This window comes from Erythrolamprus reginae, chromosome 3 (genome assembly GCF_031021105.1).
Source record: "Erythrolamprus reginae isolate rEryReg1 chromosome 3, rEryReg1.hap1, whole genome shotgun sequence".
NCBI classification, from domain to species: Eukaryota; Metazoa; Chordata; class Lepidosauria; order Squamata; family Dipsadidae; genus Erythrolamprus; species Erythrolamprus reginae.
The window spans coordinates 232,617,826-232,762,004 of record NC_091952.1 but is presented as its reverse complement, the minus strand read 5'-3'; the positions used below and the strand labels follow the sequence as shown (position 1 = coordinate 232,762,004).

General features: G+C 39.5%; 1 protein-coding gene across 1 annotated transcript; it reads left to right on the top strand.

Annotated features, from left to right (window-relative positions):
- Nucleotides 1–59,114: 59,114 nt before the first annotated feature.
- On the top strand, nt 59,115–118,790 carry LOC139165982 (nardilysin-like). Its single transcript, XM_070749241.1, has 31 exons — nt 59,115–59,299; nt 61,037–61,397; nt 64,536–64,617; nt 66,305–66,458; nt 68,612–68,685; nt 70,663–70,758; nt 72,496–72,618; nt 74,709–74,766; nt 78,329–78,402; nt 81,061–81,130; nt 82,550–82,627; nt 84,148–84,268; nt 85,972–86,030; nt 87,850–87,904; nt 88,090–88,194; nt 91,427–91,550; nt 92,315–92,401; nt 92,870–92,989; nt 94,375–94,426; nt 94,601–94,751; nt 97,696–97,823; nt 99,652–99,814; nt 101,393–101,424; nt 104,540–104,678; nt 106,827–106,874; nt 107,706–107,758; nt 108,899–108,982; nt 112,222–112,312; nt 115,368–115,484; nt 117,925–118,014; nt 118,596–118,790. Exons 1-31 carry the CDS (start codon nt 59,115–59,117, stop codon nt 118,788–118,790), a joined length of 3,369 nt encoding a protein of 1,122 aa, XP_070605342.1.
- The last annotated feature ends 25,389 nt before the right edge of the window (nt 118,791–144,179 follow it).

Sequence of the window (144,179 nt, the reverse complement as noted above, 5' to 3'; positions counted from 1 at the left end):
CAGTTTTGTCAATTACTGTACCACGTTCCCATTGCTTCCCCCTGTCAAAATTTTTGACAAACACGTGCTGGCCAATGTATACTTCTCTTTCTGGCATAGATATAATAACACTTTTATGTTGCACATGAGAGGGGTGCAGTCTGTCCAGAGGGGACCTCAATCTCCTCCCCATCAATAGCTCAGCTGGACTCTTGTTGGTAGAAACACTAGGTGTAATGTGTTGAGCCAGAAGGAAGGTGTCCAGCCTCTCTTGTATTTCCCCTGGCGCGGACCTTTTAATGGCCTCTTTGGCCACTCGGACATACCTTTCAGCCATACCGTTAGCCCACGCTGCATGGACTGATGTTAATGCTTGCCTGACCCCCAAGTGTGCTAGGAACTCCCTGAATTCTGATGACGTGAATTGGGGCCCATTGTCCGATACCAGGACGTCTGGGCACCCGTGAGTTGCAAACAATTTTCTTAAAGTCCTTATAACCGCATGTGATGTAGTGGACCCCAATACCAGAACCTCCAACCATTTGGAGTACGCATCTACTACAATAAGGAACATAGTATTTCCCACTGGCCCTGCTAAGTCTATATGCACTCGGGACCAAGGGCTTTTAGGCAAGTCCCACTCTGCAGGGGAGGTTTTAGGAGGATTTGGCCGAGATTCCTGACATTGTGTGCACGTGGCCACCCAATCTTCAATAGCCTTATCCATTCCAGGCCACCATACATATCCCCTGGCCAGGGCCTTCATCCTGACCACTCCTGGGTGACCTTTGTGTAACATTTTCATAACCTGTAACCTGAGATTGGGGGGAATGATTACTCTGTCTCCCCACAGAACACAATCATGCATTACAGAGAGCTCTAAGCGTTTGGTTTTGTACTCTGAAACACCATGGTCTTCTCCATTAGGTGGCCATCCTTGTAGAATAAATTGTAATACTTTATGCAATAATGGATCTTTCCTGGTTTCAATGGCTACTTCATGTGCAATCACTAAGGGATCAGCTTGTAAGTCTATAAGCAGGACATCAGCTACCGGAGCGGGGTCTTCAACTCGCAGACCTAAGGGGCAGCGGCTAAGTCCATCTGCGTGGTTGATTAATGAACCCCCCTTATGGACAAGTACATAGTCATACCCCGCTAAGAATATTGCCCACCTGGACATTCGTGGAGACATGAATGGAGGGGTAGGGCGACCGGTGGCTAAGAGACCCAATAGAGGCTTGTGGTCTGTAACTAATTGGAAGGGGCGTCCCAATAAATAATGGTGAAATTTTTTCACCCCAGCCACTAGTGATAGTGCCTCTCTATCTATCTGTGCATAGTTTTTTTCAGCTAAGGATAAAGTTCTTGAGAAATAAGCCACTGGGGCTTCTTGCCCATTAGGTAAAACATGGGCTAATACTCCGCCCACGCCGTACGGTGAAGCATCGCAGGTGAGCCTGAGTGGAAGGGTTGAGCTATACTGAATGACAACACTGTTTGAAGACAGGAGATTTTTGACAGCTTGGAACGCTTCTTGTTCCGTATGTCCCCATGTCCACACTGCCCCCTTGTGGAGAAGGCGATGAAGCGGCTCAGCTGCAGAAGCCTTTTGATGCAAGAAAACTGAATAGAAATTTAAAAGTCCCAAAAAGGCTTGTAGCTCAGCTCTGCAAGTGGGGGCAGGGGCATCTTTGATGGCCTTCACTTTATCATCCGTGGGGTGAATACCCTGCGAATCTATGCGGAACCCCAAAAAGTCAATAGAGGAAGTTTCCCATACACATTTCTCAGGCTTTAAGCGCAATCCCTTATCACGTAACCTGGATAGGACTTGTCTAATGCGGTTATGAAGTTGGTCAGGGGTGTCCCCACAAATTAATATGTCGTCGAAATAAGGGACCACCCCCTTGAGACCCATGAGAAGTCTTTCCATTAATCGTTGAAAGATACCTGGAGCCACACTGACCCCAAACTGTAAACGAGTACATTTGAATGCCCCTCGGTGAGTGACAATTGTCTGAGCCATTGCTGTGGCATCATCTACGGTTAACTGCTGATATGCCTGGGCTAGGTCCAAGCGTGCAAATAGGGACCCCGAGCCCAGGGTGTGCAGCAGCTGTTGGACAACAGGTATGGGGTAGGAATTATGTTGCAAAGCTTTGTTCAATGTAGATTTATAGTCTGCACACACTCTGAGTGTGCCATCTGGCTTCAATGGTGTCACTATAGGAGTCTCCCAGGGTGCGTGTTCAACTGGCACTAAGATGCCTTGATGTTGCAGCTTTTGCAGTTGTGCATCCAACTTCTCAAGTAATGGAGGTGGCACCCTTCGCGGCTTTAACCGAAGGGGGGGGACATTAGGATCCAAAGAAAAAGAAATAGGGGGTCCCTTGTAGGTGCCCAAACCCTCCTGAAACACCTCAGGAAACTCGCAAACAAAATTAGGCACCCCCTGTGTTCCTTGTGCAGTAATCTTGTGGAGGCCAGTGACAGCTAAGCCTAACGGGGCCATCCACTCCAATCCTAACAATGAGTGATTTGCTCCTTCTACAACTAACAATGGAAGAATAACATGTACATTTTTAAAAGTGACTGGCACATTGGTTCTGCCTAATACCCGAATAGGGTGTCCCTGAAAGTCATTTATAGAAATGTCCAGAGGTTGCAAGGAGTCCCGAGAGAGGGCTGGCACATAAAGGTGCAACTTGTGCCAAGGCATTAATGTATATTTGGAGCCAGTGTCCAGCTCCATGGGACATGGCTTGTGATTAAGTAGAATGGGGACAACAATTTTATTAATGGGGGAGAAAGAAGAGCCAGAGTTTGGGCAGTAAAGGTTACCTCGAGGATTCCATGGACGCCGGTTCCCTCTGCCTTGCAGTCTCGGGGGTCGAGAAAAGCGCTGGGAAGAAAATGTAGGCAGGAGATCTTGAGAGCCCGAGAAGTCATCTGGAAGGACGGCTCGGCAAACAGGGGCGATGTGTCCTCGCTTGTCACAGCGTTGGCAGAAGGCGTCCTTGAAAGGGCACCGGGATCTTGGATGTTGTCCTCGGCATCCGGCACACGGCTGGTAGGAGGGACGGGGCTGTCTGGATGTTGGTCCACGAATCTGACAGCAGTAGTCATCAAACGGGTCTTGATCTTGTAACTGGTAGTCGTACGGTCGAGACATCTGGGCACGGTGGCCGTCCGAGATCTTGCAGACCGTCGGTAGTTTGTCATTAGTTTTAAGATCGGCTGAAGCGGCTTCGGCCACCTCAGCCGTTTGCGCCGCTTTGATGACATCTTGAAGTGTTGATTCTTCAGTTGCCAGCAGTTTATTGCGAATAGTAACATTTCGCATTCCAAAAATTATTGCATCTGTCAATCTCGCCTCAGGATTTTCAAACTGGCACTTCGCTAAAATTGTCCTGAGGCGAGTTGCAAATTGATTAATTGACTCGCCTTCAGCTTGTGCTGTGCGCGAGAATTGGTGCCTGTAAACTCGAGCAGGCTTCGTTGGCTTAAAATGAGAAGCCAGTTTTTCTTTTAAAATATCCCACTGTACAGAGTTAGCGGGCTCAGGATCTGTTAAAGTGCCCGCTAATTCAAAAATTTGAGTCCCACAATAATTCAAAAAGAGAGCCCTTTTTCTGCTGTCTTCAGCATCACGCATGCCTGCTGCTTCCAGAAAAATGTCAAATTTCGCCATATAGGCTGTCCAGGTAGACCTCTCGGGGTCAAAGAGCTCGGGAGGCTGGATGATCGAAGGGGTCGACATTCTATATTTTCTCTAATTTTTTTCGAGAAAAAAAAATGACCTCGAGACCCTTGTCGCCAATGTAATAGATGCAAATACATGGTTCCTATGAATTTCTCTTTATTTCTACAGGCGTTAACAAGCGGCTGTAACACTTTCTCTCAGCCGCACTTTCACTAACAGAAGACGCGTAAGACCGGGAGCCGCGCTATTTATATGAACTCGCCCAGCAACAGCGGCGGCTGACAGCTCCTTATTCTTGGCGCCAGAATACAACAGCCAATCAGCAACAGGTAAACATTTATAGTACTTCTACTGAGTTCTGCTTAACAACAAGTGTCATATTCTAACCAGGAACAATTCCTAATATTATTATCTAATACATAACATATTTTCTAAACAATTACTAGTCCATTTGAGTTTCAGTTCTCCTATCTCATCACTGTGAGGTTTGCTTGAGTAGTTATTTCCACAGAATATTGTCAACAGTGCTTTGAAAGTCTAAATAAAATATGTTTGCTGGAAGGTGAACTATATGTATATAAGGCTGTGTCAACCTTCAAACTGGTGAGATTTGAACTGCCAAATTGCAGGCAGTCGGCAGTCAGCAGTAGTAGCCTGCAGTAACCACTGCACCACCATGGCTTTTAAATGACATGTTTATTCACCTGAACAAAGGTGGGGCCTCCCATAAGATTGGAAGGACTCTGAATGCCATTTGAAGCAAGTATACTTATGTACACACTAAATAAGAAGTCAGCAACTTTACAAGGTATAGAAGTTATAAAAATGCATACATTATGTTGTCTTGATCACATGTTCAATTCAAAGGCTTGTGGTTTTCTATAGATCTTTCCACAGGCCCAAAGGCTAGTTAGGAACTGATTTCTGTCATTTCAACATAAGAACCCTTTGATCAAATGTCAAACTTACCAGAATCCTGATCAACAATCATAACAAACTATAAGAGAATTACTTTTGACTTTTTAAATTCTTTTTATATACTGTACATGACAGCAGCAGAATAGAGTTGGAAATTAGGTCATTGGCTGACCCTTGTACTCCAAACCAGAAATAAAACAAATTGATGAATGGTGTTGATATATCTAACACTTATATTACTGGGAATGTATGTTCTTATCTGAGATATACACATACATACATTTCAGTACTTAAAGGGGTTTCTTGATAAAATAAAAGACATATTTCAGGATGCATCTTATTTTTTATCTGTGAAGAAGGTTGGAGTGATTAAGATGAATCCTCTCTTTCAGCCTACAGTGCTTCCAAGTGTCTCTGAGTAAATCAAATAATGTCATCTTATCATTCATGGATATCCCAAAGTTCAGTGATTTGTTCTTCAGCAGGAGAAATTTATTGGGGGAAGCACCTATAATTTGCTTCAGGCAAAAGTGCAGGTGAAAGGAGAGGCACAAATACATCACCTTAGAACTACAATGCCTCAAACATGATCTAAGTATTGCCCACAAGATTATATGCTGCAACGCCCTGCCTGTCAATGATTACTTCAGCTTCAACCGCAACAAGACAAGAGCACACAACAGATTCAAGCTTAATATTAACCACACCAAACTTGACTGTGAAAAATATGAGTTTAGTAATCAAGTTGTCAAAGTGTGGAACTCACTACCGGACTCCGTAGTATCATCCCCTAACCCCCAATACTTTACCCTTAGACTATCTACGGTCGACCTCACCAGGTTCCTAAGAGGTCAGTAAGCGGCGTACATAAGTGCAGCAGAATGCCCACCATCCCCTGTCCTATAGTCTCTCCTACACCTCATATATCTTCTCTTCTATCTCTTCTATCCATTATATCTCTTCTATCTCTTATAACTTTTCTGCTATTCTCTCTAGTTATGTTTACTCCTATATTTTCTCTTTTATACTCTCTTTGATACATTCTACTCGTATATATCCTCTATAACCTTCATTGTGTATTATTGTGTATTGGACAAATATAAATAAATAAATGAATGAATGAATGAATGAATGAATGAATGAATGAACGAACGAACGAACGAACGAACGAACTAACAAACAAACAAACAAACAAACAAACAAACAAATAAAAAGTAAGTAAGTAAATAAGTAAATAAACAAAAGTGGAAGGATCCTAACATTCAGGTTAATTTCCAGCAGATGTTTTCTCTTTCTACACCTATATTCCTTCTTCCCACAAGGCATTGTTGACCTGGCTGGGGACTTCTGGGAGTTGAAGTCCAGATATCTTCAAGTTGTCAAGGTTGGGAAATACTGGCGTAGACAGTCCTCTTTCTGAGCGTTTCAAAGAGCTGTGATCCAACTTTGGCATTCAAGCAATGGTTTTATGAAACAATACTGTCAGTGTAAACACAGGTCTTTAAATAGTAGTAAGTGCTCCTTAGTGAACAAACACTTATCCCACAAGCAGTTACAGAGGTTTAAAATCTGTTTCTTATGAGGATTAATTTGATAAGGTTCTGTTGGTTGTTGGTTGTTTTTTTTAAGTAGCCTTTATCTAAATAATGATTTCCAGTGCTTGCTTATCACAGTTTCACTCTAATATTTCCTCCTGACCTTTTTACCTTTTCTAACTTTCTTTTTAATTCAGCCATACCTGTCAAAAAGAAAAAAAAAATACTGTGTCATTTCCTCTCTTAAATATAAACCTTTTTTTTTCATTTTTCTTTGGCTCTAGCATCTTTGTAAAGAGCTTATTTTTCCTAAAGGTTTCAAATAAATGTAGCTCCATTTATTTATTTACTTCCAAATCTAAATGAAACTAACTGATTGGCAAATCAATGAAACTAAGGTCAGATTCCAGACAAAACTAAAGTCAGACTAAATATTTTGTCCTGTTTGCATTTTTAAGCCCTTTTTTCATTTTTACTTTACAAAACAAAAACTAATATTTTTAAAAAATACAGAACAAGAATAAAAAGGAATCCATGAAATCAACAAAATTGAATTGAAGGAAACATATACAAAGCAAAAAGGAATAAGAATTGTAGTGTACATAAGTACATATCCTTAAGGAGCCTAATGTCCATATTCAATATTTCTAATGAGAATGGCATTTCTGCAGATAATCAAATGGAAAAAACATTGTTAATAAGTATAATTTATAGCAATCACACCTAAGTAAATGTATCTCTTATTGAAATTCTTCATTGTAAATCTATTTTTCATCCCAAACAATTTCCCACACTTAAAACACTGAGTGCAATACAAAAAATGTTCTAATAAAGAAAGAAATCTAATTATCAGTGTTTTGTGATGGAATTTTTGATAATATTCATGTTTGTTAATTATTAAAAGCCTTTGCACAGCATTCAGAAATTAAATGTTCATTAAGAGAAATAATTATTAGCACATAGGAAAGTTTACAATAATTTAAGCTTTTTATTTTTCTTTTCTTTTATTCTGACTCACATATGTAGAGTAAATGAACGCACGTATTGCCAAATATTAAGCGCTTTCTTGGATACGTTACTACTTAAATTAAATAAATCAGTAAAAAGTACTTATGCACTTATGATATGTAATTATTACTGTTTTGGAAGGTAATGTCAGACAAAGTCTGGGAAATATCCCCAAGACTTTTGAGAGTGCTGTTTGGTCTTACCATTTTACACTATATCTGTCCCTTTTATGCAGAATTGGAGTAGTGGGGTGATTTGGGGTGAGAGAGAGGCTGTTTATCATTGTCCTTATTCCTCCTCCTCCTTTGGAAACCTGTACACATTTTTTTTCATATATTTTTTTTCATATATAAAAAGGTAAAGGTTTCCCAGTAGTGTCTGACTTAGTGTGTGTGTGTGTCTGTGTGTGTGTGTTTCTTAGCTGAAGGAGCCAGTATTGTCCTAAAGCAGTTTCCATGCTCATGTGGCCAGCATGATTATAAGCCAAGATATACTGTTGTTATCTTCTCCCAGAAGTGGTATTTATTTATTTATTTATTTATTTATTTATTTATTTATTTATTTATTTATTTATTTATTATTATTATTATTATTATTATTATTACTATTATTATTACTATTATTATTATTATTTATTAGATTTGTATGCCGCCCCTCTCTGAAGACTTGGGGTGGATCACAACAATAAAAACAATATTATAGCAAAACAAATCTAATATTAAAAGAAGCATATAAAACCCCATCATATATTTAAAAACCAAATAGCACATTCATACCAAACATGAAACAAAATATAAAGAAGCCTGGGGGGAAAGGTGTCTCAACTCCCCCATGCCTGGCGGTATAAGTGAGTCTTGAGTAATTTACGAAAGGCAGGGAGGGTGAGGGCTGTTCTAATCTTTGGGGAAGTTGATTCCAGAGGGCCGGGGCTGCCACAGAGAAGGCTCTTCCCCTGGGGCCCACCAAATGACATTGTTTAGTTGACAGGACCCGGAGAAGGCCAACTCTGTGGGATCTTATCGGCCACTGGGATTTGTGCGATAGTAGGCGGTTCCGGAGGTACTCTGGTCCAATGCCATGTAGGGCTTTAAAGGTCATAACCAACATTTTGAATTGTGACCGGAAACTGATCAGCAGCCAATGCAGACCACGGAGTGTTGTAGAAATGTGGGTGCATCTGGGAAGCCCCATGATGGCTCTCGCAGCTGCGTTCTGCACAATCTGAAGTTTCCGAACACTTTTCAAAGGTAGCCCCATGTAGAGAGTGTTGCAGTAATCAAACCTTTATCTACTCAAATTTGCATGATTTTGAACTGCTATGTCAGCAGGAGGCGGCAAGGATGGAAGAAAGAGGTGGGTTCCTACCGGTGCACCCGGGTGTGGTAGTCCAGTAGAGGCCTGCTGATTGCAAAATTTGCTTGTGACAGCTCTGGTGCTGTCTTTGCTAGTCCGTGCACAGTGCCATTTTTAAAAATTAATTTTCGGGAGGAAGAGTTACTTCTGCGCATGCAGAAGCAAAAACGTGCGAGGTGATACAAACGCAAACACAAGTGTAACAAACGAGCATGTGCACAAAATGTTGAATCAGGAGTCTCTCCTTACAGTCACTCATGCCCTTATCATCTCACAGTTGGATTATTGCAATGCACTCTCCATGGGGCTACCTCTGAAGAGTGTTCGGAGACTATAATTGGTCCAGAATGCAGCCGCACGAGTGGTAGTGGGTGCACCTAGGTACACTCATATTATACCAATCTTCCACAAGCTGCACTGGCTTCCCTTTGGTCTCCAGGCTCAATTCAAGGTGTTGGCTATTACCTTTAAAGCCTTATACGGCTCAGGGCCAGGCTATCTTCGAGATCGCTTCTACATAACAGATCCCATAGAGTTTATTTATTTATTTATTGTTAGAGTTGAAAGGGACCATGCAGGTCATCAAGTGCAGTCCCCTGCCTGATCAGGAATCCTAAAGCACCCCAGCCAAGTGGCAGTCCAATCTCCTCTTGAAAGTGTCCAGAGTTGGGGAGTTTACAACCTCCGCAGGCAGGTTGTTCCAATGGTTGATCACTCTGACCATCAGGAAGTTCTTCCTTGCTTCTACGTTGAATCTCTCCTTGGTCAGCTTCCAGCCGTTGTTCCTCGTTCGGCCCTCTGGTGCTCTGGAGAATAGAGTGACCGCCTCCTCTCTGTGGCAACCCCTCGTATACCTGTATACAGCTATCATGTCCCCTCTGGCCCTCCTTTTCTCAAGGCTATCCATGCCCAATTCCCACAATCTCTTTTCGTAAGTCTTGGTTTCAAGTCCCCTAATCATTTTGGTTGTGCTTTTCTGCACCTTCTCCAGAGTTTCAATGTCTCTTTTGAAGTGTGGTGACCAGAACTGGATGCAGTACTCCAGATGTGGTCTGACCAGGGCGTAGTAGAGTGGTATTAATACTTCCCTGGTCTTGGAGTGTATCCCTCTGTTGATGCAGCTTAGGATGGTGTTGGCTTTTTTGGCCGCTGCTGCACATTGCTGGCTCATGTTTAGTTGATTATCCACCAAGACTCCAAGATCTCTTTCGCAGTTGGTATTCTCCAGGTCCCATCAGCTAAACTGTATCAGCTGGCAGGCCTGTGAGGAAGGGCCTTCTCTGTGGCTGTCACAGCTCTCTGGAACCAACTACCCCCTAAGATCCGGACTGCCCTATGTCTATTGGCCTTCCGGAAAGCATTGAAGACCTGGCTTTTCCAGCAGGCTTGCGGCCGTTGATCTTACGATTTGCAAGTCCAGCCTGAATGATATGCATGTATATTTTTAAACTGTTTTAAAATATTTTATGATGTTTTCAAATGTATTTTTTAATCCTGTTGTAAACCACCCAGAATCCTTCGGGAATTGGGTGGAATAGAAACATAGAAACATAGAAGACTGACGGCAGAAAAAGATCTCATGGTCCATCTAGTCTGCCCTTATACTATTTCCTGTATTTTATCTTACAATGGATATATGTTTATCCCAGGCATGTTTAAATTCAGTTACTGTGGATTTACCAACCACGTCTGCTGGAAGTTTGTTCCAAGGATCTACTACTCTTTCAGTGAAATAATATTTTCTCACGTTGCTTTTGATCTTTCCCCCAACCAACTTCAGATTGTGTCCCCTTGTTCTTGTGTTCACTTTCCTATTAAAAACACTTCCCTCCTGAACCTTATTTAACCCTTTAACATATTTAAATGTTTCGATCATGTCCCCCCTTTTCCTTCTGTCCTCCAGACTATACAGATTGAGCTCATTAAGTCTTTCCTGATACGTTTTATGCTTAAGACCTTCCACCATTCTTGTAGCCCGTCTTTGGACCCGTTCAATTTTGTCATAGACATACAATAAATTAAATTAAATTAAATTATGCAATTCCTATATAGAAAAGCAAATAGAAATAAACATACACACACAAACACACACACACACAAACACACACACACCTACCTTCGTCTAATTTATGTGATTAACTAAGCACAGTTTTATCATTGATTATCAAGTTTTTAAACCAACTGAGAAATCTTACACTGGCTAAGCATTATACTCTCGGTTGAAAGCTATACTTTTGTTGGAAATAATTGCTGATTTTTTTAAAAAAAAAAGTGTAGAAGAATACTGTATAAATCTCATGGCGTGCTTAACATTGCAATTCAGTCAAAGGTCATTGTGCTTGAAAATTAAAAGGAGGGTTTTGTATCCTTTTCATCTATTGCACAATCGTTATATAAAGTTCATTCTCTGTAGGCCTATTTGGCATGTCAAGTCAGAGAAGAATGTTGGTACTCTGAGGAGAGTCAGTAGCATTTCTTGTCCTCGGAGGGCAATTTTTCATTCTTGCAAGTAAAAACTACACAGACTCCATTGTTTTGCATCTTTTTTGCAGAGCAAGAAAATTGCCGTACGTAGCATTAACATTTTAAGGCATGGTAACCTAAGTGCAAAGAAATAGTCATGCTGAGTAAAAGCCATTAGATGCTCTCACTTTATATTACCTTGATCAAGACTGGGCCAGAGAGATACTTGCAAATACCAATTTCCATTATCTTCATCAGAATTGCTAATGAGAAAGCATTAGTGAATGTGGCACTTCTAAAGAAATGATTTAGGTCAGCAAGTTGGAGCTGGGATGCCGCAGTGGTTAGAGGGCAGCACTGCAGGCTACTTCAGCTAACTGCTAGCTGTAGTTCAGCAGCCCAGAAAGCTATGCACCACCTTTTTTTTCTTAGCCTACAGTAATGGTACAAATGCAAAACTTTAGATATACATTATTTGAATTGTCAGAAGTGTGTGTGTAAATGTTGTGTTTCTTCGGGCAGTGTTTCAAAATGGCATCTGTAAGTGATGTACGTTACAAGCAGCATGTCATCATTGAATTTCTGGTAAGCAGATTCTTTCCCCTATTTTCTTCCCCCAAAACTAAGGTGTGTCTTATGCTCCGGTGCATTTTATACTCCAAAAAAATACAGTATTTGAAGCTTGTCCCTTCCCCGTACCATCTTCTTAAGGCTAAAGGTATGGTGTTCTTCTTGAAGTCTCCTTTTATACAATGTTGCTAATATTTCAAAACTGTTGATGAACTTCAGTTTGTCATAGGAGTCAGCCATAGCTCTAGCTGCTAATACTAGCAACTGAACAAGGAAACTTCTACTTTTAGGAACATTCAAAGCATATGAGCTTCAGTTATTTGACCACAGGTTTTGGAAAAATCAAATTAATATACAATAAAATCCAAAAGAATATTTTATCATTCTCGAATAGAATAGAATAGAATAGAATTTTTATTGGCCAAGTGTGATTGGACACACAAGGAATTTGTCTTGGTGCATATGCTCTCAGCGTACATAAAATAAAATATACATTTGTCAAGAATCATGTGGTACAGCACTTAATGATTGTCATAGGGGTCAATAAGCAATGATGAAGCAATATTAATAAAAATCTTAGGATATAAGCAACAAGTTACAGTCATACAGTCAACATGGGAGGAAATGGGTGAAAGGAATGATGAGAAAAACTAGTAGAATAGAAGTGCAGATTTAGTAGGAAGTCTGACAGTGTTGAGGGAATTATTTGTTTAGTAGAGTGATGGCGTTCGGAAAAAAACTGTTCTTGTGTCTAGTTGTCTTGGTGTGCAGTGCTCTGTAGCGACGTTTTGAGGGTAGGAGTTGAAACAATTTGTGTCCAGGATGTGAGGGGTCAGTAAATATTTTCCCTGCCCTCTTTTTGACTCATGCAGTATACAGGTCCTCAATGGAAGGCAGGTTGGCAGCAATTGCTTTTTCTGCAGTTCTGATTATCCTCTGAAGTCAGTGTCAGTCCTGTTGGGTTGCAGCACCAAACCAGACAGTTATAGAGGTGCAGATGACAGACTCAATGATTCCTCTGAAGAAAATTTGATGGAGAAATCATTTGTTTTTGTGCTGAGTTCCTCTTTGACTTTTTATGATTCATGTAAACACCTTTGTTAACAGTAAACGAATACATTTTCATGAACCACTAGCATTTCAACCTATAGGTGCTTCAAGATAACTGGACTGAGTTAGGAATAGGAAACCTATAGCTTTCCAGCTGTTATTGTAATATATCTGCCAGAATTTTGCCCTCCTGGCCAAATTGACTGCAAGAACTTGTACTTCAGCAACAGCTGGAAGACTGCAAATTCTTTCAGGATCCAAAAAGAATATAGGGGGGAAAAAGTATTCATTTGCTTTTCTGCTTATAATATTTTTTAAAGAATGAAAGTTCACAGATCAGCAGGAATGCCTGTTTTGTTAACCTTATCACTATCAGACTTTGGAAGTGAGCCACATCTCTAAGTAGTTTTTTTCTTGGAGTCTTTAGATTAAATTTACTAGCAAATGATTCTGTTAGGAAAGTAAAAGCATACCACCATTGTAGAATCAAAGGCAAACAGCAAAGAACCAATCATTTGTTTATTTGAAATCTTAAAAAGTGTGGCATGACCCAACTTTGAAAAATTGGTTGATGGAGCATGCCTCCAGACATAAAATTGAACCAAGAAAATATTGGAGCTGAAAATAGTTTCTTATTCATTCTATTCTTCCTTTGATAGTTTGAGTTTTTAACCTTTCTAAACATCTTCATTTTGCTTTAACAAAGAAAATTGCTGTAATTATCATCTTTACTTGAGAGGAAGACAACTCTAAATTAAGATGACCTCCCTTCCACATTAAAAAAAAAAACTAGACAAAAAGAAGCTCATTTATCTCAATTACCTATTGTTAACAAAATATAATATTACCTTCTTCTTTTAAAGTCATATAATTGGAGGGGAAATATTTAGTTTCTTTTTATAATAGCGTAGTAATTCTAGAATGAAAAAATATTCCCTTGTTTCAATATTATTATGATTATTTATAGAATAATATTATGTTAAAGCATGTTATGTAATTTAATAATACTAAGAGAAGAATAGTCGTTTTGGTGCAGGTAATTGTATTAAGCCTTTAAGTATTTTATCATTGTATTTATTGTAACACTCTGTGTATTAATGACATGAGGAATCAATATACTAAAAAACCCTCTCTTTTGTCTGTAACCTTTAAATTGGGCAAAATGATGAATCACAGGGTAAACTGTTTTCAGCCAAGATATCTCCAATGGGGTAAGTTACAAAATACATCCAAAATCCAGGATTGACTCCCATGGAATTGAAATTTGGCAAATGTCACTAAGCATAACAATAATCATAATTTTTTTAATGACATAATACAAAATGTCATAAAACATTTATGTGGACAGTTCCTGATATTTAAACTGTGGTATACAGTTCAGCATGAATATCTCCCTGAATTTTTTCAGTATATTAGAAGCTCTGTCATTATTCAAGGCACTGAGCAATCTTATAAGAAAATATCTTTGAAACAATGACCCAGGCGCTTTATTTTATTTACTAGATTTTTATTCCACCTTTATTATTTCATAAGTATCTCAAGGAAGTAAAAATATATAAAACTACTTCTTCTTTTTCCCGCAAAATCAACTATGAAATTAGTTGGGTTCAGGTATGACTGGTCCAAGGTAATCAAGTCAACTTTTATGTCAAAGTCAGGACTAGATTTAACAGAATCTAGATTTCTAGACCAGCACATTTAAACACATTTAAAAAATACAAACATGTGCAACTCCTTTAGAGTTGTTCTGCTGTTTCTTTTGGGGTTTTTTGGATTTCCAAAAATGTTTTTAGAAGGGAGAGAATTGCTTTTACAATGTGCTTCTTCACATCTGGATATAAAGAGTTTCAGTCACCATGCTGTGGTCCAGAATATAATTCCCTTCCAGGAATAATCTCAGAGGATTGTTTTCGCTGATAATTGTTTCACAACTTCCATAAGTGGAAGCAGTGCAAGGCAAAATGGAAACTGATGTTTCACTCAGCCAACATACTTGGCAAGATAATAAAGACATGGAGAAGAAGGATTCTCTTTGTTTCCTTTCTTCTCTGTGTTAGCATTTCTCCATGCTGAAGTTAAAGAGATGTCTAGATTCCTGAAAATATATCCAGTCCCTTTTACCCAGTTACCAAACCATGAAATATATGTGTATGAACTGGCTGAATGATATGTGTTTTAACTGGGTGAGGAAATATAATTATATAATATAATTCAATACAGGGTATAAGTAAAATAAATTTTGCACTAACTGTTGGTGCTTTATTGTTTTCTTACTGGAGAAAAATCTTGTTCCATTTCATTGTTTTGGAAGAGTCTTCTTTTCCATTGGAATCAAATTCTTTGATATCATTTTCTCCCTGATTCTTTTCCTATCTGTAGCTCTTTGTTTTTATTTTGGCCATTTTACCTGCTGCAAAGAAATTTATTTATTTATTTAGTTAGTTAGTTAGTTATATATTCATTCATTCATTCATTCATGCAGGAATCCTAGAGCACCCCAGCCAAGTGGCAGTCAAATCTCCTCTTGAAAGTGTCCAGAGTTGGGGAGTTCACAACTTCCGCAGGCAGGTTGTTCCAATGGTTGATTGCTCTGACCGTCAGGAAGTTCTTCCTTACTTCTAGGCTGAATCTCTCCTTGGTCAGCTTCCAGCCGTTGTTCCTCGTTTGGCCCTCTGGTGCTCTGGAGAATAGAGTGACCTCCTCCTCTCTGTGGCATCCCCTCATATACCTGTATAAAGCTATCATGTCCCCTCTGACCCTCCTTTTCTCAAGGCTATCCATGCCCAGTTCCTGCAATCTCTCTTCGTAAGTCTTGGTTTCAAGTCTCCTAATCATTTTGGTTGCTCTTTTCTGCACCTTTTCCAGAGTTTCAATGTCTCTTTTGAAGTGTGGTGACCAGAACTGGATGCAGTACTCCAGATATGGTCTGACCAGGGCGTAGTAGAGTGGTATTAATACTTCCCTGGTCTTGAAATGTATCCCTCTGTTGATGCAGCTTAGGTCAAGAGGACATGATACAGCCAAATTGAACCAACATTAGATAATCACACCAGTTCCACAGACAAGCTTACCCATAATCAAATGGCAGGAGAAAATGTTGAAGAAGACCCCAGTGAGATAAATGACTTGCGAGTGACAATGTAAGATCCTAAAATTCTTTGAATTTTTCATATTTGTAAACCATCCATCTCCTTCAAACAGATGCTCTACGAATGTTGAATTAAATGAATAAGCAGTGATATAGTTGGTAGGAATTGATATGAATTCATGATACAATGAAAAAGAAGGCTCCAGAAATTAAAAATGAGAATTGTGGTGTTGGAAAGAGTTCAGTATTTCTGAATTGTTGATACGAGATGGTTGTCTTCATTTCATAAAAATAACATCTGCTTTTTAAAAATATTTTCTACTGATGATCCAGCCAACTTAATTGGGAATTATGGAAAATGAAATCTAAAGCAGCTTGTCTGGAAGGAGCTGATGATGACATTAAATCTAAATTTAAATGCCAATTACCATGTTTTGCATTTACAAGCGTCTGAAATGAAATAGGAACAAAATTCTATTTAACTTTTGGGGTGTAGCAATCAATCAATATGAGACAGAATTGCACGTAAACAAGAACTCCATGTTAAACCACTTGTTATATGAACAAACTTGTTGAATGTGTACATCTAGTTACATTATGTACTTTGTAAGGTTGTAAGGTTTTTTTAAATGACCTTTATTAATCCACCAATGTTAAGCAAGATAAAATTGTTGTTTTGGAGTAAAAGCAAAGTTAATTCCAAGCTAAGAGCAGTATGAAGAATATACATCAAGGCAAATCAATTTGCCTACATAGACACTACAATCATTCCTACATAGCTCACCTTCTAGTGACATACAACTCACACACCAAAACTACAAGATAGGAAATGCAACTAACAATATAGCAAGAAATAATAATAATGATCAATACTATAATACTGCATCTGTTATAGAAGAGGAATATCCAGCCCTGTTAGCTTTTGCCTTGGAAAAGAAATGAACACTCGGACACCAAGCTGGGTAAAATGGGTCACTTTATTAAATATTAACAGAAAGACCTGCAGGGGTCACTAAATGGGGCAGAGTTTCCTGAACACAAACATGCTTGGGCAACTAAATGGGCATAACTCCATGCCTGGTCAGGGTGAGGCATGCCCCACCTACACCCAGCCCATAAAGCTACGCCCAGCATGTGGGAGGGCTCACCCTGCATGACCTGGAACCGGAAATGATGTAGGTGAGCCCCAAGGGCATCCCCTTCTCACCTCTCCATTCATGGAGGAAGCATGAGTTGTGCAACGGGGGTGCCAATCATCTTACAAAAGATGCCCCAAACACACAGTTGCTACTGATATCCTTTCCGCCCTGTTTCTACCATATAGTGACCAAGAATATAAACATCCAATTGTTGAATCAAAACCTATTTACATACGGATGCACCCCGTAACCACAAATCCTTTCCCTCGTCCAGGATGGAGTAGGCGAAAAACAATCCGTAGCAAATGCCATAAGACTGCAAAAATTCCTACTCGGCCCCAAACCAGGCGACCTATAAAAACATCCTAGATTGAGTGGAGGGTGGGTGGGTGGGTGTCCATTTTGTGGTGAGCTCGGGGGCAAGAGAAGCTGGGGGGGCGAGCAAGCCCTGATAAAGGGCACACCCCCCACCCCCGGCTTTCCCAGAATGCCCGAGCGGCCACTGGTTGGTCTGGGGCGTTCCCGTGGAGATCTCCCCAGCTGATGGGCGGAGCCGAGTTGGTTCCCGCCATTGGCAACTTTCGGCCGGGTGTTAATTCGCCCGGCCTCTCATTTCTGTAGAACTCAGTGCTCATTTTTATTATAGCGTTCAGCTATCTGCTTATACAGTGATACCTTGTCTTACAAACTTAATTGGTTCCGGGATGAGGTTCTTAAGGTGAAAAGTTTGTAAGATGAAACAATGTTTCCCATAGGAATCAATGGAAAAGCGATTAATACGTGCAAGCCCAAAATTCACCCCTTTTGCCAGCCGAAGCGCCCGTTTTTGTGCTGCTGGGATTTCCCTGAGGTTCCCTTCCATAGGAAACCCCACCTAAGGACTTCTGTGTTTTTGCGATGCTGCAGGGGAATCCCAGCAGGGGAATCCCAGCATCGCAAAAACAAGCGCTTCGCTGGCAACGGAAGTCCGGAGGTGGGGTTTCCCATGGAGGAGAGCCTCAGGGGATCCCAGCAGCGCAAAAACGGGTGCTTCGCTGGCAATGGGAGTCCCAAGGCGGGGCATTCCAGCGGCGGCGGTGGGTTTGTAAGGTGAAAATAGTTTGTAAGAAGAGGCAAAAAAATCTTAAACCCCGGGTTTGTATCTCGAAAAGTTTGTATGATGAGGCATTTGTAAGATGAGGTATCACTGTATTTACAGAGAAAAAATAACAACAGTCATAAAAATATCACCATTATGAATTATGCTAGTTCTGCTTTCATTGGCTCTGAAATGTACACATATATACACATACAGTATACATATATAGTTGTTTTCTTCCTTTTCACTTATCAGCAAAAATATGTAACCGTATACATATATACATACATACATGGATCATTAGAAGAATTTAGGACAAGCATGAAGCATTCTAGATATTACGTATGGGAACTGAAACCCAATGGCTACATCCCAAACAGTAGAAGGCAAATGTCTAAAGTTCAATCAGCCTTGGGGATGAGGAAGAGTTGGGCAAGCACATTGGAAAAAACAGAATAGTGAGATTACATTTGATGTATTTCATTGTTTCTGGATGGAGTAACCTTCTCGGCAGGCATTTAGCTGACAAGTTGCCGAGAAAGACACTGCAACTGATTAATGATAAATGCTAGGTCCTTGCACAGTGGGAAAGACCAAGAAATGTGCTTTAATGTCTTCCCCTGGTGAAAGGAGTCTGTTTCATCTTGCCATTGATTAGGCAGTAGCAGTGATGCATGATTTTACGGCTTCCCTTCTGCGCTATACTGTAATTCATTTTGGCTGGAGCGACATTATGAGCACAATCAAAAACCAGATTCAAAGCCATCTATTTCGGGGCAGGAGCTTAATTGTTTATTTCAGCTTTGAAGTACTAATCTTAACAGAGTAGCAGAGTTGGAAGGAACCTTGGATGTCTTTTAGTCCAACCACCTGTTCAAATAGAAGCCCTATACCATTTCAGACAAATGGCTGATCACAGTCTTTTTATTATTATTTTTATTATTATTATTATTTATTAGACTTGGGGTGGCTCACAACAGTAATAAAAACAATATAGCAGTGGAACAAATCTAATATTAAAAAACATGTAAAAACCTATCATTATTTTAAAAAAACCCAAACAGCACATTCATACCAAACATAAAACAAAGTATAAAAAACCCTGGGGGAAAGGTGTCTCAACTCCCCCATGCCTGGCGGTATAAGTGAGTCTTGAGTAGTTTCCAAAAGACAGGGAGGGTGGGGGCAGTTCTAATCTCTGGGGGGAGTTGGTTCCAGAGAGCTGGGGCCACCACAGAGAAGGCTCTTCCCCTGGGGCCCGCCAAACGACATTGTTTAGTCGACGGGACCTGGAGAAGGCCAACTCTGTGGGACCTTATTGGTCGTGGGATTCGTGTGGTAGCAGGCGGTTCTGGAGGTACTCTGGTCCAATGCCATGTAGGGCTTTAAAGGTCATGACCAACACTTTGAATTATGACCGGAAACTGATCAGCAGCCAATGCAAGCCACAGAGTTTTGAAGAAACATGGGCGAATCTTGGAAGCCCCACGATGGCTCTCGCGGCTGCATTCTGCACGATCTGAAGTTTCTGAACACTTTTCAAAGGTAGCCCCATGTAGAGAGCATTGCATTAAAGGCCTCCAGTGATGTACTACCCACAACTTCTGAAAAGGCAAGCTGTTACACTGGTTTATTGTTCTCGTTAGGAAATTTCTCCTTAGTTCTGGGTTACTTTGCTCCTTGATTCTCCCAGATTCTGTCTTGGCCAACCTGAACATACCATAGGGAACATCTAGAAAAACTACCTAAGTAAAGAACCTTCGTCATGTGGCATTTTCTTCATAGATATAGGATTTGGTGGTTTTTTGTTTCTTTTTGCTTTTTGCTCTAAACTATCAGTTACATTGGGAAACAATATTTCTAAAGAAAATGTTCTAGAACAGTGATGGCGAACCTTTTTTTCCTCACGTGCCGAAAAAGTGTGCGTGCACACTATCGCACTTGCGTGAGTGCCCACACTCATAATTCAATGCCTGAGGAGGGTGAAAACAGCTTCACCCACCCATCCAGAGGCCCTCTGGAAGCCAGAAACAACTTGTTTCCCAACTTCTGGTGGACCCAGTAGGCTCGTGTTTCACCATCCCCAGGCTCCAAAGGCTTCCCTGGAGCTGGGGGAGGGTAAAAACAGCCTCCCCCTCCCCCTGGAGGCTCTCTGGAAGCCAAAAATGCCCTCTGAGAGCCTCTGTTTGAGACAAAATCAGCTGGCCGCACACACATGTACGTTGGAGCTGAGCTAGGGCAACGGATCGCGTGCCAGCAGATATGGCTCTGCGTGCCACCTGTAGCACCCATGCCATAGGTTTGCCATCACTGTTCTAGAAGATAATTGATGTATGAATGAAAGGCTATGTAAAGCGATTAATGTTCCCTTCATTATTTTCCAACAGAAATCCTGTCCCAAGAAAATCCCCCATCATTCTTCATCTTTGATGCCAACATCTGGCGAACTAAGGAAGTGTTGAATTACTGGCCATAAAGTTCTATGAACATGTACTGAGTATATTTATTTTATTTATTTATTTATTTATTTATTATTTAGATTTGTATGCCGCTCCTCTCCGCAGACTCGGGGCGGCTCACAACAAAGTGAAAAACAATTTATAACAAATCTAAATTTCTACTAAAAACATTTTAAAAACCCCATTTTCTAAACACACATACATACACACATACCATTCATAAATTGTATATGCCCGGGGGAGATGTCTCAGTTCCCCCATGCCTGACGACACAGGTGGGTCTTAAGGAGCTTACGAAAGGCAAGGAGAGTAGGGGCAGTTCTAATCTCCGGGGGGAGTTGGTTCCAGAGGGTCGGGGCCGCCACAGAGAAAGCTCTTCCCCTGGGGCCTGCCAACCGACATTGTTTAGTTGACGGGACCCGGAGAAGGCCCACTCTGTGGGACCTAATCGGTCGCTGGGATTCGTGCGGCAGCAGGCGGTCTCGGAGATATTCTGGTCCAGTGCCATGAAGGGCTTTAAAGGTCATAACCAACACTTTGAATTGTGACCGGAAGTTGATCGGCAACCAATGCAGACTGCGGAGTGTTGGTGAAACATGGGCATACCTAGGTAGGCCCATGACTGCTCTCGCAGCTGCATTCTGCACGATCTGAAGTTTCTGAACACTTTTCAAAGGTAGCCCCATGTACAGAGCATTACAGTAGTCGAACCTCGAGGTGATGAGGGCATGAGTGACTGTGTGCAGTGAGTCCCGGTCCAGATAGGGTCGCAACTGGTGCACAAGGCGAACCTGGGCAAACGCCCCCCTTGCCACAGCTGAAAGATGGTTCTCTAATGTGAGCTGTGGATCGAGGACGCCCAAGTTGCGGACCCTCTCTGAGGGGGTCAATAATTCCCCCCCCCCAGGGTAATGGAAGGACAGATGGAATTGTCCTTGGGAGGCAAAACCCACAGCCACTCCGTCTTATCCGGGTTGAGTTTGAGTCTGTTGGCACCCATCCAGGCCCCAACAGCCTCCAGACACCGGCACATCACTTCCACTGCTTCGTTGACTGGACATGCTTACTATTGACTATTGACTGGACATGCTTACTATTCACAAAGAAGATAGAAAAAATTGCTTCTGAAACCCAAATATAAATAACTCAGAGAACTTTCAGATTTTAGTCAATAAACAGCTTGAAAAAAATCCAAAATCAGTCTAGTAAAGGATTTGGTACTTAGACATTTTATCTGCTTAATGTAATCATTTCTGAAGACAATAGAAAAAAATCTTGCAGTAATGCTTGTTTAATAGGAATCCATCATCTCTTTTAGCTTCCTTTTTCTTCACAAAGAGGATATTTCAGTGGTGAGAAAAAAGCAAATAAGAAAATATTATTCTCCTGAGGAGAAATTAGATATATTGTTTTTAGAAATATGCATTAAATATAGTTTGATTCAAATCCTACTGGAGAAAGTAAATGGTTTCATTTTAACATTCATGCACAATTTGAAAGTCCACCAAATTTTAGTCAATAGGACCAGGAATGTTTCTCTCCACTTTGGGGTAGGTGGGTTGGGGACAAGAGATGTCTTATTGTATAGCAGAAATATAAGTTTTTTGTTGGCAAATTCCAAAAATTCAGAAAATTCCAGGATATGAATTAACAAAGTAAATGACATAGTTTGGGTTCTGTGGCCTAAATTTATTATCACTCATTCATTTTTTTCATTAATTCGTTCATTAATTCAATTTCTAAAGTTGCCTTTCTCAGCCAAGTGACTCTGGGAAGCTTACAATTTTATAACCATAAAGTAGTTGAAACAATTTAAAACATTAAAAACATGCAAAAAATACATACTATAGCTGAGGTAATCAAGTAATAATAAAGGGAAGAAATGAGGCCTTTAACATATTATGAACTCCAGGCCTTAGTACACAGTCAGGTTTTTAAAATCTTACCAAAGGCCAACAGGTTTGAGACTATTTTAATCTCTGAGGGGAGAGCATTTCACAAAGCAGGGGCTACAGCAGAGAAGGTCAGTCTTCTAGTTCTTCCAGTTGATACTCTTTGTCTGGCAGGATCTGCCACATACCCAGTCTGCTAGATTGAATTGGACAGATAGCAAAGAGAGTCCCTCAGGTAAACCTGTCGTGAGACATGTAGGGCTTTAAAGGTGACAACCAGCACCTTGAATTGTACTGAAAACGCATAAGTAGCCCATGCAGCTCACAGAGTACTGGTGTTATATGTGTTGTGAATCTGGAACATTAACCACCCGTATATCACATTCTGCACCAGTTGACATTTTTATTTATTATTTATTATTTTTATTTATTCTTTGTCCAATATACAATACATATGGAAGAGAATAGACATTAAGTAATATATATGACGATAGAAAGTAAAAAGAAGAGAAGTAGATGGGAGGGAGAGAGTATACTGTATATGATATAAGAGATAAGGAGATTTTATATATATATATATATATATATATATATATATATATATATATATATATATATATATGTGTAGATTGTTCTGAGTTCGGGTTTTGCCCTGTGTAATATTTTGCATGTTTATGCGACGTTTCGGTGAAATCACATTCACCATCATCAGGCTGAAGTTTCTAAGCTTCGTGCTGTTGTAAAATGGAATTTTACAACAGCACGAAGCTTAGAAACCCGAACTCAGAACAATCTACATACATATACCCATGAAAATTTACGAAAACAAATATATATAGATATAGATAGATAGATAGATAGATAGATAGATAGATAGATAGATAGATAGATATAGATATAGATATAGATATAGATATAGATATAGATATAGATATAGATATAGATATAGATATAGATATAGATATAGATATAGATATAGATATAGATATAGATATAGATATAGATATAGATATAGATAGATATAGATATAGATATAGATATAGATAGATATAGATATAGATATAGATATAGATATAGATATAGATATAGATATAGATATATAGATATATAGATATATAGATATAGACATATAGACATTTCCAAATGCTCTTCAAGAGAAGCCCCATATGGAACATATTGCAGTAATACAGCGTTTCTCAAATAGTGGGGCGGGCCCCACTGGGGGACATGGAGCAATGCTAGGGGGGTCATGTGACCCCAGGAAATGAGCTTTTCTTTGCAGCAGGGAGTAGGGTTTTTTTGTACTGCACAATAGCATACATCACAAAGTTGGAGACACCAAGAAAGGAGGAGAGAGACGGAGATAATGAGATAAACGTAAGTCTCCTGAAAGCTAAGACGAGGAAATATGACAAGGTGGATGTAGCACTTGGCTTCACTGTGACTACGGTGGGAGACGAGGAAAGACTGGTATGTTGACTGTGTCTCAAAATGTTGGTAGCAGACAGAATGAAGCCAAATAAATTAAGGCGTCAACTTAATTACACATTACACTCCAATCATGCTGATAAGCCCCTTGAGTTTTTTCAGCAAAAACATGCTGGATGTTGCAAAAAATTGTCCTGGAGGAGAGTTGGGGCCGCACGAAATGTTTACTTCTTCCTGGGGGAGGGGCATAACAGAAAATAATTGAGAAACACTACAGTAATCTATTCAATTTAATTCAATTCAATTTATTAGATTTGTATGCCGCTCCTCTCAGAAGACTCGGGGCAGGTCACAACAATAATAAAAACAATATAACAGTAAACAAATCTAATATTAAAAGAAAAGATATATAAAACTCCAGCAATTAAAACCATACATAATCTAAGCAAGAGTTTACCAGAACATAGGTGATGGTGAGCATAGATGATAAGCATAAATCAGTTTCTATGATTTCAAGCTTATTCTTGCTCAAAGTAGCAAAGGCAGACATATGGCACCTTAACTGAAAGCTGTGTAGCTACTACAAGATGTTGTGGTTAGCTCTGGCCCAGCTCCTGCCGCAAGGACTGTGGATGTGGGGGAGACATCCACATGCTGCAGGCCTGTTTTGCCCCCGGTGGAATCTGATGATGAAGGCTCCTCTGACCAAGAAGACATGAGTGACAGGGAGAAGGAGAGTGTGGCAGACAGCTCAGAAGGAGATCAATTATCTAACTCCTCCTTGGATTCAGAACAAGAGTTAATGATACAGCCACGCATGCGGAGAGAGATACATAGGCAACAACAACTGAGAGATTATTATAAAAAGAAAATGAGGCCACCTGTGGTTGGGTGGGGCTGTGGTAATTAGTAAGGCTGCTATAAATAGCAGTCTGTGGGTTTGGCCATTGTGGAGGATTATCTGATCGTTGTGTTTCACGCCTGCTTTACTGACTTTGACCTTTTGTGTGCTGATTTTTCCCCGCTTTGAAACTAAACTAAAGGGCAAAGTGTGTTTCATTTTGTGAAAGAAGGACTGTGAATTGCCTCACAGCTGCAAGCTAAGTATCACAGAACTCATAAGGGACTTGTACATATTACCAGTTTGTTTGGAGACAGTGCTCTTTGCTATACCAAAAGAAGGCTTGGTTTAAGTGACTTTTCATTATAAAGAACATTGTTTTGAATTTTCAAACGTGTGTGTGTCTGAAATTGTATCTGTGAATTTTTGGGAGGATTCTACCAGAGAGCTCGACAAAACACAAGGAGATGCCCATTATGGAGAGTTAACTTTCATTTGAGACCAGCTTTATTCAAAGAGGAGCCTAAAGCATCTCTTGCTCATGGGAGTTTTTGGCTTTGTATTTTCAGCAGTCAGAAGTCTCCATGAAGTTCAAACCAAAATCTACTCTACCGCTTGAACAGATGAAGCCCACTCTACTTCAAAACAACTTTAATATGGGAATCAGCCATTTTCCTCACAGCTTAGATTTGTTTGCTAGTTGAAAAATGGAAACTTAAAATAAATTGCCTGTACTTTGTTCATCTCTGTTTTTGTGAAATGTAAAAGTTGCAGAAAATAAGATCATCTCTGGACCAGGGAGAAGTCTAAATATAATGCTCTGTGGTGATTCAATTTCTCTGCTTGTGCCTTTTTTCAGTCTTGGCCCGGAGACGCTGGCAATACTTCAAGTTCTAAAATAAACATGAAAAGTGAAGTCCAAACATATGAAATTAGAACAAATGACTGAGAAAGGGTGTCCTTGTCAAAAAGATGGATATATTAGGAGGATCTTGGTGGCATAGTGGTTAGAGTGCAGTACTGCAGGCTACTTCTGCTGACTGCTGCAATTTGGCAGTTCAAATCTCAAATCTCAGGCTCAAGATTCACTCCATCCTTCTGAGGTGGGTAAAATGAGGACCCAGATTGTTGGGGGCAACATGTTGACTTTGTAAACTGCTTAGACAGGGCTGTAAAGCACAGTGAAATAATATGTAAGTCTATGTGCTATTGCTATCTCAGGTGGAAATATTGCAAATTACCAGGAAATTGTTTTTCAAATCAGGAAATTGAGAAATGAAATCCACCTTGTCAGTGTGTGCTTATGAAACAACAGTCCATAATTGCTATCTAATCTGTCCCTCCATTTATTTTCTCTTGCTTCTATTTCCATGATGAAATTTGTATTGTAATTTTTATGGGGCTGTTAATGGATATGTCTACATGGGAAAATATCTCTGAAACCAGAACTCTTCCTCCTCGGAATAATTAGACAGAAATTTACTAAAAACGATAGACATTTAATATTACACATAACGACAGCGGCAAGAATAATATACGCACAAACTTGGAAGCAGGAATCCATCCCAACAATGTTTAATCTAATAGCAAAAATCTACGAAGTAGTAGAAATGACCAAACTCACATATGAATTACAGGACAAGGATATGGAGGATTTTCATAAAACTTGCGACAGATGGGTATATCTGGATTACAAAAAACAAACTAAAAGAAAAGAAAAATGGAAACTTAAAAACTAAATTTAGAGAGAAAAATTAAATTGATATTAAGAGGAAATATTATTAATACAAAGCATTACTATACCATTGAGAAAATGAAATAAAATGGATATACTAACAGAAAAACCAATAGGATGTATATATATGTAATAACTATTAAAAGGAAAATATTCTTTTTTTGTACTATGTATGAGCTGCAAACCAATTACGCCACTATTTAGGTGGTGTTGATACTAAACTATGATACCAAATTTTCCATGTATAAAGCAAGATGGTTTATTTTTTTTTTGTATGTTATGTGTATATACTGTTGTTTTGTTGTCTCTTTGTTATCTTTCTTTTAATGTATATATTTAATAAAGTATTTTTTAAAAAAAATGGATATGTCTACACATTTATCCATTTCTCAGGATTGTATTCCATCAATCCCACTGTAATCTATGAAAGGTTATGTGATGCCACTCTTTACCTTAATGTTTTGCAGGAAAGGTTTAACTTGAAAGCAGATTAAGGAAAATGCCAAAGTAAGTTGATTTCCCTGAAATCAACAAACAGGTTTTCCAGACTCTAAAACTGATAGGCAGATGAGGGCGGGGGCTTGAAAAAGAAAAGAATAAATTTTCTGAAAGACCTATTCTTGCTCAAGGCAAAGAAGAATGTTGTTTCATACACTTTGCCTCATAAAGTTGATAAAATAAATCACTCTATCATAAGGAGCTAAAAAGTATCTTTTCCTTTTCAGGCCAAAAGCGAATTATGTTTGATCAGATAAAGGTGGTCCATTTTATCCACTTTAACTTGGGGGTGCATGATAACATCCTGCTGTTCCTGTGCTTTTATGGTATTAAATGTACTCTCTAGACATACACTCCTAATGTGTGTGTTGTGTTATGTGTGGGTGTGTAGAGAGAGAGAGGGAGAGGGAGGGAGGGAGGGAGAAATAGACAGACAGACAGATGACATATACTCACACACTCCTCTGGTGTCTATAGTCTTAGCCAAGCAAAATAACTTTATAAGACACTTTTGGGTTATTCTCACTGATCCTATTTCCCAACTCAAGTAGTGTTTTTGTTGTATCTTAAGTAATGGAAATCAGTCTAACCAGATTTGAACTTCTGCAATGCACTGGCCATAATCATTGATTGCTGGTGCTGGGGAAGAGCCTCAATCATTTTTTGTTGTTTTCTTGAGAGCTGCATATTAGCTGAGAAGTTTCCACTCAGGTCTGCTCTTTTGAGCAGAACAGGTGATTGCTGATTGGTTCTTCCCAGGCAGGGCTCTCTGTTTAAGCTGCAGTCAAACCTGGGGTTTTGCTGATGTTTGCTCACTGTGACCAATATAGAGTTGAAGTCACTCAACCTGTCTCCTGCCTCTTTAGTATTGGAACTCAACAGCTTTCATGAGTGTAAATCTCAATGATGTCAAAAGAGACCTAATTAAATTACTTCATGTTATCACCCTGTTCTTTCTGGTATGCAAATTAGAAAGGCCTTCCTTCCTTCCTTCCTGTTATGGTTCAGCCTGAGGCCGATCAGGGTCCAGCTGCGTCTGTGCTGGCTCCATGCCCGGAGGAGGATGACAGCGAAGAGGAGGGGGCTGAACAGTCGGACGGGGGAGAGGAAAGTCAGGAATGGGATGAAGGAGAACAGCATGAGAGCCCGGGGGGGGCTCTCCCCAGCCAGTAGCTTGGAGTCATTAGGTGATAAAGCACAAGCCGTCATTGACATGCGACAGAGACGTTCAGATCAAAGAAAGGAGCAATTAAAGAAGTATTATCAGCACTGAATTAGGAACAGCTGGGCTTGGGTGTGGTCCTCCTTAGTAGGGTTTAAAAGGCAGGCAAGCCCTTGAAGCCATGTGGAGTGTTATCAGTTGGAGTTACAGTGTCCCGCTTTGTTCTTGACGTCTCTGTTCCTGGCTTGTGGCCCAGCAGTTTGGAAGACCCATGGGAGGTGTAGGTCTGCTATCTACAGCCTTGTCTTGGCAGCAAGAATCCTGTATTGCTGCATGGACTTTTGCCTTCGTGGATATATCTGAAGATATAGCGTTTTCCTGTTTGTAAGGACATTTTCTGTTACCTGTGTTTTTCTTGAATTTTATAAACTGCCTTTGCCTTTTACCGGTGTGTCTGGCTTCTCTTTTTGGGTTGGTCTTGGCTTCCGGAGTGACCCAGAAAGAACACTTACTTACTTACTTACTTACTTACTTACTTACTTACTTACTTACTTACTTACTTACTTACTTACTTACTTACTTACTTACTTACTTACTTACATATCTGAAAGTCAAAACAGCCTCTGATAGTGAAACCAAATATGATTTTATTGTAGCTTTTTTCTGAAGTTATTAGCCCTAGAGATAATAGAGATGGCAATGGAGATGTTTCTGCCTTCAAATCAGGTTTAGTCCTAGCAACAGCATGGAGAAGTCCTTGCTTTTTTCTTGGCATAAATTTCAGAGGTCTCCATGAGACTCATTATCTTCTTTAAGTTGAGAGAGAGGAATGGTCAAAGTTAGGATTTCTTTTTCCTCAATTTGGGGAAGGATTTTAGGGGTGTAGTTTTGGTTTTTGAAGTTACATTTTTGAAGTTGGTTAGCATTTTCACTGCTGAGCACCAGGAGATCCTAGGTTTTTAAGTTAGACACAGAATTTTTTGTAAAAAAAAAAACATTAATAGGTAGCAGTCAACCACTTGTTAATTGCTGCCCAGATATCCAGTTGACATGGTCACAAGTTTGACTTGAATGGATTCTTTGCCTTTTAGATTATTTTAGTAGTTACAGAACTGTTTTTATGTTCTCTAACCTCAGTGCAAAGTGTATATATGTGTCCATGTATGGATATGTATGGATGTCTCTCCATCAGCACTGACTCCTGACAACTGCCTGAACTAATCCCTGCAATTTTCTTGGCAAGTTTTAAAAATTGTCCTGCAGTTTCCTTGGCAAGTTTGTCCTTACCTTCTTCCCAAAGAGATTAATTATGTTTATTACATGGAAATAAATAAATTTATGTTGTGATGCAAATCATTCTTGTTCCCAAAAGAGGTGAACTGAAAGGAAAAAATATATACCAGAGTGGCAAATCAGATAAAAACCAGCCAGTAGCATCCTTTATATTCAATGATTTTTCATTGCATGGATTATGCCATTAATTAATCTGAGATGTTGTTTGCAAATAACTGATTTGAAAGTACAGTATGTACTATTAAGATTAAAACTAACTCCAATTCTCTGAGTTATTAGGCTATTACAAAAGCATTGACAGATAACATCTGAAGTTTTTATCATATCTAGGATATGTCTCAAAGTTTTATAAGAATGGAAAAGATGTTTTAAGAAAATATGAATTCCAAAGCAACTTCGTTTTAACTTTTATTTTTTATTTTATTTATTTATTTTTGTCAAGCCTATATAAGATTACAGTAAAAGTTTAAACATGTATACATGAGATGGGTTTGAGTACATGGGAACATTAGGACAGGGACCGTAGGTGGTTCACTTATACACTCCCTTACAGTCCTCTTAGGAATGGGGTGAGGTCATGAAGGAAGGAGGAAGGAGGGAAGGAGGGGGGATGGAGGGAGGAAGGGAGGGAGGGAGGAGGAAGAGTGAGAGAAGGAGAGAAAGAGGAAGGGGAAAGGAAGAAAACTGAAAAAGAATACCATCAATCAACCGTTTTCCCATTTCTAACCACAAAATACCATCTTCATGTATAAAGAATCATAAATTCAAAATTACTTACACTATTGGGAGCAGGAGAATAGAATAATTTTGTCTGTCTAAAGTATTCTTCTTACAAAATCTAAGACAAATCTTCCGTTTAAAAGAAAAAAATTAGCTCAGACTGGAGTAGGGCCATTGCAGGAACCTTTCAACTGAATAAATTGAACTTAACATTGCCAAGAGAAATTCAAAATAAATCAGAGGTGGTATTTTGTGAGTTCAGACTGGTTCACATGAACCAATAGCTCCGACTGCGGATCGGGTGGGCCTACCTGCCTGGATGTAATGCCATCCTATCTAGCCATGTTTCCGTGGCTGGGTTCAGGTCACTGTTCCCTCTAATTTGTTTGGGGGGTGGGCGGAAAAGTATAGTGTCTGAGCGGCAGTCCCTTTGGGACTGGGCGGCACAGAAAAAACAAACAAACAAACACACACACACACACATACATACATACATACTGTGTGTCTATAACAGTGAACTCATAATAGGGCAACTATACCAATATCAAAATGCCACTTAAATAGTTGAGCTAGTTTCAAACTAGATTTTGATTTTCTTTCTCTCTTCCTTACTCCCATTCTTTTTCTTTTTCTTTTCCTTCCTCTCTTTTTTCTATCTGTTTCTCTCTCTTCCTCTCTCTCTCCTTCCCTCTCACTCTTTCCCTCTCGGCTTCTGGGCAGGTTTGGAAAACTCTGAGTTGATGATGATTTTTAAGTGAGCGATTGCTCACTGCTCAGCTTAGAGGGAACTATGGTTCAGGTGCGGAAGATGCATGGAAGAATAAAGACCAGCTGTGGGCCTATATTCTCAGCGGCGTGTAGGTGCCACCATCTTGTTTTTTGCTTCTGCGCATGCACAGAGAGGGGTTTTTTTGTACTGTTCTTATGCACATGTACAAAGCCTGTACAAGGCCCACACACATCCCTGAACAAATTGGCAGTAGCAGAATCCAGAACCCACCCTTGCTTCAAACTTTATGCATTAGACAGAATGATTACCTTGTAAATTTTTTCTCTTGAACCCATCAAATAACTGTCTTAACTTTCTATCCAAACCTTCCCCTTTTACTAGTCCCCCTATATTTACTTCTGAGCTCATTCTGTATAAATTGCAGTTGCCGTCTGCATTATATACCTTGCAAAGGTGGAGACGTTGTCAGACACTTAACAAAACCAGGGTGCCTTCATTGACATCTTTCTTCTTTTTCTTTCTTTGCATTGTTATAATATTCTATTTATGATTCTTGAAAAATGAAGTAGCAAAGAATGAGCAGCATGAGCAGAAGGACTGTTTTGTAGCCAATATTTGAGGAAATTATATAAAACCTTGGGGAGTATTTAATGAGAACATTGCCTTTTCCTCAGATCAGTACCATTTTGACAAATTTCCTGTAAGAGGAGTAAACTTATGAAAGATTTTCTTTTAAAAAAAGGGGGGGAAAAGAAAGAAAGATAAAGTACATTAAACATGTTATTTTCCCCAAGGGGGCTTTCATTTCTGTAATCTTTCAAACATTGTCTTTCCATTCTGATTAATGCAACACATCAAAACAATAACATACTATCCGATGGGTTATTTCCCATGGTGAAAAGAATGTTTCCAAGAATGCTGTACCGGACTAAATCTCCCCCCCCCCCTTCAGTTATTTTATTTATAATAGAAGCAAATAGGTCAAATCTGCAAAGGATAACTTTCTCATACTATTGAGTCATTTACTTTCAATTCACTGGAATATATTTAGATAATGTCCTTCGAACATTAAAAGCAAACGTGTAACATTTGACAATGTAATGCTGATAAAATCAACACTGGATTATCATGTTTTTGAAAAGTCAAAACCAGTCTTGAGTTATTGTTTTCATGCTCTCTTTCCCCCTGTCCATTTAGATTATGTTCGTCATCCAATTTCAGCACACTTTAGACACAACTTTTAAAATAAAGAGATGAGCTTTTCTTGAGAAGAGTTCTGCCAACCAGAGACCATATAAGTAAAAGGGAAGCATCTCTCAACCTTCTGCACCTACTTAAAATAAACCATATAACAATCCTCATTGTCATAGAATCCTGACCAGCATGTAAGATGGTTAGCATCATTGTAGAGAGTTAATGTTGATGATAAAGTTAAAGTTAAGAATCCAACTAGCCAAAATATATCCAAACCTGAAACCAAATTGTTGGAGGTGTAAAAATAAAAATGGGACCTTTTTTCATCTATGGTGGACATGCCCCCAAATAAAAAAGATATGGAAAAAAGTTAAAAGGTGGATCTTCGAAATTACTACAATTAAACTGATATTAAAACCAATTAAACTGATACTAAAACCACCTTTCTTCTAGGCATAATAAATCAAAAACTTAAAAAAGACTATTATTATTTAATACAACACATGATTACTGCAATTAGAATTACAATAGCGCAAAGTTGGAAAAAAGAAGAAACACCATCAGAAAGAGAAATGATAAAAAAAATATGCGACTGTTCAGAAATGGACAGATTAACCCAAAAACTTAAAAATAAAGAAGAATCAAAATACTATGAAATTTGGAAGAAATTTTATGACTGGGCCGAGACAAGAAAAAAAAAATAATGGTAGTAAATAAACTAGATGTTCCTAAAATCAATCCGAGACACAAAATTAAGATCAAATCAATCTGACTTTAGATTAATTGTATGATAGAACAAATGTTCGATAACCGCTGATGCCATAAGCTGTACATTGATATATATATAAAAAAGAACTGTATGGCTAACAGTTCAATGGGGAGGGAGGGGGAATTAGGGGCAGCTCTGTATAAAATATTTTAGAATTTAAGTACAACAACTATACAAATAATAATTATAGTGTGAAATGATACAATATGTACAATACCATATGCCTGCTCTTTTTAATCTTTGTATTATAATAATTTTTTATTTTTTTTTAAGAATCCATTTCCCACTATCTTGTCAGTCCTGAAGATGTTTCTTGGATGAGAAGTGAAATGTCTTCAAAAGAAAAGGCAAGATAGTTGAGTAGCCTCCTGAAAAAGCACCTTTGGGACTACCATGACCTAGATGACTGAGAATCTCTACAGAATTTTAGCTATGCAATTTGAGATGGACACATTTTGAATGTAAAGGGCATGCATAAGTGTACCAGCGTGCCTTCCGTCCCCTGTACTAATGTTTCTTTTTTCTTTTTTTTACAAGTATCATATATGTTGTGGTTAGCTCTTGCCCAACTCCTGCCCCAAGGACTGTAGATGTGGGGAGACATCCACATGCTGCAGGCCTGTTTTGCCCCCAGTGGAATCTGATGATGAAGGCTCCTCTGATCAAGAAGACATGAGTGACAGGGAGGAGGAGAGTGTGGCAGACAGCTAGGAAGGAGATAAATTATCTAGCTCCTCCTTGGATTCAGAACAAGAGTTAATGATACAGCCACGCATGCGGAGAGCGATGCATAGGCAACAACAACTGAGAGATTATTATCAACGAAAATGAGGCCACCTGTGGTTGGGTAGGGCTGTGGTAATTAGTGAGGCTGCTATAAATAGCAGCCTGTGGGTTTGGCCATTGTGGAGGATTATCTGATCGTTGTGTTTCATGACTGCTTTACTGACTTTGACTTTTTGTGTGCTGATTTTTCCCCGCTTTGAAACTAAACCAGAGCAAAGTGTGTTTCACTTTGTGAAAGAAGGACTGTGAATTGCCTCACAGCTGCAAGCTAAGTATCACAGAACTGATAAGAGACTTGTACAAATTACCAGTTTGTTAGGAGACGAGTGCTCTTTGCTATACCAAAAGAGGGCTTGGGAAGTGAATTTTCATTATAAAGAAAATTGTTTTGAATTTTCAAACGTGTGTGTGTCTGAAATTTGTACCTGTGCATTTTTGGGAGTATTCTACCAGAGAGCCCGACAGAACAATGTATATGAATATTATTATATCTTTGTAAACCACCAATATAATCAAATACAATTTAATAATTAAATAAACATAATCATAATCCAAGGTAGTAAAATATTTTGGGGACTTCTTTTCACTTGTTTGAATAGCAAAAAGTGAAAAAAATAGTACATCCATTTTCTTAGCTTTTTTAGGAAAACATGAGTCGTTATCTCTGCAGTGTATACAGGTAAACTGAATTCGTGAGTTAAATTCATGTTAAATTATATCCTACTCTCCTTCAAATCATATTTATATATTATTATTTGCAATTATGGCAACAAAGCAATATGTACATTATTAATCAAATGACAAGTTTTTCTAAACATTTATCTCACTGGATAATAATAAATAAAGTGTTTGTTACTAGTTTGGGTTGGCCTTGTTTAAAAGTCTTCATCCAAGTGCATTCCAATCAGAGCACAAAGCTTTGATATGTGACTTTATTAAAAACACAAAGCAGAAAAATATTTGACTGCTGAAAGCTAAATGGGTTTATGATTTATTGTTGACATGACAATCTAGTCAGGAATCCAGAATCACATTGACTGAATTCAGGTTGAATAGTGGGTGGACATCTTACAAAAGAATGTCGACCGAAATAATTGTTTCACCATGACAAAGTGAAGAATTATTTCATAAATATCGAAGGCTGAAATGCCATCACATGTTCACATGTTACCTCAGAGCAAATGTGCATATATTGAAGAGCTGTTTAATAATAATAATAATAATAATAATAATAATAATAATAACAACAACAACAACAGCAACAGCAACAACAAATGAGAGGGAGGGGGAACCAATAATAAAATAATGAAAATAATAGGAACAGTAAAGATTGGTTACTTGAAAGTTTGGTTTGAGTAAGGCAAATAGCAGGCTTTAATTCTAAATTTAATTGATTACCATCAATTTTTGACTCCTAGAAACTGTTCTGTCTGGGTCACTCCGGAAGCTATGACCAACCCAAAAAGATAAGCCAGACACACCGGTAAAATTCAAATACAGTTTTAGAATGTTCAAGGCAAACGAAGCTAACAGAAAATGTCCTTACAAAGCAGGAAAACACTGGAACTCCAAATATATACATGAAGGTAATTGTCCATGCATCAATATAGGATTCTTGCTGCCAAGACGAGGCTGTAGATAACAGACATACACCTCCCACGGGTCTTCAAGACTGCTGGGCCACAAGCCAGGAATAGAGACGCCGAGAAACAATGCAGGTTACAGGAACTCCAAACTGATAACACTCCACATGGCTTCAAGAGTTTGCCTGCCTTATAAACCCTTCCCTGCTAATGAGGACCACACCCAAGCCCTGGTGTTCCTTATTCAATGCTGATAATATTTCCTTAATTGCTCCTTCCTTTGATCTAAACGTCTCTCTCGCATGTCAATGACAGCTTGTGCCTCGTCACCTAATGACTCCAAGCTACTGGCAGGGGAGAGCCCCTCCCCAGGGCTCCCATGCTGTTCTTTCTCATCACATTCCTGACTGGACCCTCCCCGGTCTGACTGCTCAGCCCCCTCCTCTTCGCTGTCAGCCTCCTCCGGGCATGGAGCCAGCAGAGATGCAGCTGGCCTTTGATCTGCCTCAGGCTGAACCACAACAGAAACCATGTTCCTTCAAGTCTCCCAACAGTACTCCCATCACCTCAATCACCAACAGTAATTCTGTCCTGTAACTGAGCCCAGCCCCTTTGCTGGTGGCTATTATCTTCTTTTCTTCTACCTTTTCTGCACTAGGACCTTTTTCAGAAAGGCAGGTTTTTGCATAATATGTCCAAAGTAGGATAATTTGAGCTTGTGATAATTCAAATCTGTGATTTGAATAAAAACTCAAATATGCTTACTATCTTACTTCTTCAGATTCCAAAACATTAGACACCATTTAATCAAAAGCATTCATCAAAAAGCTTAATCAGAAAGCTTCCGTTAAAAATAATTAGATATTTATAAAGCTTTCTGTCTCTGGAGATGGAATATTTTTGGAAGTCTTGCATGTTCTGTTCTTCCCCTATAACAAGCTAAACCAGCTGTTCCAGAAATGCATTAAACTTCCAGACAGGAGATAATTTATAGTATTCTGAATATCATTTCTTTATTTCTTTATTTGTTAATTTTGTCAAACATGTACAAGAAAACAGGTGTATAAACATGAACATGAGCACAGGAAATGAGTAGAAATAAATGAGGACAGTAGGATAGGGATGGTAGGTACACTGGTGCACCTATGCACCCACCCTTACAGACCTCTTAAGAATGGTATGAAGTCCATGGTAGACAGTTTAAGATTGAAACTATGGGGGGTGTTGAGGAACTAACAATGGAGTCAGGTAGAGCATTCCAGGCACTGACCATTCTATTGCTGAAGTCATATTTTCTGCAATTGAAATTGAAGCGGTTTACCTTGAGTTTGTACTGTATCTGTTGTTTGCGCTTGTATTATTGCCGTTGAAGCTGAAGTAGTTGTTCAAAAGTAGGACGTTGTAGCAGGATGTTGAAGTAGTTGTTCAAAGGTAGGACATTGTCCCCTGGGCCATTCTGTTTTATGCATGGTATGTCTGGGATGTATGATTGCTTTTACATTAAGGGTTTTAAATTGCTTTAATCATTGGATTTGTACTGTACTTTATTGTTGTGAGCCACTCCAAGTCTTCGGAGAGGAGCGGCATACAAATCTAATAAATAATAAAATAAATAATAATAATAATAATTTACTTACTTACTTACTTACTTACTTACTTACTTACTTACTTACTTACTTATTTATTTGACAAGTACAAGGAAACAAGCATCAGTATAGACATAGACCCAGACACATGAAAAAATGGCACAATAAATAGAATAGAATAGAATAGAATTTTTATTGGCCAAGTGTGATTGGACACACAAGGAATTTGTCTTGGTGCATATACTCTCAACGTACATAAAATAAAATATACATTTGTCAAGAATCATGTGGTACAACACTTAATGATTGTCATAGGGGTCTGTTCTGTCTGGGTCCCCCCAGACGCCAACACCAACCAAAAAGAGTAGCCAGACACACTGGTAAAAAGCAAAGGCAGTTTATATAATTGAAAGCAAACACAGGTAACAAAAACTGTTCTTACAGACAGGAACACTGTGAAGCTTCACAGAGGTTTCACGAAGGCCAGGCAATAAAACAGGATTCTTGCTGGCAAAAACAACGCTGGAGATAATAAAACCCACGCCTCCCCCAAGTCTTCCAGACTTCTAGGCCAGCGTTTCCCAACCAGTGTGCCGTGGCACACTAGTGTGCCACGAGACATGGCCAGGTGTGCCGCAAAATTCCTAGGGCAGCTCCAGCTGGGCGGGGCGCTGCCGGTGCGGCTACTGCCCAATGCCGCTGTTGCCGGTGCTCTCCTGCTGGGCCCCAAAGAAGGAAGGCGGGGAAAAAAGGAGAGCTTCATTCTTCGCACCGGCAGCAATAGGAGGAGGGCGCCATCAGCAGTGGCACCAGGTAGTAGCCGGGGGATGGCGGTGGCAAGAGCTCCAGGGCGGAGGCACCAGCAGCGCCCCGCCCAGCTGGAGCTTCCCTGGCGGTGGCGGCAACCAATGTCCTTTGGGGCCAGGAGTGAGGGTACTGGCTGTGGGAGCAGGAGGGTGCCGGGCCACGCACGCCTGCGCCAGCGCAACCCAAAACACACCCCCGTGCACCCTTTTCCAAGGGTGCACCCGAAGCCGTGGCCGCCCCCCCCCCGCGCCTCTAGCCCCCTCGCGCCACTGGCTACTCGCCGCTGCCTTCGCCGAAAGCGCTTTTGTCTCGGGCTCTCAGCAAGGGGGCTGCAGGAGAGGTGGCGAAGGCGATCTCTCTCATTCTCCGGAGGCTGGCGAAAGTGATTTTCAATGTTGGGTGTGCGGGCCGGCGCGCTCTCTCTCCCCATCCCCCTGCCGGCTTACTTTGAATGTGGCAGGGGGAGGGGGAGAGTGCACACCGGCCCGCGTCCCCGACATTGAAAATCACTTTCGCCAGCCTCCGGAGAACGAGAGAGATCGCCTTCACCGCCTCTCCTGCAGCCCCCTCGCTGAGAGCCCGGGACAAAAGCACTTTCGGTGAAGGCAGCGACGAGTAGCCAGCGACGCGAGAGGGGTAGAGGCGTGTGGGGGGTGGCCGTGACTTCGGGTGCGCCCTTGGAAAAATCACTTTCGCTAGCCTCCTGAGAACGAGAGAGTGAGAGCGACAGAGCAAGATAGAAAGTGAGAAAGAGAGAGAGAGAGACAAAGAGGGGGTAGAGAAAGAGATAGCAAGAGAGAGAGAATGAGAGAGAGAAAGTGTGAGAGAGAAAACAAGAGAAAGTGTGAGAGAGAAAACAAGAGAATGTGAGAGAGAGAAAGGGGGTAGAGAAAGAGATAGCAAGAGAGAGAACGAGAGAAAGAAAACAAGAGAGAAAGAGAGAGAAAGCAAGAGAGAGAGAAAGAAAACAAGAGAGGGAAAGTGAAAAAAAGAGAGAGGAGCAAGAGGGGGAGAGATAGAGAAAGAGAAAGAGGGGGAGAGATAAAGAGAATGAAAGAAAGAGAGATGAGAGAGGAAGGAAGAGAGTGAGAGAGAGATAAAAAAGCAAGAGAGAGATAGCAAGAGAGAGAGAGAGCAAATGAGAGAGAAAGACATAGAGGGAGGGAAGGAGGGAGAGAGAGAGCAAAAAAGAGAGGAAGAAAGAAAGAGGGATGGAGAGAGAGAAAGAAGGGAAGGAAGAGAATGAGGGAGGGAGAAATAGAGCAAAAGGGAGGGAGAGATTTTTTTTGTCCAAACTTTTCATTAGCCCCCCCTCCCCCCGTTCAATGTTCCCCAGGATTTTGAAAATATGAATAATGTGCCACGGCTCAAAAAAGGTTGGGAAACACTGTTCTAGGCCACAAGCCAAGATCAGAGACGCCAAGAATCGAAGCAAGGTCACAGGACTCCCAGTTGATAACTCTCCACAAGACTGTAAGGGCGGGCCTGCCTTTTCAACCCTGCTGAGGAGAACCACACCCAAACCCAGCTGTTGCCAATTCAGGGATGGAAATACCTTTCTAATTGCCCCCGTCTTTGTGCTGCACGTCGCTGCCTCATGTCTATTATAGCCTGTGTGTCTTCATCCAATGAATCCAGCTGGGGAGAGCCCCCCCCCCGGGGGTCTCAGGCTGCTCTCCCTCCTCCTCTTCCTGACGTTCCTCTCCCCCATCTGCCTGGTCCTCCCCCTCCTGTTCACTGTCCTCCTCCTCTGGGCATGGATCCGGCAGAGGTCCAGCCGTTCCCTGAGGAGCCTCAGGCTGAATCACAACAGGGTCAAATAAGCAATGAAGAAGCAATATTAATAAAAATCTTAGGATATACGCAACAAGTTACAGTCATACAGTCAACATGGGAGGAAATGGGTGATAGGAATGATGAGAAAAACTAGTAGAATAGAATGTCTGGTATGATGGTGTTGAATGCTGAACTGAAGTCCACAAAGAGGACCCTGGCGTAGGTCATTGGAGATTCAAGATGTTGAAGGATGTAGTGTAGAGCCATATTAACAGCATCATCTGTTGATCTATTTGCTCGGTATGCAAATTGCAGGGGGTCTAACAGTGGATCCGTGATGGCTTTCAAATGGAACATCACTAGCCTTTCAAAGGTTTTCATAACTACAGAAAGATATAAATAAGCAAAACATAGCCATAAACACATAAAACGATGACATATAAATGGAAACAGTAGGCCAGGGATGGTAGGCAAGCTATTGCGCTTATGCATGCCCCCTTAGGAACCTCTTAAGAAATGTGTAAGGTCCAAGGTAAAAAGTATGGGGGTTAGAGAAACTAACAACAGGATTGGATAGAGTATTCTAGACATTTATAACTCTATTGTTGAAGTCATATTTTCTGCAATTAAGATTAGAGCAGATTGTATTTAGTTTGTATCTATTGATAGCTATTGTGTTATTGCAGTTAAAGGTAAAGTAGGCATTAATGGGTAGGATGTTATGCTTTATAATCTAGTGTAATAAGCTTAGGTCAAAATGTAGACAGCACAGTTCAAGGTTATCCAGGCCTAAAATTTCAAGCCTAGTGTTATAAAGAATTTTATTGTAAGCAGAGGAGTTGAGTACTCTTCTTGTAAAATACCTCTGGGTCCACTCAATTGTGTCTGATACATAGTGTGGATTCCAGACAGGTGAGCTGTATTCAAGGATTGGTTTGGCAAAGGTTTTGTATGCCCCAGTTAGCCGTACAGTGTTACCAGAGAAGAAGCTTTGCAAAATTATATTTTTTTCATGATCCAGCATGATCCAAAACTGGAACATCTCAAGCCATTTTTAAATGCCCAATTTACTTCCAGAAGCATCACTCCGACCTAGAAGAATCAGAACACATTGGTACAGAATAACAGAATGTTCCATCTCTATAGAGGGAACATTTCCATCTACATGATTGAAAGTGAATCCAATTATAACAAAAAGCAATAAAAGTAATCCAAACAGTTTATAAATGTGCTTTCCTCATTCTGTTCCTAATCAAGTGTCAGTCTGAAAAAAAAAGGAATCTATAGCCAATGCAACCTTTTAAGTCATTTAGGGCTATGGGAAACTATTGTGCTATGATACGAAATGTAACGGATGTATCCCTAATGAAAATGTAAGCACATCTATATTAATAAAATACCTTTAAAAATACTAGGGTTTCGGGTCTTGCCAAAATATTTTTCAAGTATCAAATGCAACAACTGGAGAGCATTTTGATACCAGAATATTGGTCAGAATTATAAGAGTGTATTCTCTGAACTAGAGAGAGTAGGAGCATTCCCTTCTTCAGGAGAAAACTGTACTTAGACAAAAGAGAATACTGTATATACTGCTCAAAAAAATAAAGGGAACACTCCAATAACACATCCTGGATCTGAATGAATGAAATATTCTCATTGAATACTTTGTTCTGTACCAATTTGAAAGTGCACAACAGCATGTTGAATTGATTGTCAATCAGTGTTGCTTCCTAAGTGGACAGTTGGATTTCACAGAAGTTTGATTTACTTGGAGTTGTATTGTGTTGTTTAAGTGTTCCCTTTATTTATTTATTTTGAGCAGTGTATATGTCAAAGGCATTATTTCAAACAAACTCCAGTCAGAAATTAGTAAATTAATGAATAATCTGTTTCAACAAAAAAAATCTGGTTAACTTCCTCACAAATATTAATTGAAATTGACAATCTGTGTGGTAAGCATTTTCACACAGATGGACTAACTTTCTTTTTGTACCTAAGTGAATCAGAACATGGATTCAGACTCAAACCCAGGAGAATGGACTCTGTACACATTCAAATTTCTTCTATTTCCACAGAACAGACAAGATGAATTTGTAGCTAAGCCCCCAACTGATTATCTATTTCTATGATTTTTTTTCCTTTGTTTCCCACACATTCCGAATAATGCTATGGGCCTGCTTATTCTTTTCTTCTCTTTAAAGGCTGTGGTTCCATGGCCGTAGCAGTTGTCTATCATCCTCATAATTTTATTTTTTAAAAGACAGCTCAGCTTGAACAGTTCCATACAACAGATGCCAAGTCTCACTTTTATCTCACCAAGGTATTTTAATCTTACTGAGTCAGAGACTAGATATGCCTTAGGGCTTCCTCAATTTTTATTTAACACTGCTGAAGGTTCACCTCATTACAATTGTGGGCAGCTTCCCTGTAGTTAGAAGGTTGCATATTTTTCATTCATTTATGTCATGGCCGAAAGGCATAAAGAACAATACAGTGATGCATTGACCTCACTAGTGAACATAGAGGGAAATGGGAGGTTTGGGATTTATTTAAGCAAAGTATTTTAAGACAATTTGCTGTCAATCCCCTCTTCTAATCCAACTATAGCAAGCCATCCATCATCAATATTGTATTGCATAATAAAACACAGTTCTCCCTTATTTTGGTTAAGGTAGAAGGAGCAAATGTGCATGCATGATCCAGGGCTAATTAGGATGGGGATGTGATCCATTATATAATATGCCCATCAGGTTTTCAGAGTTTAATGATTCTGCATGAGACCTTGATTGCAAAGAGACACTTTGATCTGCAGTTAAATAAGTATGTGGATGTGAAGTTAAGCTGTATGTATAATGTGCCGGGGTGGCGCAGCAGGTAGAGTGCAGTACTGCAGGCCACTCTAACCACTGCACCACCCCAGCTCTTTTGAGTGTTTTGAGTCCCTCAATATAACAGAGAGTTCTTACTAAATACACCATGAATTATATTTCAAAATAGTTTGCAAGGGTTTGCAAGGTGAGAATAGCTCATGACAAGGACAATGAGCTGGGGTGGTGCAGCAGGTAGAGTGCTGTACTGCAGGCCACTGAAGCTGACTGTAGATCTGTAGGTCATCAGTTCAAATCTCATCACCGGCTCAAAGTTGACTCAGCCTTCCATCCTTCCGTGCTGGGTAAAATGAGGACCCGGATTGTGGGGGCAAGATGCTGGCTCTGTTAAAAAGTGCTATTGCTAACATGTTGTAAGACGCCCTGAGTCTAAGGAGAAGGGCGGCATAAAAATCAAATCAAATCAATTGCTGATTCTGCTGCTCAGCACTTTATCCATCTGAGCGTTTAGATCTGATTAAAGATCTGGTGCTGTTGTTCCAGCTGATTAAAGAGCTGGTGCTAGTGCTCCAAGTTGTTAGGTCTGGGCAGATTTCAATTCTGAGTGTAGTATTGAATTAGCTCATGAATTCATCATCTCAGTGACAAACAAGAGACTTGTCCAACTTGATAACTGGCCCAGTGCATACAGTTGCTGAATCTAGTCCTTTCTTTGGAATGACTAGATGAGCACTATCAGCTTCTACAAGAATAGCAGGAGAAAATAAATTGCCTGCCCCAGATAAGGATCAAATTAGTTTTTGAGCAGGTACTTGGGAATTTGCTCAACAAGAGTTTGGTCTACCACGAATCTTCTCAATCTCTAGAATTCAAAGATAATGGACAATACAAGTAAATGTGAATTCTAGAAACTAAACTCACTGTTTGCTCAAAAATCTGTTTCCTCATTGATCTCTATGATGAATCTGGATGGATTTACAGTAGTCCCTCACCTATCGCTGGTGTTACGTTCCAGACCTGGCCGCGGTAGGTGAAATCCGCGATGGGGAATTTATCGACTGATAGTACTTAAGTATTTATATTGTAATTGTTTGGTAAGTTTTCACTGTTTTAAGTGTTTATAAACCCTTCCCACACAGTATTTATTTTAGATACAGTATTTAAATACAGTATTTACAATTTTATATATATATATATATTTGAAAAACCTGCCGATCGAGTTTGGCGGGCTGTTTAAATCTGCCGATTGACTTCCTCAGAAACCCGCGATGAAGTGAAGCCACAGTAGGTGAAGCGCGGTATAGCGAGGGACTACTGTATATTTTGCCCAATCAATAGATGGAGTCCTTGCCTTTGGCAAGCTTCAGCAGATGCATACTTTTTTTTTAACTCATGCATTAATCATTGCACGATTAGACTACCATGAGATGATTTACTTTGAGTTCCTTTTGAAGACCATCTGAAAACTATAGAGACAATCTCTATAGGCATCCTTTTTTATAAGTAGTTGAAATTCTCTGGAAGACCTTACTTTTTGTCCGCTGCTCCTACTGGCCAAAACTGAAATGCCCCTCATGCTTTTAAAATTAAGCATTTGTGACTTAACTTTGCTTCAATTTCTTTCAGCTGTACTTTTTAAAAAATTGATTTCATTGAGCCTCCTAGAATCTGTTGAATTGGGGCAGAATATAATTTATGGAATAAATAAAACTGGAGTGAAAAACTGGGTTTCTTTCTTTCTCCTGGACAAATCATCCATCCAAATTTGGTGGAAAATTTCCAAAGATCCCTTATTCATCACTCTAATTTGAACCTACTGCTTTATCTTAGCAACAAGGCACAGGAGATATGTAAGAGCAATTGGGTTTTCCCTTTTGCTTGAATGGAAGAAGCTATTTGATCCCAAAAGAGATGTTGCAAAAAAAATAATAATGTATGATTATTGTCAAAGAAAGAGTTGGGAAAAATTCAGTATGAGTATGTTATTTATTTATTGAATGCATATGCATCCAAAGTATATCATTCTGCAAAGTGATTCTGGGTAGCTTAATTAACCATTTTGCCTAATGTTTTGTCCTCTAAATTATTTATTGTGTTGAGATCCATAAAGGAGTATCAGTCTTCTAACCTTATGTCTGTTCCATATTCTCAACATTGCATACAATGATTCTCAAGATTTGCAATAATGTCAACTTTATCATACAATATAAAATCGTGACATCCAAATCAGGATATCACAATAGCATTCATTGACCACTTTGTTCCTGGACAAGAAATGGCTTGAGCCAGCTGAAGGTGATCATTCTATAGCTTAAAGAATTATTGCAGCTAAAGATTGTAATGTAAAAATCCATTTTGCACAATATTATTCTTGAGCCCTTGATTTTAAAATGTTATTCTTATTTTCAGAGCATTTCTAAAAAAAGATACTTATGGTTCAGTCTGATGTGGTAAGGAATCGATATTACCCTGGGGTACACATACAAGTTCATATAAAAACATGGGTTGTTCTTTGAATAAATGGTGATGATTGCTTGTGTCCCTTATTTCATTTCCAGCTGTGTTTTACTGATTTCTTAAATTCCATTGAAATGAGGAATTGGAAATATGTGATCAAAGTAGGAAAAATATATCTGAATGACACTTGCCTCCATTTCTAATAGTAGATCTAACTCAAGTCAGATGCTCACGTTTAAGTTAGAAGGAAACTTAATATATTAAAATTGTAGTATTAGCTAACCTTTTAAAGGCAAGGTTAAAGAATCATTTGCAAGAAAGAAAGGAATATAATTACCCATAAAGTGTAATATTTATATCTCAGGGTTGAAATGTGGGATAGCATTGATGAGGTTGTCTAGTTTGGGTAATGAAACATCTGCAAGAAAACAACCAAGCTTAAAGAGCACCAAAGATCTTTCATAAATATAATTTTCTATATTTAAACCAGAATTATAGATAAATAGCAACATTTACTACCATTTACCACTTACACGAAATCAGATAAAGTTGCCTTGGATATATAGATATCAGTGATTCAATGATAACTGAGAACAATACCTAGTTGATGACAACCAAAAATACATTGAGAGAACCTTTGATCATTCTACCTATTCTATTCCATTTGTGCATACAGGCAAAATGGAAATTTAAACAATCACAACCACACAAAATGTTGTGCTCCGTATCTTTATTTTGCAGTTTTTGAAATGTGTGCATTTTACGTAAACTTTCAAAGCTTTTTACTGTAATGACAAAATCACAATATGCATAATTTCCAAACAGAAACAAAAGATTTGTTTAATACATTTTTGTGAATGTGATGAAGCCCTATAAATAACCATACCATTTTTCCCGACTTTTCTGTACTAAGCCAAAAGCTTGTATTCTTCACTGAAGTGTGTAAATATACAGTGGGGAATAAGTTAAAGTTTGGAAGTGATAATGTTGATCTCACAAAGGAAAGTATTCAGCTAGAATTAAACCAACAAAGTAGAATTCTGCAAAGACCATGAATATCAAACTTTTCTTACATTTCTGATTTTCAGTTTTTATTCATTTTGAATAGTTAATTCTCCTACAAGAAAACAGTAGTTTATGTGTGTCCAAAGGTAATAATCTAAACTTAAGAAATATCTTATGTTTCTAGATATAAACATGTTTAGAACTGAGTAACAAGATTGTTCACTTACAAATCATATTTTGTGTCATTTGGCTGGTGCTATTTATCCCAACTTTAGCATCAGTGTTATTTTAATTACAGAAAGAGCCAAATCCTGTTCTAGATCTGTTTGTGTTAATCAAAAACAAATGAATGTGAAATCTTGAAAATTGTGTTTAGCATTTATATTGACATATATATCAAGCCCATGGCACTATGCTTTTGGAGTACATATACTGCAGACATCTTACCTGAGGACAAACAAAAGTATCCACTGTTATGGAAATCATTATTAGTAATAATATAGATATCTTATTTGTATAGAAGTCCTCAATGTTCTTGAACTCATATGTAAACACAATAACTTTTAAAATATTTTTAGTACCGATGTACTTAATTTACTACATGGCAAACTATGGTGTGAAATTGAACATGTTCCCAAAGATGATAATTCAAAGATGTCCCTGCTGAAAATAATGATTGCATGTTTGTGAGGAACAGTTTGAGCTCAATATTCTTTATGAAATGCCACTGCCAGCTTTTTCCATGCCAACAAGCTATTCAACTGCATCATGCAGTCCCTCGTGTGGGCCAAACAGATTATCATTAGCTTCATGGTGACAAATATAATTTATCTCAGAGTTTAGAAAAGCATGGCAAGTTCGTTAGAAAAGATGCCAATTATAGATCTGGCAGCAACAGTGGAATTATAAAAGGGGGGAAAAAAGATTAACAGTACAAAACATTCTCTCAGGCCCAGAGAGGAATTTTAAAGCACTACTGTTATCGGGGGGGGGGGGGGGTGGTTTGAGGTTTTTTTATTATTTTATCTCTGATCTTATATGCTTGACACTGCTGGCAGACCATGTCTCTTTGGATTCTGCAGAATTTGGTCAACAAAACTGATTGTAATATTACAAGTGGCATCTAGAACATGAGAATACAGACAAATGTAATAAAATGTGAGAGGTGACCATCCATATTATTGGGCTTCTTGGCAGTTTCTTTCTGTTCCATTAGCTGTGATGGTGACAGAAGCGCAATTATTATTAATTTGGTTTGTTGCACAGTCATCCAGATGTTTAGACTGGACTAGGCAAGCTTATCCACCTATCACGTCCTTTTGAAGAATCTGGAATATTATATACAATAATTAATATACATTATTTAAATAATAAATAAAAATATTCAGTTTCTTGAGAAAAAAGTTGCTTTTGAATTCTGTTTTGTAGGGGGGAAGCATTTCATTGACATCTTTAGACAAAGTAAAGCGATGTTGCTCTGCCTAGTTCAATTGTTCAACTGAAGTTTTCTCTAGAAATTGGTAGAATTTATTAAATTTTAAAAGGTATATGTTTCCCTTGTCCAATCATGTCTGATTCTAGGCAACAGTACTAATTTACTTTTCAGCAACCCAGGAAACTACAGACCAGTCATCCCGAGTCCTTTGGGATTGGGCGGCATAGAAGTCAAATAAATAAATAATAGCAATACATGGGAAGAAACTAAAAAGATAATTTAAAAAAAACAGATCTGTCAACACCTAGAAATGAATAAAGTAATAACTAGCAGCCAGATCGGGTTTGTTAAAAACAGATCATGCCAAACCAATCTTATTTCATTCTTTAACACCATGACTAAACCAGTAGACCAGCAAAACACTGTGGACATAATATACGTAGGCTTCAGAAAGGTATTCAACTAAGTAGACTATAACCTACTTCTTTGTAAACTAGAGAAAAGTGGGATAGACAACCTCACCAACAGATGGATCCACTATTGGCTGGCAGACTGTACTCAATGAGTATTCCTTAATGGGTCTAAATCCACATGGAGAGAAGTAAGAAGTCGGGTACCACAAGGCTCCGTCTTAGGCCCAATATTCTTCAATATCTTTATAAATTAGTTAGATGAGAGAATAGAAGGGGAACTAACCAAATTTGCAGATGATCTTGACAGACTTGAGTGCTTTGCCCTAACTAACAAAATGAAATTCAATGTAGAAAAAGGTAAACTCCTACACATAGGTAAAAAAGCCAAAAGTATACATATAAAGTGGGTGAAACCAGGCTTAGGGGCAGTGTCTGTGAGAGGGATCTTGGAGTCTTAATAGAAAACCACCTAATCATGAGTAAACAGAGTACAGCGGCAGCCAAAAAAAGCCAATGCAACCCCAAGTTGCATTGATAGAGAGATACAATCTAGATCAAGGTAGGTATTAATTCAATTCAATTTATTAGATTTGTATGCCGCCCTTCTCCTATGACTCGGGGCAGCATACAAATCTAATAAATCTACAAAGCCTTAGTTAGGCCACACCTGGAGTATTACATCCAGTTTTGGTCACCATATTGACCAACTGAGACTGTAGAAAAAGGGCAGAACCAGAGTAATTAGGGGACTGGAGACTAAAACGTATAAAGAGCGATTGCAGGAACTGGACGTGGACTGTCTAGCGAAGAGAATGACCAGAGGATACATGATAGCAATGTTCCAATATTTTAGGGGATGCCACAAAGAAAAGGGAGTCAAGCTATTCTCCAAGGACATACAAGGGATAATGGATGGAAATTCATCAAGGAGAGATTCAAACTAGAAACAAAGAGGAACTTTCTGACAGGGAGAACAATCAACCAGTGGAACAGCTTGACCTTGGAAGTGGTGGGATCTTCATCACTTGAGATTTTTAAGAAGAGATTGGACTGCCATTTATCAGAAATGGTGTAGGGTCATCAGTTTGCTCTCCAGATTTGGGCGAACCAATATGAACTGGGAAGAACCCATCTCTGGTCCTGAATCTATTTAGTTTCATTGACTTCTTTTGAACATTCTGAGAATAGGAGAAAAAATTATAATCCTTCCAATTTATAAAGGCTTTATATGAGCTTTTATTCTTCTATCAGGTGTCCCTGTACCCTGATTTGTTCTGAGCTGAGCAACCCAATTTCTGCTGTCTTTGAAATTAATGCTGTGCTTATAAATTGGAAGTTAAGTTAAGAGCTTGGCAATCAATTCATTCTCAAAAATAATGGAAAAGAGCTTTTAATCAGAATTGCAATACTATACATTTTCAAGGCCTTACAGATTACTTTGTTTTAATATCAACTAAATGCGCTTCTAGTGTACCCTAGCAGCTGTCCTGTGATGGATTATTTCCTCTGCTTGTTTAAATTAGTTCATACATGTATTAATAAATGTAGAGCAGAAATCCTCTCACATTTTTTTGTTCACTACTGAATGTATACCTTGCCTTTCTGGTCATTCCAACATTGAAAGCTGCTTATAAGCTTTGATACTGTTTGGTAACCATAAGTTTGGCAAGAAATGTGTACAGCTATGTGGTAGAAGTTTATTTTTCCTTCACCAATCAGTCTTCCATTATAAAAACCAGATCAGCACATTCATTCTTGGCTAGATCTAAATAATAAGTAATTCTTTCTTGGAAGGCCAAGAAAACAGGCAAATGGATCATTGGACAAATCAATTCTGAGTTCTCATTTAAGGCACAAATGACCAATCTTAAATACTTGAACTACATTGTGTGTCTGGAGAAAGATAATAGGGTTGATATTCCTGGAGGCATCTGTAATATGGTAAATGATTTAGCTTTATTAGATAAATGGTCAAAGCAATGTAAACTGCAGTTTAATGCTTCCAAATGTAAAATAATGCACTTGGGGAAAAGGAATCCTCAATCTGAGTATTATATTGGCAGTTCTGTGTTAGCAAAAACTTCAGAAGAAAAGGATTTAGGGGTAGTGATTTCTGACAGTCTCAAAATGGGTGAACAGTGCAGTCAGGCGGTAGGGAAAGCAAGTAGGATGCTTGGCTGCATAGCTAGAGGTATAACAAGCAGTAAGAGGGAGATTATGATCCCACTATATAGAGTGCTGGTGAGATCACATTTGGAATACTGTGTTCAGTTCTGGAGACCTCACCTACAAAAAGTTATTGACAAAATTGAACTGGTCCAAAGACGGGCTACAAGAATGGTGGAAGGTCTTAAGCATAAAACGTATCAGGAAAGACTTAATGAACTCAATCTGTATAGTCTGGAAGACAGAAGGAAAAGGGGGGACATGATCGAAACATTTAAATATGTTAAAGGGTTAAATAAGGACCAGGAGGGAAGTGTTTTTAATAGGAAAGTGAACACAAGAACAAGGGGACACAATCTGAAGTTAGTTGGGGGAAAGATCAAAAGCAACATGAGAAAATATTATTTTACTGAAAGAGTAGTAGATCCTTGGAACAAACTCCCAGCAGATGTGGTAGATAAATCCACAGTACCTGAATTTAAACATATATCCATCCTAAGATAAAATACAGAAAATAGTATAAGGGCAGACTAGATGGACCATGAGGTCTTTTTCTGCCATCAGACTTCTATGTTTCTATGTTTCTATCTAAGGAGGCTTTCTCCTTTCTTGGCATGGTGGAAGACAACTGGCAGGAAGGTAGATAGCCTGAATTACAGAGGTGATTGGGGTAATGTTAGAAGATATGAAAAGCCAGATTGGGAACACATCACTACAAGAAAGAAAACTATCTTTGTGGTCACAAAGAGTTAAGACTAACTTGATAGCACATAATGAAATCATAATCAATGATTTATTCAAAGTCTCCTTTTTGGCTGGAATATGTGGCCAGTGTTTTCCTATTTAAACTGTGTATTTGCACCCAATGAAATAAAATGCTTCATTTAGTGCTCTGAATTTTCTAAATGTTATTTTTATGATAGGTTGCACAATTTTAGTAAAACACAACATCTACTTACCTTCAAAAGAGCAGGATGCTAGGTAGCTAAACATCAGGAATTAACAGATATTTTTAGGCACTCTAAAAGATAATATTGGTCTACAAATTTAAAAGCTGCAATGTATTTCCCAATCATAAGCAAGGAAATATTATTTTTTTAAAGGTTATTCTGAAATCTATACGACAGTGTCCATTCATACCCTTCTCTTTGGCCCAGCATTTTGCTATAAATTCTATGCAGCCAAATTGCCAAGGGAGAAAGCTATTCCTTTTGAAATAATCCAATAAAATCAAAGTATTTTCTCTTTTGGATCACTTGCAACAGAAACAGATAAAATCATTAAAGAAAAGAAGGCTGACATTTAAGCTTTGAACCATAAGGCGTTATATATCGGTTTATTACTGTAATAATATTTCAATGTATAAACTGTCACCCGTGATAAAACTGTTAAGTTCAGTTGCAACTCCAGTTGGTTTATTGTAATCTGGGCCATATTTTTACTTTGGAAACAGTTACAGACATTTATAGATTCGGCTTAACTTTCCCTTTGAATATTGTGATGGATAATAAAGGTTTGGGAAGATACCAAAATTGTGTTTATTTATGCAATTTAGCGGTTATTCACATGAATGCCATTCCTTTCAGCAAATAAAAATGGTGATTCATTTTATATTTCCTAATTTTATGTCTCTATATATCTTTCTATCTTTCTATCTTTCTATCTTTCTATCTTTCTATCTTTCTATCTTTCTATCTTTCTATCTTTCTATCTTTCTATCTTTCTATCTTTCTACCTTTCTACCTTTCTACCTTTCTACCTTTCTACCTTTCTACCTTTCTACCTTTCTACCTTTCTACCTTTCTACCTTTCTACCTTTCTACCTTTCTACCTTTCTACCTTTCTACCTTTCTACCTTTCTACCTTTCTACCTTTCTACCTTTCTACCTTTCTACCTTTCTACCTTTCTACCTTTCTACCTTTCTACCTTTCTACCTTTCTACCTTTCTACCTTTCTACCTTTCTACCTTTCTACCTTTCTACCTTTCTACCTTTCTACCTTTCTACCTTTCTACCTTTCTATCTTTCTATCTTTCTATCTTTCTATCATCTTTCTATCATCTATCTATCTATCTATCTATCTATCATCCATCTATCTTATTCAATTTTTATAGCTGTCCAACTCAATGAAGTGACTCTGGACAGTTTACCTAGTTTACACAATTATACTGGTCAAGCCTATCAAATAGAGATTTCAAAGGTTGGGATGAAGCTGCCTCAACATTCCTGAATTGAAATTATTTACTTGTCATAAGCACAAATGAATATGGCACATTTGCTTTAAAAAGAAGCTGTATCCTTGTGACTGCACTTTTATTCTTCAAACAGAAAACTTTCTGCAGTGGTAATAAATACTTTAACAACTATTTTGAGGCAATAGTCACAATTTTTTCCTAATTTACTCCTGAAAGAAGGAAGATTAGTTCCCCTCTGTAAACTTGTCTGACACAAATAACTCAGTTCCTTTATTTTTCTTCGATGAATGGTTTGTGTCTCTATCAAAGTATTTTTATAGGTGCAAAAGCTCAGTGCAACAGTCACATATCCCAAATTGTTTGGTTACATTCAACCAAAATATCCCCCGCCTTTTGTCCTCCTGTTCACCATTCCAGCCAGCAAGTTTATTGTTTTCCAAAATACTTTAGTTACAGCAAAGAGACTTCTGGGACTGATTTTCTTTTATATTAGGAGGCTGGGATTCATTATCTACAATCACTCAAGTGCAAAATAGTAGTTCTGGAAGAGAGAGCATCTTAAAATTAAGCAGCAGGAATGTGGCTTGATTGCCTACATTTTCTTCTGGAATCCGAACTTCGGTCATAGCTCTTTTGCAAACACAACCAACAAACAATAAAAGATTGTTTCATCTACAGCGTTACATTTCTCCTACAGAGAGATTTGATTTCATCATTTATTTCAGTGGGAGAAGCGAAAATCTTACAGGTAGTGAAGTATTTCTGCATTAATTTAGCTTAGGTTTTAGGGGTTAATATCTCATACCATGTCTCCAATGATCTGCAACTTCTCTGCTTCCCAGACTTACTTTCAAGACAAGGATTAATAATGCCATTCTCCCATTAAACCATTTCAGGGTGTTGGGAAAAAGAACAGAAACCACTATCTGCAGCATCCACTACTACAAATAACACCACCATTCAAATATCTGAAAGACAATTTCCAAGAAATGGAGAGTAAGATGAAAGATTATTTTATTTTATTTAATTATTCTACTAGTCCCTGCAGAAAACATGAAAGGTAGCAAGATCCAAGGGAGTTATCCTCCACATCATAATCTAGTGAACCAGAAGCTGCTTTGCGTCTCTCTTTAAGTGTTGATGCATCACATTTCATTAGCTGTTATCTAAATCCATAAGTCTTAAAGTTGTCAAGTTGGACACTCTTGTTTTAAATGGTAATTAGGTGACAGGAAGTGGCAATTTCTGTATTTTTATCTTGCCATCTTGTGGTTGCCCAATTTTTTACAGCTGAGATCAGGTAGATTTTAGTTAAGATCCATTGCAAGGTGGGAAGACCTAAAGCAGGGTAAGCACTGAAGTTCAAAGAAAACTGTGTGTATTTCTATTTACCGTATTATGTATGCCGCCCCAAGTCTTCGGAGAGGGGCGGCATACAAATCTAATAAATAATAATAATTATTATTATTATTATAATGCCAGTTATCACAATCTACATGTCTAGTAGCACCTTACACTATGACACTGAGATCTTTCACTTCATAACCATTACAATAAAATGTGATAATTATCCACAGAAAAAATGTTGAGTAATTCTAACCTCAGCCATAACCCATTAGGGTTACACAAATGTTATTTTGGATTTGAAGTCAGAAAGCATAGAAGTATTTCGTTAAAGAGAACTCTTCAGGAATGCTAGATTCACTTGAGAGTCACTGCTCCAAGTTTATCTTTTGAGCTAATGAACAGTGTTTCATCAAGCTTCTATTGTTTTAATTGCTGATCTTTCTATATACAGAAATTATTATTTCTGCCTACTGACTGAACTTCCTCATCTGATATCTGGCTCCTTTGGCTGTGTCTCCTGGATCAATTTTCAGCACTACTTTTTCTCTAATTATTAAGTGCTATGATGACCTATCTTAGCATCTCTGTTTGTTGGTGAGACCACATTTGGTGAGACCACATTTGGTGAGACCACATTTGGTGAGGCCACATTTGGATTTACTGTGTACAGTTCTGGTCACTGCACCTCAAGAAAGATATAATGGAACTGGAAAAGGTGCAACAAGATTGATCAAGAAAATGGATCATCTGCCTTATGAAACCAGGTTGCAACGCCTTGGTCTCTTCAGCTTTTAAAGACGGTGTTTAAGAGATGACTTGATCGATGTGTATTAAATCATGCGTGGGAAAGAAAAGGTGGATAGAGAAAAAATATTTTCTGTATCACACAACACTAGGACGAGGGGGCACTCGCTAAAGCTCATAGGTAAGAAAGTGAAGACAAATAAAGAGAAATATTTCTTCACCCAGAGGGTCATTGGTTTATGGAATTCACTTCCAGAAGAGGTCATGAGAGATGTCAGCCTGGATAGCTTCAAGGCAGGATTAGACAGATTCATGGATGCCAAGTGTATCGGTGGTTATTGAAATGGATGTCCAAGTGCTGCCTTTATGTTGGTTGAGGCAGGCAGAATTCCCTTGGGTACCATTTGTTGGGGGTCAAGGGAAAGGGAGGGTTTTGCCTTCTCTTTCTGCTCAAGATCCCCATGCACAATTGATGGGCTACTGTGTGATACAGAATGCTGGAAGCAATGAGCTTTGGCCCGATCCTGCATGGCTCTTCTTATGTTCATGAAATTCAGATCTCTGGCTTTCTTTGATTGTATTTTCACTTTCCAAAGACATTTGTTGGCTGCAGAAAGTCCCCTTTGCCAGACTCCTGTTTACTAGAACATAAGTTGTAAACATAAACACCTAAGATGGAGGCGCAACTACAATTGGCTCAAGGATGAAAAAAAGGAAAGAGGGTTTGAGTCATACATTCTACAAGGGGGCACAATCTGAGGTTAGTTGGGGGAAAGATCAGAAGCAACATGAGAAAATATTATTTTACTGAAAGAGTATTAGATGCTTGGAACAAACTTCCAGCAGACGTGGTTGGTAAATCCACAGTAACTGAATTTAAACATGCCTGGGATAAACAGATATCCATTCTAAGATAAAATACAGGAAATAGTATAAGGGCAGACTAGATGGACCATGAGGTCTTTTTCTGCTGTCAATCTTCTATGTTTATATGTTTTAAAAAATACACTGGATCATTTGACTGGAATGATATAAGTGTGATATTGTAGATTCTATATCGCTGCAGATTTGTAGACTATAACCTCCAGTCCAATATACCAGAGTTAAAGGGAGATGCTGATTGGCCCCTATGGGAGGGAAATACCTTCCAACTATAGATTATATGGAGCTTTCTTTCCTATTCTGCCAATAACAATAATAGAAACATTCAACCATACCTTTGATTCATTTTTCTAGACCACATCTGTTTCATCAATAACCCCCTTTTTAATAGAATTACCCCATTGTCAAATATCTTATGTTTTCTTATACTTCATCATTATTTTTAATTCTTTGAATCTTTATATTATCCAAAGATTGCTTTCAAATGGGAGGAATCTGGGGCTCTTTTTACCTCTCCCTTACTTTGTAGCAAGAATGTGCAAAACTCTGTGTTCCAATTTCTCTCCCCCCACCTCAATGTTTTACTCCTGGTTCTCAAGCTGAGTTCAGTGTTGGGTGATATCCAGAACATCACAAATCTCTTTTTCTTCATCTTTTGGAAGAGCCACTTCTAGAAAACAATCGCTCTTCTGGAAGAAAGAGCAAGACTGGAATGTCCACAGGCAGTTTGCCATGAGGCACTTTTCATAATAGCCCCAATCATGTAGCAAGTTGCACTGCAAACACTCCACATCCATGCATGAAAGTGCAGCTTGAGTTGCTTGAGCTCAAAGCTTGGAAGGTTACATGGAATAAGATTTTGGTGACCTTGCTTATGCAAGTAAGGGAGACCCAACATTACTGTAAACCTTACTTAGAGAACTAAGATTATATTATATCTATGTATCCATCCATCCATCCTTCTATCTTCTACCTATCTACCTATCTACCTATCTACCTATCTACCTATCTACCTATCTACCTATCTACCTATCTACCTATCTACCTATCTACCTATCTACCTATCTACCTATCTACCTATCTACCTATCTACCTATCTACCTATCTACCTATCTACCTATCTACCTATCTACCTATCTACCTATCTACCTATCTACCTATCTACCTATCTACCTATCTACCTATCTACCTATCTACCTATCTACCTATCTACCTATCTACCTATCTACCTATCTACCTATCTATCATCTATCTATCATCTATATAGTTTTATCATGTATATTTTTGTTATTTGTTTTGCCTAATTAATTTTTTAAAAACTCAGAGCTAAAAATATTATTATGATTCGTTGCATAATCAGCCAGATGTTCAGACTGAATTTGGCATTCCTGACTACCTAGCAAGTACTTTCCAAAGACCTGGGATAGGCAGATGTGGATGTTTGATGGTGTTACAGATATCCTCACAGGATGTAAAGCTATTTTGAGTAAAGCCAACTTTTGGCAATTGACTGGTGGTGAATTTGTCAATGCTGACGGTATCCTAGTGGTAATCCAGTTGTTTTGGGATAGCACCCAAGGCCCCTATTACTATTGGTATAACTTTGCTTTATTTTGCCACAGTAATTCTATTTCTGTTTGCATGTCTGTGTATTTTGTAATCTTCTTTCTCTTCTATTTTGTCATCTCCAGATTCTGCCACATCTACTATCCAGACTTTTATTATTATTATTCAATACTTCAGCCACCTTGAGCTGCTGCAAAAATACAGCTGCTCAAGAGTTGTAACAGATCCCAGTTGGAACCAGCAAATGCTAAAACACCATTATATATAGAAATATTGTAATACATACAGCATCATATCTTCTGAGAAATGGCACAGATTCAATTTAATTGTAGGACAAATGTACAGGACAACAAGCTGGTATATTGCCCAACATTAATATAAAAATGGCAGAATTTCATCGGAACCTTATGAAATAACTGAGAAAGTTCAGTTCTTTTTTCCAGCCAGAACATTAAGAATGCAAAACTAATGATCAGATTATATATTAGGGTTTTTTCTTATTTTCCCCTCCAAGTCCTAATTTATCCTGTAAAAAAACTTTTTGCTACTACTATTTAACTCATAAGTAGTTCATTATAGAACCCAAAATAACAAAGCTGTAAAGGACCTGGAAGGTTTTCTAATCCAATACCCTATTCAATTCAAAGTGTTGGTTATGACCTATAAAGCCCTTCATGGCATCGGACCAGAATACCTCCGGGACCGCCTTCTGCCGCACGAATCCCAGCGACCGGTTAGGTCCCACAGAGTTGGCCTTCTCCGGGTCCCGTCGACTAAACAATGTTGTTTGGTGGGACCCAGGAGAAGAGCCTTCTCTGTGGCGGCCCCGACCCTCTGGAACCAGCTCCCCCCGGAGATTAGAACTGGCCCCACCCTCCTTGCCTTTTGTAAAGTTCTTAAGACCCATCTCTGCCGTCAGGCATGGGTGAACTGACACATCTCCCCCGGGCCTATACAGTTTATACATGGAATGTTTGTGTGTGTGTTTGCTTTTAATAATGGGGTTTTTAGTGTTTTTTAAATTATTAGATTTGTTCTTACATTGTTCTTGTTATTGTTGTGAGCCGCCCCGAGTCTACGGAGAGGGGCGGCATACAAATAAATAAATAAATAAATAAATAAATAAATAAATAAATAAATAAATAAATAAATAAATAAATAAATAAATAAATAAATAAATAAATAAATAAATAAATAAATAAATAAATAAATAAATAAATAAATAAATAAATAAATAAATAAATAAATAAACAAACAAACAAACAAACAAACAAACAAACAAACAAACAAATAAAAGCAAAGCAAAGCAAAGCAAAGCAAAGCAAAGCAAAGCAAAGCAAAGCAAAGCAAAGCAAAGCAAAGCAAAGCAAAGCAAAGCAAAGCAAAGCAAAGCAAAGCAAAGCAAAGCAAAGCAAAGCAAAGCAAAGCAAAGCAAAGCAAAGCAAAGCAAAGCAAAGCAAAGCAAAGCAAAGCAAAGCAAAGCAAAGCAAAGCAAAGCAAAGGACACCCTATACCAGTTATGGCGAACCTTTTTTTCCTCGGGTGTCAAAAGAGTGTGGGCATGGACTATCCTGCATACACCCATAATTTAATGCCTGGGGAGGGCGAAAACAGCTTACCCCCCCCTGAGGCCTTCTGGAGGCCAGTAACTACCTGTTTCCCAATTTCTGGTGGGCCCAGTAGGCTCAGGTTTTGCCCTCCTCTGGCTCCAAAGACTTCCGGGGGTAAAAACGCCCTCCTCCATCCCCCCAGAGGCTCTCTGGAAGCCAAAAATGCCCTTCCAGAGCCTCTGTGAAAGCCAAAAATCAGCTGGCTGGTGCACATATGCACATTGGAGCTGAGATAGGGCAACAGCTCACGTGCCAGCAGATATGGCTTCATGTGCCATATCTCGCACCCATGCCATAGGTTCACCATCACTGCCCTATACCATTTCTGACAGGGGCTGTCCAGGCTCATATTTCATAAGACTTGGATAATTTCAAAATGCATTAACCATCAACTTTCATTCTTAAAAGATAGATTCTAATAAAAGCCTTGCTTTACTATTTGTGCATGCCCTAACTACCGTATATTTCAGAGTATAAGACGCACCTTTTCCTTCCTAAAACAGGCTGAAAATTTGGGTGCCTCTTATACTCAGAATGTAGCTTTTCTGAAATATTTTTTCAGCCCAAACGAGGTGCTAACAATCTTCCCAGCTTCCTACTCCCTCTGAAGAAGTTTTTTCCCCATCCCTAAGTCTTTGCAGGCTTGTTTTCACTATTCCCTCTGAAAAAGGTTTTTTCAGCCCTAACAAGGTGCTAACGATTTTCCCAGCTTGCAAGATTTTTTTATTCCTACTCCCTTAAAAGTAGGTTCTCCCCCCCCCCCTAAGTCTTTGCAGGCTTGTTTTCATTCCTACTCCCTTCAATGATTTTTTTCAGTCCTAACCAGGGAATAAAATAATGTGCTGAAGCTGAACAGACTAAGGACACTAGGCAGATGAATACCTGGTAGGTAGATTCCCCCCCCCCATATTTTTTATTTATTTATTAGATTTGTATGCCACCCCTCTCCGTAGAGTCTCCATAGATTTTCCTCTCCCAAAACTGTCTTATAGTCCGGCGCATATTCTACTCTGAAAAACATGGAATTTAACTGAAATCTGACCTACAACCAAAAATAGAATGAAGTCCTACAAACTATTTTCTGGATTTCTTATGTTCTTTCTTGCCCCTTTAATAATTCTCATGGAATTCTGGTTCTCTCTTTCAGTGATGTCATAAACATATATTATTTCTAAAGCACCTAGTCAACCAATGAGAAGAAAGAGATAAAATGGGCTAGCTGAGGGATAGGCAACTTATTTGGTTTGAACGGAGCTATATAGTTAGTAGACAAGTAGGTCGACTGGCCAGTTCTTTGAAGATCATCTTGAAGCATCCAGAATGTCGGGTGAGACTAAGACCAAAGGAACAGAAAATTGTCCAATTGCACGCTCACAACAGCAGAGGTCACAGAGGTGCCGTAATGAAAGATCTCAACGTGCAGAAGAATTGCGGAAGCGCCGAGCCAAGAAAAATGAGGGAGACCCAGATATTGTAAAGTCTCCCAGCGACCATAAAGAATACAGGTAATTATGAGCTAACAGTAGGAATGGACAACTTGTTTTCTTCCAAAGCAGCATCAGCATCATTATTATTGTTGCCTTCAAAAAACCACTGGACACGTGGCTACTATCACAGTGAGCTTGAAAGTTTTCACAACTATTACTATCAATAACTGTTCATTGCATAGTTAGCCAGATGTTCAGATTGGATTTGGCATTTTTGATCCAGCTATCAAGTCCTTCCCAAGGACCTAGGATAGGCAGATGTGGTTACTTTATGATATTACATCACGGGCTCCTACAGGTACAGTCAGGTACGTGGTACCAGTAGATGCCTGCTGATGACATCACTTCCCGAGTCTTTTTAAAAAATAAAATAAAATTTTAAAACAATCCCTTTGGGCTCTGGGTATGTTTTTTATATCACAGTAAATGAAGTTCAATGTGTATAATTTTAGAAGAGCTGTGTGTGTGTGTGTGTGTGTGTGTGTGTGTGTATATATATATATAGTAGATAATGCATATTTTTGTGTGCCTGTGTGTAATATGTATGTACACATATGGCATATAAACATATAGGATTAAATAGTATATTTTAATAAATTAAAATAATAATTTCCTTGATCAATTTATCTGTATGCTGATACATAATAATTAATATGAAGTATCACTTTGCCCACTTTTGTGGCCCTGGTATGAAAAATATGGAAGCCAGAAAGAATTGGCTTAATTTTCATATTGTTCTTTAAGGCAAAAAAACTAAAAGAGTATGAATGAAAGAGCTTGTTTCATTTGAGAAGAAATTCTGGAATATAAGACATTTTGTCTGCACTCTGCACTCAAATGATATTTATTCACAACATCTGTTCTCTCTGTAGAGACCTGAGAAATGGGTAGCATTAGCGTTTAGACTTATATGCTGCTTTATAGTGCTTTCACAGCCCTCTCTAAGTGGTTTACAGAATCAGCCTATTGCCCCCAACAATCTGGGTCCTTATTTTACTCACCTTGGAAGGATGGAAAGTTGAGTCAACCTTGAGCCAGTGGTGAGAGTTGAACTGCTGAACTACAGCTAGCAGTTAGCTGAAGTAGCCTGCAGCGCTGCACTCTAACTACTGCACCAGCCCAGCTCTTTTGAGTATTTTTAGTCCCTCAATATAACAGAGAGTTCTTACTAAATTGTTAGTACAGGGTACATGGTTGTTAGGGATTGCCATTGTAAACTGCATATTGTACACTTGTACCAAACTTGTACTTAAAGAGTTAATGTGCACTTAAAGGGTTAACTTGTACTTGAAGAGTTAATATTCAAGGCTGTTTCATCACTTTCTCATTGAAGCAATAAAAACTCATTATTCTGCTCAGTCAGGGGGAGTTGTGTTTAAGCTTCGTGCTTGTATAAGCTTCGTGCTTATTATCTATATTGTATTTTGCTTTGTGCTTCTATCTTGTGATTGCTCAGTGCTTATTATTCTGTATTTGCTTCGTGCTTATTTTGGATTGCTATATTTTGTTTATATGTAAATAATACTTATTTAACTAAGTCTGTGTATTGGCTTTATCACACATCCACGCTCTGTTAAAATTCTCTGCTTGGTGATGTCGAAGGTTTCATAGCCTAGCTAAACCGAGACAAGCCAACATAAATACACCATAAATTATATTTCAAAATGCTTTGCAAGGGTTTGCAAGGGAGAATAGCTCATGACAAGGACAATGCCTGTTTATATTGTACATAAATATAGAACCTTATTTTTACAGGTACATCAAATTAATAAATGGCATGAACGTGCTGTTGATTTCTGACTGGACAGTTGACGATTGCACTTCTTCTGATGAATCAGAAACTGAACTAGAGGATCTCCCAGTATCATCTGGAACAGATGAGGAAGAAAGTCTTGATACACAATTTCAGGGAATTGAGAGAAATGATAGGAATATCAAGGATTCAGAGGACGGATCGCTGGATGGTGAAGTTGGAAGCGAAGGAAGTGGTGGCTTTGGCAGTGACAGTATTGCTGAAGGTGATTCTGAGGTGAGGGAAGATCACGATGACCCTGAAGTATACGAAGAATTGGTGAAACAAGAAGATGAAAATAAGATGGGCAGTACAGAAAAGCAGGTATGTTATGAAATAACTTACCATATTTTTTAGACTATAAGACTCACTGGTGTACAAGATGCACCAACATTTCGAAGAGATAAGTAAGAAAAAATAGTTTTTGTCTTCCCATCACTCCAGGCGCGCTCTGCAGGCCTAGCAAACATTCTGTGCATCCCATATTTTGCAAAAAACAGGCCCGTTTATCATCAATTTTTACTAAAAATTGAGACACACAGAGGATTTAGAACGCCTGTAGAATGTTTCTGGGGGCTGAGAGAAGGCAAAGATGCCCCCATTTTGTGAAAAATGGCCCATTTTTGCCCCTCTTCACAAAAAATTTGGATGTTTTTGTGTTCCCCCAGTCCCCAAAAGCACTTTACAGGCCTTGCAAACTTTCTGCGCACCCCATTTCTGTGAAAAACAGGCCCATCTCTTGCAAAAATGGGACATGGTGATGAGGCTTCGGGAGGCCAAAAATTGCTGTATTCTGTGTATAAGACGCACCAACAATGCCACTCTCTTTTAGGAGAGAAAAGGGTGTGTCTTATGTTTTGAAAAATATGGTAGCTACTTGTTAATTGATGTAGTATTAAATAAAATAGACAAGTAATGACTTCTGTGTTTAGTAACCATTCAAAGTTACATCAGTCTTTGAAAAAGTAACTTTACCACTGGTTATCACACTCATAGCTGCCATAACATCTCCATGGTCAGTGTTTTAGATTTAGCTGCTTTGCAACCAGCGGCCATTTTATGATTGCTGCAGTGTCTTGCAGTCACATGATATCTACTGTATTTAGGTGCTTCACAGCCAATGTCTGATGAGCAGAGTCAATGAAGAAGCCAGTAGTGAAACTGCAAATCCTGGTCATGTGATGTCTCAATTAATGACTATGGGGAAAAGTGACATTGTAAGTCCAGCACAGTCACTTGATGTCCCACTTAATGAACTTAGCAATGGAGTTGCCAGTTGTCCATTATGGTCATTGAGCAGGGAGTATCTGTAAACCCATTTTCACATCAGGATGAGCACTGTTGTTGAGGCAGTAGCTTGAATTAAGGATGTTATATCACGTTGAGTGATGCATTGTTTTTTAGCTAGTAGATACCCCCAGTAATGGGCAGCCAAAATTTTTACTGCCACACTGTGTTTGTGGCCTATTTTGTGGGTGTGGCTTGATGGTCATGTGACTGTGTAGGGGTGGCTTGCTGGCCATGTGACCAGGTGGGAGTGGCTTGAATGATCATCATTGTTCAAGTGAACTGTTAAGTCTTTGACTTACAACTTCACCAGTGTTGCTATCTGGGGTGACAATTTGATTTGCATTTCCTGTGCTCTCCTTCCTGGGTTGCCCCCTGCCTCCAGCTGGGTAGCTAGGCGAATGGGTGCCGATTAGCTATTGAGAAAAGAGGGGAGAGGAAATGGGCCCCCTACAACTCCTGCCGGTGCTGGTCACCCTGCTGCTTTCCGAGGAGGAGGAAGAGGATGAGAGGGGGGATAGTCAGCTGGAGATGGGCACACAGCTTCATTTCTGCTGGTGGAATTGCGTTCCGCCCCATCCTGCCTGCTGCCCACCCCTGGATAACCCCTGCTTGTAGATTAGTTAACACATTCTAAAGACTAAAGATAAAGGTTCATGGCAATGATGTTATAGAGCAGTGACAGCAAACCTTCTTTGGCTCACATGCCAAAAGGGTATGTGTGTGTATGTTAGTGCACACTAGATGTTCATACCCATGCCCTCCCCCTAGGCATGTACAACCCCATGCTGCCTACATATGCACACTACCCCTCACCACCCCCATGCATGGGCACAAACCTCAAAATTGAGTCCTGGAGACTGGGGACAGTGAAAAATGTGCCAATGGGCCAACCGAAAGTTTGGAAACAAATTTTAGATAGGCCTGTTGGGCCGTTTTTTGCCATTTCCAGGCTTCAGGTGGTTTCACTGAAGCATGGGGAGAACAAAAATGGCCAAAAATAAGGCTCAAAATCAGTGGCCAGTGCACAGTTGAGCTGACATAAGGCAACACATCACATGCCCTCAGATATGGCTCCAGATGTCACCTGTGACACACATGCACGAATCCCAGCGACCGATTAGGTCCCACAGAGTTGGCCTTCTCTGGGTCCCATCGACGAAACAATGTCATCTGGCGGGACCCAGGGGAAGAGCCTTCTCTGTGGCGGCCCTGACCCTCTGGAATCAACTCCCCCCCAGAGATCAGGATTGCCCCCACCCTCCTTGCCTTTCGCAAACTCCTTAAAACCCATCTCTGCCATCAGGCATGGGGAAATTGATTCCCCCGGGCCGTTCCGTTTTATGTATGGTTTGTCTGGGATGTATGACTGTTTTATATTAAGGGTTTTAACTGTTTTTTTAATCATTAGATTTGTACTATGTTTTGCTGTTGTGAGCCGCTTTGAGTCTCCAGAGAGGGGCGGCATACAAATTGAATTAATAATAATAATAATAATAATAATAATAATAATAATAATAATAACAACAACAACAACAACAACAACAACAATAATGCTATAGGTTCACTATCATGGTTTTAAAGACTCTAAAAGTGACTATTTGGTGCTTGTTCCGAATAAATTTAAAAGTAACGTATGCGTTAAGCCCTGGATAAGCTTAATACACCTATTTTTTTTTTTAAAAAAATAGAAATTTTAGAAAACAACCAAGGGCCTGTGGAGGATAAATCTGATGCTTTGATGACTTCAAAAATGGCTTTGGAGAGTACATCTGCAACCCATGGGCCAGAGGTTGAAATGCTGCTGTCAAAACGAATAAAATGATAATGAGCATTCTTCAATTACAACCTTGTAATAATTTTAAAAAGCTAAGATATTATTTCACCAGAGAGCCAGAATAAAATGGGATCATTTGAAGCAGCCTGAATGCAGGATTTGAAGGCCTTTTTTTTCTGTGCGTGTTACTCAAGTTTGCCTGCAAGGGAAATTTTTTAAGCGTGGAAACATAACAACAGCACTTGTGTCTGCTTGCTTTCTTAGGGACGGGTTTGCAGTTGGGGATGGAACAGAATTTTGACAGAAGTAGGATTCTTTTCATACTGGAAGAAAGCTGTATTCTTTGGCTTTGTCTTGTAATGACTTCCCACTGTTTCTCTTTTATGTTTTGATTGCAGGCTGCAGCTGCTCTTGCTATTGGTGTTGGGAGTTTCTGTGACCCCGATGATTTACCTGGATTAGCTCATTTTTTGGAGCATAGTATGTAAAATCTAAAGTCTATCTATTGAACAATTGACAAAGAGGCAGAAATAAAGCTGTTCCATCTCTTGCTGTGGAATGTGCAGCTTTCAATACCAAATTATGTTGACATCCTTGCTACTATTTAAACATTTTCTTTTACAGGCTTAAACGGCTCTCAGTTTTAATTTTAAAATCAGCCAAACTTTGCTTTTTAAAAAAAATTAATGGGAAGCAATAAAAAAAAATTAAAAGGCAGATAAATCAATACCTTTCCATAAGTCTACTTGCATCCGTATGTCCCAAAGGTGCTTTTTCAAGAGACAACTTTATTTTTCCTTGAAAACATTTCACTTCCCATCCAAGTCGCTTCTTCAGAACGTCAAAGGTTTCTTGGACAAGAAGCTAAACACCTTCAAGGGAAAAACAAAGAAAGTCTTATTTTTTATTTATTTATTTATTAGATTTGTATGCCGCCCCTCTCCATAGACTCGGGGCAGTTCACAACAATAACAAAGACAATGTAAGAACAAATCTAATAATTTAAAAAACAATAAAACCCCCATTATTAAAAGCAAGCATACACACAAACATACCATGTATAAACTGTATAGGCCCAGGGGAGATGTCTCAGTTCCCCCATGCCTGATGGCAGAGATGGGTCTTAAGAACTTTACAAAAGGCAAGGAGGGGGGGCAGTTCTGATATCCGGGGGGACCTGGTTCCAGAGGGTCAGGGCTGCCACAGAGAAGGCTCTTCTCCTGGGTCTCGCCAAATGACATTGTTTAGTTGACGGGACCCGGAGAAGGCCAACTCTGTGGGACCTAACCGGTCGCTGGGATTCGTGCGGCAGAAGGCGGTCCCGGAGATATTCTGGTCCAATGCCATGAAGTCCAGTTTCCTCTTGAAAAAACAGCTTTGGGAAAACCATGATCTGAATGACTAACAGTCTCCATAGACATTTACATTCATAAGATGTTCCAGAGAAAGGAGCAAAGACAAAGCTGGATATGAAAGTGAAGTACTTCCTTGTGGATTCTCCAAATTGCAATCTAATTGAACTATTGGTACTGGATAAGTATGGGAGTCTGCTTCTCTTTTCAGTATTCCGTAGTGCTCAACAATAGCACAACATTGTGGGAAATGGATACTGTGGTACTCTCTGAGTTTGGATACTTTCTTGCAGATGTTGATGGCTTCCACAGACATATAGAGATAAACAACATTTGCACACTATTCAAAACAGACAAAGAAGCTAGGATACAAAAAATAAAAAATAAAAGAACCAGAACACCTCTTTGCCAACAATCAACACCCAGATAAATAGGAATTAAACTAGTCAAACAATTAAAAAGTATGGCATGGGGCAGAGACAGGCAGAGAGTCCAAAAGGGTCTGGGGAATATCAGCTGTTCAAAGATGATTGACACAGTTCAGTGAGATCATTACAGCCACTAGTTCACCTATCAAGCAGAGCCTTTTCAGCAACAACCCCAATTTTCTGGATTCATCTCCTATTTTTAATCTGTTACATCAAATTTTTGCAGCCCTAATGAAGGATTTCTCCCTCCCTCCCCCACCTCCACCCCTTTTGTAACTACTATATAGAGCCATTGCCACAAACAATATCAGTGGACATGAATGATAATAGACTGAATTATCTGCCTGCATCTGATCATAGCAAATTTATCTGATTGCTTTCTTCTAGTGGTGTTTATGGGTAGCCAGAAATATCCAGATGAAAATGGATTTGATACATTCTTAAAGAAGCATGGAGGATCAGACAATGCTTCAACCGACACAGAACGAACCATTTTCCAGTTTGATATTCAAAAGAAACATTTTAAAGATGCTCTTGAAAGGTAACTTAGGAGTACAAAACAAGCTAAAAGACTAAGAGACCCATCAGCACGATGACTATAGTAATTTGAAGACTACAATCACTCTATATCTTGAACATTCTAGATCGCTTCATTCTAGTCCCTTCCTTCAGCACACCCATAACTTCAATTGTCACTGAACGAACAATTGTAACTTGTATTACACTATTATTTGTATTATAAAAATATCACTGAATGATCTTTATCTCAATAGAATAGAATAGAATAGAATAGAATAGAATAGAATTCTTTATTGGCCAAGTGTGAAAAATTGGTATAATGTGATTCACTTTCATCTTAATAGGAATTATATTGCAGATTTTTGAATATATTTTAGGATACATGGCAATCTGTAGATCTCTGTTGCGATATTTTGGGATATTGAGTTAATGGAGTTGTGTGTAATTACCCAATGAAAAAAAATACTTTTTTTAAACCCAATTTTAGGTAATTTACACAGGTCTGGGAAGCACTGTTCCAAATTAACCATATTCATAAATATAACTTATTGCAGATTGTCAGGAAGTACCTGATTCGTGTGCTCTGCTCAAGATTTGGGTCTTGCAGCTATTGTTGGGTCTAGATTTCATCATTCTTTACTTTTATTCTATTTGGCCATACAGACTGTAATGGCTAGAAGAAAGTGTTCAAAATTTTGAAAAAATAGTTTCTAATTGAAGGAAATCTTAGAGGAAGATGGAAAGAATAGAAATCAAAGGTTAATTGGCCTATTAGGGCTCCATTTATCATGTTCTAGTCTAGTGCAATAGGTAAATTGCTCACAATTCTAATTTATTGAAAGAATGATGGATAACAGAAAGATTTATTTCTAAATCTCAGAGAGACAAAATCATAATATGCATTACATGTGTGCAAAACTGTTAGCATTTTGAATTCAAACACTTCCTTTTGAGTTAGAATTAGTGGGTATGAACCAAAAGCATATTCTAACCCAGTGAAGGGCTACCAAAATTTTTACTACCACACTGTTGCCGTGGCTTATGCAGGGCACCCTGCATTTTCTGTCAACATCTTTCAGTGCAAATTGGGTGATCTGGAGTGGAGCTCCATTTTTGCTACCCCACTGCATTCCCCCCCCCCCAACTCCCTAAGCAGGGGTAAGCAAAGTTGGCTCTTCTATGACATGTGGACTTCAACTCCCAGGATTCCTGAGCCAATCCTGAGAAAATATTATTTTACTGAAAGAGTAGTAGATCCTTGGAACAAACTTCCAGCAGACGTGGTTGGTAAATCCACAGTAACTGAATTTAAACATGCCTGGGATAAACATATATCCATCCTAAGATAAAATACAGAAAATAGTATAAGGGCAGACTAGATGGACTATGAGGTCTTTTTCTGCCGTCAGTCGTCTATGTTTCTATGTTTCTAATCATGCTAGCTCAAGAATTCTGGGAGTTGAAGTCCACATGTCATAGAAGAGCCAACTTTGCCTACCCCTGCCCTAAGGACTCAGAGAGTTGGGTGGCATTAGTCATTGGAGCTTTAAATGTTTAGTCATTAACATTAGTCATTGGAGTTTTAAATGTTTCAAATATGAATGTAATTCTTGTATGCATCTAAAATACACATTTTGTGTCTCCTTTTGACATAGTGGCAAGTTTAGCTTAGTCTACCTTTTTGCTTTCACTAGTTTGTTGTGTTATCTTTAAATTAGCCTCAGTCCTCAAATTTTGTTTATTTTTATGAAGGTCAGAAGATGTTATGGGAGTTGGGGAGGGAAGAGGTCATACTTTCTGCAAATGAGAGACCAGTTGACTGGTTGTTCTAATTTGAGAAAACGTCCTAAAATATCTGGATTATTGGGTCCTTAATAACAATTAACTGAAATCTGGGAAGCTATGGCGAGTCCATGCTGCCCAGAGACATAATTCTACATTCAAATACAGTGTTTGTTTACTTGTTTGTTTGTTGTTTGTTTCTTCACTCCAAGTAATTAAAGAAAAAGAAATCTTTATTTTGCCTAAGTGTAATAAAAAATGAAATGCTGGTTAAAGTTTTGTTTTGCTGTAACATTAGTTCATAAGCATTTTTATGGAAAGAGGTCATTATTATTCTACACATTTCAAGGTTTAATAGCAAACACCTGTATTTCTCTTCTGCTTTATTTGTAGATGGGCACAGTTCTTCATTCATCCTCTGATGATTAAAGATGCTATTGACCGTGAAGTTGAAGCTGTGGATAGTGGTAAAACTAATGAATGGGTTATTCACTGCTTATATATTTTTTTCAATTCTTGAATGGCGGAAAACTATCTCACCTTGTTTTTTGAGGCAATTGTGTTTGTGAAATTTGGATGAGATGTCTCACCACCACCGGCCAAAAAATTAAAAATATATTTTAAATTCAAAGATTTAAGCACATTTAAAAACCCTTAAAATCAGTTGCATTGCATGCATGTACTTTGCACTGGACTATAGGCAATACCTTTTAGTTCTATTCCCCAAACCTGGACAAATAACTCCAATCCTGATGATATCTTGGAGGAAACATGTTGAATTCCGTGGAGATGAATGCAGTGTAAATGTCCCTACAACACTGATAGGCAATTTAGTGTAATGGTTATTGCACCACGATAGAAATCAGGAGTCTGCGTCTATAAGAATTCTAGTCAGGCTATAAGCACAAAGCCAACTGGGTGACCTTGGGCCAGTCACTCTCCGTCAACCCTAGGAAAAAAAGCAGTGGCAAACCACTTCTGAAATTTTGCCAAAAAAGTACAGGGACCTATCCATTCAGTCACCAAAAACTTAATATTGACTTGAAGGGCAGGGGAAATAGTACCATTCCCTAAAGTGAATTCTGTGTATTCTTGGGGTGGGAGATAGGGACAAGCCTGCTTGTTCCACTACAACTTCTTGAAAGTCCTTTATCTTAGTTTAAGATCTAAGACCAAATGATATATTTTTAAAAAACTTCTGGAAAGTTATTTTCTCTCAATCCTCTACCTTCTCCTGTGATACGGAAAGGGAAGCAACTTCTGTTTTATATAATTGCTTTATATTATTATTAAATAAACTTCTCGGAAGATAAACTCCTTTGGAAGGTAACAAAGAAGAAAGGAAGATGTCAACTAGCAAACTCTGGCGGACTCATTGGAGATCTCATTTATTTATTTTTTTATTTATTCAATTTTTATGCCGCCCTTCTCCTTAGACTCAGGGCGGCTTACAACATGTCAGCAATAGCACTTTTTAACAGAGCCGGCCTATTGCCTCCACAATCCGGGTCCTCATTTTACCCACCTCGGAAGGATGGAAGGCTGAGTCAACCTTGAGCCGGTGATGAGATTTGAACCACTGACCTTCAGACCTTCAGTGGCCTGCAGTACAGCACTCTCCCTGCTGCGCCACCCTGGCTCATGATGAAAATTGCGAGGTTTTTTTACTCTCAACCTCACTGCATCTCTGGGTGATCATTCCTTGGCCTGTGAAGTTCTAAATTTGGTTCTGGGAATCCAGTTTTTGATATACCATTATATTAATCTCAAGCCTATAGCAGTGAAAAGTGCTAAGGTATAGAAATAAATACAAATAATAAAATATTCTGAAAGAAGAATGGAATGGAATGGAATGGAATAGAATAGAATAGAACATAATTTTATTGGCCAAGTGTGATTGGGCACACAAGGTATTTGTCTTTGGTGCATATGCTCTCAGCATACATAGAAGAAAAGATACGTCCATCAAGAATCATACGGTACAACACTTAATGATAGTCCGGGTACAAATAAGCAATCCAATCATATTAGGAACCAGTCAATATAAATTGTGAGATTATTTTATGTTTCTATTAAAAGAACCAGAAAATCAAGGACCTTTCTCTCTTTCCACCAATATGTATGTCATGGTTATATGGTAATTTGGGTCTCGCAAGAGAGCATCCATTTATTCTATTTTAATTGAGATTCTGGCTCTATTACCATTGATAAATAGGAAGAGCTGCTAGTAATATTCGTTCTCCAAAGTGCTAGTAATCCCCGATAGAGCCCATGATATTTCTGCAACAAAACCACAAATCTAATGCATGTGATAAAAGAGTAGGACCCTTTTCATTGCTGCTTCATGTATGTGTGCATTATGCTCTTCGCCTTGTCCAAGTGATCGTATCAGTGGAATTCTTTCCTTAAGTTCTTATGCCTAATGTGTTCTTTAAAATAAACAGAATATCAGATTGCAAAACCCTCTGATGCTAACAGAAGAGAACTCCTGCTTGGAAGTCTTGCAAAATCGGGACATCCTATGAGAAAATTCTTTTGGGGTAAGTGAAGCATACTGAGATGGAAGCAATTGGGCTTTAATGGAGCTTGTATTTGTTAGACACTTTGTATAATCTATTTTCTTTACTTTTAAAAGTTATGGATATGCCATTCTTCAAACAAGCTTCATGACAGAAGCTTTGTATGCTCTTGTGTTCTACGAGATACGGTTAAGTTTGATGTGGTTTATCAAGTCTTGTAGAAACATGTGTTCCTCTTAATCCAAATAGATTATCTCTACATTAATCAGGTCAATATATTCATCTCACATTAGTTGATAGGAGGCAAACTTGCTTTTAGTCTTTTAGCTTTTGAGTGATTTAGTTTTAAATAAGGAACAACCCATGTACATAAAGTGCTGGATTTAAGATATAGTGTTGGCCCACTCCTATAGGTTTAGGAAGGTGGTAATCCCCAAAATTACAATAAATCTTGAAGTCATGATGTTAATATAGATTGCAAAAATAGATTGCCTAGAACAATTCTATGTTTATTGTATGTGACAAAATCAGCTATTGTGGTTCTTAAAGCATGTTTCCTATCTTTATTTGTAAAGCTTGGCTAATTGTAGCTTCTTCAAATAACCATGATTAACAAATTATTTAACTATGTTTGGCTCCAGTCATAGAGTAATCAAAGTATTTAATTACAGGTTCTTAAAATATTTGCTTGGTCTAAGTTAAAATAATTGGGGGAAAGGCTAGACTTTAGTTTAGTGATGTAGCATATCCTCTTTCTACAGAAGTCCCCAAATTCAATCCCAGCATCTGCATTGCTGAAAGTAGGTGCAAAATCTTTACCATTAAGTGTAGGGCAAAATCAACCATTTGTTTGATCTTGTGACACTTCTTTTTTAATAAAAATATTATTAAAATTACAATTTAAAAAGTAAAAAGCATAAAAAGAATAAAGAATAAAAAGAATAAAGTGTTTTACTTTTACTTCTAACAATCTTGACGTTTACTCCAGTCAAATAAGGGCCTAGAAAGTGATTTTTAAAAAACGTTTTGTCTATTTTCACAAAGTTCCTTAAAACTTTAATAAATCTTTTTTTGTTTTGGTAAACCCAATAGAGGAAATTATCCAGATCAGACATTTGGCTTGTTATTTCTACATCAATTTTAATTAAGGTATCTGCTGGTTTCATTTTTAAATCCAGCATAGCATTTTCCCCATACCCTTGTAGCCTATCATTTTAAAACTCATTTAATTTCAGATCCTCTTCCAAATTATTTTTTAAACACAATTTATAATGGCAGACATTGAGTTATTTGTTTAAAAAAACCCCTGCTTAATGTTAAAGTATTTTGCTCCGGTCTTTATTAGTAAATCAAGTATAGCTGTTCTTTTCCTTTAATTGTAATTGTTAATTCATTATTACTCCCTTTAGTGTCCAACCTTCGAAGTCCATTTCAAAATAGCAGCTTTTCCCCCATAGGAGCATTTTTGCAGTATTAGAATCTTACTTCAAATCCATCTGCACCTATTTGTAACTTTCCAAAATCATTGTTCTAATCTCCCTTTTGCTCTTTACTCTAAAAAAAAGTTGTTACTAAGTTTAATAGAAGCATAGAAGATAACATCTGTGTTAAAAACTATTTAGTTTGTATTATTGGGCTATTTTAAGTTAAACAAAGTCTACTTTTGTCTCAGAGAAAACATTTAGAACTAAAATACAAGACTATAGGAAGATTGATACTAATGTTATTAAGAAAACCTCTTCTTCATAAATTATATAGGTAATGCGGAGACACTGAAATATGCACCAAAAAAGAAAGGAATTGATACCTATGCAAGACTGAGGGATTTCAGAAAACGATACTACTCAGCTCACTACATGAATCTGGTTGTCCAGTCTAGAGGTAAAAATAACACATAATTAAGATAGATAGATAGATAGATAGATAGATAGATAGATAGATAGATAGATAGATAGATAGATAGATATTTTATTTATTTATTCAATTTTTATGCCGCCCTTCTCCTTAGACTCAGGGCGGCTTACAACATGTTAGCAATAGCACTTTTTAACAGAGCCAGCATATTCCCCCCACAATCCAGGTCCTCATTTTACCCACCTCGGGAGGATGGAAGGCTGAGTCAACCTTGAGCCGGTGATGAGATTTGAACCGCTGACCTTCAGATCTACAGTCACCTTCAGTGGCCTGCAGTACAGCACTCTACCTGCTGCGCCACCCCTATAGATAGATAGATGATAGACAGACAGACAGACAGACAGATTGATTGATTGATTGATTGATTGATTGATTGTTTTCAGGAAATGATACTACTCAGCTCACTATATGAATCTGGTTGTCCAGATACAGTACATGACAAGCAGGCAGGAAGGTTCAGCCAAGTAAATGGGGAAGATAAATATTTTGTTGCTTACCACCTCCTAAAGAAATGATTAATGATACTGAAGGACAATATAGAATTCCATCCCTTTGCTTTTAATCTGGGAAATTGAGCATATAATGTGAATCTATATGCACATTTCATATTGTTGAATTGACACATGCTTGGTGGACCATCTGGTGCACATATGTTGTTTGGCAAAAATAATGGGGGGGGGATTTCTTATGGACACTGACATATATGACTTTGTTTGAAGCTCACCCAAATTAAAATAATAATCAAAGATCAGAATGATCTCATAAGATCACTAAGCTCTTAAAACAGGGGTGTCAACCTCAAGGCTCAGTGGCCAGTTCTGGCCTGCGGGATGTTTAGATCTCCACCCCACTCCTTACCTAATCATTCTCCAGGCAGCCTCCATCAGTTTCCATAAGTTCATTCCCATGTACAATTATACTAGAGCAGTGATGGCAAACCCTTTTTTCCTCCTGTGCCGAAAGAGCATGGGTGTGTGCTATCACGTATATGTGAATGCCCACACCCATAATTCAATGCCTGGGGGGGTTACGAAAATAGTTCCCCCTGTCCCATGGAGGCTCTCTGGAGGCTGGAAATGGCCTGTTTCCCAACTTCTGGTGGGAACAGTAGGCTCACGTTTTGCCCTGCCCAGGATCCAAAGGAGCTGGGGGAAGCTAAAGGCTCCTTCCTCCATCCCCCTGGAGGCTCTCTGGAATCCAAAAACATCTTCCCAGAATGTCTGTATGAGCCAAAAATCAGCTGGTTGGCACACACATAACATGTTGGAGCTGAGCTAGGGCAACTGCTTGCGTGCCAGCAGATATGGCTCCACATGCCAGCTGTGGCACCCATGCCATAGGTTCACCATCACTGTACTAGAGCATATCATGATTAGTGAATTAATTGGAAGAATCACTGTGTGGTTAATCCTGTGCAAATGTATCAATACAGCAAATGGAGGTTTTTTGCATTTAGTAAGGAGTGACTTTTAAGCACTCTTGATGGAGGGTGTAGCACATCTCAACTGTCATGGACCACCAGATTGTTAGCATCTTTGCCCAAAATGTGATGTTTTGCATAAAGAATTAAATGTGAAATTTTATTCTTCAGACCAATCTGAAGGAGGATTTCAGAGGTTTATCAGTGCTAAGAATGACTAGGGGGGAGATTTATCTGTTAGAGGTCTCCCACTCCCATTTTTCTCCCTAACTTTTTATTTAAAAATTGCACTTCTAAAATGTCGTTAGTATGCACATTTTTATCCTTGCTGCAAAACAAAAAAAAAAGAGTCCCAGTGTCAAAATATTCTGGTTCCTGTCAAAAATAGAGCTTTCCAGCCTTGAAAGAATATTGTGTACTTCTGTTGTGGGTTCATAGTTAGTCACTAAGCTTTAGAAAATTCCATCTTCAATTAAATGCACAACTGTCATTTGAAAACTTTGAAACATGCAAAGAAATTTGATACAAACTTACAATAAATAGTTTGTTTTTTGTAACAGAATTGTCAATTCTCCCTTATTCTCTAAATTTTATACATGTTATGATTCTTTTCCTTTTTAAATATTCTTCTGATTAGAAACCCTGGATACTTTGGAAAAATGGGTAACGGAAATTTTCTCACACATCCCAAATAAGTGAGTTTATCTTTTCTCTTATTTTTTTTTTTCCTGGAAGAGCTAAGTGTTCTCTATACGCCATATGTTCCATTAGAAGTAGCAATGTGAAAGAATATATTCTGTTAATGTTATTCTTAATCTTAAAATGTCTAATTCACCCAATAACTGAAGTATTCTGCTTAAATTATAAAACTTCTATCGACATAACTATACATTCCAGAGGTATAAGATGCTTCTTCTGTTTTAAAAAGATGGGTGGTGTGGGAATATGGATGGTGTGGGACTATAAATAATAGCAAATTTTCTATTTTATAAAAAAGTTTCAAACCAAAGGAGGATAGGAACAAAATGATAAGAGGAAAAAAATTAAGGATTTGAGATTTGTAGATAGAGTATGGAAGGGGCACAGTGGTTCAGCTGGAAAGATGACACCTGGATTCAACACCTGAGCATCACACAATGGATTGAGCTCCTTTTCCATATCCCAGCTCTTGCCCCCTAAAAGTTTGAAAGCATGCAAATGCAAACAGATTAATAGGTACCACTTCTGTGGGGAAGTAAAAGAGTTCCATGCACATTTGGAAAAAGTCTTCAGACAACATTGGCTCCCATGGCCAAGAAATAGAGATGAGCATCATGCCTTAGAGTTGAATACATCTGGACAAGGAAACCTTTACCTTTAGGTTATGGAAACTGGAGTGTCAGGATTTCTTTTAAGTTTGCCTTTATTTGTCAGTATTAGGCCCATTTTAAAACATATACATGATTTCATATGAATGTGTGTTTTGAGGTTTGTGCAAACAGAAGTGCAGTCAATATTTGGAATTAATATCAAAAAAATACACACAAAGCAATTTTTGACCATTACTTCCATTTTGAAAATGGATCAATTTGATAATTTAAATTTATTTAGAAAACTAATTTAATTCAATTAGAATGTTCAGATCACAATGACACAGTTTGAATTCATCAAGAATTCTGAATTCAGAACTGGGAAAACAAATGTTTATATGCAAAAGTATCCAAAATTATCAAAATAAATCCAGGGACTTCTGAGTTAGTTCACTGATTCAAACTAACCTTCCAATTCAGTTTCAAAAATCCATTCAATTCAGAGTTTTCAATTGAATTTCTGACCTGAATACTAATCAATTAATGCAAGTTAGGAACCAAATGGTAATATATTATTTAACTAATATGTTGCACTATTTGATTGTTTCCCAAAGAGAACCAAACCAAACTTAATACTAGGGGTGGTTTCTGGATCATTTTGCTGTAAGTTTGCTCAGGGTTGTGCCAGGCACACATGCCCCCATAACAATGAAAAAATAGCTTATGTGCATGCGCATAAGCAAAATCCAAGATGGCAGCGCCCATGGACCGGCACCAACAGAACCGACTCTGTGACATCATCGGCAACTTACTGATGGTTCCTAAGAACCAGTTAGAACCTGGAAGAACCCACCTCTGAAAAGTACACTATTTATTGGGAGGCAGAGGATTCTTCCTCTTCATTTATTCATTTGCTAAACTATGAAATGAACTCTTTAAAAAATGTATTTTTAGCAGAAATGGGACAAACACATCTATAACTTCTCTTCTGCCACAAGCTCTGGGCTCATTTATGACTTTTTATAAACTCAATAATATTCCTCTTTCCAAGTCCTCCAAAAGGAACAAAATGAAATTCATTTAAAACTAAAGAAAGCAATATCAATCTCAGTCAAAAGCATAAAACTGTCACAAAGACCTAGAGAAGCAAAATCCTATTGCTTATCTAAAAATCATCCCTGGATCTTCTCCAGGAAAAAGATGCAGAAATGTAAAACCAGAACCAAATCACACATCCTTTGTTAGATCACAGCTGACCATTTCTCTATTACATGTTAGGGAATTCTGAGGATGGGTTCAGTTGAATGTGAGGAAAGTCTTTTTACAAACCTCTTTCCCAATAATTTAGGGAACTTTATCAGAAGTTGAAAAAAAACTTTACAGTCTAAAGATTGGAAGTTGGGGATATGTGGATAAAGAGAATCTAACATTGCTGTAAGCAGTAGATCTATACATAAGTGCATAGAAAAGCATTAAATTGCTCAGATTATGAATGCAGTCATTTAAAAATTAACATACTTTGAAAGTAATGCTTGAAAATTGCCAAAGAATAACGGGATAGCAATAGCCCATTTAGTGAACCTTAGAGAACCCATAAACAGATGTGCAAATTATTTAATTTAAAATAAAATTGGCCACCCATGTCATTTTGGAGCAAATCTGAGCAGTTTACAGCATGAAAGACTGTGTGTGATTCAGCCTGGATTTGCATGTTGAACAAAGCTCCAAAAAGCAAATATGAGAAATTACAATGCTGTCCAAGAGTAGCCCCCTTGCAGATCATGTTTAAACTTCATGCTGATTAAGTACCGAAAACTTTCTGGGGAAACACATCATTGTTTAGTTGAAAAAAAAGAAACATTTGATAGGAGAGGAGCAAAGCAGTCCTACAATATTCCCACAAGCTCTTGCATAGAAGGTTGGGACTTCTGGTTTTTTGCCAAATATAATATCCAGATGTTAGGGCAACAGGTTCCATTCTGAATTAGCTAACAAAGCTGATGTAGGCTGATATGCAGTAAGTTTTCCCAGTAAAAGTAGGTCTTGCCACAATAGATATAAATCGGAGTAGACACCAAAACCCGAGAGTAGACTCTTTAAAGCAGTGTGTTTCAACCAGTGTGCCGTGGCACACAAGTGTGCCATGAGACATGGTCAGCTGTGCCGCAAATCTCAGAGAGAGAAAAAACAAGAGAGAGAGAGAGAAAGAAAGAGAAAGAAAGAGAAAGAAAGAGAGAAAGAAAGAGCAAGAGAGAGAGAAAGCAAGCAAGCAAGAGAGAGAGAGAAAACAAGAGAGAAAGAAAGCAAGAGAGAGAAAAAGAAAGCAAGAGAGAGAAAGAAAGAAAGAAAGGGAGAGAAAAAGAAAGAACGAGAGAGAGAGAGAAAAAAAGAAAGAAAGAAAGAAAGAGAGAAAGAGAATAAGAGAGAGAAAGAAAGCAAGAGAGAGAGAGCAAGAGAGAGAAAGAAAGAAAGAAAGAAAGAAAGAGAAAGAGAGGGAGGGAAGGTGGGAGAGAGAAAGACAGAGGGAGGTTGGGAGGGAGAGAGAAAGAGAGCAAAAAAGAGGAAGGAAGGAAGGAAGAGAGAAAGAAAGAGGGATGGAGAGAGAGAGAAAAAAGAGGAAGGGAGAGAAAGAGGGAGGGAGAGAGAAATAGAGCGAAAGGGAGGAAAAGAGAGAGAAAAAAAATTGTCCAAACTTTTTTTAGTCGCCCCCCCCCCCCTCCCCACTCAATGTGCCCCATGGTTTTGTAAATGTAAAAAATGTGCCGCGGCTCAAAAAAGGTTGAAAATCACTGCTTTAAAGAATGGCAATATCATAACTCAGTTATGGGGTCATAGAGGTCTTCTATTAAGATACTTTTTAATTTTCCACAGTGCCAGGGTTTGTATAGGGACACCAGAGAGATGAGATGGCAGTAGAATTTAAATTTTAAGACTTAAATAAAATGTTCCTGATTGTTTGTTTTTTAAGTGGGTTGCCCAGACCGGATTTTAGTCACCTGATGAACCCTTTTGATACACCGGAATTTCACAAGGTTTACAAAAGTAAGTAGATGTGTTTCTGATTTTTTTTTTAAGTTGGGGGATCTGGATGGAAATTGTGCATCAAAATATAATTTTCTAGTGTAGTATAACACGGTGTTTCTTAAGAAGTACATACTTAGGATCATTTTCAACTTTGTGGAACCAAAAAAGGCTTTTGTTTGTAGGGGCTATTTTTACTGATGTTTATCATATTAAACATTAAAACTGAATGTTCAATATATTCACAGGCTGCTAATTGAATCACATAGGAATAAACCCATTAGATATTAATATAAATAAAATATTTTAATGAAAAAGCCATATATTTTAAACAAAAAATAATAATGGGGAAGGTGTCACATTTTCTTGGAAAAGTTATCTTGGGAAAGGCATTCATGGCTTATCAGGTGTTGAAAGATATGTCATAGGCAAGTCATTGTCTTCCATCTATGCCTATTGTGTATTCACAATATTGAGATCATAGCATGGGTGCTCCACAAAGGTTTTTTTAAAAAGGGTTAATCAACACCTGTCCACCATGTATTTGTGCTGTTAAGATGTAGAATTGAAGACAAAGATGTACAACTTTTTTTTTTTATTAACATGTTGGGATTTACATTATCAAAAGTTGACAGGGCCAGGTTAAAACATTAAGTGATGCCACAACAAAAGCTAAGTGAAATTTAACATTCTAATTACAGTATTCACTTTTTGGCTGAATCCTACATTTTCTTTTCTTACATCTGTTTTCCATTTACCCCTTTGGGAGATTCATCTATGTTCTAATACTATTTCAAATATGATGTGGGCTTTCTATTGATACAATCATACGATTCTCCTAATAGTTTCTTTCATATATCTTTTTTGACTAAATTTCCTTTTTTACCCAATGTATAGTGTTTATACAATCAAAAAGTGTTCTGTTTCATATTCAGAACCATTGATCACTGTTGTAGCTTTCACTAGTCATGATTTAAATTTAGATTCCTTTACTGTGTGCTTTCATTGCTTAAACCTTTGTGTAAACCAATATTCAAAACAGATTTTTATTCTAAGAAAATGCTGAGAAATCTCATTAATTCTTTGATCTCCAAATAATCACTTTGTTTATACTCCATTCTCTAATTCCTATCTATCCATACATGCCATCTAGCCTGGAAAAGTATTCAGAGACTTCAATTGATACAAAATTATTATTATTATTATTATTATTATTATTATTATTATTATTATTTATTGGATTTGTATGCCGCCCCTCTCCATGGACTTGGGGCAGCTAACAACAGTGATAAAAACAGCATGTAATAATCCAATACTAAAACAATTAAAAAACCATTATTATAAAACCAAACATACATACAAACATACCATGCGTACATTGTAAAGGCCTAGGGGGAAAGAATAGCTCAGTTCCCCCATGCCTGACAGCAGAGGTGGGTTTTAAGGAGTTACGAAAGGCAAGGAGGGTGGGGGCAATTCTAATCTCTGGGGGGAGTTTGTTCCAGAGGGCCGGGGCTGCCACAGAGAAGGCTCTTCCCCTGGGTCCCGCCAAGTGACATTGTTTAGTTGACGGGACTCGGAGAAGGCCCACTCTGTGGGACATAACTGCTGGGATTCTTTACTTCTTCCTTACTTCCCAGTTCGCATAGTGATGGAAGTGCATGTTTTATGTGCATGTGCTCATTTCCTTCGTGTATGTGTGTCTATGTCACCTCGGGGAAATGACACTCTGTGCCTGTGTAGAAACCTCTGCAAATGCATATAGAGGGTTGTTTGCCAGCTACGGTGATTGGATAACTAATTTGGGGGCGTGGCCAGCCAGTCATCGCTACCAGTTCGTTGAGTGAGTGCAAATTTCTGTCGCCGTTAAGGGCAAACCAGCAGCAACCCATCATTGATATGTATCTCTTGGACTTAGATTATAGTTACCTTGGTTTAGGGCAGGGGAAGGTAACGTTGGCTCTTCTACGACTTGTGGACTTCAACTCCCAGAATTCCTGAGCCAATCATGCTAGCTCAAGAATTCTGGGAGATGAAGTCCACACGTCACAGAAGAGCCAACTTTTCCTACCCCTGTTTAGGGGAAGTGAGACATAGTGCTGTTATTTTACAATGCTATACATTGGGGTGATGGTACTTTTTAGAGGAATGTGAAATATTTAGCTTCGTCATTTGTATTTTATCCTATTTTCCTAGAGTATTAGTAGCCATTTAAAGAAACCTAAATGGACCCCTCCTTGAGCAAACTAGAAAAAGAAAGAGGAGGATGTGAAGAGAAAAATAAAATAAATTCTTAAAGTTCAGTTGTCAACCAAAATGTGACATTTGTATTCCCTTTAGTCTTGGTGGTGGTGTCCTTATTTAAAAGCAATTGATGCAATGGTGGAAGGCCAATAAATAAGTCAACAATACACAACCTCAGTGCACAGCTTCAGGGAAAGAACAAATTCCTTGGAGGTCCTCATTGTCTAACAAATATAAGGATTGGTCTTCACCTTGTCATAATGTTCTTCTTAGGAAGTAAGAGATCTCCAAAGATCCTTGATCTGTTGACCAGCAGAGATCTTTGGCTTTCTTTCCCTCCTAACCTTTCCTATGCTTCTTATCCATTATTTTTTTCAAATTTAAAAGTATCTACCCTTCTGAATATATGATATTAACCCTTTTATCCTGTTTCAGTTATTCCGGTGAAAGAAATACATTCTTTGAACTTGTCTTGGGCTCTTCCCCCACAGGAAAAGAATTACAAGTAAGGAGAGGAATTTACACAATCTTCCATTTATGTATTTGAGTAAAATGACTCAGATCTGCATCCATCACATAATTAAGAGTATTATTTTCTACTGTCTTGAGTCCTTATATTCCCCGACCTGTTATACAAAGCAATAATGAATAGATGCATTCAATCCTTTATTAGTCATCGACCAATGCAAAATAAACAGGTTTTAACTAGGATGCACGGTCCCAGTGAAATGAATATCCAGTTCATTTTAAATGCAGTAAATAAATAATAGATTAATAAACTCCAAATGAAGTCACTAATCAACTGTCTCTCGGGGGCAATTATATGCATTGGGGAACATGATTTGGGAAAGGGCAAGAGAATAAGTAGAGATATCATAAGATATTAAGAAGGTATTTTGTAAAAATGACCAGTCTTAACTTAATTCCTGCAAGAACTGACATGCTTCCTGTTTTTGATTAGAACACCCCATGAATATGAGTTCCCTTTCCATATTATTGTATGACCTAATAGTTTCACTTGTCTCTATCAATAAAGTGTCCCTTGAGTCAAGCTCAAATCATGTTGACTTATATGAACGTGTCCATGGTTTTTTTTACTCAGAAGCTATACAGATGGAATCGCCATTGTCTTCTTATCTGATGGCCTTTGTCGCATGATAGTTCTGATGTTTAACATGGCTACCTGTTTCTAAATAGTCTATGTTTCTAATGCATTGGGACAACTGAGTAGATCAGTTGCACCATTCAAGGCTTTGAGTAAATCTAATGTGAAGGAAGGGTGATGGTTTGGTTCACACTAGGAATCATATCCACTCTGAATGAGGTCCAAGATGAGTTTATAATCTATGGCAGTGATGGTGAACCTTTTTTCCCTCGGGTGCTGAAAGTGTGTGTGCCCACATCCATAATTCAATATCCCTGTGCCCTGCCCCAGCAAATGTGTGAACCACCACCCACCCCGGTCCCCCATGCATGCATTTCCCAACTTCCGGTAGGCCAGTTTTTCACCCTCCCCAGGATTCAGAGGCATTGTTGGAGCCTGGGGAGGGTGAAAACATCCTCCCCCACTTCCCCTAAGACAGTCTGGTGGCCTAAAATGCCCTCCCCAAGCTTCCGTGTGAGCCCTAAATGAGCTGGCTGGTGTACATGCACGCTGGAGATGAACTAGGACAACAGCTCAAGTGCCATCAAATATGGTTCCACTTGCCACCTGTGCCATGCATGCCATAGGTTTGCCATCATGGGACTATGGAATTTGTGCATCAGTGAGATTTGTAGACTGTTTCTGAATGGCATCCCACAGGCTACACTGCGAAGAGTAAGACAGCCAGTCTTCGGAGAGGGGCGGCATACAAATCTAATAAATTATTATTATTATTAATTATTATTATTATTATTTCATGTTTTTCCCCAAAACCTTTAGGGTGAAGCCACTGCATTATATCTCTTGGCTGATAGGACATGAAGGCAGCGGGAGTGTACTCTCTATTCTGAGGAAGAAGTATGTCTAAAAAAGTTTTTATATCACATTACAATTCTCAATCTAATTCCAAAGCTCACTGCAAGAGATCAGACCTGTACAAAGATCTCTAGCTCCTTCACCTACACTTTATCATTTGAGATTGGAAAAAAATTTCCCCAAAGTAAAACCGTTATGAGTGTCAAAGATTGAGACCATGTTCCTAACTCTAACACAGGAGTGCTTAGGTCTGGCCCATGGGGCTGCCCTGGAAACAGCAAAGGACTGAGCCACAGTCAGGGGTGGATTGCCACTACCGTCACCACCGATGCGCTGCACACGCACTTTCACTTCTTTTGTGTATGTGGTTTTTTGCTTCTGCGCATGCACAGGAAGCAAAAATGTGCTAAAATCTTGTGAGGGAACGTGCATAAGGGAGAGATTTCAGTATTATCTTTGCTTCAATGCCTTCACAGAAGCAAAAATCTCTGAAAACTCATGCACCCTCATGAGATTTTGCTTCTGTGCATGTGGCAAAAATATGAAAAATTGAAGAAAAAACATGGCAGAGCTCATAGGACTGGCACTTTAGCAGCCACATGCAAATTGCACAATCTGGCGGCCACTACCGGTACATTGTACTCTACTGAATAGGTAGCAAATCACTACTGGCTATGGTGCCTCTGCCAGTTTATGTCATTTTTGTCACGGGCACTCCTCTTGAGCTCTGTTTTTGGTACGATAGCCTCCCGCAACTCCATTTTTGCTAGCAGAGTACTACGGGGCAGCCAAAAACACAGCCTGGGAGGGGTGCCAATGACATGAGTGATGTCAAGCTGGCCATGGCCATACCTGTCACGGTTTGTGAATGATTAAAGTCCGTTAAGACCTTAACCCCGCGGAGGCGATAGATAGAAACCTAGTCATTTGTTCAAAACAAGATTTCTTTATTATAAAAGCAAAAATAAAACATGTCTCAAGGGACAACATAACAAATACGTCTTCACATGATGGAGGATAGAAAAGAGAATGGAGAATGATGAGGAAGAAGAAGGAAGTGATGTTAGATTTGGCAGGATATTACATCATAATAGGAGGATCTTAGTAAGGCACACACAGTTAACTCTTTCATTGCTGAATGTCTCTGAGGGGCTGGCAATATTCAGCGTGACAATACCCACCCACTCCCGAAGGCCAAACACAATCCTGATGTGCCCCTCAATGAAATTGAGTTTGACACCCCTGCTCTAACCCTAACCCTAACGCTGACCTTTCTGCAGTTATCAAGCAATGCTTTTTGAAAATATATTATCTTCTAGTTGATTAGAAAGAATGTATACTGATTAAGCAATTCATTAAATCTACATGCATAGTATGAAATACTTACTATGAGTATCTTTAAGGGCCTGCAATGTTGTTTATCATATTTATATTTATGAAAACCTACTTTGCAAGAACCCACTTTTAGAAATATAACCGGATTATATGTTTAGTTAATGTTCACTGTTTACAATTCAAATATTTATTTACTTACTTTAATCAGGACTTTACTTTCACAATAGGTTTTGGGCTCTTGCCTTATATGGAGGAAATGGTGAGACAGGATTCGAACAAAATTCTACCTATTCCATCTTCAGCATTTCAGTGACTTTGACAGATGAAGGCCTTAAATATTTCTATGAGGTCAATTATTACTATTATTATTATTGCAGTATACCATTGTAAATTCCACAAAGATCAATGAAAGAACTTGAGTATTTATCAGTATTTATGTTCTTTATATAACGGGATAGATTCTAAATGTTTGTGATGTTCTGTCATCTTCAAGTATAGATTGCATTTAATAGATATTTATAAATGGTTTAGTGTTGGACAATGCTACAGGGGATGAAGCAAGGAGTTAAAAATTCGGAATTTTGCAACTGCTTACACTTTTGGTAATAATTGAGTAAGACTATTTTTACAGAATTTGTTGCAGATTTAGAGTTATTTATCAGTAATGAAGGAGAGGACATGGACAATTCTTCTGAAATCAGTTCTGATTACTAGATCCTCCATAACATAAGCCTTCATCAATAGCCTATATACTTATGATCTGTTGAAGTCATGAACATTCCATAGAGTACAGATAAAAATCCCACAAAATAATATTTTTCTTTTCCAACTCTAGAATTTATTTATATATTTGTTTGTTTATTTATTTATTTATTTATTTTGTCCAATACACAATACATATTGAAGAGAATAGACATGAAGTATTATATATAAAGAGAAGATATAAAAATAGAGAAGATATATGAAGGAAGAAAAGATATATGATATATGAGATAAGGAGAGACAATTGGACAGGGGACGAAAGGCAGGCTAGTGCACTTATGTACGCCCCTTACTGACCTCTTAGAAACCTGGGGAGGTCAATCGTGGATAGTCTAAGGGAGAAATGTTGGGGGTTAGGGGTTGACACTACTGAGTCCGGTAATGAGTTCCACGCTTCGACAACTCGATTGCTAAAGTTATATTTTTTACAGTCAAGCTTGGAGCCATTAATATTAAGTTTGAATTTGTTGCGTGCTTTTGTGTTGTTGCGGTTGAAGCGGAAGTAGTCATTGACAGGCAGGATGTTGCAGCATATGATTTTGTGAGCAACACTTAGATCGTGTTTTAGGCGTCATAGTTCTAAGCTTTCTAGATCTAGGATTGATAGTCTGTTTTCATAGGGCATTCTGTTTTGAGTCGAGGAGTGAAAGGCTCTTCTGGTGAAGTATCTTTGGACATTTTCTAGGGTGTTGATGTCCGAGATGTGGTATGGGTTCCAGACAAATGAACTGTATTCAAGGATGGGTCTGGCAAAAGCTTTGTAGGCTCTGTTGAGTAGTGTGAGATTGCCAGAGCAGAAGCTGCGTAGGATCAGGTTAACAACTCTAGAAGCCTTTTTGGCTATATTGTTACAGTGAGCTTTAGCACTTAGGTCATTTGATATTAGTATTCCAAGGTCTTTTACTGAGTGGGGGTTGGCTGTGAGATTTTGTTTATTAAGTTTATACATGAGATTTGGATTCTTTTTGCCGATGTGGAGGCATATCATCAAAGCAAGTACACAATTTTGGTCACTACCATCCATACTAAAAATATCTAAAATCTCAGAGAAAAGATTCTTAGTACATTTGTACAACAGTCAAGAGAGATAATGCTTACAGAGAGAATAATTTCTGATTGAGGATGTCAGAACCATAGGATATCAGAAATTATTAGATGTTAGGGCTAAAGTGACAAAAATACTTTTTAGTTTTTTTGTCTGGAAGATTAACCTTGGCTTATTAATTGTGAATGCTGTTTGTTTTATAGTCAAATATCAAAAATAACTGCATCCATTTCTTTATCTACAGGTTATTCATCTTATATTTCAGTATTTAAAGATGTTGCAAAAAAATGGGCCAGAGAAAAGGTATTTACATATTTTTTAAAATGTTATGACTTTGCTAGTCATTTCTTATTTTATATTTAATACATTATCTAAATAACAAAGACTTTAAGAATGCATATTAAAAATATTAATCTTCGGATCAAATAATCATGTTTTGTATATTAAATCAAATCAACATATGCAAGATATACAATAATAGTGTTTGAAATGTGCAGGATAATCTTTTTGACAGCAGTAATAAACAATGCAATGTAAATAATTATATAAAGTTTCATATTAACAAGGAATAAATCTCTAAAAGGCTTTCCTTCAACAAAACTGAAAATTTATTTGATGTGTTAGTCGCCCCGAGTCTACAGAGAGGGGCGTCATACAAATCTAATAAATAATAATAATAAAATAATAATAATCTGTTCAAAACCATAACATATGTGTCTATTTCTCATATCCTACAAGTGGACAGATAGGAAGAATAGAAGAATAGTCCTCAATTTACAACAGCAACCGTTTGATGTTACAAAGACATGGGAAAATGTAACTTATGACTGGTTCTAGCACTTAAGACTGTCATAACATCCCACAGTCACATGATCAAATTCCAGGTGTTGGCAACCAATATTTATTTATAATGATTGCAGAATTGAATAGAATAGAATGGGATGGGATGGGATAGGGTGGGGTGGGATAGAATGGAATGGAATTCTTTATTGGCCAAGTGTGATTGGGCACACAAGGAATTTGTTATTGGTGCATAAAGAGAGGGAGAGAGAGAGAGAGAGAATATAGAATAGAGTAGAGTAGTATAGAGTAGAGTAGAGTAGAATCGAATCGAATAGAATAGAATAGAATAGAGCAGAGCAGAGCAGAACAGAACAGAACAGAACAGAATTTTATTGGTCAAGTGTGATTGGGCACACAAGAATTTGTTATTGGTGCATAAAGAGAGGGAGAGAGAGAGATAGAATATAGAATAGAGTAATGTAGAATAGAATAGAATAGAATAGAACAGAACAGAATTTTATTGGCCAAGTGATTGGGCACACAAGGAATTTGTCTTGATGCATATGCTCTCAGTGTACATAAAAGAAAAGATATGATTGTCATAGGGGTCAAATAAGAAATCAAATCATATTAGGAACCAGATTATAAATCACAAGGATACAAGCAACAAAGTTACACTCATATAGTCATTAGTTGGAGGAGATGGATGTTGGGATTGATGAGATTGATAGTGCAGACTTAGTATTCTGAGACCATGTGATTGCTATTTGTGACTTTTCCAGCTGACTTCTGAAAGGAAGACAAATGGGAAAGCTAGATTCATTTAATTACTGTGTGATTCACTTAACAACTGCAGTGCTTCCTTAACAACCTGGTAAAAAAGGTCATAATGTCAGGCATGATTAACTCAGCAACTGTCTTGCTTAGCAATGGAAATTCTGGTCCCAATCAAAAAGAGCTACACAACGCAGTTCTTTCCGCAGTTCTAAGAAGGCACAGGTGGGTTCTCATTTACCTGGCTGCCGATTTGCTTCCTCCTATGCCACATGGCTACATACGCATTGTGCACCATGGGGTTGGGCCGTGCGGGGCCTCATGTGCATGTGCAGTGCCAAACATCACGCAAAAAATAGCCAGCAGAAATTTTGAGCTCAATTATGGGCATATTTAAGGATCACCTGTATCTTTCTGATGTATAGATTCAAGGTCCAAGATTAGTGCAACCACTACAAAAACTGTTGAGAATGTTTGAGATTGTAGGCCAAACATTTCAAGGATACATACTGTAGATAGGGAACAGCTTTTCTATGTGATAATGGTAACAACTTTTTGTTTGCAGAATATGGGAAGAGATTCAGAAGATTGAAGCTAATGAATTTTGTTTCCAGGAACAGGTATAAGTTTTCTTCCAGTTTCCAATATGCCTGCCGCATCTCTGGAAATATTGGCACCTTATTTTTAATAATGGAATTCAAATGATTCTAACTCTTGTGAATTGTGCTGTGTTTTAAGACTATTTTTAAAGCAATTCTAATCTTCTGACTTTATTATTCCGTCATCATGTTTTCCATATCTCCAGACGGATCCACTTGAGTTTGTAGAAAATATATGTGAATATATGCATATCTTTGAAAAGGAAGACCTATTAACTGGAGACCAACTACTGATTGAGTATAATGCTGAAGTAAGTGGAGCCCACGTGTGTCTGAAAAAAAGTGAAAGGAAAGTCACTCTAAAATCACATTTTCCTCTCTGGCACTATCCAGATATATGATTGCAACTCTTAGAATTTCATAAAAGCTTACGTTAGCTCAGAAATCAAAATTTTGTAGATTGAAGGCATCTAGATGGCCTCAGCTAAGAGTCTGCTCTAGAAACATTAACACTAAAGTTCAAGAATTGTTTTCTTAATTAGACTATTTGTGTACAATTCCTGGTCCAAAATGTAGTGAAGCTTCTTTAAAGTGTAGCTCTAGTGGCACAGTATGATTTGGTTTTCTATTGTGTAGGTAAATTCAACCAGGTTCCTAACCAATCAGCCAGTGAGTTTCAATGGATTGATAATATTGCATCCTCCATCTCCCATAATAATTAATTTATTTATTATTAGAGTTGGAAGGGACCTTGCAGGTCATCAAGCCCAATCCCATGCTCAAGTAGGAAACCCTACACCACCCCAGCCGGATGGCAGTCCAACATGAGAAAATATTATTTTACTGAAAGAGTAGTAGATCTTTGGAACAAACATCCAGCAGATGTGGTTGGTAAATCCACAGTAACTGAATTTAAACATGCCTGGGATAAACATATATCCATCCTAAGATAAAATACAAAAAAATAGTATAAGGGTAGACTAGATGGATTATGAAGTCTTTTTCTGCCATCAGTCTTCTATGTTTCTTATTTCCTTTTGAATGTGTCAAGTGAAGGGACATTCACAATGTCTGCTGGCAGGCTGTTCCACTGGTTGATTGCTCTCACCATCAGAAAGTTTTTCCTTATTTCCAGGTTGAATCTCTCCTTGGTCAGTTTCCATCCATATGTTGCTCCTGGTTTGGCCCTCTGGTGCCCTGAAAAATAGTGTGCCCCCCTCCTCTCTGTACCAACCCCTCAAATATGTGTATACTCCTATTTTATTTATTTTATTTATTTATTTAATTGGATTTGTATGCCTGCCCTCTCTGAGGACTCGGGGCGGCTCACAGCATATATTAAAAAAAGAACAATAATATAATCCAATTAATACTACAATATTAAAAAGAGAAGATTAAACTAAAAAAATTAACTTATTAACCAAACATTCAGCAATCATACTTAAGGCATTCAGTGGTCAGGGAAAGATCTAAGAGTCCCAAGCCTGGCAGCAAAGATGAGATTTTAAGCTCTTTCGGAAGGCAAGGAGGGAGGGGGCAGTGCGAATCTCTGGGGGAAGTTGATTCCAGAGGGCCAGGGCTCCCACAGAGAAGGCCCTTCCCCTGGGTCCCGCCAACCGACATTGTCTGATTGATGGGACCCTAAGGAGGTCAACTCTGTGGGACCTCACCGGTCGCTGGGATTCATGCGTCAGAAGGCGGCCTCGGAGATAATCTGGTCCTGTGCCATGTAGGGCTTTATAGGTCATAACCAACACTTTGAATTGTGCCCGGAAACTGATCAGTAGCCAATGCAGTCCGCGGAGTGATGGTGAGATGTGGGCATTTCTTGGGAGGCCCAAGACTGCTCGGCCGGCTGCATTTTGGACAAGTTGAAGTTTCCGAACACTCTTCAGAGGTATCCTAATGTAGAGAGCATTGCAGTAGTCAAACCTCGAGGTGATAAGGGCATGAGTGACCGTGAGCAAAGACTCCCTGTCCAAATAAGGCCGCAACTGGTGCACCAGGTGAACCTGGGCAAACGCCCCCCTCGCCACAGCTGAAAGATGGTGTTCTAAAGTTAGCTGTGGATCGAGGAGGACACCCAAGTTGTGAACCATCTCTGAGGGGGTCAATAATTCCCCCTCATGGTGATAGACAGACAGATAGACGTGTCCTTGGGAGGCAGTACCCATAGCCACTCTGTCTTGTCTGGATTGAGTCTGAGCCTGTTGGCACCCATCTAGACCCTGACTGCCTCCAGACACCGGCACATCACTTCCACTGCTTTGCTGAGTGGACATGGGGTGGAGATGTACAACTGGGTGTCATCAGCGTACTGATGGTAACTTACCCCATGCCCTTGGATGATCTCACCTAGCTGTTTCATGTAGATATTAAACAGCAGAGGGGAGAGAACCGTCCCCTGTAGGACCCCAAAAGGTAGGGACCTTGGAGACGACCTCTGTCATCCCACTAGCACTGACTGCGACTGACCAGAGAGGTAGGAGGAGAACCACCGTAAAATGGTGCCTCCCACTCCCAACCCCTCCAGCTGGCACAGAAGGATACCATGATCGATGGTATTGAAAGCCGCTGATAGGTCAAGAAGTAGCAGGACAGAGGATAAACCCCTGTCCCGGGCCCGCCAGAGATCATCCATCAGCACGACCAAAGCAGTTTCCGTGCTGTAGCCGGGTCTGAATCCTAACTGCCAAGGGCCTAGATAATCATAGAAACATAGAAACATAGAAGTCTGACGGCAGAAAAAGACCTCCTGGTCCATCTAGTCTGCCCTTATACTATTTTCTGTATTTTATCTTAGGATGGATATATGTTTATCCCAGGCATGTTTAAATTCAGTTACTGTAGATTTATCTACCACGTCTGCTGGAAGTTTGTTCCAAGGATCTACTACTCTTTCAGTAAAATAATATTTTCTCATGTTGCTTTTGATCTTTCCCCAACTAACTTCAGATTGTGTCCCCTTGTTCTTTTGTTCACTTTCCTATTAAAAACACTTCCCTCCTGGACCTTATTTAACCCTTTAATATATTTAAATGTTTCGATCATGTCCCCCCTTTTCCTTCTGTCCTCCAGACTATACAGATTGAGTTCATTAAGTCTTTCCTGATACGTTTTATGCTTAAGACCTTCCACCATTCTTGTAGCCCGTCTTTGGACCCGTTCAATTTTGTCAATATCTTTTTGTAGGTGAGGTCTCCAGAACTGAACACAGTATTCCAAATGTGGTCTCACCAGCATTCTATATAGCGGGATCATAATCTCCCTCTTCCTGCTTGTTATACCTCTAGCTATGCATATCCCCTCTGGCCCTCATGCTATCATATCCCCTCTGGCCCTCCTTTTTGCTAAACTCTCCATGCCCAGTTTCAGCAACCTCTCTTCATATGTCTTGGTTTCTAGTCCCTTTATCATTTTAGTGATAAAGTGTACTAATTCTTATGTCATGGCAATTAAAAAGTCAGTTTAAGAACAAAGAGGCAACTGTTATGGAAAGTGGAGAATGGATTGATTTATTCCTTTTATCTATTGTATTTGCAGATCATTGCTGATGCCCTTAATCGTCTCCTTCCTGAAAAAGTAAACATCTTTCTCTTATCTCCTTCCCATGCGGGACAATGCTCCAAGAAAGAAAAGTGGTTTGGAGCACAATATTGTGTGTCAGGTAAAGTGCCCATTTGTGTTATTACTGGTTTGTAAAAAATCTGCTTCAAAACATCTTGGAGCAAAGATGTTACCAATGGTGCAAAGTGCTGCATTAACGTCCATGTGAATTGTTTAGTTACAAGCAGTGAAGGGCTACCAAACTTTTTACTACCACACTGTGGGCGTGGCTTATGCAGGATATCCTGTATTTTCTTTCAACATCTACTCACATGGTGTGGAACATGATAGCTCTTGCTGTCCCATGCATGCTGTCCCGTGTCCTGTGTCAGTTTTCAAACATATACATGCAGACACGGTTTCTGTGGTGTTGAGCAGATAACAGGAGACAATACCATAAATCAGAGTCTGTGCAAAGGGAGCTTATCGGAATAAGTCTGTTTGAAGTTTAAGCAGCAAGAGAGAGATCCAAATACGATCACTAAACCAGAATGCTGAGTCTAGTCATTAGACAATCCAAAAGTCAAGGGTTCAAGAGTAAGTAAACACAGGAACAAAAGTCATAAATTATGATTCAATAATGAAATTAGATGAAATAAAGATGCAATAAAAAGGCTTTGAGATTTGGGAAATACAATTGACAGGTTCCTTCTTTTCCTGTGGTGTTTTTAGTATTAAAAAAACCTAGCGGGTATAGAATTAAAATTAATAAAAATAGAGTCCAGTTTAAGTTAAATTCTGTGCACCACTGAATCTAAGGGTAATTCTTATATTGAGGTATTCTATACTAAATCATTAATTCTTAATTGTGTTACATTCATATAGACATTGACCCGTATTGGAGCAAATTGTGGGACACTGATTTCCCTATCAATCCAGATTTACATCTGCCACGTGAAAATAAATATATAGGTTAGTACTACAACCATATAGTCTTGTTCAGTTTAATAGTGTTCTTATTATGGCACTGAGTTAAACCATTAATACACATTGGTAGCTCTAATATATTTTTGGGAGCAAGGACTATAAATATAACAAATAACAAATAATAAACTTGGATACATCAGACAAGATTTTCTTTCTATTCCATTAGTGCTTCCCACTCTAGGTTAATGGGACAAGGATTTTTTTCTAAAAATATTTTTTTCAAGTAATCTAAGCCTCAGGTTTTAATGTCTTTGCCTATAAATGGTAGGTAGTTATGCATGAATTTTGGCAATTGTAGTCATAGCTTTAGGAAGTAACTATAGAGGTTTATATGTCCAGAGATTCATACCAAATTTATGCAGATTTTATGCAGCAATGTAGCAGGCAACCATGTCCATGAATAAATATTATTTATGGTATAGTAATTTGCCCCTATTTTATCCCCTATTTTAGCCACAGATTTCTCTGTGAAAGAAACAGATATCCATTCTCCAGAATATCCTATCAAAATAATAAACACACGTGAAGGGTGTCTATGGTACAAGGAAGACAATAAGTTTGGTGTCCCCAAAGGTAAATTGTATAAATACAAATGAACCAAAGTTCTTAGATTGCATCTATGGAAAAGCTATAGTAAGATATAATGTTCAAGATATTAATGTTCTTTAATTAACTGCTCAGTGCAATCAGCACTGCGGAGAGCACTTTGCCATGGAAAATCTCTTCTCAATGCAACCTTTTGGGGAAACAGATGTGAAAAGAGCTTAGGATAAGTGCTTAATAAAAAGGGATTTAAAGGAAATCTACCCAAAGAATTGACAGGGCATTTGCTTCCTATAAATACTTGAAACAACCATTTTGCCCATCTGAAATTAAAACCTTTGTGTTAATAGTCAATTCTACCCACTGATTAGTGTTTACTATTGTTGTGGTTAGCTCTGGCCCAGCTCCTGCCCCAAGCAATGTGCAGGTGGATGCGGGGGAGACATCCACATGCCGCAGGCCTGTTTTGCTTCCAGTAGAATCTGTCTCCTCTGACCAAGGAAGCATGAGTGACAGGGAAGAGGGGAGTTTGGCAGACTGCCCAGGAGGAGATCAATCATCTGTATCATCCCTGGATTCTGAACGAGAATTAATGACACATCCACATCTGCATAGAGTGATGCATAGGAGACAACAACTGAAGGATTATTACAAGAGAAAATGAGGCCACCTGTGGTTGGGTGGGGCTGCTGTAATTAGTGCTACAGATAAAAGTGCAGCCTGGTGTTTTAGCCTCATGGCAGTTTATCTGATTCATTGTTTCGTCAAGATCGTGGTTTTTTGCTGTTCAGGATTGTGTGTGTGGACTCTCTGGACTTTAGAATTGGACTCAATTTCCCAGTTATTGGGTGAGCAATTGGACTGCATTTCACCTGTGCCTTGTGTGTACCAGAAAATCCCTTTGACATTTAAAAAGGAAGCTGTTTCTATTTTTCTGTTTATAAAAACCTTTGGGTTTTCCTTTTATCGTGTGGTTTGTGTCTTCCTGGACTAATTGCCCTGTAATTATGGGCGGTTGAAACACGCTGGCAGAACAACTATTGGGGGCAATGTTGGACATAGGAAAGATTGTTTATGTGTGTTTATTGGCCTATCTTCTCTTTTTTTGCTTTTTTCCCTACCTCTTCTCTCTCTCTCTCTCTCTCTCTCTCTCACACACACACACACACACACACAAAGAGAGAGAGAGGGAGAGACAGACAGACAGATCATCATAATTGGAATGAGGATCTTCAAGTATGGTCACTACAGTAATGGTTTCAGAAAGTATAAAATTGTGATGTTTGATCTAACTGAATAACCCTCAACTGGTACAGAAGAGATTTCAGTCACTCTTAAAAAATATAGGTGTAGGTACATAAACAGCACCATTTTTGTATTCTTATTGATTTTCCGACTTATTCATTTTTCTTCAGGATTTATCTGTTTCTACCTGGTATCACCAATAATAATACAGTCTCCACTGAAGTAAGCATTTTTATCATTGACTGGTTGCACTGATTTTTAAAAATGATTTAATTTAAAAAAAAAATGATATGAGATTTCACTGTTACTTGCAATAATGCATATACAGCCTTGTAGGAAGTGTTTTAGATTTGCCACTTCTATTTATGTCAATTCACTTCATTTCTCCCCAACTAGCATGGTGCTTTTTGATACTTTTGTAAGCATCCTCAGCCATAACCTTGCTGAACCAGCATATGAAGCCGATGTTGCTCAATTGGAATATAAAGTGATGGCGAAAGAGCATGGCTTGACCATTCGAGTGAAAGGCTTTAACCACAAACTACCTGTGAGTGATCCTTATTTATTCACAATCTACTTCCATTCCAGTGACCATAAAGGTTAAAAAAAAAGGATCCTCACCAAGACATGGAAGTTCAAGTAGTCTTCAACTTGTGGCCATTTGTTTTATGCCTGTTCAGAGTTATAGTGGCCTAGAACTGATGTCTTATGACTCATGAAGTACTTCCAGCTATTCAGTGGGCATGGCTTATTTTGTGGGTGTGGCTTGCCAGCCATGAGACCAGATGGGAATGGCTTCATGATCATGTGACCAGGGATGGCTTAAGGGTCATGTGATTGGCTTAAAGGTGGGCAACTTGATGTCACTCACATCAAGGGTTTGGGTTAGGGTGCCTGGCTTCTCCTTGCTTCAAAGAGATACAATTTACCTATTTATTTACAATTACTGAACATCCAAAATATACTCTTTATGTATATATGCCATATGTGTACATACCTATTACACACAGGTACACAAAAATATACATTATCTACTATATAAATTGTATGTCTGTGTACACACACACACACAGCTCTTCTAAAATTATGCACATTCAACCTCATTTACTACGATAGGAAAAACATACCCAGAGTCCAGAAGGGAAAAAAAGGGAAAAAAATCAAAATTGTTCTACTGGTTGTGTGTACCTGACTGTATCTATAGGACCTCATTACTGCAGCTATTGTAAAATGTTGCTTCTCCTCCACTTAAGTTTCATGACTAGATTTTGAGTGCTTGGCAACTAGCTTGCCTTTACAATCAGTTGTAGCACTCTGAGGTCATGTGAGCATGATTTATGATGTTTTTTTTGGAACAGTGTCTTTACTTGATGACTGTACCATTTGCTTAATGATCATGTGAATCTTTTAATGACCATTCTGAAAAATTTCAAAATAACAGGTCTGATCAGATGGGTGCCTCCATTTATGACTGCAACTACTTACAACCAAATTTCAAACTGGAGTCATAAGTCAAGGATTACCTGTTGTTACTATTGACCTAAGCCTCGGTGAAAGACATTATAAATCATTTCCTTAAGATGGTGTAATACCAGTGACGGCAACTCTTTTTTTTTTTGAGTGCCTAAAGAGAGTACATGTATGCTATCGCACATGCACGAGTGCCCACATCCATAATTCAATGCATAGGGAGGGCAAAAACAGCTTCCCCCACTCCCTGGAGGCCCCCAGGAGGCCGGAAACAGCCTGTTTCCCAACTTCTGGTGGGCCCTGTAGGCTCTTGTTTCGCCCTCTCCAGGCTCCTAAAACATCCCTGGAGGAGGTAAGAACACCCTCCTCCATCCCTTCAGAGATTGTCTGGAAGCCAAAAATATCTTCCCAGAGCCTCTGTGCAAATCAGAAATCAACTGACTGGCACACATATAATAATAATTTAATAATAATTTATTAGATTTGTATGCCGCCCCTCTCCGAAGACTCGGGGCGGCTCACAACAACGATAAAAAACAATATTATAATGGCACAAATCTAATATTAAAAAAACTAAAAACCCTAGCATAATTAAAAACCAAACAGCACATATATACCAAACATAAATTATAATAAGCCTGGGGGAAAGATGTCTCAAATCCCCCATGCCTGGCGGTATAGGTGGGTCTTAAGTAGTTTATGGAAAACAAGGAGGGTGGGAGCAGTTTTAATCTCCAGGGGGAGTTGATTCCAGAGGGCCGGGGCCACCACAGAGAAGGCTCTTCCCCTGGGGCCGGCCAGACGACATTGTTTAGTCGACGGGACCCGGAGAAGGCCAACTCTGTGGGACCTTATCGGCCGCTGGGATTCGTGTGGTAGCAGGCGGTTCTGGAGGTACTCTGGTCCAATGCCATGTAGGGCTTTAAAGGTCATATGTATGTTGGAGCTGAGCTAGGGCAACGGCTCATGTGCCAGCAGTTATGGCTCCGTGTGCCACCTGTGGCACCCGTGCCATAGGTTTGCCATCACTGGTGTATACTAATATTTCTGAATATTGTTGCCTTAAGATTAGGGGGCATGCATAGGTGTATCAGTGTGCCTACTGTCTCTGTCCTACTGTATCCATTTGTATGTAGTCAATTTATGTTTATGACTATGTTTTGGTTCTTTGTATTCATTTATTCGTGCTATTTTATGTGTTCTGTTTCCTTGCACGTTGACAAACAAACAAACAAATAAATAAAATCCATGAGTTCAATTCCCAGAATTCCACAGGCAGCATGGGGAGTTGAATTCCACCCATTTTAAAGGTGTTCAGGCTGAGAAACACACTAAATCAATTTTTTCAAGCTGGGTTTGTTATCTGTCTGCCAATAACTCTTTCCCAATCCTCTTATCTGAGATAGTCTAGCTGGAAATTGGGATATTTGACTTCTCTAAATTCCATGCATAGAAATCATACACTGCAATCCTCAAATGAGCTATAAAGAATCAGAAGAAAAATTATTATTGAGATTTTATTCCTGATTTATGTAATGTTTACCAATCTATATGCAATAAATATCAACATTCCATTATTTTTGTGTCTTTATGCCATTATAGACTAAAGCAAGACAATCATTTATTGCACCTCATTAGACTCCAAGGTTTACATGGGATAGAGGGAAAAATTTATAATGTCACCAGGAATGGCAGATGGAAATGTTTAGCTCAGTGATTTTATTTATTTAATAAATTAATGGGTTGATTTGAATGTTTACATTTTTAAGGTAGGTTGAATTATTTTATTCTTCACTCCAAGAAACAGAGTCAGATTTCTCAAAGTTTGTGAGGCCTATTAGAGGCTTGCTTAATTTTACAAAATATGGCCTTCCTGATATTTGAAGGCTGATATTATGACAACATTTAACCTTCTTTGTTCCACCTCTTTTAATTGAACATCAAAGAATTGTGAGATGCTTAATATGGTACTTTTTATTTCATAAAATGCTGCTCAACTTGATCTTTGCTTTTCTTTCTAGTTGCTGTTTCAATTGATAATCAATAATTTAGTTGAATTGAACATCACACCTTCAAACTTTCAGATAATAACAGAGCAGCTGAAAAGGTCATATTTTAATTATCTCATCAAAACAGACACACTGTCCAAGTGAGTGTTTTTAAGTTTTAACCTCATGGGAAACCATGTTGGAGCTTAATTGTATAAATTCACTGCAACAAAACTAAAACAAATAACAACAAAGCTAGTTTCAAGCCTATGAGTTTAAAGATGTGTGGTAGTGGTTGAATCCATAGACAATATGTGCAATCTATAACTTTTCCTAAGCTAGAAGAAACATTTGGCTTTGAATTAATAAACCATAAGATGCATTAGAACCAATGTCATAAATGTGAACAATAACTGAGCAAAAACTAATATGATTTTCTTGAATTAAAAGTATATTCAGGTAATTAGTTCTCATTAATGCATGACCTCTCATATGTTTAACAGTTTGTCACATCAAGGCTGTCACAAATTGGTGATAAATTTTGGAAAGGTTTATTTTTAAATTTTATTTATTACGGTTGGAAGGGACCTTGTAGATCATCTAGTCCAGGGATAGGCAAAGTTGGCTCTTCTATGACTTGTGGACTTCAACTCCCAGAATTCCTGAGCCAATCATGCTAACTCAGAAATTCTGGGAGTTGAAGTCCACAAGTCATAGAAGAGCCAACTTTGCCTACCTCTGATCTAGTCCAACCCCCCACTCAAGCAGGAGTCCCTGTACAAAGTTTCTGAATGACGTTACCCAATGTGTTAGAATAGAGAACTGTGAGTTCACATTATGCACTTTCTGTTAAAGAAATGCATTTTCTCTAGCATGGAACATCCTATCTGAAGTTAGTTGGGGGAAAGATCAAAGGCAACATGAGAAAATATTATTTTACTGAAAGAGTAGTAGATCCTTGGAACAAACTTCCAGCAGACGTGGTTTGTAAATCCACAGTAACTGAATTTAAACATGCCTGGGATAAACATATATCCATTGTAAGATAAAATACAGGAAATAGTATAAGGGCAGACTAGATGGACCATGAGGTCTTTTTCTGCCGCCAGTCTTCTATGTTTCTATGTTTCTATGGTCAAATATAATTAAATATAAGCCAGCAGTGTGCAGCAGCTGCCAAAAAAGTCAAACATTTCTAGGCTGCATAAACAGAGAGATAAAATCAAGATCACATGAAATGTTAATACCACTTTATAATGCCTTGTTAAGGCCACACTTGAAAAACTGCATTCAGTTTTGGGCATCACGATGTAAAAAGGATGCTGAATTCTAGAAAGAGTGCAGAGAAGAGCAACAAAGATGATTAGGGAACTGGATGCTAAACCATTTGAGGAATGGTTGCAGGAATTGGGTATGTCTAATTTAATGAAAAGGACTAGGAGAGACATGATAACAATTTTCCAATATCTTAGGGGCTGCCACAAACAAGAGGGAGTGAAGCTATTCTCCAAAGCACCTGAGAGTAGGACAAGAAGCAATGGATGGAAACCAACCAAGGAGAGAAGCAACTTAGAAATAAGGAGAAATTTCCTGACAATTAGAGCAATTATTTAGTGGAACAATTTGCCTCCAGAAGTTGTGAATGATCTAATACTGGAAGTTTTAAAGAAGATGTTGGATAATCTGAAGTAGTTTAGGGTTTCCTGCCTAAGCAGGGGATTGGACTAGAAGACCTCCAAGGTCCCTTCCAACTCTGTTATTCTATTCTCTTCTATTCTGCTTGGTCCTCTTATGAGTAAGTGGCTGTTCACAGATAGAAGTCCCATATGTTTGTGGCGGGACACTGAGAGTAGAATGGAAGCTTCAATACCTAATTGAACAAGATACAAATCGAGTTAGAGTATTATGATGCTTTCAGCATTAAAAAAATCCCTAAGAATCCAGAACTGATACATATTTGCTGATACATCTTTGTATTGGAATTTTCAGAGACATACGACTAACAATATTGGAGCATGGCAGATGGTCATTAGTAGAGAAGTATCAAACTTTGATTAATGGTATTTCTATAGCAGCTTTGACAAAATTTGTGGGTGCTTTCAAATCAAACCTGTGGATAGAAGGACTTGTCCAAGGAAACTTTACAAAAAACGTGAGTACAAAATCCACTTAGATACAAAATGGTGAAGGTCGTCAGCTGGTACCAAGAAGTAGGACTCCTTAACTTTTACACCCTTTCACAAACTATATGTTCTACCAGATATTTATTAAATGATAATATTTTATAACTATAAATCCCATATTTATTTATAACTTGTATTTTATTGTTTTATTTGATTTTATTATTTATCCTGATAGGGTGAAGGTTGACTCAGCCTTCCATCCTTCCAAGGTTGGTAAAATGAGGACTCAGATTATTGGGGGCAATATGTTGACTTCGCAAACTGCTCATAAAAGGCTGTAAAGCACTATGAAGCAATATGTAAGTCTAAGCACTAGTGCTGTTTAATATATCTTACATTAAAATATAACTATAAATATATGTATATATATTGGGTTGGGCTGAGAGGCAAATAAGGAGCTGTGTTGTTCTTTCAATACACCAGGGTGATTCGACACAAAAATATGTAACCCTTCCCTGGTGCAGAGCTGAAGGGATCGGATACTGTAGCCTAGAGGATAATTCTCTGCCTTACAAGGCAAAGGTTGCAGGTTCAAGTCCCAGTGGGTATGGCTAGCTGATGAGGCCAAAATAAGGCCGAAATAGATCTATTCTAGTCTCCCTTAATTTTCAAATTCAGCAAAAAAACATGTGACATATATATATTTATACATATATTTCATAGTTGTATTTTAATGTTGTAAGCAGGCCAAAAACATATTGTGGTGAGATGGGTGGCAAACAAATTTATTAAATAAATAAAAATAATGAAATCAATAAACATTATAGAATAAATTTCCCTATATTAGGTTTATTAATCTAGCCCAGGGGTGTCAAATTCAATTTCATTGAGGGACACATCAGGGTTGTGTTTGATCTTGGGGGGCTGGGTGGGATGGCCCGGGTAGGCATAGACAGCTCAACATCATTCATGTCAGGGGTGCCTTTGATGGCCTGTTGGGGCTGAAGAAATCCATTGTCTCCAGAGGAGGAAGGTGTGACCAGGGAGAGAACAAACCCTTGTTCTCAACAGGAGCCTCCCTGTCCCTCTCAGACCACACAGAGGACTGCTGGACAGTGGCCCAGGCTGTGAAGAGCTCTAGGCAGCAGAAGGAAAGCACCCAGTCCAGCCCAAGTTCCCAGAGCACTGGGGCCCCAAGCTCTGTTTTCCACTGTGACGGCCTGCTGCAGTGATCTGCCCACAAAAACAGAGCTTGGGAAGGCCGTACTGGCAGACCACAGCAGCAGGCTGTTGCAGCTGCAAACAGAGCTCCCAAGTTTCATTTTCATTGGTAGAGCAGTGCAGGAAGTCATCCCAAGCTCCATTTGTGCTGGCAGAGGCACTGCAGGCCAGTCCTTTGTTGTTTCCATAGTGGCCCCACCCCATGAACTAAATCTAAGCATCCTATGTGCCAGATCTGGCTCCTGAGCCTTTATTTGACACCCCTCTCTAACTTTTATAGCCTTGGAATTTCATTGTCTAGAGGCAAAAACTATTGAATATTGGGACAAAAATCACTTGGCTTATTTTATTTTTAAATTTATTATCTTTCACAATTTATCTCTTAGGAGTCAAAGGAGTTTATGAATTATATCTCTGAGTAAGTATTGCAATTTGTTTCTCCCTACTGAATAAAAGACACAGCTTTTTTTTGCTAGAACTACATGGCAGTTACTATTATTTTCAGAACACTAAACCATAATTTGCATTGTAAACTTCATTCTTTATAGTTACCAGTCTTTTTAAGTATACATTTAATACAATCGTTTTGTATTATTTATTTATTAGTCTTGCGTGCATTTGTTTAAGAACGCCTGCGTTATTATAGCAGTTGTTTAAATCTCTTTATTTTTAAATTTATTTTCTATCAGTTTAATTAGCAAAAAAAGCTTTGAAATTCCAGGTTTTTTTTCATACTATAAATATTATTATTTATTGTTCTGATGTCAACTTAATTTAGACCAACTGGCTAATTTAAAATTCCAGCATAATTTTCATATTAAAGCCATGTACTGTTTCCCTGAGCTCATACTATACACCAACAAAACAGATTTGGCATCACCATAGCAGGGAGGTTTGCTGAATGTATAGTATAAGCCTCAATCAATTTCTGCACTACATTTATTATTCAGAAGATATGGTGCAGATATCCCATTCTAATATTTGGAAGCAAGAAGACCTCATTGTGCACAACTTCAAAGAGCATTGTGGATTTTTTTTTCTGCATAAACATACCTTTGATTGTGACCTTTGTCAGACAACATAGCAATGCAACTGTAGGGCAGGTCATTTGAAGACTGATATGGGCAAAGAGACAAAACCCAACAGAGCAAATGGAGGAAAACAGGTCTGTACTGCCAATGTAGCTAAAACCTCAGGTTGCATACAGGAAACCCCCAAGCACCATCTCATAAGCCCATAAGAGTGACAGCAGGTCAAAAGCCAGACTACTGAAAGATGCATAAGCATAAGAGTGAAAGAAAATTCAGTTCTTTCTTCCTTGGGAATAGGTGTTTTTAGAACTACTGCTCAATAAACCAAATTTCATAAATTCTAAATAACAGTGGCAGACTGAGTGCTATAGCTTGCCATTAGAAAATGAATATTTTGTGTTCTCCTTTGTTAGAACTTTCCCCTGTATTTGCAATTACTTGGAATCAAACAGGTTTGTATTTTTCTGCTGCTTTGCCTAAGTTTTGGACCTACAATGCATTCTGCCTTGTTATTTGGTTGCGTTTTCAAAAGAAAACTGAGCAAATTTTGTTTACTTATTAATGTGCTGATTCTTTGGTTGGAAAAAGAGGCTTTCAAAGTGCTACAAACTCCTATACTGATAAAGAAATAGGACAGTGATGGCAAACCTGTTTTTCCTCAGGTGCCAAAAGCACATGCGCATGCGCTATTGCACATGCATGAGTGCCCACACCTATAGTTCAATGCCTGGGGAGGGCAAAAACAGCATCCCCTGCCCCCCAGAGGCCATCTGGAGGCCGGAAATGGCCCATTTACTAACCTCTGCTGTGCGCTGCTGTTGAGTTAGAGCAACAGCTCACATTCCGGCAGGTATGACGCGTGCCGTAGATTCAGCATCACTGATATAAGAGACAAAGGTGGAAATGTGGAGTCCTTGGTTCTCTTTAAGCTTGGTTCATTTTCATTTCATTTCATTTATTTGGATTTGTATGCCGCCTCTCTCCGAAGACTCGGGGCGGCTCACAACAAGTGAAAAAAACAATCCAATACATAATCCAATTAATTAAAATATTAAGTTTAAAAAACCCCTATACTAACATACACACACACAAGCATACCATGTATAAATTCAGCGGGCCCAGGGGGAGATGTTTAGTTTCCCCATGCCTGACGGCAAAGGTGGGTTTTGAGAAGTTTACGGAAGGCAGGAAGAGTAGGGGCAGTTCTGATCTCCGGGGGGAGTTGGTTCCAGAGAGTCGGTGCCGCCACAGAGAAGGCTCTCCCCCTGGGGCCCACCAACCGACATTGTTTAGTTGACGGGACCCGGAGGAGGCCCACTCTGTGGGACCTAATCGGTCGCTGGGATTCGTGCGGCAGAAGGCGGTCTCGGAGATATTCTGGTCCGATGCCATGAAGGGCTTTAAAGGTCATAACCAACACTTTGAATTGTGACCGGAAACTGATCGGCAGCCAATGCAGACTGCGGAGTGATGGTGAAACATGGGCATACCTGGGTAAGCCCATGACTGCTCTCGCAGCTGCATTCTGCACGATCTGAAGTTTCCGAACACTTTTCAAAGGTAGCCCCATGTAGAGAGCATTACAGTAGTCGAACCTCAAGGTGATGAGGGCATGAGTGACTGTGAGCAATGAGTCCCGGTCCAGATAGGGCTGCAACTGGTGCACCAGGCTGTTTTCTTGTACACATTTCATTATCCCAATTAAGTAACTAGTGCATTGATTATTTATCTTGTTTGGGTAATGAAACGTCTGCAAAAAATCCAACCAAGCTCAGAGAGTACCAAGTTCCCCTCATCCTCTTGAGGATGCTGTGATTATTCACCTGCCAATTTTAAAAAATAAGATATAAAAAAGCATAAGCTAAAGAAGAGAAGGTGCAGAAAAGAGCAACCAAAATGATCAGGAGTCTAGAAACCAAGACTTATGAAGAGAGACTGCGGGAACTGGGCATGGATAGCCTAGAGAAAAGGACGGCCAAAGCGGACATGATAGCAGTCTACAGGTATACGAGGGGTTGCCACAGAGAGGAGGGGATCACTTTATTCTCCAGGGCACCGAAGGGCCGGACGAGGAACAACGGCTGGAAGCTGACCAAGGAGAGATTCAACCTGGAAATAAGGAAGAACTTCCTGACGGTCAGAACGATCAACCAGTGGAACAACCTACCAGCGGACGTTGTGAACTCCAATACTCTGGACATTTTTAAGAGGAGATTGGACTGCCATTTGGCTGGGATGCTATAGGATTCCTGCTTAGGCAGGGGTTGGACTTGATGATCCGCATGGTCCCTTCCAACTCTAACAATAAATAAATAAATAAATAAATAAATAAATGAATGAATGAATGAATGAATAAATAAATAAATAATCAGGGGGCTGGACTGCTGTTTTTAGGGAGATTTTAGTATGTAGAATAATTTTTCCATAAGAGCTGCTATGTTATTTATTTATTTATTTATTTGTTTGTTTGTTTGTTTGTTTTTTGTTTCCTTCCTTCTCCAGAAAGTTGCAATTCCGTCCTCTAGTACACCCATGTCCCATTCAGTTTCGAGTGATAGAATTGCCTAATAATCACATCCTATGTAAAGTGAAATCTCTTCACGTTGGGGATGCAAACACTGATGTCACAGTCTATTACCAGGTGAATTTTACCTCAGGATTTGAAATGGATGTTAGGCTGTATCATTATTTGTATCAACTTATTGTGCTTGTTAAACTATTTTGTCATGTGACAATTTTTAAAAGTGACACTTATACCTTTTTATTTTTGTCTTTTGGTTATAAATAAAAATTGTTGCCTCATTTGAGAAAATAATACATTCACATAATTTATCCCATGATTCCATATTAAATTTTGAGGAGAAAATAATTAGCATCATAATAGTTACCCTTTTACTGATTTATTACATCTATCCCACATTTCTTAGTCTATTACTAATTGACTAATTTATTACTGGTCTGTTACAACTAAAAACCCCTTATAAACTTTTTAAATGAGGCTGAAAAAAATGCATTTGTGGTATAGCTGTAGCATAGCAATAGCATTTAAACTTATCTACCGCTTCACAGTGCTTTACAGCCCTCTCTAAGCGGTTTACAGAGAGTAAGCATATTGCCCCCAACAATCTGGGTCCTCATTTTACCAACCTTGAAAGGATGGAAGGCTGAGTCAACCTTGAGCCTACTGAGATTTGATCTGCCAAACTGCTGGCAGCCGGCGATCAGCAGGAGCACCGTCTTTCCCCGAAAATAAGACACTGTCTTATATTAATTTTTGCTCCAAAAGTTGTGCTATGGTTTATTTTCGGGGGGTGCCTTATATTTCTCAAATAAGACAAATTCACAGGCAGAAAAGCTGACACCTCCAAAGAAAGTGTACCGTACGGTACACTGGTTATGGTACGGTACCTGTCAGTATGGCACACACACACACACACACAAATGACAGCACTTATATGGTACAACAGTATACTCCCGCTATTGCAGCTTCCAGCCACCAGAGGAACTACAGTCTACGCACTGTAGTGGAGACTGTAATGGCGGTGAGACAGCAGCAGACTGTGTCTGCTGTACTGGACGTTACAAAGCGATGGAAGGGGCCAGCAGGGGAAGCCACATTATTACGGTACTGCTATGAACAGCTTTGAATGGTACCGTATGTTTTTCCACCATACTGTATATAAATTTGACTATGCCTTATTTTCGGGGGGTGCCTTATATTAGCAAATTCTGCAAAACCTCTGACACGCCTTACTTTCAGGGTACGTCTTATTTTCAGGAAAACAGGGTAGATTGCAGTACTGCACTTTAACCACTGCACCACCGAAGCTGAGACATGATCTGTGGATTTGATGATTTAAAAAATGGATAGTGGAAAAAATGAGGTTATCTGTAATCATAAAGTCAGAGATAATTTTATAATTGTGCTTATATTTGCTGCAAAGGAAATTGAAAGCTGATTCTTTCTATTTCTTTTCAAGCATAAAATGGCATTATTAAGGAAAGGGTAGAAAATAAGCTTTTTGAATGAGTGATTGTCAAATAAAGCAAGAAGGGGTTGTCAGAAAAAAGCATCCCCCAAAACCATGCTGGTGATAGAAAGCAGTAATAAATTACTGTATTTTTTGCACTACAAAACACAGCTGATCATACAATGCACCTAGGTTTAGAGGAGGAAAACAAGAACAAAAATATCGGGCAGAGATTGATAGGACCACACAGATAGGTCTCCTGTCACATGCCAGTTCTGTCTATTGAGTCCTGAATTGCAGAAAAGAGACAAAAGAGGTGGGCAATGACAAAGATAGAAGAGGTGGGATTCAGTACTTTAAGAGGACCCCACCATCACAGCCCGGCTGCTATTCACCAAAGGACCAACAATGACGCACGGACATTTCCATCCCCCTTTTTTGTATGGGGGATGCATCATTCATATCTTTTTTTACATGTATTATCTGCAAAAAATGGATCTTTGATTAAATGTTTCTGACCACCAATGTGACTTTCCCAACCTGCCCCGTGGATAAATATTGACCTTACTCTTGTCAAATGCTGCCAATGTTTTTTTCCTAATCCCTTCCTTCAAAGGGACAATTTGAGCATTGCAGGCAAAAATAATAATAGTTTAACCAAGTTGATTGGCGACCTTGGTAATCCATAGACCTGAGTTCTTTAGCAAATCTTAGGGCAAGAATGAATTAAAAGCATTCTTATGGTATATATTTTTTATTTTGAAACGTATACCGTAAAACTAGACAAATCATTAATCTTCTATAATCTCAATTTTTAGACTGGAGCTAAGAAATTAAAAGACTATACACTCACAGAACTGCTTGTGGTAAGTTCTAGTGCTTTTAACTTTAAAAACTAATGCCTGTGTTTATTCTCTCCGCTTCCTCTTTACTATCTATCCTGGTGTGCATAATTTTTAATGTATAGAGTGAAGGACTATTGCATTTTTTCAACTGCTTTGTAAGCTATTTCACCACTTCTTAGTTGTAATTAAAAAGTGCACTTCTTCTCATCCACATCCTTATATCTTTAATTCTAAATTTTATAGAAGCAAATCTATGGCAAAATAAAATCAGGAATTTGATAGCACTTTGTCCTACTAGCAAATTTGCTAAAATGAACAACGTACCCTGAGCTGAAGTTCACTTCATCAAATGCAGCAGAAGCTTGTTCCTTGCAATAAAAATTGGTTACTTAGCAAAAGTGCTATCAGATACTTCATGTTATTTGTTTGTTTGTTTGTTTGTCAACAGGTGCAAGGAACACAGAACACATTTTAAAAAATGGCACAAATAAATGGATATAAAGAAGCAAAACATAGCCATAAAATGAGTACAGACAAATGGGTAGAGTAGGACAGGGATGGAAGGCATGTTGATATGCTTATGGAAGCCTCCTTAGGGACTTCTTAAGAAATGTGTATGGTGCACAATAGACAGATTAAGGAAAAAGATATGAGGGTTAGAGAAACTAACAACAGGATCAGGTAAAATATAATTCTAGATACATTTCAGAAGAAAGTCACAATTGTAAAATTTCCAACATCTTCTTCCCTTTATAAGGAAAAAACTAGAATCATGCAGTGGCATGTATAATTTTATAAATGTATGAGTTAAGCAAACTATAGTATTTAACTTCTAAATCTGTGGAATTTCAGATGCACATGGAGGAGCCATGCTTTGACTTCTTGAGGACCAAGAATACACTGGGGTGAGTTTTCCACTTCTGGTCTTGTGGAAGTGTCTGATCATAGACTATAGTTTTTATATCTATAGGATTGGTTCCTCTCTCTTGCTCCCTGTGTCTTTCTATTTAAGTATAAACATACAGAACAGCCTTTTATATTAAACATCATGTATTTCTGTAAAGATTTGCTAGTTTTTTCACTCTCCAGATAATATCTTTGGATTCAAAAATATTATCAAAATCTAGCATTAGTATACTGTATAATGTACAACAATTAAGAAAAATGTTTTAAAACATAGATGGACAGTGGAGACATTTCAATAGCTACTTGCAACCAACAGAGTTTTGTCTGGTATACTTTCTGAGAGGGAGGGGGAGGAGGGGGAGGGAGGGGAGGAGGGAGAGAGGAAGGAAGGAAGGAAGGAAGGAAGGAAGGAAGGAAGGAAGGAAGGAAGAAGGAAAACTTCTTTATAAAATTAATGGGAAAAACCCAAAATAATAGTTATTAATTAGGAAATAATGTGAAAACCCTAATTATTCCCTTCCTAAATTGTAATCTATCCATGTTTAATTTAAAAGTATAATCTACCCATGTTTAACTTAAAAGTAAGTTCATCTGAAATCACTGCTTTTAAATATCAATTAAGTATATAAAATCATTGTTCCTTCAATCTTGTCAGCTTGAAGCTTTGCTGGCTGAGGAATTCTGGAAGTTTGAACTCCATGCATTTTAAAGCTGCCAAGATTGAAACACACTGCTATAGAGTATTTCCCTTCTCCTACTTTGGAAAAGACAGATTTTAAAAATGCCGTAACTTTGGCTTTGGGCTTCCTACCATCCCATCCATGAATTAGGTCCTTAATGAATAAGTTTACCATTCTGGATATCATCCTAGAATAAGCAATACCTAACAAAATGTCTTCTAATCTGGTACCTTTTAGATGTTTGATCTTGTAGCCTCAATGGGGATGATCTAACATTGGAGAAAGAATCCAGGGACAGCTGGACTTAACCCCACAGATGGACTGAACTATCATTGTCTTTTCCCTCTTCCTTGAAGTCTAGGGGATAGAAAGGCTTTGGTTAAATCACTAGTTCAAAACTGTAACAGTCTGCACAAAATGACTTTTGATTCTCGATATTGTTCTGTTCATTTGCTTTAGTTACCATGTCTACCCTGCTACAAGAAATACTTCTGGGATCCTGGGTTTTTCTGTTACCGTAACAACACAGGCAACTAAATATAAGTAAGTCTCTCCTTTTTTTAATAGCGAGTAAATGTTATATTATTGTTTCCATCCTACAACTCTATGAGTTCTGGAATTCTTAATAGCTAATCATTCTTGAAAAACTCTGACATGTTTAAAACTGCTAATTCTCCATTACAAATGTTTCTGCTGCTTTCTTTTAAAGCTGAGAGGTTTAATGTATTTGCTGAGATATATTTCCAAAACAAGCCTACCTACTTAAATTGTCTGACCTATAAGAGACAGGAATGACTAACAAATTTATGGCCCAGATCCAGGTACATTAAAATGAAAGCTACCAATTCATAGCAGTCACTAAATTAAACTCCACAACATACCTTCACTGAATTTTAGCTGGATTAGGATTTTTTTCTACAAATGAAAATTGACTTTAGCTTAACATAATCTTATACAGTTCTATACTTCATAAATTACTTTCAAATACACATGTCAGTCCTAATAATTTTATATCATCAATTTAGAAGATTTGAGGGTAGCATGTTATCTACGCAAAGACTGAGCATATTGCAGGGAACTTTCATTTGAATTAGGAAGAAGGCAAAACTTTTCTGAGAAAATTCACTACTATTTTAAATAAAGAAGGATCTTTATATGTGTATAAATGAGTTCCATTAGGATTGGACAACATAGAATTTGAATAAAATAAAATAAATAAATGTATATGCATGCATACATAAATACACAGAGAGATGTATCCATTTAAGGAAAACCCAGGGTTTTAAAAAATAAATGCTTCATGAAAGAGAATTGAACATTCACCAGAAAAAAAAAGACAAAAATATTATTATTGTTGAGAAATGTGCTAAACTGCAGCCTTAGACACACAGCTTTTCAATATGCAAATTGGATTCTATTAAGAACATGAGAGTTGACAAGGATTCTCTTAAAACTTGTCAATTATTGGACTCTCAGCTGGATATTATTTTCTAAAAGTAAATTAATTTTCTTCCTATTTTTAGTCTTGGCACATAATGTAGCAACACAAAAGGGAAAACAAGAATACAGGTAGTTTTAACTTACAATAATTACCAATAGCATTTAGATTTATATACCACTTCATAGTGCATTTATTCATTCATTCATTCATTCATTTATCAGGCTTCTATGCTGCCCTTCCCCTGAGACTCAAGGCGACTCACAGTAAACAGATACAAAAACATGAAGAAATTTAATATTAAAATATTCTAGAAATCTCAATACTAAAAACACATAAAAATCTAACTTAAGTTACATTCCAAACCAATCATCCACATTCATAGCATTCTTCACTCATAGGCCAGGGTAGATGTTAAGATTTCAGTGGCCTCAGTAATGGGCAGCTAAAATTTTTACTGCCACGTGGGTGTGGCTTATTTTGTGGATGTGGCTTGATGGTAATGTGACCAGGTGGGAGTGGCTTGAATGATCATTATTGTTCAAGTGAACTGTTAAGTCCCCGACTTACAGCCTTACCAGTGTTGCTCGCTGGGGTGACAATTTGCTTCGCGATTCCCACACTCTCCTTCCTGGGTCGCTCCCCCACCTCAGGCTGGGTAGCTAGGTGAACAGGTGCTGATCAGCTGTTGAGAAAAGATGGGGGAGGAAAAGGACCCCCCGCAACTCCTGCCGGTGCTGGTCTCCCTGCTGCTTTCCAAGGAGGATGAGGAGGAGGACGGGAGAAGGGGGGGTTTAAAAATATCGGAAAGCCGAGGGAGAATCACAAGGTTACTATTGCCGCACAACACCTTTTCATCTCAGCTGTGGGCGGAGTGAGGGCTTTGCAAGGGGAAAAAGACTGCTTTGGCATGGCTCAGCTCTCTTTTATTCCCCTGCTGCTGCTGCTGCTGCTGCTGCTGCTGCTGCTGCTGCTGCTGCACGCTCCTCGCTTTTTTCCTCTTTTCTCCTTCCTGGCCTCACGAGATGGCTGTGTAAGGCTGGAGGGGAGCCGGTCAACAGAGAGGGAAGCTTGTCCCTCAAAACATCGCTACAGAGCACTGCGCACCAGGACAACTAGACACAAGAACAGTTTTTTCCTAACGCCATCACTCTACTAAACAAATAATTCTCTCAATACTGTCAGACTTTTTACTAAATCTGCATTTCTATTTCTACTAGTTTTTCTCATCATTCCTATCACCCATTTCCTCCCACTTAGGACTGTATGACTGTAACTTGTTGCTTGTATCCTAAGATTTTAATTAATGTTGATTGTTTCTTCATTGCTTATTTGACCCCTATGACAATCATTAAGTGTTGTACCACGTGATTCTTGACAAATTTATCTTTTTTTTTTATGTACGCTAAGAGCATATCCACCAAGACAAATTCCTTGTGTGTCCAATCACACTTGGCCAATAAAATTCCATTCTATTCTATTCTATCTTCATTCTGATACTACATCTTCCCAGTATCCACCCAGGTTAAGGCTCATCCTAACCCCCACACCCACAAGTCCATCACGAGACCCAATCCGGGGCTGGGATTACACCAACTTTCTCTTTTCTTTCAGTTGATGCAGAACAAAAGGTGACCTTGGCTCGAAGAAAGGAATTTGTTGTGTCTAGTAACTTTCCTTCTCACTCCCAATCACTCCCAATGCCCCTAATGCTAAACTACTGTGGCAGGCCAAAGTCTCTAAATCCACACAATGGCTTCGGCCTGACAGAATAACATGTATACAGAATCAGCATATTGCCGCCAACAATCTGGCTCTTCATTTTACCCATCTTGGAAGGATGAAAGGCTGAGTCAACCATGAGTTGTTGGTGAGATTTGAATTGCTGAACTACAGCTAACAGTTAGCAGAAGTAGCCTTCAGTGCTGCACTCTAACCATTGCGCCACGCTGGCTCTTGTGGGCAGTCAACAGAATTTTGATCGGCTATGGGTTACATGAAATGCAGCCTGTTCAGCCTCCAGTAAAATCCAGAACTGAACTGTTGTGTCCAGAAGACAGTTAGGCCTTGTACCCGCCCCATATTCCTTGGGCGGGAAAATACTACAAGGTGATTGGTTGGCTGAGGCTGGCAGCCTGGGGTATATATAGCTGCCAGGCACGGCCATGTTTTGTTGTTGTCTTGTTTCGTTCCTTAAACCGTTGCCTTCTGCTCTAAATAAAAAGAACCACTAAGTCTGCAGTCCTTCATTCCTGCAAGGATTTAACATTAAGATTGACAAGACTAAATACCATATAGATGGAAGAACATTGAAGGTTATATTATCTCTTTTAAATTTACTTAGCTCTGAATATGTTGACAAAAAAATAGAAGACTTCTTTGCACACTTTGAGGAAAAACTCCGGAATTTGTCTGAAGAAGAATTTCTTGGCCAGGTACAGATTATATAAATGTTTGATTTAGATTATAGAAAGGTAATCTTATGATCATCAGATACTTGTAATTCAAATCTCATTAATCTTAGTTTACCCAACGGCAAGGGATTGTAGAAATTCCAATCCAAAACATCTGGAAGATGTCAAGTTACCTGCCCCCAATTTAAATGGAACATTATTTTCAAGGAATTTGTAGCAGTCACCCTGGGTTATCATAAAAGCTCTCCAATCTGCACCAATTAATGAGTTAAATTTAATTCCAAGCAGATCTTGTTCAATAGGTATTGGTTGAGGTTCTTATTTTGATATTTACACAATGTCATAGAGAGGATTCATGACAATGGGGTCACTCTAGGAACATCCATTCCTGTCTGCTTAGTTGTCTTTGCCCCTGTCCTAGTGGCAATTGAGAGAGAAGAATATATTTATTTATTTATTTATTTATTTATCTATCTATCTATCTATTTATTTATTTATTTATTTATTTATTGGATTTGTATGCCGCCCCTTTCCGTGGACTCGGGGCGGCTCACAACACAATAAAACAATTCATAACAAATCTAATAATATACAATTTAAAATTTAAAATAGTTTTAAAAACCCATTTTTAAGCAATATTTTATTTATTTATTTATTTATTATTTAGATTTGTATGCCGCCCCTCTCCGCAGACTCGGGGCGGCTCACAGCAAGATACAACAATTCATGACAAATCCAAATATAATTTAAAATATTTAAAAAGAACCCCATTTTACTAACAAACACACACACAAACATATATACACACAAATATATATATATATTGGTTTTAACTTCGCTAGGTTGCCCAGAGTCATTTTTGAAGCTGGGTAGTCTAGCAATTGGCTAAATAAATATTTGCTTTTGCAAACTATACTGCTCAAACAAATAAAGGGAACACTCAAATAACACATCCTAGATCTGAATGAAAGAAATATTTTCATTGAATACTTTGTTCTGTACAAAGTTGAATGTGCACAACAGCATGTGAAATTGATTGTCAATCAGTGTTGTTTCCTAAGTGGACAGTTTGATTTCATAGAAGTTTGATTTACTTGGAGTTATATTGTGTTGTTTATGTCGCGATTAGAATCATCAATCACAGCCCGCGTGAGCGGAAAATGAATCTAATGCGGAGGTCGATGAATGAGATGAGAGAAAATCTTCAAAACGAAGTTACTTTTATTAGTATAAAACAATGAAATCAATTTTGCCTGATCACAGGCTTTCAGACATGTCTACATGGTTAGTGGGATTTCTTCAAGATGGAGATTTTATCCTTCTTCCCTAGGCAGAGAGGAAGTGACTAGACAGGATTTACATCATAAATGGGGGGAGCTAAATTAACATACATGAGTTAACTATTTAATTACTGAATGTCTCTGAATGTCTCTGGGGGCTGTCAATATACAGCGTGACACCCATTCTTTGGCAGTCATCAGGGACATTGGTTCACATAAGGCACATTTTCTTGGATAGGTATTCGTGTTGATCAGCTGGCAATGGCTTATTCAGCAGGTCAGCAATCTGTTCAGTAGTAGGCACATATTGAATTTTCAGCGTGACAGTTTAAGTGTTCCCTTTATTCTTTTGAGCAGTGTACAGTGTTCCCTCGATTTTCGCGGGTTCAAACTTCGTGAATAGCCTATACCACGGTTTTTCAAAAAATATTTTTTCCTATACCACGGTTTTTCCCACCCAATGACATCATATGTCATCGCCAAACTAATAATTTTTGCAAATAAATAACAAAAATATAATTATTGCTAATAAATAATTATGTTTATAAATATCAGGATCACTAAGTGTCTTATTCAATGGTGAGTACCAGTAATAATGGTGAGTAAATGGTTGTTAAGGGAATGGGAAATGGTAATTTAGGGGCTTAAAGTGTTAAGGGAGGGCTTGTGATACTGTCCATAGCCAAAAATGGTGTACAGTAATACCTCATGATACGAACTTAATTGGTGCAAGGAGGAGGTTCGTAAGACGAAAGGTTCGTAAGACGAAACATTGTTTCCCATAGGAAACAATGTAAAGTCAATTAATCCGTGCAACCAAAAAAACGGCTTTCAGCGATTGCTGGGAAGCCGCACGGCTGTTTTAAAAGGTGACAGCCGGCCTGGGGGGCTTCCCAGCACCCCCCGAACCCGGGTTCGGGGTTCGGGGGGTGCTGGCAAGCACCCCAGGCCGGCTGCGACCTTTTAAAACAGCCGCGCCGCTTCCCAGCTGTCTCCTGAAGCCGAACTTCCGTGTTCGGCTTCGGGAGACAGCTGGGAAGCGGCGCGGCTGTTTTAAAAGGTGACAGCCGGGCTGGGGGGCTTCCCAGCAACCTCCCGAACCAAACCCAGGGTTCAGAAAAATTTTGCCTCTTCTTACGAACTTTGTTCGAGTTATGAACCGGCGTTCGGGAGGCTTCTGGGAAGCCCCGCCGCCCGGCTGTCACCTTTTAAAACAGCCGTGCGGCTTCCCAGCAGTCTCTGAACACCGGTTCGTAACTCCAAAAAAGTTCGTAGGAAGAGGCAAAATTTTTCTGAACCCCGGGTTCGTATCACGAGTTGTTCGTAAGACGAGGGGTTCGTATCTTGAGGTACCACTGTATTTACTTCTGCATCTCTACTTCGCGGAAATCCGACTTTCGCGGGCGGTCTTGGAATGCATCCCCTGCGGAAATCGAGGGAACACTGTATATTGGTTTTAACTTCGCTAGGTTGCCCAGAGTCATTTTTGAAGCTGGGTAGTCTAGCAATTGGCTAAATAAATATTTGCTTTTGCAAACTATACTGCTCAAAAAAATAAAGGGAACACTGAAATAACATATCCTAGATCTGAATGAAAGAAATATTTTCATTGAATACTTTGTTCTGTACAAAGTTGAATGTGCACAACAGCATGTGAAATTGATTGTCAATCAGTGTTGTTTCCTAAATGGACAGTTTGATTTCATAGAAGTTTGATTTACTTGGAGTTATATTGTGTTGTTTAAGTGTTCCCTTTATTCTTTTGAGCAGTATATAAGGAATAGTATGTTTCACAGGTCTCTGCTCTAATCAAGCTTAAGCGCACAGATGACTCCCATCTTGGAGAAGAAGTAGACAGAAACTGGAATGAAGTGATTACTCAACAATATGTCTTTGACAGACTTGCCCGAGAGGTAATTAATGGAAACGATTACAAGTTTCATTCTTTCAAAATTTGTAAAGCTTTATGTAGGCAAATATGCATATACAGGCATGCATACTTTCACACACACTTTTTATCATTAAACCATAAAGGCAATCTGGTTCATAAATGAGCAAAAATGGAAAATTGAGGCATTTTGTTCTGCTGGCCTGAAGGGACGGAATTGGAGTTTAAGTGGTTCCCGACAAATGGTGAAAGCATGGTAAAATGGAAAGATAGGAGATCTAGGCTTCTTAAAATCATGTTCTGAGAGAAAAATAAATACACAACTCTTCACAAGTGTCAACGAACAGCTTGTTTTCCACATGAATATTATCTCATGGTAGGTCATGTGTGAGACAGCAGCAACTGAAGCCTTCAAAATCGCAAAAAAAGTGGTTAATGGGAAAAAGTCTTAAATGTAGCCTTCGCTGCTGTATTTTTAAAAAAATTCAGGATTAGTGAAAATAAACATTGAGCCTGCCTTTCTACTCTTAACCCAGAAGAGTGTCTTCTGATCCATTATGCTTCTAATCCTCACATGTTTCTTTTTTCCTCTTTTTGTTATATGTCAAAACTATGCATTTATGAGAGCCAATTCTCAGTCCCCAGGGTATTGTAAATGTATAATTGTTGCAGAGCAGAGATTTCAAAAGACAATTCCTGCACCAGGAATTTGTCTCTGTGGTATATTTTGATTATTCAAATTATAGGCTTTCACTTGGAAGCATCCCTTAATGGACATGCTTAGAGCTTCAACTCCAAGGTGACGCATAACATACAATAAAGAAGATATTTATTGTAGTATTCAAAATGTGACAAAATACAATAAGAGCAGATTTTGGTTCTGATAAAAAGTTATTAAGTAACTTGAGCTTCCATCCTTCCATCTACTATAAAATTACAAATAGAAAACATGACATTCTTAGGCATTTGCCCCTCGGGATCTGACTGGCCCAAACATTTTAATTTCTCTAGACAGACATGATACTGTTTTGGACATTTTTCCTCTTTAGCAGCAGACAAAACTTGATGAGCCTTGGAACTTTTTTCAGTCCAAAGGAGACTGTGAGATACTTCTTGAAAAGGAAGGAAGGAAGGAAGGAAGGAAGGAGGAAGGAAGGAAGGAAGAAAAGAAGGAGGAAGGAAGGAAGGAAAGGAAGGAAGGAAGGAAGGAAGAGGGAGAAAAGAAAGGAAGGAAAAAAGAAGAGAGGGAGGAAGGAAGGAAGGGAAAAAAGAAAGAAAGAAAGAGGGAGAAAAGAAAGGAAGGAAGGGAGGAAAGGAAGGAAGGAAGAGAAAAAAGAAAGAAAGAAAGAAAGAAAGAGAGAGAGAGAGAGAGAGAGAGAGAGAGGTTAGTCACGTCGAATAAAGAGAAGGACTAGGGGTGACATGATACCAATATTCCAATATGAGGCTTTCACAAAGAAGAAAGAGGTCAACCTATTTTCCAACCTAAGGGTAAGATGAGAAGTAAGAGATGGAAAATTATCAAAGAGAAGGCCAAAATTAAGGAGAAATTTCACAACAGTAAGAACAATAAATCAAGGCAACAACTTGCCAAGTTGTGGTTGCTCAACAGTGGATGTTTTTAAGAAGACATTGGGCAGCCATTTATCCAGAATGGTAATAGCCTATCCTGTGGGGAGGAGGAGGAGGTGGAGGAGGAGAAGAAGAAGAAGAAGAAGAAGAAGAAGAAGAAGAAGAAGAAGAAGAAGAAGAAGAAGAAGAGGAGGAGGAGGAGGAGGAGGAGGAGGAGGAGGAGGAGGAGGAGGAGCAGCAGGAGGAGGAGGAGGAGCAGGAGCAGGAGCAGGAGGAGGAGGAGGAGGAGCAGCAGGAGGAGCAGGAGGAGCAGGAGGAGGAGCAGCAGGAGCAGCAGGAGCAGCAGGAGCAGCGGGAGCAGCGGGAGCAGCGGGAGCAGCGGGAGCAGCGGGAGCAGCGGGAGCAGCGGGAGCAGCGGGAGCAGCGGGAGCAGCGGGAGCAGCGGGAGCAGCGGGAGCAGCGGGAGCAGCGGGAGCAGCGGGAGCAGCGGGAGCAGCAGGAGCAGCAGGAGCAGCAGGATGGAGGAGGAGGAGGAGGAAGGGGAGGAGGGGGAGGAGGAGATACCTAACTATACTAAAGAAAGTCTTGTAAGGTTGCCATCTAAAATTTAGTATGGAACATATATCTATGGCTACTTGTTCAAACTGATGGGACTGGAGTGGGCAGAGTGTTTCCTTTTTCAAATACTACAGTGTGAAAAGCTCACTGCTGGGGGCTTCCTGCTTTCTTTTTTCCTGTAAAATAAACAGTTCAAATTTACTCCCTTCTGGATTTTTGTTTGAAGCACACTTTTTGTCCTTATAAAGTAAATATTGAGTCAAAGTGGTTATACTGTAAAACTGGCATATCTTTGCTGGACGATTCTAAGGAATTCTGTTCTCTATGGCTTACAGATTGTAGCACTGAAAAGCCTTAGTAGAGCCCAGTTGATCGATTGGTTCCTACATTTTAGGAGAAAGCACAGGAGAGTGTTGAGCATCCATGTAAGTATTTCCCTAAATACTTATACACTCTTAGGGAGAAACAAATAGAAATGAAAAAAAAAAGATACAAAGAAAATGGATTAAATTAACAGTTCTGGTCTTTCACATTACTGGATTCAACAGCAGCTCAACCTCCCTGTTAAGCAATTGCTTAAAAAATTCTAATAAAGCAATGTAACCTTCAATAGAAAAAAGATTTTCTATCTCTGGGGTTTTTTTTGCCACCAGCAGAATGGAAATCTCACGCTACAAAGCTGCTTGCCACTTTTGCTTCCGTTTGTTTTGAAGTAAACTGATTTGAGAGAGAGGATTGACAAATGTATTCTGTTGCAGAATCTATATATGTATCATAAAATCAATTTTCATTCATCTAAATATTATGGTTGGTTTGGGGTGTGTCTTTTGATTGTTCCCACACAAACACACACCCAAAAAATTAACCGGTGCTAGAAAATTATGAAAGTCAAGATTAATTGTTTTTAAAAAATGATTGTGATTTCTGGACAACAGACTTTGCTTATATTTCTTCATCCCAGTTGTTTTGCTGATCTTAACTAACTATTTGAATTTTGAATTTTCAGGTGATAGGCTATGGTAAACAAGAAGGTGATTTGAACATTAAACCTATTTCCGTTGTTCAAGAATCTATGTTTAGCAAAGAACCTCAACTGACCTTTTTGCCTTGTTCTCCTCTATTGGATATCCCCTCTATACTGGACATTAGATCTTTCATCTCAACTCTTAACATTCTTCCTTACCACAAAATATTAAAGTAATCCACAAGATACTAAAATAAACTTTCACGAACTCATTCTCAAGCTTGCTGGTGTCATGTTTTCTCAATAATTTTGCAGACAATCTTGTTTGAGGAACTGGGGAAAACATAGAACAGAATAGTTCTATGTAATGTTTTTCAACCATATCCTCAGTCTGTGTTTTCCTCCCATTTTAATTCTCTATTCTTTCTGCTTCTTTTATATTTGAACTCACATTTCTTTTTTATCTCTCTCTCTTCGGGGCTAAGTAGTTAGATTGTACAGGTTATTGTTGATTGTGTACTTAAAAGCTGTACAGTGGTCCCTTGATTTTCGCGGGTTTGAACTTCGTGAAACAGCTATACCACGGTTTTTCAAAAATATTAATTTAAAAAAATACTTTGCTGTTTTTTTCCCTATACCACGGTTTTTCCCGCCCGATGACGTCATACATCATTGCCAAACTTTAGTCCGACTTTAATAAATATTTTTTTAATAAACTTTAATAAATAAATATGGTGAGTAATAATCTAAATGGTTACTAGGAGAATGAGAAATTGCAGTTTAGGGGTTTAAAGGGTTAAGGGAAAGCTTGTGATACTGTTCATAGCCAAAAATAGTGTATTTACTTCCACATCTCTACTTTGCAGAAATTCAACTTTCGCGGGCGGTCTCGGAACGCATCCCCCGTGAAAATCGAGGGAACACTGTAGTGATCTCTGAGCTTGGTGGCACAAGTTACCCAGTTTGGGTAATGAAACTTCTGCAAGAAAACAAGCAAGAACCCTTTATTTTAACTGTAACATTCATTCTCCTTTAGCTATAGTGAAAGGTGTGACCTGGGAGAGTACTATGTAAATGCAGTATGTATGTATGTATCAGTAATGGATTTCAATTATCTTCACTACCAGTTTGCTATTGGGAGTGTGCGCATGGACGCAGATGGCATGCTTCTGTGTATGTGCAGAGACATGCAGGTGAATGGGCTGAGCCTACCACCACCACCGCTGGGGCGAACTGGTAGCAACCCACCACTGGTATACATGTATGTAGTCTCCACAGCACTCTGTCCCTGCTAAGTCTTGGAGAAGGAGCCCACAAGTTGATTTTAAATGATGGGCAAGCTCAACATCTTCTATCTGCTAAAGATCAACCTGTTGGATTTATTTGTGATTGGAATTCAGTAATAAAGACAGTCATATCTAAGAATCATTTGAGAATAAAAGAAATAATGGGTAGTAAGAAAATCACAGATCTAGTGATGCGATGCTATGCAGGGTTTCTATAAAAGACCACACAATGATCTATAGCCTTCAGGGTTTGCTCTTCTATCTTCTAAGGTAGAATGGCATGGAGTAGAACTACCTCCTACCAAAGCAAACTGCCATGCCTAATTAACTAAGAAAACTTTAACCACCTTCCATCCAATGACCCAGATCTATTTGGCAACCAGTGGCTATATTGAAACTCTAAGTCTGGTTGATAACTCTGGAAGGTGAAGTTCTAACATATTTAAGCAACTCAGGTTCAGAAAAAATTATTTACCATTATATCTATCTGGTATCTATGTTTACCAAACCTGTGAGACAGATTAGATGGATTAGCTATAAATTCCTGATAAAAATGCCTGTTGGTCCTGTCCAAGTTATTATTATGTGAAAAGCAGTTTTAAAAAGTGGCATAATTGTTTTTTTAAAAACCAAACTACAAAAGCAGTTTTGTTGAGACTTAAGATGATGTAGCAGATAGCATATTGGGTTCAAATTCCCTCTCTGCTATGAAGCAGACTGGGTGGCCTTAAATCAATCATAGTTCTTTCCCTAATTTACTTGATAGGGTTGTTGTGAAGATAACCTTCCACACAAGGCTTTGAAATCCTCAGACAAAGAGCAGGAATGGAATGTGATAAATACAGAATAAATTAATTTGCTAAATCACATAGCTTCAGCTGAGATTGCTAGTTGTTGTCCTTATGGAAAGCTTACTTAATATCCTGTCTTCAAAAAAAAAAAGAAGTCTGTTTAAAAAAAACAGACCTTGACTGGAGTTTTTAAAATTCTTGGACCTCACACCTACTTTGATATAAAGCTATTCACCATCCCATCACTTCCAAGCCACCTAAATTTAAAGCCACTTAGCCCTTTTACATTCAAACATTTATCTTTCATTTGTTACCCATTGAGATCTGTTGAGCCTATGAGGCACTGCCGTATTTTAACATCTGGGTTTGATTGTGTGCATACTTTTAACCTCAGTCACTTTGATCCATTCCAGATGTATGATACCTAAAATTATATTTGCATGGTTAATAGTTTTGGGGAAAGTCCAGGTTTCTACCCCCATACCTTAAGAGAAGAAAGAAATAACTTGGAGTATATTTCATTAAGCTGTCAAATCTCAAGTTGAAACAGCTTTAACATGCAAAATTAACTTGTGTACCTTAGGCATATATGGAAATATATGTTTAGTGCCATAAAAATACTTATTTGGAACATATTGCAACAAGTGGATTTTAACAAAAGGAGAAGCTGGTGGAAGATTAGAATTCACAATAACCAAACACCCAATTTTCATCTTTAGAAAAAGATGTTGGGGGAAATAGACAACATGATGAATACCATATCCATTTCTTGTTGACTTCCCAAGACTATTTGAATCTTTTTAAGACTTAAGGAAGAGAATTTTGATTCTAACTCACTATATATAAAAAGCAGGAGTCCCTGTTTATTTTACTCTGCTAATCGTTGCTGACTATAGGGCACAATGCTCATATCTGTTTCAAGTCCATTGAGCCAGCCCTGTCCAAAGACATTTCCATAATCATATGGCTTACCTCATGGAGCACTGTTACCTTCGCACTAAAGTGGAAAAGAAAAACGAAATGCACATGTATAGTATATGTGGTACATTGCTCAACAGTAGCAACTGTGAGAGGGATCTTGCAGTCCTAGTGGACAACCATTTAAATATGAGCCAGCAGTGTGCAGCACCTGCCAAAAAAGCCAACATAGTTCTAGGCTGCATCAACAGAGGGATAGAATCAAGATCACGTGAAGTGTTAATATCACTTTATAAGGCCTTGGTAAGGCCATACTTGGAATACTGCATTTAGTTTTGGTCGCCACAATGCAAAAAGGATATTGAGACTCTAGAAAAAGTGCAGAGAAGAACAACAAAGATGATTAGGGGACCGGAGACTAAAACATATGAAGAATGGTTGCAGGAACTGGACATGGATAGTTTAATGAAAAGAAGGACCAGGGGAGACATGATAGCAGTGTTCCAGTAGCTCAGGAGTTGTCACAAAGAATAAGGAGTCAACCTATTCTCCAAATCACTTGAGGGTAGAACAAGAAGCAATGGGTGGAAACTAATCAAGAAGAGAAGTAACTTAGAATTAAGGAGAAATTTTCTGACAGTCAGAACTGTGGAACTACTTGCCTCCAGAAGCTGTGAATGCTCCAACACTAGAGGTTTTAAAGAAGAAGTTGGATAACCATCTGTCTGAAGTAATGTAGGGTATCCTACCTAAGTAAAGGTCCCTTCCAACTCTGTTGTTGTTGTTGTTGTTGTTGTTGTTGTTGTTGTTGTTGTTGTTGTTGTTGTTATTATTATCTACTTGCATTTACATGCTTTCAAACTATGGGTGAGAACAGGAGCTCACCCCATTATTATTATTTATTAGATTTGTATGCCGACCCTCTCTGGAGACATTCTATGGTTCTCAGGCCTCAAACCTGGCCTGCCATCTTTTCAGCTTTTCAGCCAACAAGCCCAGTATCTTAACTGCTAAACCACCACACCACCTCAACTGAATACATAGCAATATAAAAGCAGCTTATTTAAATATCCAGTTAGACAACATGATGTATACACTTTGTTTGAGAATGCAATCCAGTTGATATAGTTGGAGCACATATGCAATTCTTTACCCAGTGAGAACTATGCTAAGACCAGGACAAAAAAAAATAATGAAAAAAAAATAAGGTGGGTATTTTTAAGAGGGTGTGTGTGGAACCTGGAGAGGTTCCAGAACAAAAAGTAAGATGTGCCTCTTCTATATTTTGGGCTAGGTCTCATGATTTCAAGGGGAACATTCTTTTGTTTTCAAGATCCACTTGACTATCAGTTTCCATACCTTTTTATTCCATAATTCCAAAGGTTGTACATTGGGTAAAGTAACATTTAATGAAGATTCATTTCTCCCCTGACCTGTATAATTCCTAAGTTATCGTTGTTGGAGGAAGATGGTGACAAGAGCTATGATAAAATATCTCTCAGCCCTATCACACCTTGTAGAGATGACTATACATTTGCCTCTCATATCTTGTCATCGGTATAATGTTTCCAAGCTGAATGAATATCAGTAGAGAACTCTTAATTAATAACTAGTGACTGAAGCGAAATAACAAAAAGACACACATCCTTAAGACAATTATGATATGACAGGGAAGAACAAATTTGTGTGGCATTTTAAACCAAAATGAGTGGCAGTAAGTGACTAATGCATTTAATAAAGCAGAAACAAGACTGATTTAATCTTCCATGGAGCAAGTTTATCAAATCAGTTAAAGACACAGCAGTACAGTCAATTTGTGGGTTATTTATCAATGGGGTGACAGACATTCAAGAACAAATGTCTCGCTGAGGTTTTCTCTTTCCCACACTCACTCATTCTCACACACAGAAAAAGATTGAAGGGGGTGATCTGATTCAAAAGAAGAATCAATCAAATGACTCCTTTGAAAAAATATTTGACTTGAATTTTTGAAATGATTCACAGAGTCAGTTCAGTTCAGGTGTCATACAAATGTTTCTGAGAAATTCAAAGGAAATGTGAAGATTAATGAACTTTCTGGTGCAGATCTGAACTTACAGATCTCAAACTGTTGCAATTCCCTTCCATATTTAGACATAGCGAGGAGCAGTTGAATTATGCAATGAGTCTTTAATAATGACATAAGTAAGTGGCCAATGTTTCATGCCAAGAGGCCAACCTGACAGCAAAGTAAAGAGTCCGAGGGTAATGGACTCTTTACTTTTTAGTGACAGTTTACTTTTTAAACTGTGAAAGCTTTTAGTCTTAACTGGAGCAATACACTTATTGACCCAAATGCAGTTTATAGCTTAGAACTGCAGTGCCTAAAACACAATTTAAGTATTGCCCACAAGATCATATGCTGCAACGTCCTTCCGGTCAACGACTACTTTAGCTTCAACTGCAACAACACAAGAGCACGCAACAGATTCAAACTGAATATTAACCACTCTAAACCTGACTGTAAAAAACATGACTTTAACAATCGAGTTGTCGAAGCGGGGAACTCATTACCGGACTCAATAGTGTCAACCCCCAACCCCCATCATTTCTACCTTAGACTATCCACGATTGACCTCTCCAAGTTCCTAAGAGGCCAGTAAGTGGCGTACATAAGTGCACTGGTGTGCCTAACATCCCCTGTCCAATTGTCTTTCCTTATCTCATATATCATATATACTCTCTCCCTCTCATATATTTCTCTTCTTTTTTACATACTATCTTTATATATATTACTCAATGTCTATTCTCTTCCATATGTATTGTGTATTGGACAAAGAATAAATAAAAATAAAAATAAAATAAATAAATAAATAAATATATTGTGGTAAAGCATAAGTCTAGTTGGAAATCTGCAAATGACAGTAGTCAAGTAACATTTTGGATAGAGAGGCCCATTGTTTGAAAAGGAGTAAAAGAATCCAGGACTCACTGGAGAAGGGCCTAATACTGGGAAAGTTCGAGGGCAAAAGAAAAAGAGGATGACAGAGAATGAGGTGGCTGGATGGAGTCACTGAAGTAGTCGACGTGAAATTAAATGGACTCCAGAGGTTGGTAGAGGACAGGAAGGGCTAGAGCAGTGATGGGGAACCTTTTTTTTCCTTGGGTGCCAAAAGAGTGTGTGCACACACTAACATGCATGAGAGAGTGCCTACACCCATAATTCAATGCCTGGGGAGGGTGAAAACAGCTTTTCCCACCCCTCGGAGATGCTCTGGATGCTGGAAACAGCCCATTTCCCAAGAGAGCCGGGGTGGCGCAGCAGATTGAGTGCTCTACTGCAGGCCACTGAAGCTAACTGTAGATCTGAAGGTCAACAGTTCAAATCTCATCACCGGCTCAAAGTTGACTCAGCTTTCCATCCTTCCGAGGTGGGTAAAATGAGGACCCGGATTGTGGGGGCAATATGCTGGCTCTACTAAAAAGTGCTATTGCTAACATGTTGTAAGCCGCCCTGAATCTAAGGAGAAGGGCAGCATAAAAATCGAATAAATAACGAAGGGTAAAAACACGCTCCCCCATCCCCGTGGAGGCTCTTTGGAAGCCAAAAACCCTTCCCAGAGCCTCTGTGCAAGCCAAAAGTCAACTGGCTGGCACACACATGTACATTGGAGCTGAGCTAAGGCAACAGCTTGCGTGCCAGCAGATATGGCTCCCTGTGCCACCTGTGGCACCCGTGCCATAGATTCGCCATCACTGGTCTAGAGTAATGTTGCTCTCAGATGTATGCATGCACATTTATTACTGATCAGTCTTGGCTACACCCATAAATAAGGTAGAATGTGGTTATAGAAGAACATGACATCAAAGAGCTTGGAAGGAAAAAAAATCCTGGAAAAGAGAAATATCAACCAGATCATTCTATATTATTGCTAAGAAACTTAGATCTGTCATGAACTCACTTGGAAGGGAGCACAGCTTGAAGGCAAAGATAAAGGAACCCTTTGCACTTATGTGCTAGTCTTTCCTGACTCTAGGGGGCAGTGTTCATCTCCATTTCAAAGCTGAAGAGCCACTGCTCTCCAAAGATGTCTCTGTGGTAATGTGGCCGGCATGACTAAACACAGAAGGCACACGGAATGTTGTTACCTTCCCACCAAAGGTGGTCCTTATTTTTCTACTTCCATTTTTATATGCTTTTGAACTGCTAGGTTGGCAGAAGCTGGGACAAGTAACGGGAGCTCACTCTGTTAGGTGGCGCTAGGGATTCAAACAACTGAACTGCCAACCTTTCTGTTCAACAAGCGTAGTGTCTTAGCCACTGAGCCACTGCATCCCATTTAAGCACAGTTAAAGGACTTTTAAAATGTATTCTGTCTTAGAATATCGCCGGCTCGACTTACCGGCCCACGGCGGTTTTGCGGAAGGGCCGGGCAGACTCGGACCCTTCAATGGCGGGCGCCATCTTGTTTTCGGCCGAAATCTCGCGAGACGAGATTTCGGCCGGGAAAGCCCGGCCCACGTGGCCGGGCATGACGTGGGGACCGGGCGGGGCTTGCTGGCCCTATTTAAGGGCGGCAGGCCTCGAAGCAAGCCTTTTCGCCCGGACCCAGCACTGGAGCAGACACTCGGCTGAGAGCTGCTCCGGTCGCCATTTTGGGTGCCCTCGTGTTGCGGCCGCCATTTTGTGGCTGGCAGCGTGGGCGGAAAGCTGTCGGTGGTGCCCAGCAGTGTCGGAGGACTCATCTGGAGCTACTATACTTTTGTGGAGATCCCCCTCGGGCCCGAGGGGGACTGGTAACCTGCTCCCGGCTGGGAGGAGGGCGCGGTTGGGCCCCGCCTGAACTTGGGGTGGGGCTGCTTGGCCTCTGGGGGGTTACCCGGTCTCGGGGTGTGCTTGGAGGCCAGTTTTAGGGCCTTAATCGGCCTGCACGTGGGGGGAGCTTATTCTTGGGCCTTGGAGAAGGGGGTCTGGGGGTTTGGACGGGCTTCTCCCTTTGTATTAGTTTATGATTTGGGTATGGGTCCAAAGAAGAGGCCTGCCACGGCCCCTGTGGCTCCGCCGGCTGCGCGACCCAGGAGGGCCCTTAGGCCTTCTGCCCGGGCTCGGGCCAGTAGGGAAGGGCCTACGGGGGTTGTTCCTGTGCAAGGGGGGGTGGTTTCGTTGCCTCCTGCCCCTCAACCTGATCCTTCTCCTGCCATGTCTTGGGCCAGGGTTTTGGAGAGGCTCGACGAGCTCGAGCAGTGGAGAAGTGGATCGGGCCCCGGAGGGTCCCTCGAGCAGGTTCCTGCGGCGTTGGGAAGAGATCCGGTTGCGGCCCAGGCTGGGCAGATGGCTCCTGCTGGACGACAGGCCCCGGCAGGGCCGATGGCGGCTTTCCCGGGCCCCGCAACAATGGGCCCCCCGTGGATGTCATCAACCCCGTACGGGGCAGGTGAGGCTGCACCACACACTACACCGCTGTCCTTTCTTCCTTCACCCACCTCGGGTTTCCCCCCGGCGGGGGTTGGGAGTGGGTCCAGTTTTTTGGGGTCTTCCACGGGCACCTGCGGGCAGGTCTGGGCACAGCCGGTTCCTCCTTCGGGGCCGCCGGCGGCTGGCCCTGCTCCGCTGCCCGGGCCAGGTCCTACGGGGATACCTGCAGTGCCCGGGGTAGGGGGGTGGGTCCCTCCAGCCCCTGCTGTTATGCCCCCACTCCCTGTCTTGCCCTACCCCCACGGTGCGGGAGTTTTTGGTGTTGCGGCCAACACGGTATGGGACCCGTTCGCTTGCATTAAAGCAGGGGCCATCCCGTGCGGGTTGCCGTCCACCCCTCTTGGATGCCACCTTCACCCTTCGGCTATATGGCGGGGAGAATACGTGGATCTTTTTTCGCTTTTGAACCGAGAGGTTCCTAAGCAGGAGAAAGAGATTGTCCCGGGGGAGAAAACGAAGAAAACCAAAGTAACGAAATGCTTCAGCTCCTGGCTGTATGCTTTTCTTACTTATGGGTCTGTGGTGATTCAGAGGCAGCCGGCTATGGCCTCTGCCATGTTTAAATATATAGATTTGATTGCCAGGGCCCACTTCGAATATAAGGGCACCATATGGCGCCATTATGATAAAGGCTTTCGTATGAGGATGGCGGTAGAGCCTAACTTGCCTTGGGATATGGTGGTTCCGGACCTTTGGTTCCGGGCCACGCATATGTCTGGAAAGGAAGGGTGTGAGCGTACGGATAGTGGGCACTTAATGGAGGAGGAGCCTGGCGCGGCTTCGCCGGCCAAGGCGACTCCTGGTGTGGCTGGCAAGGGGGCCTCGCCCGCTTGTCATGAGTTTGCTGCAAAAGGGGCGTGTTTTCGTCCCTTTTGTAAGTACAAGCATGCCTGCGGGAATTGTGGGGGGTCCCATGCAGCTTCAGTCTGTCCCCGCCCCAAGAAAGGGGCGGAGAAGAAGGGCGGGGATCCAGGAAAACCTCCCCCACCAGCTGGGAGAAAAGGGGCCCAGCCCAATTAATGTTTCTGTGCTCGAGGGTTGGTTGGTCGACTACCACCCTCGCCCGAGAGCCGAGTTGCTCTTGAGGGGCTTCTCCGAGGGATTTAGGATCCCTTATGTGGGCGTTAGGAAGGCTTTCATGTCGGACAACCTCAGGTCGGCTGTCGGACATGAGGACATTGTTCGGGCTAAGATTCGAAAGGAGGTTGCTGAGGGCAGGGTCCTTGGGCCTTTCCCGGAGCCGCCCTTTTCGAATCTTAGAGTGTCCCCCCTGGGGGTGGTCCCCAAAAAGGCGAGTGGTGAATTTCGGTTGATTCACCATTTGTCTTTTCCAAAAGGGGAGTCAGTGAATGACTTCATTCCTGACGAACTTTGTTCAGTCCGGTACGCATCCTTTGATGCGGCCGTGGCCATGGTTAGGGAGTGTGGGGTGGGAGCCTTTATGGGTAAATGCGACATTAAGTCGGCATTCCGGCTCCTCCCCATTCACCCAGGCGACTTCGAGCTTCTGGGCTTCCATTTTGAAGGTGGGTTTTATGTGGACAGGGCGTTGCCTATGGGCTGCTCTGTTTCCTGCTCCCTTTTTGAGAGCTTTAGTACCTTCCTGGAATGGGTGCTCAGGAGGCGTAGTGGCCTGGGGTCGGTCGTTCATTACCTTGATGATTTCTTGATGGCCGGGCCGGCGCACTCGGAGCAATGCTTTGCTTTGATGCGGGACTTCGAAGCCCTTTGTGCTCAATTGGGGGTGCCTCTAGCCCCTGAGAAGACCGAAGGCCCTGCCACCAGGATTACCTTCCTCGGTATTGAATTGGACTCAGAGGAGCAATCTTCCAGATTGCCCCTGGATAAGTTGATTAAAATTAGGAGCCAGCTCGAGGCGGTCTTGGGCTGCAGGAAGGTTACTCTTCGGCAGCTCCAGGAATTGGCCGGGATCCTTAATTTTGCCTGTCGGGTAGTGGTGCCAGGCAGGGCTTTTTCTCGCCGGTTGTATGATGCGATGAAAGGGCTACGTCTGCCCCACCATCGTACCCGCTTATGCGCAGGGGTCAGGGCTGACCTCTGCGTGTGGCGGGAGTTTTTGGAACATTTTAACGGGTTGTCTTTCTGGCGGCACGAGCTTCTTTTGGAAGCGGAGCTGCAGCTTTGTTCCGACGCCGCAGGGACTTGCGGTTTTGGGGTAGTGTTAGGTGACCAGTGGTGCTGGTCGGCATGGCCTCCGGAATGGAGTGCCTGTTCCTTGGTTAAGGACTTGACCTTTTTGGAGCTTTTCCCCTTGATAGTGGCCTTAGAGCTCTGGGGAGAACAGTTTAGGGACAAGACTGTGCATTTTTGGTGTGACAACCTGGCGGTGGTCCATGTTGTGAACGCCCTGTCCTCTAAGAGTGACAGGGTAATGCGGCTTGTCCGCCATTTTGTGCACAGGTCCTTGTCTCTAAACGCATTGTTTTTGGCTAGGCACGTCCCGGGGATAGATAACGGGGTGGCTGACGCCTTGTCCCGTGGTCAGTTGTCCAGGTTTCGGACCCTGGCCCCGTGGGCCCGAGAGTCGCCAGAGGCGTTTCCAGCCCACCTGTGGAGCCTGGGCGGGCTCCCGAGAGCTGGAGAGACGAGGCCTCCAGGGCGATCGCCTTGTCCGTAGCACCTGGCACCCTGCGAGCTTACCAGCGTGCAGGTAAGGAGTTTGGGGATTTCAGGCAGGGTAAGGGTTACCCCCATAGTTGGCCTGCCCCGGTTGAGCACCTAGCTGAATTTTGTGTCCTGCTGAAGGGGCGTGGCCTTTCAGTTAGGACTATCAGGTCTAGGTTAGCCGGCCTCGCCTTTCTGTCCAAGGCGGGGGGGGGTTAGTGATTTTTCGGGTGATTTTCGCATCCGGAGGATGCTGGAAGGCTGGGTGAGGGAGCGACAGGGGTTCCCTTCTGACACTCGTCAGGCCCTGACGGTTCAGCAGCTGTCTTTGATTAATCAGGCATTTGACAGTCTGTGTGCCTCTCTGTACAAGGCCCGTCTTTTTAGGGCAGCGACTTGCGTTATGTTTTTTGGGGCCCTCAGGGTCAGCGAGGCAATGGCCTCCTCGCAGTCTGACTTGTCGCTCCGTGCTTTCCAGCTTACTGATCTGACCTTTAGGCAGGGGGGTGTCTCCCTTTTGGTGAGACATTCCAAGACAGATCAGTTACACAGAGGGGTTAGAATTGAGCTTAGTGCAGCCACCGATCAGTCTGTGTGCCCGGTGGCTGCTTTGCAGCAATTTTGTGGCTTGCGGGGGTCAGGGCGTGGGTACCTTTTTCAACACCAGGATGGCACCCCCCTGACCCGGTATCAATTCTGGGCGTTAGTGTCAAAGGCAATGGCTCAGGTAGGCATGGATCCCGCCGGCTACGGAACGCATTCGTTCCGTATCGGCGCCGCCACTAGCGCGGCACTTTCTGGTTTCCCGGCCCAACGGATTCAGGAGATCGGCCACTGGCGGTCAGTGGCATATTTGGGTTATGTTAGGCCCGCTGAGGATTCTGGGCAGGGTTTAGGCTAGGTAACCTCTCTGTGTGTGTCCTCTTCCAGGTTCCCAGTCCAGGCAGAAACCGACGGCGCTGCTGTGTGGCCACAGCATGGTCTTCTGGGCCGGCCGCTCAGCAGCCAGGAGCGCCATTGGGACCCAGTTGTCATTGGGACGGTGGGTCAATGTTGTTTGGATGGGCCGGAGAGGTATGCGGTGGGAGGGGCTCCTACTGAGGTTGCTGGGCACTCAGCATCTCAGGGCTGTACCCGGCGCTGCTGGGCGGGCGGCTACCCAGGGTCGCGCCCAGATGGGACTGGGTGGTCGGCAACCCATAGCCGCACCCAGATGGCTGGTCTTGCACCTCGGTGGCAATGACCTGTGCCTGCTTGGCGGTCTACCGTTGATCGTCCAGGCTCGCGAAGACCTGCGGTGGCTTCGCACGGTATGGCCCACCACGCAATTGGTGTGGTCAGAGATCCTCCCAAGGATCGTTTGGAGGGACGCCATTTCCCTTAGGGCCATACACCGGGTCAGGTGTAGGGTGAATAAGGCCTTGGGAAAAACAGTCAGGGAATTAGGTGGGGTTGTAGTGGCCCATCCCCTCATCACCGTAGATCGGCCGTGGCTTTACCGGGCCGATGGCGTTCACCTGTCAGAACAGGGGAACGCCATTTTCTTACAGGACCTGCAGCGGTCTCTGCGTGAGCTGGCGCAGATAGAGGGGGGAGCCGGGGGGCCAAGATAGAGATCTGACCCCCGCTCCGTGGCAGGTTAGGGGCGGAAATCTGGGTGGTGGTTCAGCAACTGCGCGTTCTCCCTTGGGCATCTTTGGGGATGATTGACAGGTTCTCCCCAAGCCCATGGTGGGTGCTACCTGCGCACTTGGGGGGAACCTGTCTTTGGGTCCCGCTATTGAAGTCCCAGGGTAGGGGTGAGCCAGCGGGACCCCCCTCATGCGAGTGCATGGCAGGGTCTCAGGTGAGGGAGAGGTCCCTCACCTGGACCAGCATCGACTACGCCCTTAGTTGCCCAGGAATGTTGACCTTTTACGTCATTTCCGCCCCGGAAGTGTTTGTTTGACCCTGCAGGTCCACTGTTTCCGGGTCATAGTTGAATATGTTGATTTATGCAAATTTATGCTAATTCATGCTAATTTAATTAATAAATTATGCAAATTTATTTTAATAAAAATGACCCAAGTTTAAATCCAGCTCTGGTGTCCGTGTCGTTACTCCGTCTCTTCTGCAATATCGCCGGCTCGACTTACCGGCCCACGGCGGTTTTGCGGAAGGGCCGGGCAGACTCGGACCCTTCAATGGCGGCCGCCATCTTGTTTTCGGCCGAAATCTCGCGAGACGAGATTTCGGCCGGGAAAGCCCGGCCCACGTGGCCGGGCAGACGTGGGGACCGGGCGGGGCTTGCTGGCCCTATTTAAGGGCGGCAGGCCTCGAAGCAAGCCTTTTCGCCCGGACTCAGCACTGGAGCAGACACCCACCCGCCCTTCCCTATTTTGCAGTGTGCCTGGTGGGTCGCCTTCGGGGGCCGAATGGGAATTTTTTGCAGCCTCGCCCATTAGGCCGGGCTGTTTTTTCGCCCATTCCACACTGGGGAGATGGACGTGCGGTTAGGGGGTGCTTGCATTTAATAGGTTAATTGGCTTACCTCTGGTCATTTGGGTAGGCAGGTTAGGGGCGGAAATCTGGGTGGTGGTTCAGCAACTGCGCGTTCTCCCTTGGGCATCTTTGGGGATGATTGACAGGTTCTCTCCAAGCCCATGGTGGGTGCTACCTGCGCACTTGGGGGGAACCTGTCTTTGGGTCCCGCTATTGAAGTCCCAGGGTAGGGGTGAGCCGGCGGGACCCCCCTCATGCGAGTGCATGGCAGGGTCTCAGGTGAGGGAGAGGTCCCTCACCTGGACCAGCATCGACTACGCCCTTAGTTGCCCAGGAATGTTGACCTTTTACGTCATTTCCGCCCCGGAAGTGTTTGTTTGACCCTGCAGGTCCACTGTTTCCGGGTCATAGTTGAATATGTTGATTCATGCAAATTTATGCTAATTCATGCTAATTTAATTAATAAATTATGCAAATTCATTTTAATAAAAATGACCCAAGTTTAAATCCAGCTCTGGTGTCCGTGTCGTTACTCCGTCTCTTCTGCAATAAATGTACATGTCCCATCACATGCTATATATTATATCATACTATCCAAATAATTAGTTTCTTATACACTGGTATCTCTACCTACTTACGAACCTTTCTAGATAAGAACCAAGTGTTCAAGATTTTTTTGCCTCTTTTCAAGAACCATTTTCCATATACAAACCCGAACCTCCAAAACTGTAACCGGAAAAGATACGGAGAAACCTCCGTGGGGCCTCTCTAGGAATCTCCTGGGAGGAAACAGGCAGGGAGAAGCCTCTGTGGGGCCTCTCTAGGAATCTCCTGAGAGGAAGCAGGGCCAGAAAAGGAGTGGGGAAGCCTCCATGGGGCCCCTCTATAAATCTCCTGGGAGGAAACAGAGCCTCCACCCTCCTTGTGGTTTCCCCAATTGCACGCATTATTTGCTTTTACATTGATTCGTATGAGAAAAATTACTTCTTCTTACAAACTTTTCTACTTAAGAACCTGGTCACGGAGCGAATTAAGTTCATAAGTAGAGGTACCACTGTATTTTGAATTTAGTAATAAAGAGATTTCTGAGTCTAGGAAAGAAAGAATACAGAATTCAATGACGTGATCTTTAAATTGGTAAATTCAGATGGTTCTAAGTAAATGATAGCTGGGCTACAAAACCCCAGATAACATCAAGATTACAGCAAAGAGGTAAGTATCTACTGATAATCAGGATTTTTACAAGCTCCGATATGACTAATAATAATATATCTTGATGCATGTAACAGATATGCATTAACATAAATTTAAATTTAATCAAGAGGTGATTAAAGGGCTGGAGACTTAATTTACATTTGAAGAATGGTTGCAGGAACTGGGTATGGCTAATCTAGAGAACATAAGGGCAAGGGCTGATATCATTGCTGTATTCCAATATTTGTGGGACTGCCACAAAGAAGAGGGGGTCAACCTATTTTCCAAAGCATCAGGAGACCAGAAACAATGGATAGAAAATAATCAGGGAGAAAAGCAACCAGTAATTAAGAAGAAACTTCCTAACACTGAGAACAATTAACCAGTGGAACAGCTTGCATTCAGAAGCTCTGGGTGCACCATCGCTTAATGTTTTTAATAATAGACTGGACAGCCACTTGTCTTACATTGAATAGGGTCTCCTGCTTGAGCAGAGGGTTGGATCTCCAAGGTCCCTTCCATCCAATGTCGTTTGGCGGGCCCCAGAGGAAGAGCCTTCTCTGTGGCGGCCCCGGCCCTCTAGAACCAACTCCCCCCAGAGATTAGAACGGCCCCCACCCTCCTTGTCTTTCGCAAATTACTTAAGACCCACCTTTGTCGCCAGGCATGGGGGAGTTAAGTTATCCTTCCCCCCTAGGCTATTACAAGTTATGCATGGTATGTTTGTGTGTATGTTTGGTTTTTTATAATAAGGGTTTTTTAGTTGTTTTTATTAATTGGATTGTTCATGTTATTTTACCACTGTTGTTAGCTGTCCCGAGTTTGCGGAGAGGGGCGGCATACGAATCCAATTAATAGTAATAATAATAATAATAATAATAATAATAATAATAATAATAATAATAATAATAATAATCTTTGCTTTGATTGAGACATTAGAAAGAAGAAACAGAGACAATTTTTAGCTTCTACAGCTCTTCAATGCAAGCACAGAGTGCTAAAGAAAACAAGGCTTTGGTTTTTAGCCAGCTTAGCACCATTTTCAAAACATAGCTAAGCCATGACAAAAACCAGGGAACTAGTCAAACCCAATGAGTGCTAAATCTGCAGAGGAATGCTTCATAAAATTGAAGGAATGTGGTGCTAATGTGATAGCTTATGTTACAAGCAAAGCAATAGCTCCTCTTACTTCTCAGTGGGCCACAGTCTGGTGCAAATAGCGCCTAAGACAAAGATGAAGAACTCTCTATTAGTTAAATTTGCTTAAGACTGAAATTTTACTCTTTTCCGGATTATTTCTTATTGAACTGGAAGATGGGCTTGACAAACATACTTAACAAAATGTTTGCTTTTCTTCATTATTTAGCCAAGTTGACTTTGAAATTAAGGTTCAAAAACAAGATATCTGAATGAAAGCCTAATGCTAATAATTCTTAAAAGAGAGGAAATATATGTGATAAAGAGTTGTCATTTTAAACAATTCCACTTAAGCAGATGAAAAAACAAGAAATGGAGAAGAACATGCGGCTTAGGACCTATACTTTTCCTTTTTCAAAAAAAACCAGGAAAAAATCTTCTGAGATCACCAGACCTAGGGAGAAATAATTATACATTGACAATATGTTCTGGGGTAGGAAAGTGATGTAATGGCAAAAATATTCAGTGACCATTTCTTTCATAAGAGTTTTAAAGTTGTTTTTTTTAAATGGGGAAATACTTTCATCGGTTAAAACATATTTACCATCTTTTTCCTAGGCATACACCCAAGGCATTCTACTGAAAATTGGTGCTTCACTACTGAAAATAGGACTGAGGGTGATGCTGCACAACTTACTAACTAACCAACCAACCATTTTTAGAATAGCATTCCACAATGTATTTGTTGTGGTTAGCTCTGGTCCAGCTCCTGCCCCAAGGACTGTGGATGTGGGGGAGGCATCCACATGCTGCAGGCCTGTTTTGCCCCCGGTGGAATCTGATGATGAAGGCACCTCTGACCAAGAAGACATGAGTGACAGGGAGGAGGAGAGTGTGGCAGACAGCTCAGAAGGAGATCAATTATCTAGCTCTTCCTTAGATTCAGAACAAGAGTTAATGATACAGCCACGCATGCGGAGAGCGATGCATAGGCAACAACAACTGAGAGATTATTATCAAAGAAAATGAGGCTGCCTGTGGTTGGGTGTGGCTGTGGTAATTAGTGAGGCTGCTATAAATAGCAGCCTGTGGGTTTGGCCATTGTGGAGGATTATCTGATCGTTGTGTTTCGTGACTGCTTTACTGACTTTGACTTTTTGTGTGATGATTTTTCCCTGCTTTGAAACTAAACCAGAGCAAAGTGTGTTTCACTTTGTGAAAGAAGAAGGACTGTGAATTGCCTCACAGCTGCAAGCTAAGTATCACAGAACTGATAAGGGACTTGTACAAATTACCAGTTTGGTTGGAGACGAGTGCTCTTTGCTATACAAAAAGAGGGCTTGGTTTAAGTGAATTTTCATTATAAAGAACATTGTTTTGAATTTTCAAACATGTGTGTGTCTGAAATTTGTACCTGTGAATTTTTGGAGGATTCTACCAGAGAGCCCGACAGAACAGTATTCATCTTCATTTTGCTTGATTGCTGTTTTGATTTTTGTTGCTGGTGTTTGCCTTGGTGCTGCAAATATTAATTCTTCTGTTTCCTTCTTAAGAAATGCAAACTGAAGCCATTGCCATGTTTTGTTATTATTCATTTTGCTTTATTATTGTTATTTTAGGTACTGACTATGTTGATCTTTATAATATTTCAATTTTTTCAATAATATTGTAACTTAACAGCTTGGTGTGCCACCCTTGATTTGTCAATTATGTAATTATATGGATCTTGATGTCATTCTCTACTGTCTGCTTCACTTGCAACAAACCACAACTGTCAATTTTCTTTGGGAAAGACAATGTTCCTTATTTCCTCCCTTCCTTTCCTTTGGGAAAGACAATGCTCCTTTTTTAGTATGATGCACCATGTTTTGATATGCATTTTGGGTGTGTGTTTGTATTTGTTTGTTTGTTAAGGCTTGGCCATGCCATAAATCAATTTTATATAATTACTACAGTTGGTTGTACAGTCAGCTAGATGTTTACACTGGATTTGGCAAAGATGGGGGAATGCTATTTTGATGGTGTTTATTATTCTAAATTAATCTATTGTAGGTAAAGGTCTCTTCACTGACATTTATGGATTTGTAATCTATCACTCCAGTGATCCAGCTGGATTGATATATAGATATATTCTGGGTAATTGGGTATGTCTAGTTGAGTGAAAGAAAGGACTAAGGATGATATGATAGTGGTGTCCTAGTATTTTAGTAGCTATCCTAAAAGTGAAAGTGGCAAATTATTTACCAAAGGCAAGACAATATTGCCTTTGTATTGCCACAATACACTATTATCAGAAGGCAAGGCAAGAACCAATAGATAAAAATTATTCAAGGAGAGAAGCAAGCTAGGACTAAGGTGAAATTTCCTACTGGTGAGAATAATTAAATAGCGGAATGCCTTGCCTTCAGGTTTTGTGGGTGCCAGTCACTGGAGGTTTTTAAGAAGAGAATGGACAACTGTCTGAAATATTATAGGGTCTCCTGCTTGTGCAGGGAGGGTTTTTTTTCCAACTTCAAATTCTCTACAGTGGTACCTCTACCTAAGAATGCCTCTACTTAAGAACTTTTCTAGATAAGAACCGGGTGTTCAATTTTTTTTTTGCTTCCTCTTAAGAACCATTTTCTACTTAAGAACCCGAGCCCGGAAAAATTTCCCAGGAAATTTGAGAGCGTCATGAATGCCTGTCCAGTTTCCTGCCAGTTGACTGCCACCGGTCAGCTGGAGCTGCGCATGCAGCTTCATTTTTGCCAGTGGAACTGCGTTCCACCCCGTCCTGCCTGCTGCCCACCCCGGGTATGGATATGGGTGAACAAGTTGCTCATGTGAATTTAACATTGTGAAGGAACTAGTGGTGATTTTTATGAGGGAATAGAAGACAGATGCAAAGCGGGCATTATAACAACCTGCAATAAACTACTGTACATATTATCATTATTAAAGGATTTAAGTCACGGAAAAATAATTTTTTAATTGTAAGGTACACTTTATCCTTTCCTTTATAAAATCGTATCATATGATTTTGGGGAAGGAAAAATGTTGAAGGAAACACAAGGCCGCTCCAAGTCCTCAGAGAGCGGCGGCATACAAACCTAATAAATAATGATAATGATAATGATAATACTGGCATAAGCCAGTGAAAGTGGTCCCAGTGGTACTTGGCACGCTGGGCGCAGTGCTAAAGGATCTCAGCGGACATTTGAAAACCATCGGAATTGACAAAATCTCCCTCTGTCAATTGCAAAAGGCCACTTTACTGGGATCGGCAAACATAATTTGTCGCTACATCATGCAGTCCTAGGTACTTGGGAAGCGCCCAACTGCTGATGAAATACGAAATCCAGCATAGTGATCTCGTTTGCTGTGTTGTATTGATAATTATTATTATTGTTGTTGTTGTTGTTGTTGTTGTTATTGTTGTTGTTGTTGTTGTTATTATGATGATGATGATGATGATGATGATGATGATGATGATGTCAGTACAACACAGCAAACGAGATCACTATGCTGGATTTCATATGTCATCACCAGTCGGGCGCTTCCCAAGCACCTAGGACTGCGTGATGTAGCGGCGAATTATGTTTGCCGATCCCAGTAAAGCGGCCTTTTGCAATTGACAGATGGAGATTTTGTCAATTCCAATGGTTTTCAAATGTCCGCTGAGATCCTTTGGTACTGTGCCCAGCGTGCCAAGTACCATTGGGACCACTTTCACTGGCTTATGCCAGAGTCGTTGCAGCTCGATTTTTAGATCTTCGTATTTCACTAATTTCTGTAGCTGCTTCTCCTCAATTCTGCTGTCTCCTAGGATTGCGATGTCGATGATCCATACTTTCTTTTTCTCCACGATCACAATGTCTAGTGTGTTATGCCTCAGAATTCGGTCAGTCTGAAGTCGGAAGTCCCACAGTAGTTTTGCTTATTATTATTATTATTATTATTATTATTATTATTATTATTATTATTATTATAGAAACATAGAAGTCTGACGGCAGAAAAAGACCCCATGGTCCATCTAGTCTGCCCTTATACTATTTTCTGTATTTTATCTTAGGATGGATATATGTTTATCCCAGGCATGTTTAAATTCAGTTACTGTGGATTTATCTACCACGTCTGCTGGAAGTTTGTTCCAAGGATCTACTACTCTTTCAGTAAAATAATATTTTCTCATGTTGCTTTTGATCTTTCCCCCAACTAACCTCAGATTGTGTCCCCTTGTTCTTGTGTTCACTTTCCTATTAAAAACACTTCCCTCCTGGACCTTATTTAACCCTTTAATATATTTAAATGTTTCGATCATGTCCCCCCTTTTCCTTCTGTCCTCCAGACTATGCAGATTGAGTTCATTAAGTCTTTCCTGATACGTTTTATACTTAAGACCTTCCACCATTCTTGTAGCCCGTTTTTGGACCCGTTCAATTTTGTCAATATCTTTTTGTAGGTGAGGTCTCCAGAACTGAACACAGTATTCCAAATGTGGTCTCACCAGCATTCTATATAGCGGGATCATAATCTCCCTCTTCCTGCTTGTTATACCTCTAGCTATGCAGCCAAGCATCCTACTTGCTTTCCCTACTGCCTGACTGCACTGTTCACCCATTTTGAGACTGTCAGAAATCACTACGCCTAAATCCTTTTCTTTTGAAGTATTTGCTAACACAGAACTGCCAATACAATAGTCAGATTGAGGATTCCTTTTCCCCAAGTGCATTATTTTACATTTGGAAACATTAAACTGCAGTTTCCATTGCTTAGACCATTTATCTAGTAAAGCTAAATCATTTACCATATTGCCGACGCCTCCAGGAATATCAACCCTATTGCACACTTTAGAGTCATCGGCAAATAGGCAAACCTTCCCTACCAGACCTTCCCCTATGTCACTCACAAACATATTAAAAAGAATAGGACCCAGAACAGACCCTTGTGGCACACCGCTTGTAACCTGACTCTGCTCAGAATACTCGCCATTCACAACAACCCTCTGGTGTCTATGCTTCAGCCAGCTGCAAATCCATTGAACTATCCAGGGATTAAGTCCAATCTTCACTAATTTATCTATCAGCTCTTTATGTGGAACCGTATCAAAGGCTTTGCTGAAGTCCAGGTAGGCAATATCCACGGCACCACCTTCATCCAACACCTTTGTGACATAGTCAAAGAAATCAATGAGATTAGTCTGAAATGATTTGCCTTCAGTAAAGCCATGCTGATTTGGGTCCAATAAGTTATTGTTTTTTAGGTGCTGATTTATCCTCTTTTTCAGTAGAGTCTCCATCATTTTAACGACAACTGATGTCAAGCTAACTGGCCTGTAGTTACCAGCTTCTTCTCTACTGCTCTTCTTGTGGATAGGCACAACACTTGCCATTCTCCAATCCTCAGGAACATCTCCTGTTAACAAGGATTGGTTAAACAAATCAGTCAGGGGGGTAGCAATTATTATTATTATTATTATTATTATTATTATTATTATTATTATTATTTCTTCAGCTTTTTCTTAAAATTTCCAGAAATGGATAACCTGCAACATTAATAGTAGACTGTTCATTGTTGTACAATTCTTACCTTCAGGCTAAATTAAGGGCCCTGCAACTCATATGTATTAATTAGTTTAGTTGGTTAGGCAATAGAAATAGTTCCAGACATGTTCCTTAGAAAATTCTGAATCTTCTTTTCTTCAGGCTGAATAGACCAAGTTTCATCAATTAATCCTTATAAAGTTTGTCCCCAAGAGGTCTTGCTACATGTCTTCAAATAAAGGCCAAAGACTGTGAAGTAATTTGCGGTTGAACGTTCTGTAACTGTTTCACTGATATATTATACAAACCCCACAACTCAATGGTTTGTTTGCAGCCACCAGGAAATGAAATGTTCAACTAGAAACAGATAGGTTACAAACAGTATTAGTATTTTGTACTAAGATATAATTTCACCAGTAAGATAGCAATAACATCAACTATCCCATGTCCAAGCTGCAAGCTTATGATGGTGAGAATCCAAGAGTTTAATTTGTTTTTTGTGACATTAGAAATCCAAAATATAATATGCAAATGTAGAGGAAAAAAATACATGACAGTGGAGAAATATGACAAGTTGGGTTTTCCTATTCAGGCATTCACACAGAATTGACAGCCCCAAGAGTCCCATTATATTTATTTAAAAATAACTTGTAAAACTTAAAAAGTAGGTTAGAGGTTTTTTAAAAGTCTTTCATATCATTATGACAAATGTAAAATCAAATGTTATCTTCTATCTGATTTGGACCAGCATACATAACGGATAAATTTCAAATTAGATTACGAATTTCATCCATATTCCAGGAAATTTAATACCATCATATTATAAAGCAAGCAAATCAGTCATAGCAATACAAATAAAAGAAAAATACCATGAACGCCGTCAAAAGTGTGTGTGTGTCTACACATATATGGACAAAGACAGATACAGAGACAGAGGCATGTACAGTTTTTAAGCAAAAATTAAAATAATGGACAGTAAAGGATTTTTTTTCATTTCTTTATTTTGTATCTTTTAATTTTTAATTGTTTTATTTTTTAACTGCATAAGAACTCATTCCAAGTTGAAGTTTAGAATGGCAAATGATTTTATGTGACTAATGATGAGATACTTTAGGCATGCAAGATCTATGTAGGATAGAAATCAGAACTGGGGATTAGAATTTCTTTTTTTAGTATAAGATTACATTTTCTAATCCAAAAACTCATATCCGAAAATCGCAAGATAGAAAATTGGAATTTCTTCACATTTTATAACTTTGCATCCTGTGACGCAACCATCAAGATTAAAAACTAACATTCTTTAATATGTCTACCTCAATAGTCAACTGATTAAGCTGTATTCTAGGAATTAAAAAATCCAGCTGAGCAGTTCATCAGTTCCAGAAATTGATTAAAACAACCCAAAGTTTTAAAGTCATTTCATGTAGTGGGAAGAGTTGTGAAGAGCTTGTTATGAAGTTTTGTTTACTTTTTACCCCATGTGGATGCATCTATGCATCTTTTGAATGCTATTTGACTCAATTACAAGACAACAGATGGAACTCATTGGTTTCTCATTTTAATGGAAATTAATGTAATGTTGCATTTTTAGACCAACAAGTGCAGTCAAACCCAGTTATTTCTTTGAAAAAATTATTTTCCTGAATGATGTAGCACCAAATGATCCATAACAATGTATTGATATTATTTCACAGGATTAAAGTATTTATTCAGGAAGACACACACCACACGATAAAAGGAAAACCCAAAAGTTTTTATAAACAGAAAAACAGAAACAGCTCCCTTTTTAAATGTCAAAGGGATTTTCTGGTATACACAAGGCACAGGTTAAATGCAATCCAATTGCTCACCCAATAACTGGGAAATTGAGTCCAATTCTAAAGTCCAGAGAGTCCACACACAATCTTAAACAGCACAAAAACCACCATCTTGACGAAAGAATGAATCAGATAAACTGCCATGAGGCTAAAACACCAGGCTGCACTTTTATCTGTAGCACTAATTACAGCAGCCCCACCCAACCACAGGTGGCCTCATTTTCTCTTGTAATAATCCTTCAGTTGTTGTCTCCTATGCATCACTCTATGCATGTGTGGATGTGTCATTAATTCTTGTTCAGAATCCAGGGATGATACAGATGATTGATCTCCTCCTGGGCTGTCTGCCAAACTACCCTCTTCCCTGTCACTCACACTTCCTTGGTCAGAGGAGGCTTCGTCAGCAGATTCTATCGGGAGAAAAACAGGCCTGCAACATGTGGATGTTTCCCCCACATCCACCTGCATATTCCTTGGGGCAAGAACTGGGCCAGAGGTAACCACAACAGTGGATAAAATGAGGTGCCAGATTGTTGGGGGCAATAGGCTGACTCTGTAAACCACTTAGAGAGAGCTGCAAAGCACCGCAAAGAGGTATCTAGGTCTAAGTGCTATTGACATTGCTATTCAAACTCACTTTAGAAGGAAGCAGCAAGGATAAAATAATAGCAGACCATGAGCTCCTTGAAAGAAGCTTGGGATCTCCGTAACATCAACTTGCAAATATGTTTAGATTCCATTTAAGTGTTTATTTGGCATAGTTTTTCTGACATTGATAAATTCAGACTGCTGTTTATCTTTTAGTCAGTTAGGGCTTCAACTTGGTTTGTGATTTAATATTACAGGGGGGGAAATGGTATGAGTCCCCTTCCAATTCGGAAACATATATATGGAAAAAAATCTGAATCCCAAACACACGTCCTGAGTAATTGTTCTGTTTGTTGATTCTAGAATTAATCTACAATCATTGGGAAATATTTATCTTTTTCAAAGAAGAAATAACTTTATTAGAATTGTTGTAGTTTGTTGGCAGCTTTTGGTCTAAATCACAAGGGAGGGAAAATATCCCCCCTTTATTATTGTCAGTTAATGTCCAGGGGAGTATGAAAAGGGCGTTTAGAAGCAGATATGAACTCTCTTTATAAGCTGAGGTTACCTATCCATCAGGTTATGAGATCTTATTGCAAAATGAAAAGTATGTGAATGGGGAGGGTTATTCATGGGCTGTGTGGCATTCATTTCTCTATGAGCCAAACATCTTCTCCAAATCTGAATTCACCTGTTAAAGTCTGTCCCTTTTTAGAACACATTTATCTGGGGGTGAGGAACTCGGTGTATTCCCCAAACCAATTTGAATATCCAAAGCTCTCTATAGGTAGCCCACACAGCATAAATGAATAAAAACAGTACCTTGGAGAGCTCTGGAGTTTCTGCTATTAAATTAAGAGCAAACCTGTCTGTGTAGCCTTCCAAAGACAGTGAAAAGTCTCACACAGACAGAATATTTACTGTGAGGTCTGACTGAAGGGTTAAAGAGCCCCAGCTGATTTTTGAAGTCTAGACATCAGCAAGGCTGAAGCCATAGACATTCTGCCATGAATTCATCTTGCAAGTCCGAAGATAATGGCAAATGTGCTCTGACCATGAATATATGTTATCCCCTACATAATTTTTAATTGTATGATTCCTTACATGTTGAAAAAAGGAGTAAAAGTCAGGTCATGAGGGGGGAGGGATTGGGGATTTGTGCAGCAGGTGTACAAATGAAGCCATAAAAGCTGACACAAACTTGTAGTTTTATAGAAATAAATATGTTTAATATCTATATACATACAGCAAGACACAGCAAGGTAATCAGAGAACTGGCTCCTGTGTGAGGCAATTTGTGCAATGATTGGTTGCTATGGGTGTAGCAACCAATCACCGTGCAGATTGCCTCAGACAGGAGCCAGTACTCTGGTACCAATCAATCACAACTGTGTGTTCTGGCTCCCTGCAAAACCGCACTGCTCCAGCTACTAAATTTAAACATCTTAATAAGGATGTTGCAGTTGTTAGATTCTGTGTAGCTAGCCAGCATTTTTTAAGTCTTATCATTCATAGAAAAATATAGCAGCCCAGAAAAGACCTATTTGTAATGGCTTGTTTCTCAGCTTGAAGCCAGTGAAAATGTGTTTCTTTTGTTCTTCTCTACTCATATTAGTCTATTGAATTAGTCCCAGCTGAAAATTGAGGTGAGTAGTAGATGCAGAAGATGTTAAGCATCTCTGCGGAATGTTGTTAAGTCGTATTTCAAGTGTCTGGTTCAGTGATGAGTTCTAAATCCCATCGCTACCACAGTGGTACCTTTACTTACGAACTTAATTCATTCCGTGACCAGGTCCTTAAGTAGAAAGGTTT

What these genes read in the sequence shown, in the direction of transcription:
- LOC139165982 (XM_070749241.1), top strand. Translation starts at nt 59,115, where the DNA reads ATGTCGGGTGAGACTAAGACCAAAGGAACAGAAAATTGTCCAATTGCA. An exon ending in ATTTCACAAGGTTTACAAAA is followed by an intron (nt 78,403 to 81,060) that starts GTAAGTAGATGT and finishes ATCCTGTTTCAG; the next exon opens with TTATTCCGGTGAAAGAAATA. An exon ending in AAGGAAACTTTACAAAAAAC is followed by an intron (nt 99,815 to 101,392) that starts GTGAGTACAAAA and finishes TTTATCTCTTAG; the next exon opens with GAGTCAAAGGAGTTTATGAA.